At 42.4% G+C, this 144,179-nt stretch overlaps 2 protein-coding genes across 5 annotated transcripts; one reads left to right on the top strand and one right to left on the bottom strand.

Annotated features, from left to right (window-relative positions):
• Positions 1-19,641: 19,641 nt before the first annotated feature.
• Positions 19,642-27,729, bottom strand: Gpr65 (G-protein coupled receptor 65). The gene is made up of 2 exons (NM_008152.3): positions 27,650-27,729; positions 19,642-21,708 (listed from the first exon to the last, which is right to left on the bottom strand). Exon 2 carries the CDS (start codon positions 21,272-21,274, stop codon positions 20,261-20,263), a length of 1,014 nt encoding a protein of 337 aa, NP_032178.1. The 5' UTR covers positions 21,275-21,708; positions 27,650-27,729; the 3' UTR covers positions 19,642-20,260.
• A 9,175-nt stretch (positions 27,730-36,904) lies between these two features.
• On the top strand, positions 36,905-94,077 carry Galc (galactosylceramidase). 4 transcript variants are annotated; one of them, XM_030246561.1, is made up of 18 exons: positions 37,255-38,390; positions 38,583-38,673; positions 39,424-39,492; positions 39,674-39,737; positions 42,086-42,199; positions 44,215-44,354; positions 50,072-50,110; positions 53,592-53,722; positions 61,967-62,122; positions 64,824-64,948; positions 69,069-69,196; positions 73,675-73,764; positions 80,027-80,113; positions 81,881-82,031; positions 83,205-83,382; positions 87,490-87,653; positions 88,894-88,970; positions 92,277-94,077. In XM_030246561.1, exons 5-18 carry the CDS (start codon positions 42,106-42,108, stop codon positions 92,421-92,423), a joined length of 1,707 nt encoding a protein of 568 aa, XP_030102421.1. In that variant the 5' UTR covers positions 37,255-38,390; positions 38,583-38,673; positions 39,424-39,492; positions 39,674-39,737; positions 42,086-42,105; the 3' UTR covers positions 92,424-94,077. The 4 variants fall into 4 exon arrangements, with proteins under 4 accessions (NP_032105.2, XP_006515535.1, XP_030102421.1 ...); NM_008079.4 differs by lacking the exons at positions 37,255-38,390; positions 38,583-38,673 and adding an exon at positions 36,905-37,229 and having other exon boundaries at positions 92,277-94,064; XM_017314960.2 differs by having other exon boundaries at positions 37,255-38,673.
• Positions 94,078-144,179: the final 50,102 nt, after the last annotated feature.

Genomic DNA, 144,179 nt, shown 5'->3' with positions numbered 1-144,179 from the left:
TAAGAGTTACATCATAGTTATAAAAATTACTTACAGAATTAACAGAGTTGTACTGTGTATACCTCTAAATGCAGAGAACAGGGAACCGTCTACACATTGTTTAAAATAAAATTAAAACTAAAAATGAATTCAAGCTCAAGAAAATGAGGTCATTTATCTAGTTTTAAATGTGACCACGAAGACCTCTGAACTCTACTCATTCATTTGAACTGCACCAATGATGGAGAATACAGAGAGCACAGCATCCCCAAGGAACACAGACATTTCCACCATGATCACTTAGAGTATTTTTCCTGTGTCATCTTTGGAGGACAATCAGTGTTAAGTGTTTTCAGGCACTACAGTTTGTGACGATCAGAACAATCTTCCTTCTAATGGGTCTACAGTGTTCAGAGATTCAGGCCCAATTCACTCTGGGGTTTGGCACATAAAACAAGAATAGAAATGAAATCTGGCTTAGAAGCAACTGTGATTTTTAGAGCGTGCACGGTCCCTTCGAATGCTGAGTGACATACACAACTGGAATCACCTTCTGTCGGCACTACGACTGCTTCACCAGTGCATCTTTACCCTACAACCACTAGAACAGCACAGTAAGCAAATATGCAGGAAGCCAAAAGCAAACTGAAAGAAAGAAAGAACGAACCTAGGTCTCCTTGACGTGCAATTTTAGTTAGTTACATTGAACATTCTACATAAGGAATTTCTTAAGACATGATTGTTGGGTGAGGGTCCAGCCCATCGTGGTTGCTGCCCTCCTTGGGCTGGTGGTCCTAGGTTCTATGAGAACAGGTTTCGCAAGCCATAGTGAGCAAGAAAGTAACTATGGGTTGCTCACTCCATGGCCTCTGCATCAGCCCCTGGCTCCAAGATCCTGCCCTGCTTGAGTTCTTGTCCTGACTTCCTTCAATAATGAACAACAATGTGGAAGTGTAAACCAAATAAACTCTTTCCTCCCCAACTTGCTTTTGGCCATGGTGTTTCACTGTAGCTAGAGTAACCCTAACTAAGACAGTAGTCAGTCAATTCTCATGCACCCAGTACAGGACACTATCAAGCTTGCTACTTACAGGTGTAATGTACAATGTGCCTGTCTGATGTGTGGGAAGGCAGACAGGTTTATGGGCTGTTAGTGAAGGTGTAGAAGCATCTTAAGAGAGATGGTTGGCAAGTGCCATGAAGGCAGAGATGTTAGATGTGACAAGGAGTTCCTCATATCATCTTTGACTCACTGCTATAAATTGTCATCCCATCTCATCACTTCAGTATCAGGAACAAGTTATTTTCTGGATTCAGAATAAATTTCTTCTTTGAGGCCTACCTTTTCTCTATGGTACTCTGCCAAAACTTTCCAGGACATCAAATGCTTTCTTAATAGAGCCTCAGCAATCAGATCTTAGCTCTTTCTAACAAGAGAGCTAGATGCAATGACTTAACATAATGTGAACCTCAGGTAGGTCTATGATATAAATTTCATAAGAAGATGTCTAAAGTATCCATTGTCTGCCTGGAAATTAGCTTAAGAAATTCAATATCCTTTACAAATAGAGTTCTCTTAACAGCATGCAGTTATTATCAGTATGCAGATAATAACCTCGGAGCTCAGCTTTGATGATACAGTAATTCTAGTTCTCCTGTTGCCTTTGGGATAGAGAGGAAATGATTGCTGAGTTGGAAGCCACTTCTGAGCAAGAGAAATGGTAGGGAGCAGAGCCAGGCACAGCACCATTGTAGGTAATAGGATCAATGATGAAACATCTTTACTAAGCAAGCTGCTTAAACATATCCAATACTTTGTCTTAATCTTCTAAAAACAGTAATTTCAGAAAAGAGAGTGCCTGTCTTTCCACCATGTGCCCAGTGTTCTGCGAATCCAGGAATCCCACTGCTTCTCTGCTCCCCTCTGCTGCAAGTCTCACAGGAATGCGGAGAGCCTTTGCCCACCTTTTCCAGGAGGCATGAGTCACTCTCATCCATTCCCTTCTGAGAACCAGACAGCTGGAAAGCTTGCAGTTGCTGACAACCTGCCTTGTTATCAGAAGACAGTCCAACACTCACAAGTTTTGAGCCAAAATGCATTTAGGAGTAAGAAAGAGAAAGAAAATGTATGGAGTGTTCTGGGTGTAAGATAGTGGTGGCTAGTAAAGATGGTGACAAGTGAGAAAAAGTCATCCTCTGTATACAGATAGTTAAAGTCAGCACCTGCCAAACCAAGCAGTATCTAGGGGTCAATGTATTCTAAAGGACTGAGCACCAATGACCACCTAGTCATTCGGCTTTCATTGCCTTTCCAATCCAAACCTCTCTCTGCCCTCTCTTGACTAGTCTGACTATAACCAAGGTCTGCTTCCACTTCCTGACCAGTAGATGATGCTGAGATACAGTGTTTTTCTTTTAATGACTTTGCAGGATTGAGTGCACAGACATGAGCAATCAGTCATACCTAGAAGTACCCAGTAGGTGAGCAAAAGCCTCACACTGAGAATTCCTGACCTCAGGAATTATATGCAAGCCCTGTTGTAAGCTGTGGTCAGGCTGAAAACAATTGGTATCAGGACTGGCTCCATAAATCAAGCCTTCTGGGTGAGGTTTTCAAGCTGGTTTTCTGAGTAACACAATAGTAGGACCCAAGCACTTCACATCCCATAGCAGGTGGGATGATGGTCATTCTGGGCCTGCAATGACATTCATTAGCATGAAGTTACTAAGTCTTTCACTTGAGATTAATTGAAGTGATGTTCAGACAGAAGATTGGATCATTTGACCGGTAATTGAGCATTTTGATTTATTTTGTAGTAGTTGAAAGGAGACTCATTTCCTGCAAGGTATACTGAAAAGTAAGTCCAGAATATAGCTTTAGGTAGAAAAGCTCTCCACGGCTTTAGTAGGACTCCTCAGCTACAGTTGCTACTTATGATGCAAAGATAGTGGGATTCTGTGATTTACGTTGAGTATGTCTGAGAAGCTTATCGTAGCAACTGGGAACCTTAAAGCCCTCTGAATGTTCCAGGATGACTGAAGCAAACTCCTCCCCTCTGGGAGCAGCCTCCCCTTCCCCAGAGATAGATAAATGGGATCAGCTAAGGCACTATTCACTATAGTATTAGTTCACATTAAGATCTACTTTCTCTACTCCAAAGCTTTCCCTAGGTCTTGGCACAGCCAGGGAAGAGGTACAACCTCTGTTACATGGGTAATAATCTTAAAAGATGAGGGCTCTGAGGAATAGATCTGAAGCACAATGACCTAGGATAGGGAGTTGGGGGGGGCTATTTACATACAAGAATAATTCATTTTAACTTGATTTTCAATATCGGGGAACATCTCAAGACGGTCTTAAAACTCTTGGGGTGATTCTAAGGTCAACATTAAGAACCTGGGATGAGTTCTGAAAAGACTGGAGAGCATGATGGCTGTCATTAAATGAGGTAAGGTTGTTGGGCTGTATGGTACTGATGAAAGGGTAAGAAGGATAATGGTGCTAGGGCTTAGGTTTAATTATTATGTATGGTCTGGAATCCTTTCACCTGCTATGCCACTGAATGAATTCAGAGGACACTTTCTTAATCAAGGCTGCAGGGTATATGCTGGTCCCAGGGCCACTGACAATTGTTTAGAAGTATGATAGTAGCAGTTTTCTTTGTATAAAGGACTGCCATAAAAACCAGACTCTACATTGTTACTAAGAGTGATAGGAATAGCAGAGCCTGGAACTCCAGTCGTTTAACTAGAAGAGCTGTTGTTGATATAATGCCTATAACGTCTAGGTCAGAGTGTCACTCTAAAAGTCTTAACAGGATTTTTTTTTTCTTCTATCAGCTAAGTGTTTCTGGACGTGAGACAGCTAGACTGCTGACTCAGGTTGATGACGTGTGTGATTCTATTTCTGAATATCTAGAAGTGAGCAGAAGTGTAGTATCAGTTACCACAGTGGAAGATTTGTCACCCTTCCTCCAGTCTCAATATTTAGAGTAAAGCCTATCACAAGGTAGGCCAAGTGCTAGTGGAAAAATAACCTTGTAATGACATCTGAAGTAGGTACCCAAATACAGACCATCCCTCCCAACCCCTCTCCACAGAAAGTTCATATCACAGAAGAAGAGGGTGGGGGAGTACATAGAGTTTGTGAGAACTGTAAAATGTGTGTCCGACCCTTCTGATGCTGGTGCGTCAGAAACGTTGTCAAGGACTCCAGGTAGTTTAGTGGTTGGCTAGATGATAAATGAAGGGAGGTGAATACACTGAAGTTTAGTTTATCTATGTCCCTGGTCTCCATCTAATAGTTATTTTAGGCAACTGGCAAAGTCTTCACAGTGTTTGCCCTATGTACTGAGAATGACCACATAGAATCCTTAGAAATTTCTACAGTTCCTCCTACTGATGCACATATATATCTGTGTCTTAGTTAGGGTTTTACTGCTGCGAACAGACACTATGACCAAGGCAACTCTTATAAGGACAACATTTCAGTGGGGCTGGCTTCCAGGTTCAGTCCATTATTATCAAGGCAGGAACATGACAGCATCCAGGCAGGCACGGTGCAGGAGGATCTGAAAGTTCTACATCTTCATCTGAAGGCTGCTAGGAGAAGGTAGCTAAGGCAAGGGTCTTAAAGCCCCCCCCCACTGTGCCACACCTATTTCAACAAGGCTACACCTCCTAATAGTGCCACTCCCTGGGCAAAGCATTTACAAACCACCACAACCTGTGTCTACATTCCTGCCCAATATAATAAGTGAAATAAATATATATTCCAGGAGAAACTGTAGAGAGAGTTCTACTACCATTAGAGATCTAAGGTATGCAGAGGTGGCGGGCTGCTTTCATCCCCATCGAGTCGACCTGTGTGGGTCTGGAAAAAGCCCCGAACCCTCACAAACAATGAATTAATTACTATAAATGTAAGAGGTGCTAGTAATCATTGAAATTTACGTGCAAAACATGGCGCCCTTAATGGAGTAGACTGACACTTTCTGCTCTGTATATATAGTTATTAATTTGGGGAACACAGTCTTCTTCATTAGGGAAAGTTAAACTAAAGCACAGGAACCTGATAACTTCTATCAGGGAATAATCAGAGCTGAAGGGCCTCTCAAGAATCAGAGAAAAGGTTTCACCAATCATATGTGTCAGCTGGTCTCTTAACGGACCATGGGTAAAGGAGAAAGATGATAACATCAACTGGGCAGAGACTGGTGTAGGCTCCTTCTGATACAGTTAATGCTATTTTTTTTAAAGGCCCAACCTGCCATCATCAGAGCCTGTAGAAACCAAGTTCTTGGTTTTAGGGTATTTTCCTACTTCTTCTAAATGTATGATTTTCTACTGAAAGGCTCACTGTCCTTCTAAATATTCTTTATATCTCTCCACTTATGTGTTGCTACTCAGTTGCCAACTGCTCAGCCCTGACCCGCAGTACATTTCTTCTGGCCGTCAAACCTTTCTTTCCAATAGCATCTAATGCTGCCTTTAAACCTGCCCTCCTCCATGTATCTTGGACACCAAGCCAAGAGTTATCTTAGTAAATTTAGTTCATTCACTGCTGAAGTTTTTTTCATGTCTGTGTATTGACCTTAAAATAAAAGTTAAAATTATGAATCTTAGCTACAAGACTCTCTAACACAACTTCCGCTTTGACCCAACTTTTGCTATTTTCTCCTGCCTCTCTTACAGAAAGTTTCAATAACAATGAACTACTTTCATTTCCTTAAATATGGAGTCATCTTTTCGCATGATCTGGCTCTGTCTAAAATTCCTCCCCCACTTAAATAAATCCCACTCTGCCTTGAGACCTGAGAAGCAACAGCAAGTTTCCTGAAACACTTTCCTGGACCCCTGAAGAGCGAGCTAGGATTGGTCATCTTCTCCCTTTCTCATTTAACTCTTATCATACCCTCGCTATGTTGTATTGTTTATCTTTGGATTTCCCCATTGGACTATATTCTCCAAGTATGCCTGGAGTTCAGTAAAAACAAAACAAAAGCAAATTAATGAGTTATATTCTTCTTTACTTTTGAGTAAATTGTTTACCATATTTCATAATATTACTTAAAAGCTAATTTTATTTTATTCCATATTTCTCTCCAGTGTACTAAAATAGGGTGCAATGGAATATAAACGCCATGAAATTGATTGGGAACTTTGCCAAAGAGAGTTTAAAAGTCATTGAGCTTAACTCCCAGTCAGCAGTGTAATAGACTGTTTCATGTTGCTATCACACATACCTGGGTCTAGGTAACTGTTTAAGTGCTCCAGCAGTCTGGCAGCTTGTGAGCTGACATCTTGACAAGGTTTTCCTGTCAGTCACAATATGGCAAAGAAGGAAAAAAAAGAAACATGGAAAAAGGAACAAATGAAAATCGAGAGAACAGGCGGCTCCTGCTTGTTCTTTTTATAATAACCCGTTCTTATGGGTTACAAATCAATTTCTCTAAGAGCTCAACCACTCTGAAGATATGAAGATAGCACATTATTAACCCATCCCACCGGCTTGAGCCCCAGCGACCTATGTCTTCTATGGACTCCACTTCTTAAATATTACATAACTTCATTGTTTTGAATTGAAGAGAACAATATTCAACTCATTGCAATCTTTGGAGACACAAGATTTTCCAAATCTTGGCTGTCAGAAACTTTATAAAAATAAGCTGAGCTCTACATGTAGTTCCATAACCATTTCTTTCATTTCTACATTTTTATATTTTAAAAATCTTCTGTTGTGACTTTTCACAATGGAGCGCGTGCTTTCTCCTGATCACTCATGGCCCTGACTATTATGTGGCATCATAATAATTATAATTTATACTTCATAATGGCAGATAAACAGTCAAGGCTGTTTGCCAATTTGAATATTAAAATGGGGTTTCCTGAGATATTTTCAGCCCTCTTTTCAATAAAGCGCCACTTATTTGCCGTAGCATGTGTGTGCTTTGGATCTCTTCCACTTACAAGGACAAAAATTCTGGCCCTTAATTGAAATCTACATCTTTCAAAGGTCAGCTCTCTGTAAAGAAAGACAAGCCCTGCTGAAATCAAGGGGTAACCGATGGGTATACAGAACCTGGGTAGAATTTCAGCCTTTCAACTCAGGAATGTAGGGCCCAGCTCTCATACTGTTTTAACTCTCTCTAAGCTGTAGTCTCTTCATATACAGTAGAAGAAAACCACCATCAGCTTCCAGAGGCTGGCGGAGCAATTAAGTGCAATATGATGTGGGGTGCTAGGCTTGACACCCATCACTGAGTGATTCCTTAAAAACCTAAGACAAGGAGGAAGCCATCTGGTTAAAAGACCTGAGGAGCCTGAAAGTTCAGACAATGATGGGGACCAAGGAACCCGGGGTGGGGGGATGGGGGTGGGAGAGGGGACTGGATATGCATGATGCTTTTTCCGTGTATTTTTTACTAAGCTCTTGCTTCCAAACTGGGCTTCAGAACTCTAGGAGCTAACAAAGCAGAAATAAGTCATGACATACCCAGTTTTATCATGAAAAGCATTCACAGGAAACTGCAGGGATGAACCGGCAGGGCGATCTATGGCCGACGCCCTGCTCTTAGGAGGCACTCATAAGTCACTGATGCACAGGGCTGCTCAGTGCTCTAGTTTCCTCATAAACAGATAATGAGCACACTGATTCGCTTGTCACACAGAAAACCTGAGTGCTTTAGTCTTCTTCCAACACTAAACAGAATCATAGCAAACCATTTCCTTAATGTAATACTTGGATAGACTGGAGGCTAATTCGCAGTTCATTTCCCATACTGAAAAATGCTGGCTTTTGTGGAATGAGTCAGGAGTGGTGTGTAGAATTTTCTTCGGTATAGGAATTTAAAACAAAATCTAAACCCAGAAAGGATTTTTGTTGGAACCTTGTGAGAATAAAAAGCTTCTCTCCTCTCTCTCTCTCTCTCTCTCTCTCTCTCTCTCTCTCACACACACACACACACACACACACACACACACACACACACAGAGGGGTGCGGGAGGGAGGGAGGGAGGGGGAGAGAGAGAGAGAGAGAGAGAGAGAGAGGGAGAGGGAGAGGGAGAGGGAGAGGGAGAGGGAGAGGGAGAGGGAGAGGGAGAGGGAGAGGGAGAGAGAAACACTGAGTGGAGAATCAGTCTACAGAAGTGGAAAAGGTTTACCAGATATGCATCTGACAGAGTGATGATATCCATAATACACAAGGAACTACAACAAGCAAGCAAACAAAACTAAATACCAAAAAAGCAAATAGCTCAACTAAAAAAAAATGGGTCATGTAACTAAACAGAGAGTTCTCAAAAAGAAGAAATACAAATGGCCGGTAATTAAAAAAAAAAAATGGCTAATATATCATACCTCTAGCCATAGGAAAACGCAAGTTAAAACTACTTTGAGATCGCATCTTAGTCTAATCAGAATGGCTGAAATCAACCAGGAAATGAAAATACTGTATAAGTTCATGAACTAATGAATGGATAATATAAATGTAGTACATTTATACAAGAGATTATTACTCAGCTGTTAAGAAAAATAAAGTTATGAAATTAGTAGGTAAACGGATGGAACAGGAAACAATCATTATGAGTTATGTAACTCAGACTCACAAAGATAAAGGACATGTTTTTTTTTCCATCTGTGGATGTTAGCTTTGAATATTCAGATATGTATGCTTTATGTATCAAAAGATGGCCTAGTCGGCCATCACTGGAAAGAGAGGCCCATTGGACATGCAAACTTTATATGCCCCAGTACAGGAGAACACCAGGGCCAAAAAGTGGGAGTGGGTAGGTAGGGGGGTGGGGGGATGGTATGGGGGACTTTTGGGATAGCATTGGAAATGTAAATGAGGAAAATACCTAATTAAAAAAAAAGATATGTATGCTTTGTTTGAAATATCCATAGAGGTCGGGAATTTAGTAACAGGGGTTGAAGGTGGGATTTCAGGGGAGGTGAGATATAACAGGGGAGGTGGTATAAAAAATTAAAGGGAATAATGTAATAAACAGGGTTAAATTGGGGTAGCTTAGGGAGGACAGAGGCGAGGAGGAAACTGACCCATGGCTCTCAGCCTTCCTAATGCTGCCTCCCTTTAATACAGCTCCTTATATCGTTAGTTACCCCCAAGCCATAACATTATTTTGTTGCTACTTCATAACTGTGGTTTGCTACTGTTATAAATGGTATCATGAATATCTGATATGCAGGATATCTGATGTGTGACCCCTGTGGGGTTGAGAACCACTGGAATAAATGGATGGAATCACAAACACTAGAGACCTCTCTAAAAAGGTAATTTATTACTATAGACACTTCCTAAAAACACATACACATGCACGTATAAAGAGAATTTGAATGTGTTACCCTGTAATGGGTTCTAAAGAACCTACTCAACACCACAGGCTGACAAATAAAAAGCTCACTGCCAGAAATATGTTATCTCTCTTGAAGTTGTTGCTCAGTGACATCTTATAGACTCCAAAAAACATGACAGGCTATTGCCTTTACTCTTAGTAACCTTCCAGAGTTTGATGTTAAGACTCTGTTGCTGAAGACACCACATTCTTAAGTCACGGAACATAGAGAAATCAAGCTGGTACCCACCTGGAAGCTCCATTCCTACTGGCTAGCTTTCATAGAGCTGGTAGATGCTGTGAACGTTACTGAAAGAGCCTGAGTCTTACCCAGAAGTCTGCCCTAAGGGCTACCATAATGACTGACTTGGCAAGATATCCCCATTGGTGCAATACTAGCTCCAAGTTATTAGCTGGTTATCTTACATATTTTCCCGGAAGAGAGTGATGAGCACCTTCATGCTTGAGATCAGTTCACTTTCCTGACTCACACAGACCTAGGGAATGGGCACCTCATGTGTAAATGAATAATCTGTGGCTCTCCGCATCTCAGATCACAAAGAAGCCCCGATGTACCATGTGAACGGTGGAGTCAATTCTATTTGTATTCCAGAGCCTATAATGTTTTCATATGATGTGTGTGGTTCTGTCTGTCTGTCATCTTTCTGCCAGCACCCCCCCTCTCTCTCTCCAAGCATACCTGCGGGGTTGGTTCACACCCATGAGCATGTGTGTCTCCATGTATGTGGAAGCCTGAAATTGACATCAGATGTATTCCTTGATGGTTCTCCACTTTATTTTTTCAGGCAGGATCTCTTGTTGAACCCAGAGCTGTCCGATTCCAGCTAGTCTAGTTAGCTAGCCTTGTCTTTGCTAGGGTTTCATGAGGCTACTATATGCATATCTGGCTTCTCTGTGGCTTCTGAGGACCTGAACTCTAGTCCTCATACTTGCATAGCAAGTACCCCTGGCTCATCCTCCCAACTCTGCTTTATTTTTAATATAGACAATATAAAATTTCACCTTAATTCAGAGCCTTTCATTGTGATGGCCCAGGAAAAGAACATTCATGCCTAAACCTAGGGCAGACATTGTTGGGGGTTCAGGAGTTGCCACAGAAACCACACAAACACCGATCTCAGTCAGACAGGGAGCGTTTATTGAGCACAAACCCTAGGACTCATCTGTCAAGGCCATGGTCCAGACTCAGGAGCTGAACTGTGACACTAAGTTAAGATCCTACAGGGTTTTTAAGCCTAAATTCCACAAATATCTGTGTTAAGCTATTCTACCAATAAGAATTTAGGGATAGGAGACTCTGTGTTGTACACTTCTACTGTTCCCAGTGGTTGGGGTATTTAACTGTGGCAGGGGACTTACCTTGTTTAACATTCATGTCTCAATTGGTTAACCATGATGACATTCATGTCTTAAGTTGCCAACCAGGATGTCAGTTACCCCAGGTATATATAGTCTTTTTCTGCCAAATACAGTGTCAGTTTCCAGGAGGTCTTGGGAACTTAAACTTTATATGACCCCTACTCAAAATGGAAGTCTTATTTCAAATAGTTTCCTATATTGGTGCACATGTCTCTCCTATACTGGGTTTATCCCAGGGGCAGTTTACAAAGCAAATACCGTAAAAGCTTCCACAGGTGCAGGAAGTGCTACTGGGTGGTTGGTTTGGGTCCGAGCTTCTTGTGGGTAACTATACAAAAGCAGTTCTATTGACTTCTATGGAGATTGGTTTCCAAGAGCACAGAACATAACAGAATGTGTAACCAACTTAGGCATGAGAGAGTTTCCTAGTAACAGCAGAAACAACATATGAGAGAATTGCCTTATAATATTAGCAACAGCACAAAATGGCAGACTAGCCAGGTAATTGTTACCTCGGCTTTAACATTCCTTCTAAGACTTAATATTTTACCTAGACCTTAACAGATATAACCTTCAAGGATTTATCCTAGTGATATACTTCAATAGGTAGGCCTTGTATCCTAAAGGTCCCGCAAACTACCAAAAACAGAGCCATCAGCTGAGGACCTTATATCCAAGTAGTTCCACAAACTACCAAAGTAACACCACCACCATGCTCAGACGCCCGAGCCTGTGTGAGAGATTTCACATTCAAACCGTAATATCCAGGATATCAAAGGCAAAGGTTTAGTAAGGGTTCTTCCAGGACGTCAGTTAATGAGTCTTAATGAGGGCTGCTAACTTTATGAGTTAGAGGTGTCCTTGTTTCTCTCTCATTTGGACCTCACCTGCCCTGCTTATTCAACAATGAGACACTATAACATCGCCTCACTTCCATGTTCCAATTTCCACTAGGGAAAATCTGACTCAGATTGGGTTAAATGAAGAGGTCTGTTTGGTTCATACAATTATCCTATGCCGAGACTCACCACTTTAGGAGTCAGTGTCAGGTTTCAGGTTCTTTTTTTTTTTTAAGGTATTTAGCTCATTTACATTTCCAATGCTATACCAAAAGTCCCCCATAACCCCCCCCCACTCCCCTACCCACCCACTCCCCCTTTTTGGCCCTGGCATTCCCCTGTACTGGGGCATATAAAGTTTGCAAGTCCAATGGGCCTCTCTTTGCAGTGATGGCCGACTAGGCCATCTTTTGATACATATGCAGCTAGAGACAAGAGCTCCGGGGTACTGCTTAGTTCATATTGTTGTTCCACCTATAGGGTTGCAGTTCCCTTTAGTTCCTTGGGTGCTTTCTCTAGTTCCTCCATTGGGGGCCCTGTGGTCCATTCAATAGCTGACTGTGAGCATCCACTTCTGTGTTTGCTAGGCCCTGGCATAGTCTCACAAGAGACAGCTATATCTGGGTCCTTTCAGCAAAATCTTGCTAGTGTATACAATGGTGTCAGCGTTTGGAAGCTGATCATGGGATGGATCTCTGGATGTGAGGTAACCCAATCACAAAGGAACTCTCACAATATGTACTCACTGATAAGTGGATATTAGCCCAGAAACTTAGGATACCCAAGATATAACATATAATTTGCTAAAAACATTAAACTCAAGAGAACGAAGACCAAAGTGTGGACACTTTGCCCCTTCTTAGAATAGGAAACAAAACACCCATGGAAGGAGTTACAGAGACAAAATCTGGAAGTGTGACGAAAGGATGGACCATCTAGTGATTGCCATATCCAGAGGTTTCAGGTTCTTTAAGCTTTCTTCTCTTCTACTTGTTGCTACTTCCTGGTAACAAACTGACCACAAATATTTCAGGCATCTTTGTGGCACATTGTATCACCACCAGGAGGCAGAGAAAGAGCCTTTTGGGCATGTAAGCAGCTCAAGTCACATACCTACCACTGAGCCACTCATTGCAGCCAGGAGACTAAGCTGACTAATTTAGCAACTAACTGCATATTCCATCCCTTGAGCTAAAACCATACTTGCGGCCTTTAGTCATCCCCAAAGAAGCGTCTCTTTGGTAAGCAGAGCTACACGACTCACAGGAATGTGTCTGTGCCCTGGCTCCTACCCAATTTTGCCAGTGAGCCCCTTGCCCTGGTATTCGGGGAGGTAGGAAATACCAGAGATACTTACAGGGTCACTAAAAACTAAAGTTCATTGTCGCGGTGATAGTACAGGAGGAAACAAACCAAACGCCCCCCTCTTCGTTTTTATTTAGCATTTTGTAAATCTCGCTTACTCTGGTGTAAACCTCAAAGAGGAAGGACAGTTCAGTAATGACTGAAGTGGAATTTCCCATAGGTCAGCATGTGGTCTGGAAGCTATAGCTGACAAAGATAATGCAATTGTGTGTGTGTGTGTGTGTGTGTGTGTGTGTGTGTGTGTGTTACCAACAGAGCCTGATGCCACCATGTAAGCTACAATGAATTTCATGGGTCTGTGGACTATTAAAAATCAGGAGGGGGTGTCAGAGGAATGGTTCACAGATTTAAGAGCACTGGCTGCTCTTCCAGAGGGTGCGTTTCTCAGCTCACAGTCATCTGTGAGTCTAATTCCGGGGGATCTGATTTTACTCAGGCACCAGGCACACATGTATAATGCACAGACATACATAGGCAGGCAAAGGAAAAACAGTTTTCCTGAGTCAGGCTGGTGGTTGGGATTCCATGCTGAGCACGCCCACTACTCCCAAGGCTAGAGAACTGAATCATCGGGCACGCCTCTACTACTTTACTCCGACAGACAGTAAAGACGTCGAGGTCTTCTAGAGGGAAAATTATTTCAAACTTATTTTCCTTGTGATCTTTACAACTTTCAGCTCAAGAGGGGTCCAAGCCATAGGCTCGCTAGGGTCCTCATTCCCTCAAAGCTACCTTGATGTACAACACTCTAGGCTTTCAGCGGCCCGGAGACCTTCATGGCAGAGGCCTGCCTCAGTGGGCCACAGGGCTACACAGGCTGAGTCTCCCTCAGAGGAGCCTGAGCTTCAGCTGTAAGGAGAGAGCCCCAGCCATCCTTAGTCTTGTTTATTCCCCCCTTCCTGCCAGGCTTCAACCGGGACAGAACCCTGTCTATTGGAAATGAAATTTCCATACAGAAGGAGAAAATCATTTTTTTCCTGTAATTTGTAAAGCTTGTGAAAAAGACACTATCATGATTTTTAAATCAAGTAGTGGGACATTTAAAAAAGCAATAAAGATATTTTCATAAAAAACTTTCAGCTTAAATGTGAATATCCATAAAGGATTTTGGAATCATGCCAACACACACACACATACACACACACATACACACACACACACACACACACACACACACAGAGAGAGAGAGAGAGAGAGAGAGAGAGAGAGAGCAATTGAAACTGAATCATTATCCTTACTCCACAATAATTGTAACAACTCATGAGATCATCCAGGTGAAGGTAGGAGCTATTCTGAAATTCCAACCACAGCTTTCAGTTGCCATCAGCCACATCTTAGTGTCAGCAAGTCTTGGAGACAGGATCAGAAATTTTAGGATGATTCTGAAATGAATTCTTTTAGAAGGATATTTATAGGCTCAGTCAAATATCCAAGAACTTTAAAATACTAAGATCTGGAAATATTTTCATGGCATGGTAAAGTTAGAAAAATGTCTTGGTTTTGGATTTTTGAAATAGCTCACATTTCCCAATTAATGAGGTGTATATTTTTATTTGAAAGCTGGAATTGAACAACATGGAGGCCGTAGTTCATTCATCTATTTCTAGTGTACATGAAGTTTGTTAGTGTGTGTGTGTGTGTGTGTGTATGTGTGTAAGAGATATTTGTGTGGTGTCTGTAAGAGTATGTGTCTGAGCATGAGTGCAAAGAAGCCAGAAGACACTGGGGATCCTCGTCTCTCACTTTCTGCTTTATCCCTTCAAAGCATGGTCTCCCTGCATCTGGAGCCTGTGTGTTTCAGTCTCAGTGGTCCACTTATTTCCAACCTTGCTGCAACATCAGCATTCCAAGCACACATGAAACCACACCTGACATATTACATGGGTGCAAGGATTCAAACTCAGGTCTTTTGAGTTGTACAGCAAAGGCTGTTAATTTCCTTGCCATCTCTACAGCCCCTGGTTTGCTTCTTGAACACCGAATTGAAACATCATTTGAGGAACTGTAACCTACTTTGAACGTGTAAATAGCCATTGGTGTTTTGTGAAAGGCGTCTGAAAATTATAAGCAGAAGAAAAACAGGTCGCAGGCTATTATATGTTTAATTATACGCAAAAGCTGCTAAATTAGAACATGATGACATTACTGTTCTTTGTCGGAGGACGGATTTAAGCGTTTCAAAATAACAGATGCCAGTTTGTGTGAGCTGTGATCTAACAATAATTAAAAATTTAAAACTGCAAATATACTGAATTGCATCTTGAGCTCAGCACAGTCATTTCATAATAGCAGGTTCACATGCAAACTGCCTACAACAGTTTAATCTTATAAATACACACATTCAAAGTTGGCTAGCCCTATAATCTTAGATTTATTCACTTTATGTGTAATGAGTGTTTTTTTTTTCCTGCGTGTATGTGTGCCTGATGCCCTTGGAGATCGTATGATTCTCTGGAAGTGGAGTTACGGATACTTGGGAGCTCCTATGTGAATACCTGGAAACCAAACCCAGGTCCTCTGCAAGAGCAACAAGTGCCCGTAACCACTGAGCCAGCTCAAAGTCTGTAACCCAGCTTCTCAGAGAGAAGGACGGAATATGGGTGTGTTTTCTCTTTTATTTTTAGGTTACAGGAGGTGTTTGCTGTTTGCTTGGATTAAAAAAAAATACATCTTAGGTCACTTTGTGAGCTGTGGTGAACACATACCTGCAAAATTCTGTGCTAGAACGTGATTGCCCCCTCGTGGTCACAATAGGGACTAGCCCTGCTCATCACCAAATGAGAGAAAAGAACAATCTTTACTTCACTCAGTATCTGACCTGCTTTTGTGGTTTCTAATTCTTAAGATCGCATGCACTCAGCTAATGCAACTAATACATAGTTTATCTCAATGTGGCCCATCTTCAATATATTAGGAGGACCAAAAAACAAAAAATAAAGTAAAATGAAGAAAAGAAAAAAGTATGGTGTTTAATTGTTTTCCCCGTCTTTTACTTGAATTGAATTGGGTTTATGCTAGGAATAAATAATACTTTAAAAATACAGCTTGTATTTTGTATTCATGAAACATCGATTTCCTCTTTCCAAGGTGTCTGCCTAGGAAATTTATATAAACAACTAACTTAGGACTACATTTTCTAGAATTGTACAAGGAAAAATAAGGATAGATGCTTTTTAAAAAAACAACTCCTCATCTGTGGGAGGGGAAAACTAGGAGGAGGGGTGAGAGGAGAGGCTACCATCAGGATGTATTATATTAGAGAAGAGTAAATATAATAAAGGAGAAAATTAGAATGTGGTAAATGTACTTATCAAATAGAGTCTCATATCTTGAGGGGGTGAAAATGTCTGTGGCTGAAAGCATTCTAATGTATACAATATATTTATTTTACTATTCTGAATAGAAAATAAAATATTGGGGGTGGGTGGGAAATAAAATAAACACACCCTTATCAGCAACTTTCAGGGAGAAAGAATAGAAAGACGGACTAGGGAAGGAAAAGATTTGAAATGTTTCCCTCAGCTGCTGATTGATAAATGACCAAATGAACCCAAATGGTGCATTACTTCGGATGTTATTTTAATTTTCTTTTATTTTTGTGAGAGAGAGCAAGTTTGTTGGCTGTGTCTATGCATTTGTATTCAGCAGTGGCTCTCTTTTTCAAGAATTCTTTTTATTTCATAAAGGGTTCCCAGCATAGATAAATCTACTTATCACAAAGCCTTCTTGGGTCAGCATCCATTGCTACAGTAACAACTGTTACCATAGCAACTGGGAATGGGTTTAGGTAGGAGACAACAGGGCCCAGTACATGGATAAGAGAATGGTGAAACTGGGATTTGAAAATCAGGCCCTCAGAATCATAGAATTGATAAAGATAAAGAGATCCCTATGTGCTCTGTATCATGGATTCCAGTTTGAAATCAAACTCACCTAACTAAAAATAAATAAATCAGGTAAACAAAATCAACAGAGGTAACTGGTAAGTAGCGATTTAATCATTACTCTAAAGAATAGGCACCAGCGTCCGTGGAAGCCTTCTGTTAGCTTGGTGGTTGAGAGAAGGAGAAGAAACGCATCAGTTTGTACAAAAAAATTTGCTACAGATGTTGTTCGGGAGATGAAATATAATTTGGACAACACAAGGAGTTAATTATTTATATATCTTTCCACTCATGAAAATTCCCTAAATAAGGCAGGGAAGTAGAGGCAAAAATCAAACAACGACCTGCATATAGTCTTTTCTCTGCCTATCTAAAAAATGTACTTTAAAAAATCAATCTGAATAAAAAAACAAAAGTCACGTGCAAATTAAAATGAATATCTACCTGTATGGTGATACATTTAGTGTATCTTCTCTGAGTGGGGAATGCCCAAGAGCTGGAGTATTGAGAATTTCCCATAGACCCAGAAAACCTTGAATCTTCTTAAATGCCAGTGTTTGACCATCTGGAGAGTATAACAGCCATGTCCTGGAGCCAGCTCCAATGGCTCTCCTTCCTGTGATCTACTCCTTTCTGCTTCTTGGGTAGCTACCCACAGTCCTGACAAAGACAGGTGTAACTACTAGCCATAAACAGACAGCTCACAGCTGTGCACACTGCTCTATTTGTTAAAAGCAGATGCTATCACGGAGCACAGACATACCTGCAGGCAAAAAAAAAAAAAAAATCCACGCAATAAGATAAAAATAAATAAACCTGGAAAGCAGGAGGGCAACACTGTTTCTGCATTTTGTAGGAAGCAAACTTTGGGGAAAACATTGCAAAGTTGCAAACAATGGGTGAGTGAAGGAATTGACCTTCCAGTTTAGATTCTTTGTCAAAAAAGCACCGGGTAAGAACAACTAGAAGTTCTTTTCCCTTCCAGAAAAAACTTGCAGTTTGAAGGGAGAATCATAATGAGGAACTCTGCAAGTCTTTAAAGATCCAAGCGCTGACTTTTCAATGCTGATTGAGTTCAGTCATGTCCAGAGTGCTCATCATAAGGGTAACCTTCTGACTTCCATATCAGTGTGCCTGCTCTGAGAGGAAATGCAAGTTGCTAGACGGCCCTGGCAGCCTGGCATTAGGGAAATTAATTACACAATATTTTCAACCAGCGTTGCAGTGTTAATTATCTAATGATAATGTTTTGGTCAGTGGTTGTGAACGTTTGTGTTTCTCATGTCTTTTTTCAGTAACTAAAGAAAAATCCTAAGCAAGTTTCTATATCAGTATGACTACTAGCTATATTATTTCAAGTTCTAGAGGTATAAATTAGTGCTATGGCTCTCATTCTCACTAAACCTGAAATCTACATTAATTTTTCATGCATAAGGAAATAAAGGAAATTGAAAAGTATTTTCTAAATACCATAAAAGACCAAAGTCAAGCCTGGAAATCAAGTCAGGGCTCTGGGTTCAAGGGCTGAATCCATGTGACTCTCAAGTCATGCAATGGACATCTGAGTTTTCATATGTGGGCAAAAATATTTCTGGGGTTCTAAAAAAAACTTTATATGTATTCCTACAGGCTACCAATAACATCAAAAAATCAATCAAGTGATTTTGGCTACCTTTTATTTTTAGTATTTTATGTTTAGTCTTTAAGCATCTATGTCTCTGAGTGCACACAGGATGTATTAACTCTATGAAGGCATTTTGATTGGGAAATGCAGTGCATGGGTAGACAGCACCTGAGCAAGGTGGCTTCTGCAGTGCGCACACTTCATCCTGGAAGGCCAATGGGAAAGGACCACCATATATGTCCACATCCTGCTGCAAACGTATCAGTGCTTGTGATTGTCAAGCTTTTGTTTCCCAGTGAGAAGGACCAAAGCGACATCAAGACATTTACTAGCTGATCATTTTTGCACAAGGAGAAAGAATACCTAGAATACCCAAAATACAACTTCCAAAACACAAGAAAATCAAGAAGGAAGACCAACGCGTGGATACTTCATTCCTCCCTAGAATAGGGAATAAAATATCCATGGAAGGAGTTGCAAAGACAAAGTTTGGAGCTAAGATGAAAGGATGGACCATCCAGAGACTGCCCCACCCGGGGGTCCATCCCATAATCAGCTACCAAACACAGACACTATTGCATACACCAGCAAGATTTTGCTGAAGGGACCCTGATATAGCTGTCTCCTGTGAGGCTTTGCCAGTGCCTGGCAAATACAGAAGTGGATGCTCACAGTCATCTATAGGATGGAACACAGGGCCCCCAATAGAGGAGCTAGAGAAAGTACCCAAGAGCTGAAGGCGTCTGCAACCCTATAGGTGGAACAACAATATGAACTAACCAGTACCCCCCCCCCCCCAGAGCTCGTGTCTCTAGATGCATATGTAGCAGAAGATGGTCTAGTCGGCCATCATTGGGAAGAGAGGCCCCTTGGTCTAGCAAACTTTATATGCCTAAGTACAGGGTAACGCCAGGGCCAAGAAGTGGGAGGAAGTGGGTAGTGGAGCAGGGCAGAGGGAGGGTATAGGGGACTTTTGGGATAGCATTTGAAATGTAAATGAAGAAAATATCTAATAAAAATTGTGGGGAAAAAAGAATATATAGGGGAGAGAAGAAAGAGGAATAAAGATGAAAGCAGGGTAGAAAATCCTTCAAATATTCTTCGGTTAAAAGAAATGCCTACCTAAAACTAGGCAGGGTCAATTCCACAACGAAGACTTGAAAGATATATCAAGACATTTTACATGTTATAAGTCAAAACAGGAGGCCTATGAGTGTAAGATTGCCCATAAATATTTATCTGTCTGGACGGAAACTCATCCATATAAACATATTCAGCTATAAATATAAAGAAATCAAGACCAAAATACAAAATCCATTTACTTTTACTTTATGTGACTCGGTGACTAGATCCCCAAAGGTATGTAAACTTCATGAAAGTTCATGAGAACATTTCTTTTATAACCCAGTACATGGAGTGGCTTCAAATCCTTGATAATGGATGTGATCGGGAGGGGTATTTAGTCCTTACATTTGTTGAAGACAGACGTATACAGAGGAGAAGACTGATGCAGGCAGACTGAAAACCCAAAGCAGAACAACAACAAAAAGTCATAGTAGTCAGATAGAATGGCCACTGATTTAAAGACGAACAGTCCCGCGTGCTTCTTAGGGGTTATAACATAGAGGCAAAGAGAATTGGTACTAAAACAATGATGCCTAGTCATTAGAATACATACAAGATAATACATTTCTATACCTTACTTAATAAAGCCAACATAGGAGTCATACAATGTACCTTCAAACTATTTCCACTGGGTTCTACTATGCCAGATTTCTTTTCCAAAATGTAAGTTTCATTAAATAATACCATGTAACTTAACCTGCCTCCACCTCTTAGTCTATAATCTCTAATTCTACAGCATCTCTTGTGGACACAGAAAGTATGTCCCTTTTTTTCCCTTGGTGTCTATTGTGTTTCCTAGTACACAATTTTAATATGTTCCACATATCAGCTCTCCCCGTCTCAGTCACAAAGCAGTACAGAATGGGATCGGCAACACAGTTTAGACTCGTCAGGGCTACTGTGACTCTGTACACCGTAAACGTCTGCCATCCAGACTTGTCATTGACGTTCATGTCGCGCTCTAAAACGCAGCGGATGAGCACCATCACGTGGAAGGGGGTAAAGCATAGGACGAAAGTCAACGTGATGCTAGCAAGCAACTTTATGATCCTTCTCTTCTCGCTGTTTTCCGTGGCTTGGTTGTGCCGCACAGCTCGGTAGACTTTATGGTTGCAGATCATGATGGTGATCAAGGGTATTGCGTAGCCCATGCACGTCCGAAACAGGTTGAGGTTTATCTGCCATTTCTCCAGAGGGTATTTGTCATAGCAGAGAGTGAAATTAGATTTGTCCGAGTCACAATATTCAACACTCGTTTCATCTTTCCACAGAAGCATAGAGTTAAAGAAGGACTCTAATATCCAGATGGAGAGGCTGGTAATAAACGCGAATCTTCTCGTTCTTAGGAAGGAAAACTTCAGAGGGTAGACGACTGCTAAATAGCGGTCCAGGGCAATGCAAGTGAGGAACGCCGTGCTGCTGTAAAAGTTCATGTAGGTGAAGAAAACGCTTCCTTTGCACAAGGTGGGAGAGAAAGTCCAGTTGTCTTTATTCCAAGTGTAATTGATCCAGAGGGGCAGAGTCAGCGCATACAGCAGGTCTGACAGGGACAGACTGAAGAGGTAAATCCCTAGCTCATTTTCCTTCTTCGCTTGCAGAAAGGATACGCATAAAGATCCGATGTTGGCTGGGACGCTGACTATAAACACAATTATGTAGACCACCGGGAACAAATAGTGTTCGAGGTGGCGCTGCTCTTCAATGCACATGCTGTTCATCGCCATGGTCTTCACAGTGGCAGTTACATCACTTCTTAGGCTGTCAGCAGGGAAAGGGACCTTGCCTTGTAAGTTTTCAATGTAAAATTCTTTTTATTAGAATTCTTCTCTCTTAGGGTTTCCTTGGGTTTTGATGTTCTGATGAGTTCATCCATGCATTTAGAGAGTGGTTGTAGACTGATTTTTTTTTTTTTTTTACACAGACTATTACTGCTAGAAGTTGGGATCCAAGCTCCTGGGAGTGACTTAAAGCAGTTAATGAGATTTAAGCATCAGAAGTCTTCATGTTCAATAGCATGGGATTTTAGCTTTCGTGAACGGTCACCGCCTCTTGCTTGCCCTTTTGAATCTTACAGGAGATTGGAGATTGGTCGGTGCAAATGGGAATGCTCTGTTTTTATTTTCACGCCGTTTGGCATTCTTTCAAAAGTGTCATGTTTCTGTAACAAAAGATGAACTAGAATAGGTTAGATATGTAAAAGGTATGTAGCTTCATTCTAATCGTGACTTTAAAGCTGTTTTCTTTCATTGATTGAAAATAAGAAATATTTCAAATTACAAAACACAGTTTAACCAAAGCAATGAATTTTAGCAAATAAAATCAGAGACGTTTTTTCTATTTCAAATAAGAATTGCTGAAAGGATGCTAGCTTATAGAGCTATAGAGCCATATTTCCCACCAGACGATGCCCAATAACCATAACCAAAGGTTTTTAAACCATTAAAACATTTTGGTGGCTAAAAAAATAGAAAATTTAATTATTTGCCTGCAATGAGAAAATATTTTATTTTGTTGCCTTGGAGTGTAAAGTACATGGCTATACAATTTATAAGTTTCAACTTAATATACAATATCAGTGTAAGGCATTTCAAAAGTCACATTATTAAGAGAATATTTTCATAATATGATTAAGTAGATTTTGAATATAATTTGTTGAGTGCTAATGCACTCAACTTCCTCTTCTGTTTGTCTTTTGTTTCTTGTGAAATGTATCTCACTGTGTCTCACTCATATTCCGTAAATGGGGAGAGAGAACCATCTCTATTCTGTGAAAATGCTGTGATTATCAACTTCCATCCTCAGAGCTGGTTATCTCAGGTTCATTCCTTTGTAAAGTGATACTGTCTTAGAGAAGGGCTCCCAATCCCACTCCTGTGGGCCCTCACAGTAGTGTTGATGGTTTACATGATGGGACCTTTTCAGCAAGCTACCCATCCGTGCCATTCTCTTTCCAAGTGTAGATGAGTTCAGAGCACGAAAGGATTTTCTATCACAAGGCATGATTCTGGGACTGGGAAAGAGTTGCATATAGGATGCATCTCGCTCTTAAAGAGGAAAAGTGAAACTCCCAAACTGTCTGGTTTTCATCACACTTAAAGGCATGAATAAAACATGGAAAGCAGGCTGTTAGAGCATTAGCAAAATATTTGTGATGGAAAACAGAAATCAGATTGGCGGGGGTAGCAAGAAACTGTAGACGTGCCTTAGCTGGATGTGGGCAGAGGACAGCCAGGGCGTCTGGGTCAGACACACACAGGAGGCCCAGAATTCACACCATCGAAGGCAGAAGGTGCTCTTCCACCACCACACGCACTGGGATCTAGGAGGCTCTAGCTTCTGAGAGAGGGCAAATCAGGAAAGCAAAGAGATTAACCAGTTCTAGAGAAATTTACAGAAAACAGAGACAAGCTGGCAAACTCCTTACTTTGGCCTGGTTTAGGCAAGGAGCTAGATAAAAAAAGAAAGAAAGTAAGAAAGACAGAAAGACAGAAAGATAGAAGGAAGGAAGGAAGGAAGGAAGGAAGGAAGGAAGGAAGGAAGGAAATCTTCCCTTGAGTGTTCATAGAATGTAGCAGATGCTCACTTAGAAAAGATCTGAATCCGAACCATTAGTTTGGCTCATGTGACTGACTTACATGGTTCAATTTCATTAGCCACCATGGAAATATGAATGGGAACCTGAATGCGACACCACTAATATATATATATATATATATATATATATATATATATATATATACACTAGGCTGGAAAACTTACACATGTAGCATGATTTGGTAATCTTGTTGCTAGATGAATACACACCTATTTCCTAAGCAGCAGGCACTAAGATCAGAAGGTTTACGGTAACACTGTCTGCAATACATACCAACTAGGATGTCCATTAGCAGTAGACTAGATAGCGTGCCTGGTATATCACCCTCATCCTTATCCATTATCCCTATCTCAATGCTTGCATTTTGGTCTAAATGAAAGAGTTGAAGCTTTAATAACACAATGCTGATTGACAAGACCAATGCCACAGAGGACATATTATTGGATAAAAGCCAGCTAGAGTTCGTGCTGAGTCAGGACAGTGGTGACCTTTGACAGGGTCAGTTAACACGGAAAGAAGGTGGGAGGGGGACTTCTGAGTACCCGACAGTGTTCTGTTTCTTAACGTGGGTGCTGGTTGACTGAGCACGTGCAGCCTGTAAGATTATCAAGCCGCACGCTGGGTTTGAACAGGCTCAGTTTGTAAAAGCTGATTGAGCTGTGTGCTTAGGATGTTACATGGTGGAATCAACAGGCCATGCTGACTGAGGCTGGGAGGCACCTTGACAACATGTTTGACATGTAAGCCCTTTTAGGAAATACAATTTGCTTTCTTTTTCTTACATGAAAATCAATAAAATCAGTAAAAAAAATTAATTTAAACCATCATGGAAAGATTCACAGAAGAAAAGGGTTTATTAAATGAAAAGTAATTTTTAGGCACCTAGAAGAAATGAGCATAGAGTTTTCTCATAAAGAAAGGCTTCCTCAGCCTGGGCTTCAAAGAGCCCCAGAGATAAGAGCTCCGACAAATATGATCATGTCATGGATTTTGCAGGCAAATGGATGGAACTGGGAAATGTCCTGAGTGAGGTATCCCCGACCCAGAAGGACATGCCTGGTATGTACTCACTGATAAGGGGATAGTAGCCCAAAAGCTCAGAATACCCAGGACACAACTCACAGACTGTAGGAACTTTAACAGAAGGAAGGCCCAAGTGTGGATACTTGAAACCCACTTAGAAGGAGAAGAAAATAATCGCGAGAGCAGAGGGAGGGAGGAAATCATGGAGCAGAGGGAAGAGAGAGGGGAAAAGTAGGGGCAGGATCAGGTATGGTGGGAGACAGGAGGGATACCCAGAAAGCCCGGAGAACAAATCGAAATATGCAGCAGTAGGGGCTAGGGGGCAGAGGAATATGACAGAAAGTCTGAGAGACCTGGGATGTGAGAGGTTACTAGGACTAAGGGCCCTAGTTGAGGCTGAGGGCCACCTACCCATCTTCAAAATTTTAACCCAGAATTGTTCCTGACTAAAGGAAATTCAGGGACAAAAATGGAGCAGAGACTGAAAAACCCACCCAGTGACTGGCCCAACTTGGGACCCATCCCATGTGCGCACACTAAATCCTGACACTATTATTGAGGCCATATAGTGCATGCAGATAGGAGCCTGGCACGGCTGTCCTCAGAGAGGCTCCACCAGCAATTGACTGAGACAAATGCAGCAGATACTTACAGCCAACCATTGGACTGAGGTCCAGGACCCCTATGAAAGAGTTAGAGGGAGGACTTAAGGAGCTGAGGGGGATGGCAACCCCATAGGAAGAACAACAGTGTCAACTAACCTGGACCCCTCAGAGCTCCCAGAGGCTAAACCAAAAACCAAGGAGCACACATGGGCCGATTCATGGTCCAGGCACATGTATAGCAGAGGACTTCCTCGTATGACCTCAGTGGTGGAGGATGAAATTAATCCTGTGGAAATTAGACGCCCAGGGAAGATGGATGATGGTGGGGGTTAGGTGGGAGTGGATGAGCCAGCTGGGGAACACCCTCTCAGAGGTCAGGGGCCAGGGGGGATGGGGTGAAGAACTTTTGAAATGTAAATAAATAAAATAAAGATTAAAACAATACGTGAAGGGGAAATCTAAGAGACCTAGGAGCACAAAAGCTTTAGCGATAAAGGGAAGCACACGTAACACAAATCGTGCGTAATTAATCAGCCCCTAAGAGATAAAAGATGGGATCAGAACACGTGGTGAACGAAAGAGAAAGAAAGATAGCTGCGTGTGATAGCTCCTGCCTGCAACCCCAGTGTCTGGGAAGAGGTGGCTTAGGGAATTACCATGGATTTACAAACAGCCTGCGCTATAGAAAGAAAGCATGTCTCAGAAAAAGGAGAGGAAGGAGTGAGGAGAGAGAGAATGCCAAAACTGAAAAGTCATATTTTTTTTCTCTAAAAATTAGAGTAGACTTTGTTGAATAAAATGTAATAGTAAAAAAGTCCTCGGAAGAGAACGTTGGACAAGGAAACTAAAGAAATCAGGGAAAAAAGTTACCAGTGTAAAAGGAAAAGGGAAACAGGAGAGATAAGTGGAGTGGTCAGTACACGGGTAACGGGAGCCCCGTACGGGAAGAAAAGGGAGGTCAGCGGAAAGCAACGTGCGTAAATCCAACGGCTGACTGATTTCTGGAACTTATGAGGGACATGAAGCCCCATGAATGATGAAGCCTAGTGTCAGCTGTGACAAAGTGAAACGTCTGTACTTAGTGATCAAACCGCAGAGACCCAAAGCTAAGGTGGTGGGGGGTGGGGAAGTGACGGGGAAGAAAGATGGATTATGTACGAAGGACACGTTTCAGACTGACAGAGGGCTGATCAATGGCAAGCACTGAAACCAGATGACAGACTGTTCACATTTCTGTATTCCAAGATAATGGCTGTCATCCTATAATCGTATTTCATCAACAGAGCAAAACCTAGCATTTACTGGTAACTACCACTCAGAAAAACCTTCTCGGTTCTTGAAGAAACCTTTAAAGGTTCTTGGTGAAGACAGAAAATGAAACTCTATGATCTGAACCACAAGAAGGGAAGGACCTGCATAAGCTGCTAAGGAGGGGGCTCTGATGAATGTCAGCATCACACCACTGGGTAGACTTATACACCCTAGGGGAAAACACCTAGGCTATAAAGGTCTCCTCTCTTGAGATAGGACTAAGAATGGAAGGGCAGGCAGTGGTGTGTTACTAAGCGAGTACATGTTTGTTTCTACAAAAGCAAAGACAGAGAAAATTATTTTAGTGAGGTTTTAGAGTTCTCAACAGGATAAATTCCTGTTTTAGCTATAAAAGTACTTCCTGCCTTGCTGAGAGCAGCCAGCCACCAACCAGCCAGGGGAGCTTGATGAAGCAGATAGCATCGTGTCTGTTGAGTAACAGGGGCAGCAGTATGTGCTTGTGGTTGCTTTTGGAAAGGTTCTCAAAGTTCTTAGGGGGGCGGGAGGGGGGGAAGAATCTGTGGTTTTTCTAAGTTTGTTTCCTCTCCTGTAAGTTAGTGCTCAGGCCATGGGGTTGCTGTGAGAATTAAATGAGATGCCCTGTGGGGCCAAGAGGGGAGCACAGGCAAAGCCTTCACCATATGTTAGCGTCTGCAGTGTACTGCTTTTCCTTCCGCTGCCCCACAGATTTCCTAAAAGGAAGTCATCCTTGACTGTCCGGCAAGCACATCACAGGCTAGCCTAGGGATCTTGTACCTGTGATGCCAAGCCAGCATTGCAGATAGCTCTAGTTAAGTCAATGAAAAATGCATCTAAAAAAAGGATATACAGAACATATTATTCCCGTATCTTTCCAAATATTATTTAGGATGCTTTAGTGAAATTTTGAGAATTTTTGCCACCCTCCCTCAAAATACAAATGATCTAAGTTTCAATTTTACGAAGCGCGAAAAAGACAATCTATGGTGTAGCTCTAAAAGTAATATGAATAATTGATGACGATAGCTAAAAGCAAATTGCTTGCATACAGCATTACAGAAACACTTTCACCTAAAGCATGCTTGCTGCCTATCAGGTCTCCACATGTCTCCGGTACTATGACAGTTATTTGTTAACAATTAGTTACAACGGATGCTTAATGATGCTGGAAACACAATTTTCTAACCTCACATGATTTCCGATGAATGTAAAAGCTATTCCTAGACTCGTGCACTGGTGGGGAGATAATAGCAGGTAGCTTTCCTGTCCAGGATGGTAGAGATTCTTTCTAAACCATCAGTTTGCCAACACACTGCATCCCGAGGAGAGCGCTGAGCACACATGGTCCCCTTTGTTATACCTATATCATCACCTAACCAGTTCTAAGTTTGAGTTCTGACATCCCCATACCACTGCTCAAAGTAGAAGAAACCATGTGTCTTCCTCATTTGCATCTCTCTCACAAAACTTGATCTTGTTACACTCACAAAGCCCAAACCAGAGGAAATGTTACATTGTTGATCATTATGCTAAAAAGTATACTATCTACTTTGAAATCTTGTTCTAGGTTTTAATCTCATACTCACCCCTGTTTCTGGAGGGATGCTTCTCTTGACTGAGGAGGCTGGCAAATCTGCTTGTATCAAGAAGAGAAACCAGCAGTGTTGTGGGGACAGGAAATTGCGCTCGTATTTTGTCATAAGCCAATGAGGAAGCAGCCTTTTAATGAGAAGGCTTACTTTGTCTGAGTTCAAGGATCCTTCTGTACTTTTAAGCGATGTTTGGGTCATTTACTGTCATGTGATTTTCATAACCCATTCTTTTTGTATCTTAATTATAAATGAATACTTATATGTATGCCTATTTCATGCATATGTATGTGTCTGATGTATGCACACATGTGTATGCAGCTGTGTCACCAGTATGCACTCTTTTGGAAACCAGGAACCTGTCCTGTTTGCCTTTCTCTGCCTTATGCCTCTGCACAGGGCCTCTTACTGATCCTGGAACTGGACTGGTGGCTAGCAAGCTCCAGTGATCTTCCTGTCTCAGCTTGTCCACTGTGTTGGGGCTCTCAGCATCCGCATTAGTTATGCATAGCTTTTAACTTGAGCACTAGGATCTCAGCCCAGGTCCTCATACTGTGCAGCAAGCACTCTTCCCCAGATTTTCATCTCTACACCCTCTGAATTTGATGCTGTTCTTAACATTGCAACCATTCAATCCTTTACATCATCTTCATCCTGTTCCTGCATCTGCCGTTAGATTGACTGTGCAGGCATCTACACAGGTCCTGACTATTCCGTGGAAATGAGCATAGCCCCATGTAAGAGAGGGCTATATTCGCTGACACCCTGGATGCCCCAGAAGCAGAGGTAGACGGTTCTAGATGCTCATGAATGAGACAGGATGAGTAATCTGGGTGTGAGGATGGAGAGGCTACTGTGGACCACTGTGGGGTGAGCTGGTTCATGAAGAATAAAGCAGAAGAGGCAGAATGGGATTGGTGATTACTGTGGTTTAACAGCAAAACTAGGCGGGGATGTGAGTAGGTCAAGAGAGCCAACTTTGGGAGAACTTTTTTCTGTTCTTCTGGGGAACTAATACGATTGGATGTATAGTATTTGATTACAGAATCACTTTCTCTTCTAGTAATCCTCTGGGAATAGAAAACAGTGATTCCTAAAAGCAGCTGATGGGACTGGACCAGACAAATAGATAATCATGCAATGTGAAAATGTGTTTATGAGTGCTATAGATTATTATTTTAAAACGCTAATGCAGTACTTTAACAAAGTAAAACTATAAGTAGTTAAATCAAAGTGAAATTAGTTTCTAGAACATCCCACTTTTGAGAAAAGTTAGACATAATTTTTAAACTGTATTCCAATAAACTTTGATTAGAAATTAAGGCTAGGATATTATTTTATAAGTACGAAATCAATTGAGAGTGGAAAATTCTAACTTAATTTTAGGCTCTACTCAGGATATGCCAAGTCTGTGTTTGTAGATGGAAAAAAAAAGTGCTCTTATGATATACTTGAGACATTTCTTCCCGCAGTTAACTGTGGTATAGAAGAGGAATGTAAAGGCTTTTGAAAATTCCTTAGTATATCTTTATGAATCATAAAAATATGCCGGCTGTGGTGGCACACATCTTTAATCCCAGCATCTGGGAGGCAGGGGCAGATGGATCTCTGAGTTCAAGGCTAGCCTGGTCTATCCAGTGAGTTCCAGGATAGATAGAGTACACTCTGGCTCAAAAACAAGCAAGCAAGCAAGCAAGCAAGCAAGCAAAGAAACAAACAAACAAGCAGTAACGAAAAAAAAGAATGATAAAAATAATGAATTTGTGAAGTATTCAAGAATTTGTAAATAACAAGTAGTAACTGAAAATCTCAGGATATATTGTCATTGGGATGATGGAAAATTAAGGTAAAATGTACAAACAATAATGACCTGAGGCGTTAGGGCTTGGGGGTGGGGGGTCCGCTTAATACAGGGTTTCCCTTGCAACCATGGAGATTCGAGTTCGAGCTTCAGGAGCAAGGTCCAAACAGTCACGTGTGGTGGCATATGATCATGATCCTAGGCCTGGGAAGGCAGAGGCAGGCAAACTCTGGGTTAAAGAAAGACTTGTCTTTAGTTTAGAAGAAAGAACAAAAGAGAATGGTGAAGCCTGAGGAACAAGTCCCAAGGTGGCCCTCAGGCTGGCACACACATCTGCACACATCACTCACATACATACATACAGAAACAAGGGAATTAAAAATTTGCCAAAATGAAAATAATAATTTCTGTCTGCTCATGACGACAATCCCCATGTCTCTTTTTTGCTTGGTTTTGCACATTTGTCTAACTGTTGTTTCTATTTCATGGGTAGTTCACGATTTGCACAATATCTAATTTTACCTAGATAGACCATACTTCTCTTTTTAGAGAAAGAGTATTTTCACATCCATATTAAATATCTATGCACTTTACTCTTCAAACACTGGAGGAAAAAAAAAAAAGAGGATGTAGTTAGAGAACATGAGAAATACAAACTTTGACTTCTGCTTACAGAAGAAAAAAATGTTAGTGAGCAAAAATTGCTTCCTTCACACAAGGAGACACTGACTTTTGTGGATTCTGCATCTTGTTTAGTTAAAACTGCACTGGTGCCATATTTAACCCAGTGGCATTTAAATGAATAGTTGGCGAAATTTCAGAGCCCAGAGACACGGAGGCATTTTGACAATATAAAGGCCAAATCAATAAACAATTATTCAGAACATTGGCTTTATGGGGTCAGGATTCTTTGCCAGTCAGTTTTCTGATCTTCTGAGATCACAGTGGGCACCCAACACTGGCCAGAGGCAGCGCACTTGGGCTTAAAACGGGAAACGGGGCAAATGAATGTGGTCCGTCTGGATTACAGCTTCTCCATGCGGTAGACAGCGTGGTAGTTATTCTGCTGATGAAGGACATTTTCCTCCTTTCTCCTTTTTAAGCTGCATCACTTGTCTGGTGCAATTTCCGAGATTAAAAACAGCGGTCAAATAGGGCAAGGTCAAGTTCTGACACCCTGGTATGCATTCTCATTTTTATTTCTCTTTATACATTTAATTAGTCATGTTGTATTTGTGGCCTGATGAAAAAGGGTTCTTGGCAGAAAGTGAGAGTGGAACAGGCTATGGGTTTAGTTTTGAAAGAGGTGACCATGAGCAATGGGAAGGCTGGGGTTCTGGGCTCCGTGCTTGGGGAAATCCTGTTGACATCCAAATTTTGATATAAGAAATTCATAAAGGAAGGGCTTTTAGAAAATTAAGTATGAAGACAATAATATAGTTTTTTATTAATTAAATATGGCGAAGGTAATATCTGGGGTTAAGTAAAATAAACTATCAAGGTTAATGTTCTGCCTTGACATTAGTATGGCTAATAGAAAGTTCGAATGCTCTCTGTGTTTGGTGTTCTCTCTCTGTCGGGCAGCATTGTGCTGGATGTTGAAATAATCGTTCTGTTGAACTGTGTTGTGGTTTGAACAAGAAACGTTTCGCAGAACCTGTGTGTGAACACTTGGTTCCCACTGGCAGTGCTGTTTGAGGAAGGTTGTAGAACCCTTAAGGGCCAGTAAAAATGGGCCCTGATTTTGTCATAGTCTGTCCCCACTTCTTATCACTGTGTGTTTCCTGCTTGTGGACACAAGGTGACCAGGCCCATGACACCTGATGCCCTGTTATCCCTGCTGTGATGTATTAAACGTTGTCTTCAACATTAGGACAAATAAACCCTCTCTCCCTCAAGTTGCTTCTTGCCAGTTATTTGGTTACAGTGACAGAAAACTAGAAAACAAGGGTAATTAACATAAACTGTCATTTTCTTCAGCGCTGCTAGGAGCTCAGTAGACTCTAAAATTCCTCTCTTGACAGTTGATATTGACAGTTGAAAGGAGACTAAGCATACGTCCGCTGCAGCATGGGACTGAAACCTCCTGGCTTTCTATTACTTGAACAAATCTTTGCAGTAAACATTACTGACAAAGGAGCTACAGGCAGAGGAGGCAGTTTTCACAGTGGAGGGATTGGCTGTCATGATCACATTCGCCAAGGACTATATTCAGCCGGCGTTCTTTGCTGCAAACAACAGAAACTGTAGTCACCTGGCCCAAAAAGTGATTGGGAAATCGGTCAGGATATATATGGTCCATGATCTATGCAGAGCCCTGAGGATGAGGCTTAGAGAAAATGGTTAGAGATAGAGAACGGAAAACCAGGTCACCCCACCTAGATATTCAGGTTAGGATGGCACTGCTGACCCCATTGTGCTGGCCCCTTGAGGACACTTTAGCTGGAGTCTCTGTGGCACTCCTGGGGTTCCAGTATGATAGATCCATTCTCAAACGTCACTCTTTCAAGGTCAAAGTGCAGCTTCGAGGAGCTGATTGAAGGGTCTGGTTACTGTCAGAGCCTGCACTGGAAGCAAGAAGAGGGAAACTCTGCTATCTTCATTCTGGAAGGCAGTCGAATTCTGCCTCCCAACACGCTTAGCACTGGGCAGCAGTGATAGGCATAGATTATCATAGAACCAAAACTCAGAGCAAAACAAGGGCTGGATAGATGCCTCAGTGGGCAAAGGTGACCATCATCAAGCTTGCTGACCCAAGTTTAAACCCTGGGAGCCCTGTGGTGGGAGGGAACCTCTGACCCCATGTGTGTGCAGTGTCCTGAGTGCGCAACCCCCCAAAGAAACAAAGATCTCATAAAAGGAGAAAAAAGAGAAAAAGCCTTAAAACAAGAACGCAAAAACAAAAGTGCACTCAGTCCGCACTCTGGAATAAATCCAAACCAATACAAAAGTAGAAATCTATTTTCCCTGATTTGCTGAGATGTGGGGGGGGGGGGGGGAAGGTACACTCAAAACACCCTATTGATAAATTTGTAAATCATTTATGTAGCATGCTGTAATGCCACGGGCTGATCACTCTTTTGAGGGCTGTGTGAATACTAACTTGACTGAATCTCCTACTGGTGCAATGCTGGCATCAGTTTGTAGAGGGGGATACTCAAGTCCAAAGGGGCTAAGTGCCGTATCCATAACCTATACCTAGTAGGTTGGAGGAGAGAGATTTGAGGCCAAGCTGTCTGGAGACTAAGAGCCAACATTGTTACCACAGTTAGTCATGGCTTTATATGCATGTACTCTTAAGGAAAGCCCCGTAAACAATGTACAATTCACTGAACATGGTGGATTCTTTCCTCTGAACCATTTTCATTGCTATCTAAGGATATGAGGTAACAGAACTCTATTATGTATTCAAAATTTTTATTTTATTTATATGGGTGTATATATGTCTGGTATACTTTGTACACCCAGTGCCCATACAGGCCAGAAGAGGGTGACAGATCCCTTGGGATTAGGGTTACAGATGGTTGTGCTCCACCATATGGGTACTGAGAATCGAACCTGGGTCATCTGGAAGAGTTGTCATTGCTCTTAATCCTTATCTCTGAGATTCTCATTATGTGTGTCATCTATCTACCTGTCTATCTATCTGTGTATAATTTGTAAAATTATATATTAACATTATATATAACTTATGTGTATGAATGTTTGTGAGTGCATTCACACATGTGTGAGTCATATGTGTAATATATGTAATATGTTTATATTACAAATGTTTATGTTATGTGCATGAATGTGTCTGTGTGAGTGTGTGCACGCATATTTGTCTGCATGTTTGTAGATAGAGGCAGGACAGCCAGACTAGGGTGTTGGCTGACTAGGTACAGGAGGAGTTAAAGGTGTTTGCTGATGCCAGACTTGGAAAGTACTGGGATCCAGACTCTAGTGCTCCCACCTCTGCATGTAGTGCTCTTAACCCTGAGCCATCTCACCAGCCCCATAATCACAGATTCTTTGGATGGACGTTCATTTATAAGTTGCTGTCAGAAACAACGGCAATCAGACAACTCGATCCAGAGTTGAAAGCTCAGATGTACAAGCAGATATTACAGGATGTCTGTAAAGAGATAAGCTTTCATATCCTTTTACACTCTGGGGATACCTACCTCAAAGGAATGTTTCCAACACTTTTAGTGAGTAATTGTTTCATCTTATCTCCTCATGTGACCAGTGACTTTTTTTACGTTCAAGAATTATACACTAACTACGTGTATGAGTTGGACACTGCTTAGAACATGCATGTACATATACACTGTGATAGAACAGATATGATGGGCTGGTATGAACCTTAATCAGCACTTTTGCTTAAAAGGCAAGATTGCTCATCTTTCTCAAGGTTGATTTCTCTCTTAACTTACAGAAAGGAGAAGTTTTGAGGAACATAAATAGGCTACTCAGAAACACTTCTAATTTAAAATGGTTTAAAAGAACACATTTGAAACATGAGACCTGGGACCTTCCTCTTCTAGTCTTATGTCATCGATCCTGAATCCATACATTTAAGAGAACCTATGAACAGGATTGCTTCTCTGATAACTGTGATTTCTCTTTTTCTCACATACTGGTGAATTTTCTTTTCCAGTCTGCATACATGACTTTGCTTAACAGGAATATTTCTTGTTTGTTTTCCGAGTATAGATCAGAAATCGGAAACAAGAGCTGTGTGCTTTGATCCATGAACTGTAGTGCTTCCAGGGTGGGTATCATTTCTGTTAATGGTTTCTGTATCCTATTCTGTATTGTTCACCCATTGCACAAAATCTGCAACCAGTGTGCCAATTAGAAGTTGGAATGGCATGCTACAGTATGGCATGTGCTGTATGTTGGCTTCAAACTTCCTGTTTTCATGAGTGTGGTATGTGTTCCAGGTTTGATGAGAGACCCTAACTCAAAATAGAAGGTAAAGAGAGTTTGGGAAATGACTCAGTCGATAAGAACACACTGCTCAAGCATGGGACATATAACAGGTGGCAGGCAACTGTAATCCCAGTGCTTCAGAGGGTGAAGGAGACAGATAGATTACTGCACCTTGCTGTTCAGTGAGAAATCTTGTCTCAAGGGAATAAGGTAGAAAGTGATAGAGACAGACACCCGAGGACCTGCTCTGGCCTTTTTGAGGACTCATGTGCACATCTCTAAATATGTTTGAATATAAAACACACACATTCATACACATAGACACACAAATTATGTGAAGAGTTTGAGGAAGCCACTTGCTTTGAACCACTGGTCTACACACACACACACACACACACACACACACACACGAAGAAGAAGGAGGAGGAGGAGAAAGAGGAATGAACACAGGTATAGTATTGCTCAGAAAGACAATGGTTTGATTTTATCCTTTCATATAATTTCCCATATTTGTGTTTGTGGTGGTTAATCTTCATTATCAACTTGACTGAATTTAGAATCACCACAAAACACACCTCTGGGCGTGTCTATGAAGGTCTTCCCTGAAAGACTTATCTGAAGAGGGAAGCTGTCATAAGTCCTGGATGGAACAAAAAGAAGGAAGTAAACTGAATGCCAGCATGTTCACCTCTCTTGGATTTCCTGACTGGAGATGCAACACCACCAGGTGTCTCGGGGTACTGCTGTCATGACTCTCCTGCCAAGGATTGCACCCTCCAACTGTAAGCCAAGACAAACCTTTCTGTCTTTAAGTTCTTTAGCACATAGTACAATTGTTACAGCACCGAGTAAAAGTACTGAAGACAGTAGTCTTGAAACACAGATTTAGGTTTGTCTTTAAGGGGGAGCACAACTTATTCCAAAGATAGTTATGCAAAGCCTATGATCTCTTAAGCCCCAGGGCCTGTCCTGTGTCTTCTCCTTGCCACTCTGGTGTCTCAGGGGCTTGGGTGGGAAACTCAGCTTATTGTATGCTTTCTACTAAAGGGGGAGAGAGAGAGAGAGAGAGAGAGAGAGAGAGAGAGAGAGAGAGAGAGAGATTGATTTCTACAAAATTAGGGGAATCTAAATTCTCAGGACAGTTCACTTTCCTATCACATCAGTCTTACTGACAGTGGAAGGTAGCTTATGATTGTTTCGAGGAAGCATAATTTCACCTTTGTCATCCTTGGGTCCTAAGAATTAAACTGCTGTGACAGACTAGATGGATGAAGCACATAAATTTAAGTTACAGGGCACAGGGGCATACCCTAAGAAATTGAAGACTCCCCCCCCCAAACAAACAAACAAACAAACAGTTAATGATAAACATGCTGAATCTGATCAGGAGCAATTTAGGTTGTAAAATGTGCCAGGCAGAGAGGCAGAGAGGCAGAGAGGCAGGCAGAGAGACAGAGAGAGAGGCAGAGAGGCAGAGAGGCAGAGAGGCAGGCAGAGAGGCAGAGAGGCAGAGAGGCAGAGGCAGAGAGGCAGAGAGGCAGAGAGGCAGAGGCAGGCAGAACTCTCTGAGTTCAAGGTGAGACTGGTAGATGGAACAAGTTCTAAGAACACAAGCTGCCAGCAGGCACGTCCAACCTTTTCTTATCCTGACACTATGTTGTCCGCTATAGACTTCACACTTGAGGTCTGCACAGTTGACTATTTTAATCATAAAAAGTCACAGAATGTCTTGAGTTAAGTTTATGTACAATTTTGGGGTAGGGTGCTTTCATAGCAATCATCTGCTCCATGTGGTCTCAGGCACAGGTTGGATGCACCTGCCAGGGTATTTAACTGGGTAGAGAAGTGAATAGGAAGGCAAGGGTTACTGTAACAGGAGTTGGCAAACATTACCACTTCCTCTATGTAAGTCAGGGCATCTTTCATAAGTGATTTTCATAGTCATTTTTTATTCAAGAAACAGAATAAAGGTCCGAGTATTCTGAACCTATTGTATTTTTTAGGTCTCGCAATTCAAATTACTATATAGCAACATTTTGGACGAGTAATCATATTAACTCTTTTAAGGCTAAAAGACCTGGATATAGCAGACTACTCAATCGAACAAACTTTGTCAGCTAGCATTTGCTAAGTGTATATAAGTGCACAATTATGACTTCCCGAGTGCCTATTATCTTACTTTTATCTTATCCGGAGTTCCCTGACTTGCTGTTCTGGTCTCACGGTGGTTTAGAAAAATTCAGGGTCCTCAAGCCAAGCGACTCAACCAAGGTGACCGCTTAACTGGGGGCGCTTAAAGCCAGGTCCTCATTGCTGTTTCCTACTGGGAATGCTCGGCTAGAGTAGGACCACTCAAAGCCCTCTTTTGACCGTTGTTGACCATTCACTTCCCGTTTTCTAAGATGATCCATCAGGTGAGGTAGGAAGAGTGGTCACTAAGTAATTACACGCAGAGACCGGTCCCGCCTCTTTGACACAGAAGTGACAAGGCAAAGCTCGCTCAACCAGCCCCCCACCCCGCCCCCCCAGCTCAACACAACAGCGGCTGCGCGGACAGCCCGCAGCCCTCACTTAAGATGGCGAAAGCTTCCTCAGCCGCCCGCTCTTCTTCCTCAGGGAGGCGATCGGGCCCGCCTCCCCGGGCGCCACAGTCGCGTGACCCGCACAATGGCTAACAGCCAACCTAAGGCTTCCCAGCAACGCCAAGCAAAAGTCATGACCGCCGCCGCGGGCTCGGCGAGCCGTGTTGCGGTGCCCTTATTGTTGTGTGCGCTGCTAGTGCCCGGTGGCGCCTACGTGCTAGACGACTCCGACGGGCTGGGCCGGGAGTTCGATGGCATCGGCGCAGTCAGCGGCGGCGGGGTGAGCGCGGGCTGGCGGGAGGCAGGAGTGCGGTGCGGCGCAGGGACCGCAGGGACCGCAGGGACCGCCGGGGCCGCCCCCTCCCACAAGCCCCCGCGGCGTTGCCGGGCGAGCGCACGCCGCTTCCCCGCGCGCCGGGGTGAGATGAACCCGGGCTGGCGGTTAGATTGCAATGGGGAGCCAGGCGTCTCGAGGGGACAGGCGTCTGCTGCAGTCAAGTGGCCCGGGCTCGAGGGAGCCCTCGTTCTGGATCGCCGGCCAGGGCTGTCCTTGCCGCGCTGGAAGGGTCGCCTCCGGAAAAAGCCAGAGAGGGACTGCGAAGCCTCAGCGAGATGCTTTGGGGAGGGGGGGGGGTGGGTTCTCTTCCTTCCCAGGGAGTTAGTTGGTGGAGCCGTGAGTCAGAAGACATAGGCAGGGTTTGGGGACCCTTCTTGAACAGTGATTAGCACCCCGTCCCTCCCTGTAAGACCTCTTGGACTCTTTAGAGTTGTGTAAAGCCTGAAGCGATCTGGGATATTGTTTTAAAAGAGGGCCACCTTCATCCACTAACAGAAACTGTGGCGTGTCTGTGTTGGAACGAGGGAATGCTGGCTCTGTTAGGGCACATAAGAATCATTAGGTGCATTGGTTAAAATTTAAGTTGTCTTCCTCTCCCATTCTGACTTTGTTAATAAACACCAGCTAATTCTCAAAAGATGAGGTCTTGAGAGTGATTTCTTGTTGACTCAAAGATCTCAGGACTGGGAAGTGGGTTTGCTTTTAAATTGAAATCTTAAGAGTAGTTTTAGATCTACCGAAAAGCTAGGAGTGCAGTAAAAAGTTCTATACCCCAGTGTGTGTGTGTGTAATAATGAACTAATCTATTCTCAGTTTATTTAAATTTAAAATAGCCAATATTTCTTATACAACCTTAACGTCTCCTTTTGGTATCTTTGTGATAGTAAATCTAAGTGTAAAGGCTTTTTTAAAAAAATGAGATTTCCAGTTTTGCTTAATTTACTCAACTTTTAATTATTAAAATAATTTCATAACCTGGTGTGATGTAGTAAGCCTTAGTGTGTGTGTGTGTGTGTGTGTGTTGGGAATGTTTGTACATGTGAGTACTGGTGCTTACAGAGGCCAGAAGCACGTGAGTTGCCATCTCTCCAGCCTCCAGAGCAGGTAAATCTATTAAATAGTCAGTTAGTAATGTCTCTATACTATGTTATGTATTAGTCAGTTTAGGAAAATAGTAAATGAAGATGGATGACCATTTTATTTACACACCAGTTTAAACTTGTGTGTGTACAACATGTTACCTAGCACAGTTGTAGCAGCACTTAGATTGCCCTCTCTTGACTTTCACATATTTAGGGAAAGCATTTTGCTTCAGTGGTTGGCATGTGGGCTTCCGAGGTTGCTGGAATCATTCTGGCACAGGACACTCACCTCCTGGTTTTGACAAGTTAGTTCATTTTCCTTTGCTTAAGTTTCTCTTCTGAGGGAACAAAGCAGCTGGGGGTGGGCGGGTGGTAGCATTGTGAGGACAGGTGTGATTAGCCAATTATGGTTCTTGTTCCCTCTTAAGGGTTATGGAGGGGGAAGTTGTTTTAAGATTTCACGGTGGGATGTTGGTAAAGTGCCCCATACCCTAGTTTCTAATACTACAGAAATACTGCATACAGCAAAGGGGCGTTTTGACCATCGAGAGACACAGTTACCAAGACACAAGCTGTTTATGGGTCCTTTTGCTATCTTGTCTTCACTGCTTTCAACCTAGAGACCCAGTGGTTTCCTTGGTTACCTTGTGTCTAACACCTTGCCTATTCATTGATAACAGCCTCCCAAAGTATAGGTCTTTGATTCACTATTGGCTTTATAATTTCTTTCAGGCTGTCATCTGGGTCTAGGTATGGCTAAATCTAGCTAGTGCTTATACTTATTCTTTTCTTTTAAGATAACACAAGTTTATTTATGCAAAGTGTTAGGGGCCAGAAGTCTAAGTGAAAACTAAGCTTATCTCTCCAACTCTTACACCCTCATAAGAAAACTTTAGCTCTCAGTGATTGGATACAGACCAAATAGCATGGCAAATGACCCTCCACAGCTCCGTTTGCTCATGCTGGGGCATGTGTGTGTGTGTTTACACTGTAGACAAATACAGATGATTATACTTGTTTTCTTCATATTTTTGAAAACATTTTTTTTCCCCCAGGCAACCTCCCGGCTTCTAGTAAATTACCCAGAGCCCTATCGTTCTGAAATACTGGATTATCTATTTAAGGTAAGGAAGAATAATTAAACCAACGGGCCTGTGCTATTTTGAAAAGATATGGTGAAGTTCGGCCTTAGAGTTTCTCAGCTTTCTGAGAGAAGTTTGGCTCTCCCTTCACTGGGCTGCCTAAGGCCTCTACGAGGTTTTACCTGACAGAGCACTCTAATAACACTGTTACTTTTTTCCACAGCCAAACTTTGGTGCCTCTTTGCATATTCTAAAAGTGGAGATAGGTGGTGATGGACAAACAACAGGTAGGAGGATTTGGGACAAGGGGTTTCCCTGACATTTTACCTATCCTTAAACATATGGGACGGAAGGAAGGCCGCCTCATTTGAGGAGCTGCTCTTCCGCAGATCAGCTTTTATTTCTCTCCATTTATGTTTTCGGGTGTGTGCACGTGTGTACCTTGGGCTCGGTGACATCACCTTCCTGGTCTGGCTTTTCTTATTTTGATCTTTATGAATCATGTTAAATGTAAAATTTCCAAAATAGTATTGAGACTCTCGGTTGCTCATTTAGTTGAAGTAGTCATTAGAGAAACACATCTAGTTTTCTAAAAATCATGCACATTTGGAATTTCATGGAAAAGTTATAAGAAAAATTTAATTATTAGAATATGTAAGATGTTATTAACTTTAAAAATGTATTGTAGAATACAACACATGTATTTTAGAGATACAGATATAGTTTTTTAAAAAAATAAACACAATTTAAATAAAGATACAACCTTCATAACCAAATTTTGAAGTACTTCTCTCAGTAATTAGATATACTTAATGATTATATATAGGTCAAGTCCATTAATATTACTTGAGAGCATTTTCTGTATATTGTCTTCCTGCTAGTGATTTCAAGGTAATTTCTTAAAAAAACTATTTATTTTTATGTAACAAATATGCGTGTTTTATCTGTATGGGTATATGTATACCATGAGCGCGTACTTAGTGCCTGCAGAGGCCAGAAGAGAGTACTCAGCTTCCTGCAACTGGAGTTTCCAGTAGCTGTGAGCCATGGAATGGGTGCTGGGAGCCAAGCCAATGCTCTCTGGGGGAGCAGCCTTTGCTGCTGAGTCTCCTCTGAGTATGTACTCTTCCTGGAGTTTGAGGACAAAAGCCCTGGCTTCCAGTGTAATAACCTAGGTTTGGTCACTTATCCGGGACGTGGCAGTAGTGACGGCAGGAAGGCCCTCTTATCATCCAGACACTCTGAGTAATAAGAAAAAGGTCTAGTGACTCTTGGCTTTTCTTTGAGGAGCCACAAGGACTTTGAGGCTTGATTGAAAAGGGGAAGGAAGGCTTTAATCTGTGGTTTGGTTAGCTAGAGTTATGCATAGTTGGCCGAGCAGGTAACCTTGGTCAGGCTGTGGTCTGATTGTTCATTCTCCAGGCTGCTTCTGCAATTGTCCCGAGCCGTCTTCTCCCTTGAGCGGGCAGCTTGATTCTCTTTCTAACCTTCGGAAGGCTCGTGGTTCTTTGGGGAGTAGTTTTAATCTGTTGTGATAACGGTGTTTGTGGATCAGAACTGTTTTTCTTAGAATACAAGGTAACTGCAGGGCAGCCCAATTTAGGAGACCTCAGAAGGAAAATAGTTAAGGAGGCAAAATGAAGTCAGAGAGGGAGAAAATGAGAGTGAGGTAGGTCAGTCACTGGGCCCTGCGTCAGTATTCATGCTTTATTTATGCTGAAAGAAAAAAAGTGAAAATCAAAGCCGGTGGGAACCTCCCTAACAGAAGCTTGTCTAAGAAACACGTCTTATGTTGAAACCGTTTAGATGGGGAGCTGATGCTGATGTGTGGTGCATTAGCGGAAGCTATTGAGCACTAAGGATATATAAGTTTAGTTCTTAGGAGTTCTCGTGCTGACATTAAAGAAGAAATGGGCCAGGATCCTCCTCAGAAGGCCCCACTTTGCAAAGACTGGTGTCTCTGAACCATGAGCGCACACGAGCTCTTTGACCTCAGAGACCTACCTCTGGCCTTGGTGGTTCCTCTGCTGGCTTTGAGTGAGAGCACAGGACTTGGCTCTCGTTGTAGTAGGCATGTAGAGCTTGCTGCGTCATGACTGTTATATTGTAGAATATAAGGATCGGGGCTCAGGAGTACAGGGATTCGCAGCCAAGGTGGGGAGGGAGAGCTGAGGTGATGCGGACTTGAGCTTGGAAAACCTCAGATTGAAAGCTCAGCAGAACTTAGTCTGGGGTTATTCAGTAATAAAATGTGATAGCATCTGTCTCAGTACTGCTTTTAAAATAACATTGTGGCTTTATTATTTAAGAACCTTATAGTGTTTAAGATAATGAAAAATATGGAATAAGATACTTTGCAAAGCCCCTTCTTACATAATTCTCATCTGCACAACTTCTGAACCAGAACTAGAGTAGAAGAAAAGGATCACATTAAAAAATTGTTTTAGTGTGTGTTTGCATGCAAGTGTGTGAGAATGTGTGAGTGTGTGTGTGTGTGTGTGTGTGTGTGTGAGAGAGAGAGAGAGGTGCATGTATGTGTGTGAGTGTGTGTGTATGGTGTGCATGTGTGTGTACTTAAGAGGCTCTGGAAAGCACACCCTTGGGTCACGCCCTTCCTTCTGCTCTCCCTATTCAGATGGCACTGAACCCTCGCACATGCACTATGAGCTAGATGAGAATTATTTCCGAGGCTATGAGTGGTGGCTAATGAAGGAAGCTAAGAAGCGGAACCCAGATATTATACTTATGGGTAAGGTAAAACGCTTAGGACTCTTTTTCCTTTAACTCTTAAATTTGGAATCATGCATGCGAAGTCTCTTTTAATACTAAAATACTAATTTTTGGATATTACCCCTATACTACCAGCTATGAAACATATACCAGGAATGAAATTTCATTGTCATTGTTTATTATGCTGTGTCTCCAAGCCTTGATTGATAACTTGATTTTTTGAGACAGAGTCTCCCTTTATGACCTAGGGTAGCCTGGACCTTGCTGTTAGCCCAGACGGACTTCTACCTCATTCTCCTGCTGTCTCTCAAGTGCTAGGGTTGTATGCTTCCCCATCATGCCTGGCTTGCTTTTTTAAAACCTTGGTGTCTTAGGGTTTCTACTGCTGTGATGAAACACCATGCCAGACAATGCAAGCTGGGGAGAAAGGTTTTGTTTTGTTTTGTTTTCCCCTGCCTTACACTTCTGGATCACTGTGTATCATTGAAGGAAGTCAGGACAGGAACACAAACAGGGCAGGAACCTGGAGGCAGGAGCTGATGTAGAAGACATGGAAAGATGCTGCTTACTGGCTTTCTCAACATGACTTGCTCAATCTTCTTTTGTATAGAACTCAGAACTACCAGCCCAGGGATGGTACAACCCACAGTGGGCTGGGCCCTCCTCCATCAACCACTAATTAAGAAAATGCCCTATTGGCTTACATACAGTGACATCTTATAGATGCTTTTTCTTAATTGAGCTTCCCCTCTCTCTGATGACTCTAGCTTGTGTCACGTTAACATAAAACTGTCCAGCATCCTTGGTGATGTTAAGATCACCAGAGACTGGGGATTCTAAACAAATTCTGTATCTAGTTTCTGCCCATATTGGGTTTGGATATTAGCATTGGACACAACTGGATAGTTGCTCAAGCTGGTCTGTATTCGTTTTACAATTCTGTAGCCGCATGAAGTACTTTAATAGCCAAAGCATAGGGCTTTTATCACTTGAAGTAAATTTGCTATTTTGATTATGTTCAGACTGAGTTAAATAAAATTATGGCCTATTTTAAATCCTGGAAGTTATTGAAAATTAGTTCCCTTGATAATTAAAGGAAAAGAGTATTATTTTTCAAATTAAAAGAGCAATGGAGACTATTCCTCCAAATGGGTTTTTAAATAAGAGATTCCAGAAGTGTTTGGAACAGTCTAAGCATCAATGACTTGGGCACATGCTCCCCACTGTCCTGATTCTAAGGTGAAACCTCATGTAAATGTAGATGTTCAGCATGCTAAACCACACGCTAGCAATGCCTCACACTCTGGACCTTCGCTGGACTTAGCAACACATTGTCTTTAAAGGCTCTGCTGTTGCAATGTCCTACTTTTTATATAGTGAAATTAGCTTAGGAAAAAAATACTATGTCTGGTTGATTTTGATTTTTTTTTTTTAGCAGCAAACTAGATTGGTCATATATTTAAGTGGAAATGAGCTGCTGAAGTAGGACTTATGATCAGTGCCTTTCAGTTCTCTCTCCTGACTTCACAGGCTCACTGAGGTCATACACATGGGTGAGGTTCTCTCACCCTGCTGCGCTTTCCTGCTGTGTTAGGTTTGCTGATCTTGGTTGCCTGACCTACTGCCAGTTAACCTTAGTTTGTAAGGTGATATCCTTGTGAGTCAGACCTTTACCTTGCTCTGATCTTGACGGTTGTTTTGGAATAAGCTTTCAGGGCTCCTCAGGTTGACCACAGAGAACAAGAGTGCAATATTGAACATCCCTGAAGAGAGCAGAGATGTTACAATGTGCCTTTCTTTCTGTTAGAAAATGCTGTGAGGGAGTTTTTTTTTTTTTTTAATTTCATTTCATTTCATTTTCTTGAAAGGACAGTAGCAAGTATAGGACATAGCTGTCAGGATTAGTAAGAAATCTTGGTTTCTATTGAATAGAAATGATTTTTTGTATTTGCGTGTGGTGGGGTCTCTCCTTTCAGCCAGATTTATGCCTGCCTGGCGCACCAGTTTCTCACCTGTCTCCTCTTTTGCCTACAGGGTTGCCATGGTCATTCCCTGGATGGCTGGGCAAAGGCTTCAGCTGGCCTTATGTAAATCTTCAGCTCACTGCCTACTATGTTGTAAGATGGATTTTGGGTGCCAAGCATTATCATGACCTGGACATTGATTATATTGGGGTTAGTAACCTAGTTTAACATACTTTATTTTTAATTTGTATATGTATAATTTTAGAAAGTAATTAGATTTTTGATCAGTTAGAAAGGAAGATTTACATCCATACTTTAGGTATAGAAATACTCTTTGCATGTTGCATAACACCATAACAGGGTGTTTTGATATAGGCTTCATTTTTTAATTATTATTTATGTGTATGGGTTTTTTGCTTGCATGTATGTCTGTGCACCATGTACATGTAGTGTCCTCGTAGGCCAGTGGAAGACATCAGGTCTCCCAGAACTGGGAGTTACAAATGATTGGGACCCTGATTGTGGGTGCTAGGAATTGAACCAAGGTTCTCTGGAAGAGCAACCAGTGCTCTTAACTACTGAGCCATCTCTCAGCCTCTTGTTATAGTTTTAAGAAGAAAAAAGGGAAATTCTTTAGGTTACAATACTCAGAGCAGATTTTAAAAAGCTCTTGTTCTAACTTGAGAGGATTGGGGATCTGCAGCAGTGTCCATCTCTCACTGACAAGAGCTCACATCGCTGTTGTAACACGACAGCCACTGTCCTACCACACAGTAGAAACTCAGGACAGGCTCGCTGATAATTTATATTTTGAGTGCATGAAAACTTCAAATCAATTTCAGTCAACGATGCATTAAAACGCAAATGTTTATGGATACCCACTCTGAGTATGTGTGAAACTTTTGGGGTACAGTTTGAAGTATGTGGCTAGCCTCCAGGAGTCAAAATCAATAAAGCTGCAATATAATGCTTTAAACTTTTTAACATATTAAAAGATGTTAAATAACAGTTTAGGAAAGAAGGAGGCAGATTTCCAGCAGCCTGCAAACTCTTGTTCATCACCTGTATTTTCAAGGTCTAAGAGCGAACAATAGCTTCAGTTTCAAATGGTCACACTGCAAATGCTTAGGTATCTTACTATCGCCAATGACCTATTAATGACAATCTAATATTTATACACTAGCTCTTTATTAAAAAAAAAAAAAAAAACTCAGGTGAACCCTGGTTTAGGGTACTAACAGAAAACTCACCAAAATGAGAATAAGTTTTAAAGTATAAAGAAACCAGATTGTTGTTTAAAAACTAGATAAAAAGCTTTGAAGGAGAGCCAAGGAGGCAGCAGTAGCACACACCTTTAATCCCAGCACTAAGGAAGGAAGCAGAGGTAAGTGGATTTCTATGAGTTCAAGGCCAACCTGGTCTACTTGGAGAGCTAGTACAAGGACAGTCAAAACAAACAAAAACAAAACAAAACAACCACAATAGCAACAACAAAGGCTTTGAAGGAAAATTTGAATTGGATTGGTACCAAAAAAAAAAAAAAAAAAAAAAAAAAATCCTAACCACAGGCAATCCAAATGCAGACTTGTGTAGTCCCATCCAAACGGATAGATCTACAAAACCGTCCCAGACACACCTAAGGCTCAGACAACACTCCAGTAGACCAGGCAATAAGACTGTAAGAGGCTCAGGGAGTTTGCAGTGAGATTATGACTCCTCGGAATGTCACAAATGACACCCATAAAAGTCTCACCACCGTGACTGCACAAATAGGAGCTGAACAAGGACACCACCAGCAGACAGGCCGAAGCGCAGGAGGAAGCCATGAGGCCTTACAGAACTACAGGCAACTGAGGAAAGATGTGAGGCGGAGGGGTGATCGTCCCCAGAGAAAAGCACACCAGCTGGCTGTCTAAGGCCAAATGGCCAGCCCCAAAAACATACATACAAGTACATTGTATGGACGATCAGGCTGTATGTAGGAATATATATGTATGCATACACATAGATGCTTGCAAGAACAATTAGTGAAAAAAGGGGGCGGGGAATGTGCAGAGTCAGGAGTGGTGTGGGAGAGGGCTCGGAGGGAGGTAAGGGAAGAAAGCCAAGTGATTTTACTCTCAAACGTAAAATTAGGAAAAGAAAACTTGCCAGTTGAAAACATTTTACTGTAAAAAAAAAATTGAAAGTGGAGGAAAATATTCAGTACCATTCAAAGGCAAGAATAACTTAGACTGGCAAAGAGTAGCAACAAGAGGTCAGCTGCGGTTCATTTGTAATGTTATTAGACACCAAAATAACAAGTCAGTCTCATGACACAAAAGGATTAGTCATCAAAGAGCCACAGCAGCAAGCACTAGGTAGGAGGAAGGACTAAGCCTTTTTTTTTTTTTTTTTGGTTTCGACTCCATCATAGGTGATTTGGCTTGGTTCTACTCATGGTTGATCTATGAGCTCAGCTTTCTGTTTCTCCAAATGACAAGGACCATTTATGCATTCCCTAAAAAAAAGGCAACATGGCGTTTTGGGGGGTTTTGTTTTGTTTTGAGGCAATGATCTAAAACTTGGGCTTCCTCTCAACCACACTGACTAGGAATTAAATAAATTGAAAATACAGGTGATGAACAAGAGTTTGCAGGCTGCTGGAAATCTGCCTCCTTCTTTCCTAAACTGTTATTTAACATCTTTTAATATGTTAAAAAGTTTAAAGCATTATATTGCAGCTTTATTGATTTTGACTCCTGGAGGCTAGCCACATACTTCAAACTGTACCCCAAAAGTTTCACACATACTCAGAGTGGGTCTCCATAAATATTTGCGGTTTAATGCATCGTTGACTGAAATTGATTTGAAGTTTTTTTTTTTTTTTAAGCCTGAAGTGGCTTTTTATTTTTTTACATTTTTTTTAAAATTAGGTATTTTCCTCGTTTACATTTCCAATGCTATCCCAAAAGTCCCCCATACCCCCCCCCAATCCCCTACCCACCCACTCCCCCTTTTTGGCCCTGGGGTTCCCCTGTACTAGGGCATATAAAGTTTGCAAGTCCAATGGGCCTCTCTTTCCAGTGATGGCCGACTAGGCCATCTTTTGATACATATGCAGCTAGAGACAAGAGCTCCGGGGTACTGGTTAGTTCATATTGTTGTTCCACCTATAGGGTTGCAGATCCCTTTAGCTCCTTGGGTAATTTCTCTAGCTCCTCCATTGGGGGCCCTGTGATCCATCCAATAGCTGACTGTGAGCATCCACTTCTGTGTTTGCTAGGCCCCGGCATAGTCTCACAAGAGACAGCTATATCTGGGTCCTTTCAGCAAAATCTTGCTAGTGTATGCAATGGTGTCAGCGTTTGGAAGCTGATTATGGGATGGATCCCTGCATATGGCAATCACTAGATGGTCCATCCTTTCGTCACAGCTCCAAATTTTGTCTCTGTAACTCCTTCCATGGGTGTTTTGTTCCCATTTCTAAGAAGGGGCAAAGTGTCCACACTTTGGTCTTCGTTCTTCTTGAATTTCATGCGTTTTGCAAATTGTATCTTATATCTTGGGTATCCTAAGTTTCTGGGCTAATATCCACTTATCAGTGAGTACATATTGTGCGAGTTCCTTTGTGATTGGGTTACCTCACTCAGGATGATGCCCTCCAGGTCCATCCATTTGCCTAGGAATTTCATAAATTCATTCTTTTTAATAGCTGAGTAGTACTCCATTGTGTAAATGTACCACATTTTCTGTATCCATTCCTCTGTTGAGGGGCATCTGGGTTCTTTCCAGCTTCTGGCTATTATAAATAAGGCTGCTATGAACATAGTGGAGCATGTGTCCTTCTTACCGGTTGGGACATCTTCTGGATATATGCCCAGGAGAGGTATTGCGGGATCCTCCGGTAGTACTATGTCCAATTTTCTGAGGAACTGCCAGACTGATTTCCAGAGTGGTTGTACAAGCTTGCAATCCCACCAACAATGGAGGAGTGTTCCTCTTTCTCCACATCCTCGCCAGCATCTGCTGTCACATGAATTTTTGATCTTAGCCATTCTGACTGGAGTGAAGTGGAATCTCAGGGTTGTTTTGATTTGCATTTCCCTGATGATTAAGGATGTTGAACATTTTTTCAGGTGCTTCTCAGCCATTCAGTATTGATTTGAAGTTTTTATGCACTCAAAATATAAATTATCAGCGAGCCTGTCCTGAGTATCTACTGTGTGGTAGGACAGTGGCTGTTGTGTTACAACAGCGATGTGAGCTCTTGTCAGTGAGAGATGGACACTGCTGCAGATCCCTAATCCTCTCAGAGGAACATTAAGACATGAGGATGAGCCATGGCCACAGGCAGGCAGTCAAGACTTACTGCTTTTCTCTCCTTTTTTTTCTTTTCTTTAATTAGGTATTTTCTTCATTTACATTTCCAATGCTATCCCAAAAGTCCCCCCCTCCTCCCCCCCACTCCCACTTCTTGGCCCTGGCATTCCCCTGTACTGAGGCATATAAAGTTTGCAAGACCAATGGGCCTCTCTTTCCAATGATGGCAGACTAGGCCATCTTTTGCTACATATGCAACTAGAGACATGAGCTCTGAGGGTACTGGTTAGTTCATATTGTTGTTCCATCTATAGGATTGCAGACCCCTTCAGCTCCATGGGTACTTTCTCTAGCTCCTCCATTGGGGGCCCTGTGATCTATCCAATAGCTGACTGTGAGCATCCACTTCTGTGTTTGCTAGGCCCCGGCATAGCCTCACAAGAGACAGCTATATCTGGGTCCTTTCAGCAAAATCTTGCTGGCATATGCAATAGTGTCTGCATTTGGTGGCTGATTATGGGATGGATCCCCGGGTATGGCAGTCTCTAGATGGTTCATCCTTTCGTCTCAGCTCCAAACTTTGTCTCTGTAGCTCCTTCCATGGGTGTTTTGCTTTCCTCTACTTTTCCACAATATAACTGACTGTTTTTATCTGGGAACTTTTTATTTTTAAATGTTGGTCCATTTAACTAATGTGATTAAATGCAGATGGATCTCTTAGATTTCTGATATGGTACATGTTCACAAACTATTTCCTGTGAATGATGATAATCTGTCTCATTTTAGTCTCTGGTTAGTCACATGCAGTGGGGAGGCGTTCTTTAGATAAGATCTTTATCACACCTAGACTTAGGCTCCTCTGTAGACTACAGGACTGGAGGCCCCGAGGTTCCCTTTCACCACAGAAACCACCCCCTCAGGATTCTGAATCGAAGAGAACAAAGTGTGCTTCCTTCTCACTTCCTCACCAAGAGCCTGCTCTTGTGTTCTTGCAGATCATTCCGTTCCTCTGCATAAACAAACTCCTTCTAACCATTCCCTGGTAAAGAACTTGCTTTTTACTGTGTCTATATATTAGAATTATTTAAGTGGTTCTCATACCTGTTTGTTCTCCAAATGTCCAGTGTAGGATTTGTACACATTATAATTCTAATATTTATTGCATGAATGCATATTAATCTCTGGAATAAATGCCTTTCTTTGAAAAAATAGTTTTTATATATATGAGTATTTGGCTGTGTATCTGTATGTGCACCACATATATGCCTGCTGTCCACGGAGGCCAGAAGAGGGCCCTGGATCGCCTGGAACTGAAGTTAGAGATGACGTTGGCCACTACAGTGTGCAGGGAATGACTGGCCCTCGAGAGAGCACCGAGTGCTCTTCATGTTGGATTGTCTCTCCAGCCCCATACATGACTTTTTGAAAAGTATTCCCTAAATACTTTTTAAAAACTTGAAAGTGTTAAAAGTTATTTTGCTTTACAAAAGTATAAATTCTATGACAGCAGTTTTTAAAGTTTGGAAACTAGCTCATCAGATAAATGAAATGTAGTGCTTTAATGATTCAGTTCATCTTACGTTTGAAAACTTTCATTTCAGACATTTTGAATTTTTGTTTTGCAGATTTGGAATGAAAGGCCGTTTGACGCCAACTATATAAAGGTCTGTGAAACAAATCTCTCTTTGCTTATGCTTTCATACAAAGAAATTTGGAGAACAGTTAGATTAGAAATCTTATTTTTTGACAGCATAGTTAATTTGCTAGAATTTGCTAGATGTGACATAAAATATGTCTATGCTCCTGATATTGAAGAATATGTATGTAATTCTTCATAGGTCCTGAATGGCCTATATCTGAAGAGTTGGGTTGAATGTTTTTTTCTTTTTTGGAGTAGGGTAGGGTTTGGCTAACAGTGGAATTCATGCTTACTAGTTCTATCTTCAGCATCAAAAGAAAAAAAAAAAAAAAGAAAGCATTAGGTAGGCATAGTTCTACACACCTTTAATTCTAGTCCCTGGGAGGCAGAGCTGGGATTCTGAGGTTTTGAGGCCAGCCTGGTCTCCAGAGTGCAGTCAGTGCTGTAGAGAGCGACCTGACCCCAACAAGCTAGCGTGTATATGCACTGATGAGTACATGTGTATGTGCACGACCTTAGTTTTAGAATTCTGATAGACATTAGAACCATTGGATTATTTTGGATTTTAAAGACTTAAGAAATTTAACTTTATTCGTTATCATATTTCTGATATTTTTGAAATACTTATGACATTGTTGGAGTGTGTTCTAGTTACATTTTTGCCTGTTATAAAATATTCTGACCAAAAAGCAATTTTGGGAAGGAAAGGACTTATCTGGCTTATGTTTCTAAGTTTGTCATTATCGAGCCAAATGCCAATTTAAGGAGCATGGAGCAGAAACTTGGGAGAAATGCTGGTCCTTGGCTCACTCTCGGGTTCCTGATTGCTACCTTTCTCATACGGCCCAGGACCGTCTGTGGAGGGATGGTGCTGCCGTTAGGGATTGGGCCTTCCTGTATTAGTTAGCCGTCAAGGTAACCCCCACAGACATGGCCATAGGGAGATCCCTCAAGTGAGACTCTCGGGTGACTGTCGGCTGTGCCAGGTTGGCAGTTATAGGTAACTAGGACAGAAGATGTTCTATAACGTAGTTCTGTGTGAAATTACTGAACAGGTATCCTGCACTGCTTTTCTCAGGGCATTTTAACACCTTCAAGTCCCTCTGGTGCTCTTGTCGTCAGTTTTAAGAAACAGAAAAGTGAAAGTTTTGATTCCTGTCATTGGAAAAACCCAGTAGTTTTACTTCTCAGATTTAGCTGTTGTTTTCTAGTTTATTTTTTATCGCTATTTGTCTTGTCACGTGTGTATGTATATATATTTTAACAAATCAGGTGTATTTTAACAAATATGTGTTAGAAGGAGGTAGGGTATTGTTTTGAGCAGATCCATGGCAACCACAGTGAGGTGGCTCAGTGTCACTGCCAGGCTGCAGGCATGGAGTAGGATGGTAAAAGATGATGTCAGCGCAGTGGCAAAGGTTAAGAGGTAGTTGTTCTGGAGACAAATGCAAATGACTGGTCTAGGAACAGATTTATCTTGCTCCAAATTTCATATTCAGTGTAGAAGCAGATTGATGATGTTCCATAGTAACAGAACAAAGAAAGTTATAAATCAAGACACTTGTCAAATGCATTAGTAGAAACATTAAGTAGGTGGTCACAGCAAAGCAGAAAGATCAACTGCACAACAAAGCAGAAAGATCACTGTAGGCATCAGACGTGGTCTAATGACACTTTGGGCTTGTTGGCTGGTAGAAACTAGAAAATAGTTAAGTCCTGCATCCCCAGATGCTTTTCCTGTTAGCCGTGGAGGGTTAGAGGACCAAAGGTAGCCTATGAATTATACTTAGGCTCTGGACCTGGCACATTCCAGCCTCTCCCATAACTGAAGTTCTGATCAATCTACTGCGTCTTTCTAGGAGTTCTTGTTCACAGAGTTGGAGGCTGGGTTGGGTGTGGGAGGTGGCACAGTGGGTGCACAAGATTATTAGTGGGAGGCTATGAGCTTTATGAGTCAGACAGAGGCAGGAACAGAAGCCCCAGTTAGTGCCTGCCTCGCATAGTGCTTGTGATAATGGGGTTTGTTTTATTTGGGGGAACATTAGAGTTAACATTTGGCTTTCATTTTCTTTTAAGTTAGTGATTGGATTGCTGCTCTGAGATTCACTATCGGTGTTTTTGAGTCGTCAGACTTCATTTATCTTTCTTCTGACCTTGAGTTTTCCTAAATGTCTCAGGATATAGAAACATGTAATTTATGCTTTCTATTTTTAGAGCAGGAGGGTTTATTGGGTTCTGTGATCTGCTGAAATTTCTATTGCAGAGTGAAATCATTAGGAATGACTAAGGTACTCAGTTCATGTGACTTTAACGAATACTTAGTCCCTGGTGTGTGGCGAAATGGCTTCTGGAGAGAGGAAGGGTTTGTTCTTCACACTGAAGTATATATAATACCAGTTCTTTATGTCTCCTGTCAAGTGCATCACTTATTTTGGGATTGCTTTTGCTGTGTAGTTATGTAGTTATGTTTAAGATTGACTTTGGTTTCAGGGTAATTTGTAATTATGGTGTCTGGAACCCCCCTTGCAGTATCTGAGAGTTTTAGACAGAGGTGGACGTGTGAATCTCTGGGCCTCTCAGACCGTCGAGCCTTCTTTACCTGTAGATAGATAAGTGGGTGTGGTTTTGTGGATGGGTGGGTGTGGTTTTGTGGATGGGTGGGTGTGGTTTTGTGGATGGGTGGGTGTGGTTTTGGGGAGAGAAGGGGTGCTCGATGACGTTTGAGCTGTCGTAAAACTCTGCTGTAATCACTCTGACTGTGAGATAGAAACTGATTCATAAATCACAGCTTACAGACTGTGTGCATCCACTGTATTTAAAAATATGTACAAAATTCCTGATGAATCTTTAAGAGTAAGTTCATAAAGACTAGAAGCATTGACAGTGACAAATGAATGCAAGATTGACTAAGTTTTTTTTTTCTGCAAGAATAAGAAAAAAACTTGAGTAATAAAACACAAAATTTGATTTCTAGTATAGGGTAAGGGGTTCTCCATCCTATTGACGTTTTGAAGTCCTTGGGAGATGGTTTCCACCTGTCACTTTATCTGTCATTATGTTTCTTAACCTAGTATAGCATACAATATCATAAGTTTAAAAAAATCTATTGTAAAGTACATCATGGATCCAATTACAGGATTTTTTTGCTTCTTTAAAAGTACATTTGTTGCAAATTTCATTTCAGAAAACTTAGAATGTTAAAAAGAACATACAGAAAACATACAGAGGGAAAAAATAACCATTATTTCTACATAATACTCTTTGATAAGTTTCATGTACGCCCATCCCCTCCAACTCCATACTTCTGTTGTTTAGCATAATTTTAAACTCAGGAGGAAGATAGATGCCTCCACTGCATTATGCCGGACACCCAGTCCTCTGAGAAGCAGTGCGGATATTATCGTTAGAATGTAGAATTCTGAAAGATACGCTGGCTATTTTGGTCATATTCCAGTAGCTAAAGGCTCACTTGTAACCTTTGCTGTGTCCTGTTTATGTCTCCCAAGGAATTAAGAAAAATGCTGGATTATCAAGGTCTCCAGCGAGTGAGAATCATAGCGAGCGATAATCTCTGGGAGCCGATTTCCTCTTCCTTGCTGCTGGACCAGGAACTCTGGAAGGTGGTTGATGTTATAGGGTAAGGTGCGATTTACTTTGACCACCAACAGTTTGTGGTTTCTTTACCCTGGTGTTAACTGTGCATTTCTTCTTGCCCTCTCTGCCCCTGGATTACACTCCTATGGCAGTATTTACTCGGTAAGACGTTGATTGCTCACAGTTCATTCCTTTCTCTTTGAGATGTGTATTTGGGGCTCTGTGACAATTCAATGCATTGGTGACTTTTTAAATAAATCAGTTAATGTTTAGAGTAATAAAACAGGGATTTATTTAGATTTAAATGCAGATATTTAATTTTAGAAGTTACCAAGGCAATGAAATTAGTACCTAACTGAGTTTTCCTGTGACTCTGTTCCTGTGCAGACAATTATATGCACTGACTTTAGCTATTTTATTGTATCCTTAGTATTTTAACTCTTAGACTTTGGCCTCTATTTCTTAATCCATTTCTGCCTTACAGCTCTCTGGGTCCTAACTTTGTCCTGAATTGTGTTCAGCAATTTGTTTTTGAAAAGTAGACAGGTGTTCTATGTATCATGACAGCATATAAGCCTTTGAAGCCTACCTGCGTATGAAATTTGATTTTTTAAAATCAGTTAGGGGATGGCTTAATCTCTTCATATACTTTATTTCTAAATGAAAAATCTTGGATTTTATTTTATTTTTTTAGTACGTTAATTTTGTCTTTCATCTTCAGTGCTGGGGGTCAAGGCCAGGGCTGCGTCCATGCTAGGGCGAGTGCTCTACCAGTGCACTCTATTCCCACTGCAAGGGTTTTCCGTGTACACAGAAGTAAGCCGGACAATGAGTGAGTTCTGCTCACTCCGCCTCTGACAGTAAGAACCTGTGGCCATTCTTCATTCCCGTGTCTAGCCTCTGCTTTTCCCATCTTGTCCGTGTTCTGGAAGAGACTTAGACTTTGTGCTGTATGTCTTCTGTGTAGATTTTATCATGTCTCTCCAATGATGTAGATTCTTTTCCCGTTTATCGTAAATAATACCATTATTATAACTAAACGTGTAATTGTTTCTTGATATTATCAATTATTGCTTATTGTTTTATAGTTTTAATTGCTTGGATCTGAGTCCATTTAATATTAATGTATATATTAATGTATTGGATGGTAATTCAGTCTCTTCCAATTGATTTGTAACTCAGTCCTTTTAGCATCTGATTTTTTATTTTTTATTTATTTTTTGTCCTTTTAGCTAACTGCAGAAACTGGGGTTGTTTGTTCTGTGAGATTTTCTTAGTTTAGATTTTACAAATTGTATTATGTTTCATTTAACATATGTCTACCCTATTTTTCTGGAAAAATTTATGTGATTAAATTTGTCTTGGGCTTTTTTTTTTGCAAAAGAAAGTGTAATTATAAATTTATGTTTAAGCACTTCACACAATAAAATGGAAGATTTTGCCTTTCACTAGAGTGTGTGTGCGTAAGTAGCTCAGGTCTGAGGGAAGCAAAAGTATTCTTGAATGATTTGGCTAGGAACGCTATTGAGTTGGAGGATACTTCTATTATACTTCAGGAGAAAGAACATTTGCTGTTTGATTACTCATTGCTCATATGGTATTCTGGCACAAGTATTTTCCCTCTGAGCCATTACTTTAGTGTATAGTTTCTTTTGCTCACATTAAGTTATATAATGGTAAATGTATTATTTAAATTTTTTTCCTAGAGGATTGTTTTCTGCCTTAGGCTATATTATCTACTAGGGGACAGATTGGGCTCAGTATGTAAATCCACTTGTAATTGCATTGTTCGGGTGATCTGTGCAGAGCTGCCTTGCATATTCCCTCTTCCGTCCGTCCTTCAGTCCTCCAGTTTTGTCTGTGAGCCTTGCTGCCCAGTTACTTGTACATAGCTGAGGTTTTATCTCTGTGCTTTGTGACTATTGGTGATAGAGAATGCCATCCCGTGACTCATTCGGTATTTCTTAAGCTGAATTTTGCTTTATATATGATTGAGAGAATCTTGCTTTCATTTCTAATTATTTATTACTTTTAATTAATTCTTTTATTTTCAAGGTCATTTTATTTTAGATACATTTCTCGCATGAATTAGATTTTGCTTTCGAATACTGCTCTGAAAAAAAAAATCATTGTATTTCTTTTCTTTTTAGATATTTGTGGTGTGTGTGTGTGTTTATATGTCTCATGTAATATGTGCCCTTGGAGGGCCTTGAACCCTCTGGAGCTGGAGTTAAGAGTTTGTGAGTTGTGTGCTGTGTGTGTTTGGCAACTGGATTTGCAGCCCCCTGATAGGAGCCGCAGCTCTGGTAACCACCGAACTATCTCTCCCGCCCGCCCCGTATTTACCATTTATGGTATAACCGGTGCTTGTGTTCTCCATGTTACAGATATTTTCTGTTATTGAATGATCTATATCATGATTCTGCTATGGTGTTTGCCTTTTTGGTTCTTGTTTAAGGAGTTATTTTTAACCAGACTTGTTTTTGTTTCTGCTGTTCACAGTGGTTCTGGTTTATAGTTTGATACTGGTTGTTTCAGCCGGGGATAATTTTATCTCCTAGGAAACATTTGGCATTGTCTGGAGATATTTGTAAATATCTTAGCTAGATAAAAGTCATGCTCTTAATATCTTGTGGGTAGATGTCAAAACTGTTTGTAAACATTCCTGCATATACAGGTCAGCTCTCCCATGTAAATAAAAAAACATAACAAGCCAAGAATTTCAGTCCTGCTGAAACTGGGAACCTGCTTTAAGCTCATATGCTGTTCTCTTTGTTGTTGTTTATTTTTTAAACAGTGGTGATGAGACTCAAACCACATTTGGGGTTGGTATTCCTCATGCTAGGCCATTACTCTTTTTGGTGGTTTGGATCTAAGTCATAGACCTGTAGCTCATGAATTACCACAGGCGGAACATCCATATGGACCTGTCACCAGGGAAACTGTAAAGGTCTCAGTCACACTAATTGTAGAAAGGTATCCAACCTGACTTGTAACTACTAATCTGACCTCTAACTCCAGCAAGCAGTTTGCCTATTTGAGATGAGTAAGATGGCTTTTTTCATCATTTCCCTCTCCTGAGCACTTAGAAATATACCAAGAAGGGAAACAAAGCAGAAAAGAAAAACGATCCTGGAAAAGGATGTTCTGTCTTTAAAGTTTGCAAATCAGTCAGACATGAGCACCATCAGTAAACAAGGGAAACAGTTCGCTTTAATGTCCTCTCCGAACTTTGGATGCACTTTGAACTGCCAGCCTTTTGGATCACGGATATACATTTACTTGTTCTAGTTTATGAAATGATGCACACCTTTAGCCCCAGTATTCTGAAGGCAGAAACAAGCAGATCTCAAGATTTCAACAAGCTGTTTGGATAAATGCATTGTTGGCCCCGTAGGATGTTGATTTCGGTTTGTCACTGACAAATTCCAGATAAGAAGGAAAGACCTTTATTGGGGGTTTTCTTCTTTGTTCTTTTCTCTGGTCCAAGGCTGATCTCAAATAATCCTTCTGACTTCAGGCCAGGCTGTGATGACTCCAGGCTTGAGTCACTACATCTATCTGTTTATGGTCTTCATGATGACACGCTACACTACAGACAGTCCTCCCTAGGTCAGAATGACCTAGAACGCTAGTCAGGTTTCTGTTGCTGTGATGAAAACACCATGACCAGACTGGAGAGATGGCTCAGCGGTTAAGAGCACTGCCTGCTCTTCTGAAGGTCCTAAGTTCAAATCCCAGCAACTACATGGTGGCTCATAACCATCCATAATGAGATCTGATGCCCTCTTCTGGAGTGTCTGAAGACAGCTTCAGTGTACTTACATATAATAAATAAATAAATCGCTAAAAGAAGAAAAAAGAAAATACCATGACCGTGACCAAAAACCAAGTTGGGAGGAAAGGGTTTATTTGGCTTGTTTTTCCAGAAGGAAGTCAGGACAGGAACTCAAATGACTGGAACCGGGAGGCCCTGCTCATGCAGAGGCCACAGAGGGGTGCAGCTTAGCCGGCTTGCTCAGCCTGCCTTCTTAGAAAACCCAGAAGTATCCACTTCTGTATTTGCCAGGCACTGGCATAACCTCACACAAGTCAGCTATATCAGGGTCCTTTCAGCGAAATCTTGCTGGCATATGCAATAGTGTCTGGGTTTGGTGGCTGATTATGGGATGAATCCCCGGGTGGGGTAGTCTCAGGATGGTCCATCCTTTCGTCTTAGCTCCAAATTTTGTCTCTGTAACTCCTTCCATAGGTATTTTGTTCCCTATTCTAAGGAGGAATGAAGTATCCACACATTGGTCTTCCTTCTTGATTTTCTTGTGTTTTGCAAATTGTATGTTGGGTATTCTAAGTTTCTGGGCTAATATCCACTTATCAGTGAGTGCATATCAAGTGACTTCTTTTGTAAGTGGGTTACCTCACTCAGGATGATATCCTCCAGATACATCCATTTGCCCAAGAATTTGATAAATTCATTGTTTTTAATATCTGAGTAGTACTCCATTGTGTAAATGTACCACATTTTCTGTATCCATTCCTCTGTTGAGGGGCATCTGGGTTCTTTCCAGCTTCTGGCTATTATAAATAAGGCTGCTATGAACATAGTGGAGCATGTGTCCTTATTACCAGTTGGAACATCTTCTGGGTATATGCCCAGGAGAGGTATTGCTGGATTTTCCGGTAGTACTATGTCCAATTTTCTGAGGAATCGCCAGACTGACTCCCAGAGTGGTTGTACAAGCTTGCAATCCCACCAACAATGGAGGAGTGTTCCTCTTTCTCCACATCCTCACCCACATCTGCTGTTACCTGAGTTTTTTTTCTTAGCCATTCTGACTGGTGTGAGGTGGAATCTCAGGGTTGTTTTGATTTGCATTTCCCTGATGATTAAGGATGTTGAACATTTTTTCAGGTGCTTCTCTGCTATTCGGTATTCCTCAGGTGAGAATTCTTTCACCTTTAGCTCTGTACCCCATTTTTAATGGGGTTATTTGATTTTCTGGAGTCCACCTTCTTCAGTTCTTTATATATATTGGATATTAGTCCCCTATCTGATTTAGGATAGGTAAAAATCTTTTCCCAATCTGTTGGTGGCCTTTTTGTCTTATTGACAGTGTCCTTTGCCTTACAGAAGCTTTGCAGTTTCACGAGGTCCCATTTGTCAATTCTTGATCTTACAACACAAGCCATTGCTGTTCTGTTTAGGAATTTTTCCCCTGTGGCCATATCTTCGAGGCTTTTCTATTGGATGGAACACAGGGCTCCCAATGGAGGAGCTAGAGAAAGTACCCAAGGAGCTGAAGGGGTCTGCAACCCTATAGGTGGAACAACAATATGAACTAACCAGTACCCCCCAGAGCTCGTGTCTCTAACTGCATATGTAGCAGAAGATGGCCTACTCGGCCATCATTGGGAAGAGAGGCCCCCTGGTCTTGCAAACTTTATATGCCCCAGTACAGGGGAATGCCAAGGCCAAGAAGTGGGAGTGGGTGGGTAGGGGAGTAGGGTGGAGGGAGGGTATAGGGAACATTTGAGATAGCATTTGAAATGTAAATAAAGAAAATATCTAAAAAAAAAGTTGATGTTTTGCAGCCAGAAGGAAAAAAAAAAAAGAAAACCCAGGAGCACCTGGCAGGGCCTGGCGCAGCTCAAGATGGGCTGAGCTTTCCCCTGATCATTCACTAATTAAGATGACTTAGAGCCAGCTCTCATGGAAGTATTTTCTCAATTAAGGTTTCCTCCCTTCGGGGAACTCTAGTTTGTGTTGACTTGATGAAGCCAGCGAGTACAAATGCTTGTCCCAACTGAGCAATTTTGTGACTATTTCAGGTTTCTATGTGTGAACTTTTACACCCTTTCTCCATGGTCATTTGGATTTTCTAGGCTTTGGTCTTCTGAGATAGTCATTACTTGGCCCCTGCTGCTGTAGGCAATGCATACCTCCTGGAGCCGTTCACATTGCCCGAGGCGTGCACTGTAGCTGCACAGTTTGCTTATGCTGTCAGTGTACCTCCTGGGATTTCTGCTGGGCCCTCCTGTCCCTAGTGTCCCTAGTGCCTCTGTGTACTTCCCCTCAGTGTAAATGCAGCCGTCTGATTTAGTTTGGATTCTGCTTCTGGCATCTTATTCTCATATAACCCTCCGCCATCTCCACAGAGATTGTTTGGTACCTGCTGCTGAACTTGTTAAGGCCCTAGGCCTGCACTGACTTACACAGTCGCCATCAGTCCCGCGGGTCTGTGTCTGCAAATGTGGCTAGTCTAACTTAGGTGTGTCAGAAGTGTGAAATACAGACTGGGTTTTGTAAGTTAATTTTCAAAACCAAAAGCCAGCCTTTACTGCTTTTATATTGATTAAATGTTGAGTGATGATCTGGATATACCAGATTGAATTAAATAATCTAAAATATGTAATCAAAGCTCAAGTAGAAGTATATGAGGTATACTTATGGTAAGAGAAAGAGTTCAGATTATAAAATTTCAGAATGTAGAAATATTTTGGGAGATGTGAGTCCTTATAAAGACAGAGTTAAAATTTACTTCTATTACGACCTTCTGAAAAATCAGTGATCGCATAGCAAATATTTCTAGAATTTTCTTCCTTTAAAACATATAGATATGTGTGCACCTTCATCAGATACATCAGACAAGCCAGGTATCACGGTTTATTCGAACACTCAGGAGGCTGAGGTGAGGGGGTCTCTTGAGTGTGAAGACAGCCTGGTATTACAGAGTATGTTTTAGGCTAGCTTGTGCAACAGAATAAGATCTAGTCTCAGAAAACAAAGAAACAAACAAACAACAGGCATATCAGACATACTATTTTCTGAAAGCCACCTAAAAATATCCTGATTTTAATATATTAACAGCTAATATCTGACTGAAGTGCCAAAATGGACACTCTGGTCACAGTACAAAGTTAAGGGTATAAGAATTAAATGTAAAAATAGCTTAGAATTTTAGGTTTGCAGTCATTAGTAATTCGATGATTAGCAATTTGATTTTTCGAGTTTGGCGGAATAAGTTAAGTTCATTAATTTCTTAGCCCTAGAAGGAGCTAGGATGCTCTCGGGGCCTGTGCTGGTGACCTGCAGTGGTGCCTGTCTCCGCTGTTTGGAGTACTCAGCACATTCCTGATGGAGCATCACTGTTTCCCAGTGCTTCTGGTGGTGCTCTCTGCTGTGTCCACTTCTCCCTGACACTCATCATCTGCGTTTACCGATACAAACAACTCCCTATCGTGATTGACAGATACTGATTCAAAGGTCTTCACAGTCATTCTTCTGATGTTACACTACTCCAAGAAAATACAGATGTTAGAATTGTGATAGAACAAGTCTCTTTTATTCTCAAACTGCTTGTGAATGATTAAACTGGAAAGTTTATATTCTTACTCCTGAAGCTAGTGAATGTACTCTTATTGTATTGCCATCTAGTTTCTAATTTATATTTACTATCTTAGTATTTTGATTCACTTAGTCAAGAGTCTACCATTGTCATTAGAGCAGTATTTTATTCTTGTGACAATCAGCATATATGTAGACCTCTCCTGATTGACTCTGTTTACATGCTAGAATGAAAGGAGTTGATTTTCTGGGACAGATTCTCAGTCACTGCACTTTTGATGTCTTGACAGTGCCTAGATATTGCTACCTAGCCTGTTCAGGGCTAACACCCCATGACTGAGGACCACTGCTGCTTTGAGACAGTACCTCCAATTTTCTCAATGCAGTTCATTCTTCCCACACAAAAATTAATGATACACTAATACCTATGGGGACTTTTGGATTTGTTTTAATGCTTTGTCTTGAAGTAAATGTCCAGATTTCTGTCTCAAGAGGACAGAGATGGAGGAGAGGTTGCTTCTTCACAGAGAGCATGGCCAGACTCATCTTGTTTGACCTCCTGGCTGTCTCCCTCCCTTCCAAAGCTCCCTAGCTTCCCCTGGAAAGGCTGAATCTTTTTTTTTTTTTTTAACCTTATTTTCCACTTTAAGTGGCCTTGTTGACCTTCACCAGTGACTACACATGCATCCATTTGTGGGTTTCAGAATAGTCTTATTTTATTTGTGTGGTTGCAGGCTTCTGCTGTTGTGACTAGTTGCTGTCGTTTGTAGAGTGCCTTTAGATGGAACAGTGGGAAAGCCACTTGATATTTCATTTTCTTCTTCTTCTTCTCCTTCTTCTTCTTCCAGCAAACCTGGGCGAAGAGCTGTATTTGAGTTCACCCACCTACTTCACGGAAGTGTGGGGCTTCTGACTTTTCTCCTCTTGTACCCTTTCTCTTAGAGCTCACTATCCTGGAACCTACACAGTGTGGAATGCAAAGATGTCAGGGAAGAAGCTGTGGTCATCTGAAGATTTTAGCACTATCAACAGTAATGTTGGCGCAGGCTGTTGGAGTCGCATATTGAACCAGAATTACATCAATGGCAATATGACCTCGTAAGTTATTTTTCAATCTTTTGGGGGCATTTATTATAACGAATTTTAGAAAACACAGTAAGGAGAAAAAAATGAATCACTATAATTTTAAATCCTAGATTCAATTGTTGCAAACATACGGTTTATTGACTTACTCTACATATGTCTAATATTTGTTGCATCTATACCTCCTTTTCTATGTTTGAGAAGAGTGTGTATTAAGTAAAGTTGGGTCTATTGGGGTACAGTGTACTCAGGCAGTATGATGGTTTTGATAATTTACATATATTTTAAGTTACTTTGTCATATTATACCATCATATTTTAATATTTGCCTCTAAAATGTAAGAATATGTTCATACCATTTCCTCATATGTTCATATCATTTTCATAAATATGAGCATATAAAATATTTCTAGTTGTCATTCTTTATTCATATTTTTAAAATGTCATTTGTGATGAAAGATATAGCACATCTCTGTGCATTCATTGCATTTAGCAGTTTTGGTCCCAGAGTCTTTTTTAATGTAGAATTGTTACCTACCCTTCTTTCATAACTACCTTTAAAATAAAACAAAAATCAAAAACCAAAAATCAAACAAACAAACACAAAAACCAGGGCTGTAGCCTTTACTTGGTGCCAACTTCCACGCTGTCTGTCCGGCTCCTTTAACTTTATCCAACTCTTCACAAAAGAAAGTTAACAAAGAACAGCAGAGTCCCTTCTGTTATTAAAGGGGTACTCCCTAAATTCCTTGATGACAGCTTAGGAGTCATTAGATGCAAAACTCGCCCTATAATTATGAGTCTAATAAAAACAAGCCAGTGTGCACACTTTTGTGGTGACTTGTTTGGCTGGAGAGATGGCTCAGTGGTTAAGAACACTGACTACTCTTCCAGAGATCCTGAATTCAATTCCCAGCAACCACATGGTGGCTCACAACCATCTGTAATGGGATCCAATACCTTCTTCTGGTGTGTCTGAAAGACCGCTACAGTGCACTCACATAAAATAAATAAATAAGCAAAAAAAAAAAAAAAAAAAAAAAAAAGGCAGTGGTGGTGCACGCCTTTAATCCCAGCACTCGGGAGGCAGAGGCAGGTGGATTTCTGAGTTCGAGGCCAGCCTGGTCTATAGAGTGAGTTCCAGGACAGCCAGGGCTATACAGAGAAACCCTGTCTCGAAAAAAAAAAAAAAAAAAAAAAAGATAATGCATGTTCATTTTAGACAATTGAGAAAATGAAGATATGTACAAAGCGTGAGACAAAGCTGTCCATAATCTTTCCATTTTGAAACAATGGTCCTTAAAACATTCTCCTGTTTTTATATACTTTTAAATATGAGATTGACACCTTAGCATATGGTCTGTTGAGTAAGTTGCTTTTTATTTAACAGGGTGTTATGATTTTTTTTCTCTCATTTTAAGTATATTTTTACTTCATACCTTTTCCCTTGTGTTTGTTTGTTTGTTCTGAGGCAGGGTACCACATCCAGATACAATCAGACATCCATATTCTGTCCCATAAAGAAGTATTTCCTAACTTTGCCTAACTGTTGTAAGAAGTCCTGCGGTACTTGCTATACTGATGTGTAAGCAGCTGCTCACACTTCCAGGGTCCTGGAACTTGTACATCTGCTCAGTGCTCATGCTGATTCTGATGATGCCCAAGTTTCAGAAACACTAGTGTACAGAATAAAGAATACCATGCATGTGTGACACAGATCAGGAGAACTTTTATGGTGTCCATTGCTTGTGTGTCTCTCTGTGTGTTTAATCAGCATTATTATTTTCACTTTACAATAAGGTAATGAGAAGGGTTAGATTTTCTAAGAGTGCCAGAGTAGCTTTATGTATTGGGAGGAAATTTGCTTCAGGGAGGAGAAAATCTCTGGGTGAGTGCTCTTTGTTTTCAGCTGAAGGGAAAACAGCCAGATATAAAAACTTAGGTTCTTATGGCTGCATTTTTTGAAAGCTGTAGGGCCCCGACCCAACTCTGCTCCTGGAGCTCAGTATGTGTGTAATTTATCAGTGTCTATCAGCTGAAAAGAGGCCTAAAGCCAGACCAGCAAGCTCAGCTAGTTAGTATGTCGGTGGAAGCAGAAATCAGAGGCTAGAGTTGCATCAATGTGTTTCATCCTCCCAGTCACCCACTGATTCAAAACAGTCATCATCCTGTTTCCACAGGTGAGGGAACAGGGTCAGGGGAAGTTAGCTCGCAAAGTCTTGACGTGAACCCAGACAGTCTGACTCCAGGAGTTCCCATCTTAAAACTGCAGCAGTCCCAAGTCAAGTTCATTAACTCTGTGTGTGAAATTGAGGCATTTGGAGAGCTGTCAGGGGGGAGAGAGAGAGAGAGAGAGAAAGAGAGAGAGAGAGAGAGAGAGAGAGAGAGAGAGAGAGAGACTTAATTCTCTGATTATTAAAACGTTTGGATGAACAATGAACTGGATTTTTAAAAATCAGAGTGAACTATGGCAACATATATTTTGTTTGGTGTACTTAAGTTAATCTTCATTTGCTTATATATAATTATGAAGGATACTTTTACTTCAGTCTTTTAGATATAATTTATGTTTTTAATACATAGTGTTGGTGTTCTTTCTTTCTTTCTTTCTTTTTTCCATCTTTCTTCCCTTCCTTCCTTCCTTCCTTCCTTCCTTCCTTCCTTCCTTCCTTCCTTCCTTCTTTCCTTTTTTTTTTTTAATCAAACTAATGTTTTAGCACAATTGCTTGGAATTTGGTGGCTAGTTACTATGAAGAGTTGCCTTATGGACGAAGTGGGTTGATGACGGCCCAGGAGCCATGGAGTGGACATTATGTCGTAGCATCTCCTATCTGGGTATCAGGTATGGATGTCTAGATTCTATCTCTTTCTCCATAAATTCTTTTAAAGAGACAAACCAGAAAGCACCAAAGGAGGTTGTACAAACTATCTGTGCTTAAAGAGTGTGACTATTTTAAGGGAGTTCTGCCAGTGTTTTATATTATTATTTTTGGTAACCTGATTGCTTTCTGTATTTTGTACTTTATTATTCTAAGACTAGGTCCTTAAGAAAGGGGGTGTAAGACTGTTTATGATAAAAGTCTTGGAAAGATCAGGAATTCAAGGCCCATACCTAAATACCATATATAGCAAATCAGTAGCCAACATCAAACTAAATGGAGAGAAACTTGAAGCAGTCCCACTGGAATCAGGGACTAGACAAGGCTGACCACTCTCTCCCTACATATTCAATATAGTACTTGAAGTCCTAGCCAGAGCAATTAGACAACAAAAGGAGATCAAAAGTATACAGATTGGAAAGGAAGAAACCAACATATCACTATTTGCACATGATATGATAGTATACATAAGTGACCCCAAAAATTCCACCAGAGAAATCCTAAATCTGATAAACAACTTCAGTGAAATAGCTGTATAAAAAATTAACTGAAATCAGTGGCCTTTCTGTACACAGAGGATAAACAGGCTGAGAAAGAAATTAGGGAATTTCTTTCACCCTTCACAATAGTCAGAAATAATATAAAATACCTTGGCATGACTCTAACTAGGCAAGTGAAAGATCTGTATGATAGGAACTTCAAGTCTCTGAAGAAGAAATTGAAGATCTCAGAAGATGGAAAGATCTCCCATGCTCATGGATTGGCAGGATTAATAATAGTAAAAATGACTATCTTGCCAGAAGCAATCTACAGATTCAGTGTAATTCCTATCAAAATTCCAACCCAGTTCTTCATAGAGTTAGGAAGGGAAATTTGCAAATTCATCTGGAATAACAAAAAACCTAGGATAGCAAAAACTATTCTCAACAATAAAAGAAGCTCTAGTGGAATCACCATCCCTGACCTCAAGCTGTACTACAGAGCAATTGTGATAAAAACTGCACGGTACTGGTACAGGGACAGATGGTTAGATCAATGAATAGAATTCGAGACCCAGAAATGAACCCACACACCTATGGTCACTTGATCTTCGACAAAGGAGCTAAAACCATCCAGTGGAAGAAAGACAGCATTTTCAACAAATGGTGCTGGCACAACTGGTTGTTATCGTGTAGAAGAATGCGAATCGATCCATACTTATCTCCTTGTACTAAGGTGAAATCTAAATGGATCAAAGAACTTCACATAAAACCAGAGACACTGAAACTTATAGAGGAGAAAGTGGGGAAAAGCCTTGAAGATATGGGCACAGGGGAAAAATTCCTGAACAGAACAGCAATGGCTTGTGCTGTAAGATCGAGAATTGACAAATGGGACCTAATGAAACTCCAAAGTTTCTGCAAGGCAAAAGACACCGTCAATAAGACAAAAAGACCACCAACAGATTGGGAAAGGATCTTTACCTATCCTAAATCAGATAGGGGACTAATATCCAACATATATAAAGAACTCAAGAAGGTGGACTTCAGAAAATCAAATAACCCCATTAAAAAATGGGGCTCAGAACTGAACAAAGAATTCTCACCTGAGGAATACCGAATGGCAGAGAAGCACCTGAAAAAATGTTCAACATCCTTAATCATCAGGGAAATGCAAATCAAAACAACCCTGAGATTCCACCTCACAAAAGTCAGAATGGCTAAGATCAAAAATTCAGGTGACGGCAGGTGCTGGTGAGGATGTGGAGAAAGAAGAACACTCCTCCATTGCTGGTGGGATTGCAAACTGCTACAATCACTGTGGAAATCAGTTTGGCGGTTTCTCAGATAGTTGGACATAGTACTACCAGAAGATCCAGCAATACCTTTCCTGGGCATATACACAGAAGATGCTCCAACTTCTAATAAGGACACATGCTCCACTATGTTCATAGCAGCCTTATTTATAATAACCAGAAGCTAGAAAGAACCCAAATGTCCTTCAACAGAGGAATGGATACAGAAAATGTGGTATGTTTACACAATAGAGTACTACACAGCTATTAAAAACAATGAATTTATGAAATTCTTAGACAAATGAATGGATCTGGAGGATATCATCCTAAGTGAGGTATCAAATCACAAAAGAACACACATGATATGCACTCACTGATAAGTGAATATTAGCCCAGAAGTTCAGAATACCCAAGATACAATTTGCAAAACACATGAAGCTCAAGATGAAGGAAGAACAAAGTGTGGCTACTTCGATCCTTCTTAGAAGGGGGATCAAAATACCCATGGAAAGAGTTACAGAGACAAAGTTCAGAGCAGAGACTGAAGGAATGATCATCCAGAGTTTGCCTGGCCTAGGGATCCACCCCATAAATAACCACCAAACCCAGACGCTATTGTGGATGCCAACAAGAGCTTGCTGACAGGAGCCTGATATAGCTGTCTCCTGAGAGGCTCTGCCAGTGCCTGACAAATACAGAAGTGGATGCTCACAGCCATGTGGAGCACAGGGTCCCCAATGAAGGAGCTAGAGAAAGTACCCAAGGAGCTGAAGGGGTTTGCAGCCCCATATGAGGAACAACAATATGAACTAACCAGTACCCCCAGAGCTCCCAGGGACTAAACCACCAACCAAAGAAAACACATGGTGGGACTTATGGCTCCAGCTGCATATGTAGCAGAGGATGGCCTAGTTGGTCATCAATGGGAAGAGAGGCCCTTGGTCCTGTGAAGGTTCTATGCCCCAGTATAGGGGAATGCCAGGGCCAGGAAGCTGGAGTGGGTGGGTTGGTGAGCAGGGGTATGGAGGAGGACATAGGGAATTTTTGGAGGGGAATCTAGGAAAGGGGATAACATTTGAAATGTAAATAAAGAAAATACCTAATTAAAAAAATGCTGATTACATGGGAAACCAAAAAAAGGGGGGGGGGAGTAAGGGGAAAGAAAGGCAACAGCCCAGGGATTGCGGATGTCCAGTGATGGAGACAGAGGGGATCACTCAAGTATGTGATCCCACATCTTGAAAATAGTGATGGAATAAGTATACTTATATTCAGCTTAGTGTGTCAGTTCCATTTTATTGATTGTACTAAAGTTAGTGTATAATTATTACCAGTAAAAATTAATGATTAATTTTGTCGTTGATTAATCAAAAAGAATACATGTATTATGTGAAATAATTGGTTCCCAAATGTATTAAATATTTGAACATATGCATTTTAGAAAATGATATGATTATGGCTATCATATATATACACACACATATGTATATACACACATGTATATACACATGGAGTATAACCATATTAATAGCTAATAACCCTATAAATAAGATTAAATAACAATAGCAGACTTTTTCTTTAACATCTTAGTAAGATATTTAACATTATTTTGCTTCAAAATTATACCGTCTTTCATTAAATCCAATTTCTTCAAACGAAGATAAATCTAAGACCACTTGGTTCAGTTTTAAGCCCATATTTTGATAACTATCATCTATAGATTTGTGTTATTCTCAGATTTGTAATCATGGCATTACTCTAAATTCCTTACGTACCTTTTCAAAATAGTGGAAAAGTTAAGTAAGACTTCTGTGTTGACTGGATCGCCTCTTGGTCGTTGGAATTCTTCTACTCACTTTGCTGAAGTAACGCTCTTCTAAGTTTGTGACTTTGGGAAGTTGGGAAATATATATACATATGTACTTAGAAATAAATTTGAGACCATAAAGTAGTTCTGAGGTACATTTATTTGCTTTTTTAAATTTAATTATTTTCTTTGTTCTGTTAGGATGGACTGAGTAGTGATGAGTGGGCAAGGAGTGGGAAGAGTCACTCTATTTTGCATTTTGGGAAAAGGAGTGCATAATTAATACGCTTGTATTCCCAGGTTCACTTAATTTTCTCCAGTCATTCAGAAAGTCTTCCTGCAGATATACTTTACAGTTGAAATATTTAAAATGGAAGCATAAACTTGGGAAATACTTTCTTAAAATAGACTTTAGCTGCTTAGAATCAATCAGACTGAAATTGGTAGACAGCTATTTTCTTTTAACGTTGTCTCATTCACTTCCTTTTCTTCTTTTCTGTAGCTCACACAACCCAGTTTACTCAACCAGGCTGGTATTACCTGAAGACAGTGGGCCATCTAGAGAAAGGAGGAAGTTATGTTGCTCTGACTGATGGCTTGGGAAACCTCACCATCATCATTGAAACTATGGTAATTGTCCGTTGTTGAGACTCAATTAGTGGGCATCTCATACTTCACCAGGAACTTTGTCTTTAACAGAAGGATCTTGTGTTCTTCTGGGCATAGGAAGGCATGTCTCCAAGAGTCTTATGACTGCCTCCCTGGGAGAAAGGTTGGAGAAGGCTGGTGGTTACCTTGCTACTTCTGTTGTTTTAAGACATCTTTCTTTTTAAAGATATATTGGTATAAAGTAATGACTGGCTCTTCTGACCAGCCCCAAAATAAGACTCAGACTCAAAATATATTTATAAATACCTTGGGCTTTGCAAGGCTTTTCTCTTATTAGATCATAACTTAAATTATCTCACTTATTCTAATCTACATCCTGCCATGTGGCTGGTTACCTGTGCTCAGGTACCATGTGTCTGTCTCCTCACACCTTCCTAGGAGGATCTCCTGCCTAGCTCTATCCCACAATTCTTTCTATCTATCGGATGTCCCACCTTCTATTCTACCCTTCTCTATAGGCCATAGATTTTTTTTTTAATTGACAGGTGATGCATCCATGTAATACACATGGTATTTTCTCTACAGTATATTGGGATAACTGGTGAACATGTGTCAGTTCCTTTGTGTTTGTAACTAGGAATGGGGCTGCCAAGTTAAACAGTAACTAATGTGAAGAGCTGTCAGTTGCTGGTATTATTTTCCTTGCTATCAGCAGTTTATAAGGCTTCATAAGCAGTTCATAGACAATATTCTGTCCAAAAAGGACAAACAGAGGTAAGATAGTTGACTACTAAGCTCTGTGTCGACTACTAAGCTCTGCCAAGACAGAGTAAGCCAGTCCTTGATATTTCCTACTTCATAAAAAGTCCGTTAGATGGTTCTAGGCCAAAAGGCTAAAGACAAATAATCCAACTTTATAAAACATTAAAGGCCATTCAGATAGTCAGCTGTCTCTGTAATTGTTTAAGTTTTAAAAGCTAGGTTGGTATTTCCTATATACTCAGACAATATTTAATTTGTTCTCAGATTTCTAACGTGGTTAAAGATTAGTTATAGTCTCATAATCAAACTCAAGTTGTTTATATTGAGAGAGAGGCAATAAAATAAAAGACATAGTTTTTAGGTAATGTTACAAGCTAAAGTCTAAAATTATAACTCTTTAAGTTAGAAATGATAGTAGAGTACTTTATCAATTGACAATTATGATGGACTAGATGTTAATTGTATATCATACTTTGTAATTTACGTGATTGTTATAGTTTTTTTCAATTTATGTCTGAGAAAAGAGTTTTTTTTTTTGTTTGTTTGTTTATTTAATTGGACAAAAAAGGTGAGATGTAGGAAGTGGTACTGATGCTTTGATCAGGAAGCTGCGTGTGAATTGTTCCTGTTCCCCAATTGGTTCTTGATTGATCAATAAAGATGCTATGGGTTAGTGGCGGGGCAGAAGAGGCAGAACTTCCAGGTTCCCTCCAGCAGGGTAGGAGACAATGGAGTGGGAAGGAAAATAAACTATTGTTTTGGAGAGAGAGAGCCACTAGCCATGTAATATCTCGGATGGAGTGGCCATTGGCCGCTTCCCTGACTGGGCCTGGGGTAGCAGGTGAGAGAATAGAAACACAGCTAAGCCGAGGGCAGATTTAGAGGTCCTGAGCTGGGAGTGAAGGTAAGGGCACGTTAGCCTCTGGGGTCTTAGAAGTGCCTGGCCATTGAGTTAAAATACATATTAAAAATAAGCTTATGTGTGTGTGCACACGCACATATGTGTGTCTTTCATCCACAGGTCCAAGGGTACCAGGGCAGTGGCTGGTAGGGTGGTCCTCCCAGAGCTTAAAGCGGGGTTGTAGATACTACGACGCCAGGCAGCTATTGTAGATTTGCTCATATAATTATAGGGTAGGTCAGGCTGATCCTAGGTTCATAATCCTGCTAGATCATCCTCCCAATGCTGTAGAATATGCCCAACTTCTCTCTTTCCTTCTTTGGCATTCTTTGAAGTAAAAAAGCTCTAAATATGTGTGAAGTTCACATTCGGTATTTTTTTTTTTCTTCTTCACACTTAGTATATCAGACATAGGAAACCATTGACTAATCCAAGGTCATGCAGATTTGAAGTGTAGATGCTGGTTTTTTTTTTTTTTTTTTTTGGTGGGTGGGGGTATTGTTACAGTTTTAAGTCTTAAATGAGGTGCTTGGTGTTTGGTCCACTTCCTCCATTTGTGTGTATGTCTAGCTGGCGAGCGAGGTCCAGCCTCAGTGCGGGGAGGGCCCTGGGAAGGGGACAAGGGGAGCAGTGCTGAGTGAGGTCCAGCCTCAGTGCGGGGAGGGCCCTGGGAAGGGGACAAGGGGAGCAGTGCTGAGTGAAGAACTCCGCAGAGTCAGGAGTGGGCGCAGTTGTCAGTTGAGGTGTTTCACTCTGCCGATTCAGTCGCATCATTCTTCCTTCTTCCTTCGTTTGACAGAGAGCTGAACCCAGTCTGTTATTTCCTTCAGGAGAGTTTTAGCTTAAGGGTCCTTTTACTGACTGTATACAGGTGTAGTCGGGTGCTATAACTTTTTCAGAAGCTTTGGAATTTTGTGTATCAATCATTTTGATTTTCTGATCTGTGTGGTCGAGCACGGAACCTCTCCTGTAATCCCGCTTTAGTTGCTTAGGGCTGGCAGGGTTCTCCTCTTCCATTCTCTTCAGTTACTGAGTCATACCTCCTCCTCCTTGATCTTCTGAAGGTTTGGCTTTCTAAGGGGAAAGTGCTGTTTGGTTTGTTTTCTGTATTTCAGTATTTCACAGTAGTATTTATTGTCGTCCTGTTTGTGCTATGGCTTAGGTTTGCTCTTTTGAAAACTGTCTAGCTTCTTAAAGTAGAAGGCCAGGTTATTTTTTTGAAACACTTTAAAATATATAGGCATTGATAGCCTTCACGTCCTCTATATGTGGTACTTTAGTGTAGTTTATCTGTTTTAGGTTTTGTTTTAATATTTTGATCACAAGGTTTGTTTTTAATTGTCCTTGTGATTTCTTTCTCAATTGCTTTGTGGCAAGGTATTTTTATATTTGTATTTCTGTGAATTTCGCAACTGTTGTTATTGATGCTTTATTTCGTCCCATTATGATTGGAGAGCATACTTCCTGGTGTCCCTCTGAGAGGACTACAGTCATTGCCACGCTGTGGGCTACACTGAGAACTGCCCTGGAAGAATAGCTGCTTTGTTGCCTGTGGAATTCCATGTGGTTGTCTCTCAGATCAGTGTCTCTGTTAATTTCCTGTTCTGCCTGAAAAATCTCAAGTAAAATCTCCACTACTGCAGAATTGTCTTTCTTCTTTCCCCTTGTTCTGTTTTCTGTATTATTATTATTATTATTATTATTATTATTATTATTATTATTATTATTATTTTCTTTACATTCCAAAAGATGCCCCCTTCCTTCCTGGTCTCCCCTCCCCTTTGCTTCTGAGAGGGTGTTTCTCCACCTGCCTCACCCCCTTAGGATCGCCTTTCCCTGGGGCATTTTCAGATTTTGTTTTTATTTCTAGTATTTTAACGTATTGACTTCTGACATTAAACTTTCTGTTTATATTTTTCCTTTTGTTTTAAAATCAGTTTTCTCTCTTATTATTTGTCATTGCTACTTTTCTGTGGTTTCTGTTGGTATTCGGTCCCTCACCCCTGTCACCCTTGCTTCAGCCTGTTGGTTTTCGTTTCCTGTAATGCATGTCCTCTTTCACTGGCACATGGTTGGGTCTAGCTTTCCTTTGCCTTGTCTGGCATTTTGGTTGGACTGTTAAATGAGCGTGAGTTTGTTATGGTTTGGTTTATTCTTGCCTTGTGATCTTTGTTTTCTACAATTCGTGATGATGTTTCTGTCTGGTGTCCTCCTCTGCCATTTTATTTGACATTGAGTGAGTGCTCTCTGATGCTGCTTTCTGGTCCTTTAATGACCTTCCTGCTCCAGCTTAAAGAGTCATCTCTCAGCAGTGGTTTCAAAATTTACCAGACATCCCTTCCTGCCTCAGGACCACCTCATATATAAACTGATGGGATCCTGGGGCAATGAAAGAATGCTGTTCTTTTGCCATTTTTTTGTGTGTAAATTTTCCCATTTTATTGTACATGCCACACCTCCAACAGAAAGATAATAGGATGCTGTGAAGTTATTACTTTATATGTAATTTTAAAAAAGATCCGTGAGAAGAAATGAGAACAGTATATGTTTATATCATGTTACATTTATTTTATTTATGGTTATGGATCTTTGGATCTATTTCTATGCATTTAAGTTACCATTTAGGTCATTTCCTTATTCTAAGCTTTGTCTAGGCCCACGCAGTATACATTCATTAAAGTTATATTAGCAATTTATTTTTTATAAACTGAAATAACTTCGTATTTGCTATAAATGTTTGCCATTCCTGCTACTTTTCAGGCATTGATTATTTATGCTTTCTCCACAAAATAGCTTGCATATTGTTTGGATAACTCACATGGCTCTTTCTCCTCAGAGTCATCAACATTCTATGTGTATACGGCCATATCTGCCATATTATAATGTCTCACATCAGCTGGCTACCTTCACTCTAAAGGGATCTTTGGTAAGTACATGTGTTTAACTTTTATTTTGATTTCAAAATTTGTGTTAGGGTTGGAGAGATGGCTCCGTGGTTAAGAGTGCTCGCTGCTTTCCCCAAAGAGTGGAACTGGTTTCCTGTACTCTTTTGTCAGGTAGCTTCCAACTACATGTAACAATAGCTACAGAGGATATGGTGCCTTCTTCTGTCCTTGAAAAGTCACACATGTGAGCTTACAGAAACACAACTAATAAGTAAGATACATCTTTAAAATTTTATGAAATATTTGCGTTCTATTACAAGCCATCAATTCTTATGTATCATGTATTATAGAATTACTAAGAATCTGTGTGTGAATGGACACCTGCTCTGGTGCCTTGTTATCTCCTGACTTTTAAAAACAACAACAACAACAAAAAAAAAAAAAAAAAACCACAGCCTCATGTAATCTAGGCAGCCTCATTTAACAATGGAGATTGGCCAGGAACTCCTGAGTATCCCACCTTTACTCTGGGAGTGCTGGGATCGCAGGCATGGGCTAGCACGTCTGCCTCAGGGAGTGTGGGGTAAGAAACCTGGCTGAATTTATGAAATTCCTAGCCAAATGGATGGACCTGGAGGGCATCATCCTGAGTGAGGTAACACATTCACAAAGAAACTCACACAATATGTATTCACTGATAAGTGGATATTAGCCCCAAACCTAGGATACCCAAGATATAAGATATAATTTGCTAAACACATGAAACTCAAGGAGAATGAAGACTGAAGTGTGGACACTATGCCCCTCCTTAGATTTGGGAACAAAACACCCATGGAAGGAGTTACAGAGACGGAGTTTGGAGCTGAGATGAAAGGATGGACCATGTAGAGACTGCCATAGCCAGGGATCCACCCCATAATCAGCATCCAAACGCTGACACCATTGCATACACTAGCAAGATTTTATTGAAAGGACGCAGATGTAGCTGTCTCTTGTGAGACTATGCCGGGGCCCAGCAAACACAGAAGTGGATGCTCACAGTCAGCTAATGGATGGATCATAGGGCTCCCAATGGAGGAGCTAGAGAAAGTAGCCAAGGAGCTAAAGGGATCTGCAACCCTATAGGTGGAACAACATTATGAGCTAACCAGTACCCCGGAGCTCTTGACTCTAGCTGCATATATATCAAAAGATGGCCTAGTCGGCCATCACTGGAAAGAGAGGCCCATTGGACTTGCAAACTTTATATGCCCCAGTACAGGGGAATTCCAGGGCCAAAAAGGGGGAGTGGGGGGGCAGGGGAGTGGGGGTGGGTGGATATGGGGGACTTTTGGTATAGCATTGGAAATGTAAATGAGTTAAATACCTAATAAAAAATGAAAAAAAAAAAAAAAAAAAAAAGAAACCTGGCTCCCTTGCATGCTAGCCAAGCCCTCCACCAACTAAGGTCTCTTCTGGGCTCCGTAGTGAAATGGGCAGAAGCCAACACCTAATAAGGCTGTCTGGGGCTTGCTTGTCCTTGGTGGGGTGAGCATCAGTTGCAAGGTCTAAGGACTTTTCTTTTTTCTTTTTATCCAAACTGGGCTTTCTCTGTGTAGTCTTGGTGAGGAGTCTTCAAGCCCTGAAGTTTAGAGTATTCTATACTGAAAAACAAACAAAACAAAATAAAGAAAAACCAAACAAAATACCCAAAGTCACCATTTTAAAAGCCTCTTAATGTCCTAAGGATGAGGTTTTGTTTTGATGCCAGAGTATTATTAGAGGACCAGCAGGGCTGGGAGGGAGGGAGGGTGACAACCAACCAGAGTGTGTTATGTCCGTGCGTAAAGTTTTTAGGAGAACAACATTTATTACTAGGAAAATTAGAGAAAACATCTAATAATTGTGGTCAGAAAGCAGGGTTGTTACGTTAACCCTAGCAAAGGCAAATTTGCTCATGAAGCACAACGTGGAAGAGTTTTATTTTGTGTTTGATTAAACCTCTGACTCCAGTAAGCTGGAAGGCGTCAGAAAGAGGCACGGATAGAAGACTTTTGCAGTCAGACTCCAAAATCAGCCCAAAAGCTATGGGTTTTTTTCAGTTGCAAGTTCTTGTTATTTGCTTTTTTTTTTTTTTTTGATTATTTTATTTACTTACATGTCAAATGTTGTCTCCCTTCCCACTCTCACCTCTGCAACCCTCCATCCCATCCCCCTTCCCCTTTGCCTCTAAGAGGGTGCTACCCCACCCACCTACCTCCCCAACTCCCACCTCTCCCTCTAGCATCCCCCTTCACTGGGGCAACAAGCCCCCACAGGACCAAGTGCCTCCCCATTCATCTAGAGCATGTGACAAACACATCCAGAGACCTTCAACTGTTACGACCACCTAACTACATGTGCAGGCTGTAGTAACAGAAGCCCTAAGATGCCACTTGAAATCCTTTGTCCCACATTGTTAAAAAATCATGTGATGTGTTACTTTCAACGCAATTCTTCTGTGAATCTGGAGATTATTGCCTGTCATAATCTTTGTGTGTGTGTGTGTGTAAGTCTAGAATTATCATTGTCTGTGGCACTTATGGTAATTGCAGACTTAGTTGAAATTATCCTGCTTATATAATAATGATAGTTAATGATAATTATTAAATATGAAAAACAATTTTTGATCTTTTAGAATGTCATTACTTATTTGTACAAGATCTTCAGTTCTGGGTTATTCTCTGTCAACATATCAGATCAATATTCACTTAGCATTTTTGCAATTATATATTCTTTGAAGGAAAAATATTAGAACATAATCTTTGAACAAGGTAAATTTTATATGATGATTGTAACATACAAGAAGGGAGAAGAAAACAGTTTAAGATTTTATAGTAATTGTCTTAGTCAGGATTTCTATTCCTGCACAAACATCATGACCCAAGAAGCAAGTTGGGGAGGAAAGGGTTTATTCAGCTTACAATTCCATACTACTGTTTATCACCAAGGAAGTCAGGACTGGAACTCAAGCAGGAGCTGATGCAGAGGCCATGGAGGGATGTTCTTTACTGGCTTGCTTCCCCTGGCTTGCTCAGCCTGCTCTCTTATAGAACCCAAGACTACCAGCCCAGAGATGGTCCCACCCACAAGGGGCCTTTCCCCCTTGATCACTAATTGAGAAAATGCCTTACAGCTGGATCTCATGGAGGCATTTCCTCAACTGAAGCTCCTTTCTCTGTGATAACTCCAGCTGTGTTAAGTTGACACAAAACCAGCCAGTACAATTGACCCCTTGCCAACTTGACACACAAACACATCACTAGTAAGCCTCAACCCTTACATTCTTTTTTTTTCTGTTTCTTTTTTAAAGTTTTTTTTTATTGTGTATTTACTTCATTTACATTTCCAATGCTATCCCAAAAGTCCCCCACACGCCCCACCACCCACCCACTCCCACTTCTTGGCCCTGTCGTTCCCCTGTACTGAGGCTTATAAAGTTTGCACGACCAATGGGCCTCTCTTTCACCCCCAAGGTCTAAATAACTTTAAACGTCCCACAGTCTTTACATATTCTTAAAATTTCAATCTCTTAAAAATATCCATCTCTGGAAGGAGCTCAGGGGACACAGAAGCTCAGAGTACACACATACAATTGTATCATTGCTATAAAAAGTTATTTAAAACTATATCTCTTGCATATAAATGGAAAAGACTCAGGTATTTGGTCAAGTGGAAATATTGCTAGGTACAGGTGTCTGTGACCACACGGAATCAAATACAAAGGTCACAATGAGGCTCGGCAGCTGAGGATGGCCTGGACCCTCTGGGCTGGCCAGGGACATGGGAGAATCATGTCACTTGATTATAAGCTCCTTCCAGTGACCAACTTGCAGGTGGGCCCAGGCCAGGGCTGGAGAAAAAGCTCTGAGACTTGTGGGTTTCTACCTTCAAAAATTTGGACCAAAGTTCTGTTTTCTACCTGCCTCTGACTGTGCCCAGTTGAGAGGCTGACCTCGAGGCCTTAATGTCCCTCCTGCACGGCCGCCTCCATCCTAGCCTGTTTCTATGGGAGGGGTTCCCTGCACCCTGGTTCTGTGGAAGGCGTGGAAGAGTGTAAATATTTATGATTTTATACCTGTGGGGCTGAGGCGGTGCAGAAGTCCTTTATGGTGACAGATGTATATTTTGGTAACGACTACAGGCTCAGTATTGTCCTGGGGCCAGCCCTGGCCACATCTACCCCATCCCAGATGGTGTATTGGGGGGAGAGGGGCTTTCCATTAAAGCAGTTTTATAACCGAAAAAAAAATATCCATCTCTTTTAAAATCCAAAGTCTTTTTACAATTAAAAGTCTTTTAACTGTGGGCTCCACTAAAACAGTTTCTTCCTTCAAGAGGGAAAATATCAGGGCACAGTCACAATCAAAAGCAAAAAATCAATCTCCAACCATCCAATGTCTGGGATCCAACTCACGATCTTCTGGGCTCCTCCAAGGGCTTGGGTCACTTCTCCAGCCATGCCCTTTATAGCACATGCATTGTCCTCTAGGCTCCAGATGCCTGTATTCCACTGCTGCTGCTGCTCTTGGTGGTCATCTCATGGTACTGGCATCTCCAAAACACTGCATGACCCCTTCAGTCTTGGGCTGTCAATTGCAACTGAGGCTGCACCTTCACCAATGGCCTTCCATAGCCTCTCACAGTGCCGAGCTTCAGCTGCTCTGCATGACCCCTTCATGCTTTCAAAACCAGTACCACCTGGGTGACCCTTATACATTACCAAGTCCCGCTGCAGCAGGAGTACAACCTTGGCTATCTCTGGAACACAGACTCTTTGTGCTTTAAGAAAACACTTCCCAGAAGATGTCACCTCAATGATGATGGTCTCTTCTTAATCACCGCTAATTTCTTAGCTCCAGCTAACCAGCATCAATAGTCCCAGTAATGCAAAGTTTTTGCTTTAGTAGTTCTGGTATCTTGTTAACCACAGCTGATTCTTCAGCCCCAGCTAACCAGAACTACAGAATCTTCCCAATCAAAACAGCAATGGCCCTGAAAATTTTCCCTCTGAAATTTCACAAGCCAGACCTCCGTCTTCTGTACTGTTCTCAACATTATCTTCCAAGCTCCTACACAACATCTGACAGAGCTCTTAACAATGAATGGATCTTCTAGCCAAAGTCCTTCCACAGTCCTCCCCAAAACATGGCCAGGTTGTCACAGGAATACCCCACTATGCGGGTACCAATTTGTCTTAGTCAGGGTGTCTATTCCTGAACAAACATCATGACCAAGAATAAAGTTGGGGAGGAAAGGGTTTATTCGGCTTACACTTCCACACTGTTGTTCATCACCAAGGAAGTCAGGACTGGAACTCAAGCAGGTCAGAAAGCAGGAGCTGATGCAGAGGCCATGGAGGGATGTTCCTTACTGGCTTGCTTCCCCTGGCTTGCTCAGCCTGCTCTCTTATAGAAGCAAGACTACCAGCCCAGAGATGGTCCCGCCCACAAGGGGCCTTTCCCCCTTGATCACTAATTGAGAAAATGCCTTACAGCTGGAGCTCATGGAGGCATTTCCTCAACTGAAGCTCCTTTCTCTGTGATAACTCCAGCTGTGTCAAGTTGACACAAAACTAGCCAGTACAGTAATAAACAAAGACATTTTAGAGTAAATAGTTAAATGTTTAACAAGGTTTTTACAGAGGGCAGATGAGTGTTTTGCATCGAAGGCACTAAGACCTGTTTAATCTTCGCTAGTGTTCTCAGGTGTTAATGCAGTGGGTTAATTAAATGAGTTAAATGAGTAGCGATTTCTGGACTACAGTGCTCTCCTCTGTAAAAGGAAGCATGTTAGGTTTCTTCAGGGACACTGGGCACAGTGCTAGAGGCAAGCATGTTAGAAACAGGCACACTCCCGAACATTCGCAGCGGAAGGGAGTTTAACAAGGAATGGTCGTAGACTCATGCTGGACCTACCTAGTGCAAGGTCAGAGAACACATACATGCTCAAAAGGGGACGATGACAGGGGTGCTTCTGAGCATGCCCAGTTGAGTGTTACAGTGATTAAGCTGGTGCCAGTCAGTGTCCCCAGGCTGTGTCCCGCTTTCCTTACGCGTTTAGGTGAAACGAAAGCAGAAAAAGACAGGTCCCTGGAGGCGGTTAATGCAGCTGCTTGCTGCTCCTGGTGACAGGACGTGAAAGATTGGCTTAAACAATGTCCTGTTTTCCAAACCTAGAGGTGGTCTTTTCAGCGACTGGAAACAGTGGGCATTGCTTTCTTGAGGTATTAATAACAGGAATTGATGAATCTCTCAAGTATGTTTTCTTGTGTTTTCTCCACAGAGAGAAATACAAGAGCTGCAGGTGTGGTATACCAAGCTGGGAACTCCGCAGCAGAGACTTCATTTTAAACAACTGGATACTCTATGGGTAGTTTTATCATTGATTTCTATGCTTGGGACGTTACAACGGTAAAAAGGGGCAAATTGGATCAATGAATTAAAATGAAGATGATTTTATGGCTACGGGACAGTGGAGATAAAATGCATTCATATCTTCATCAGAAATCGTGATGAAGGTGTGAGAAGCTTTTATGTGCACCGCTGTGCTGTCCTTAGACACTAGTTATGTTGGTGGCTGTGCCACCATTGCCTGGCTGCCCCCCTTTGAGACCATCCGCTCAGTCTGTGTCCCCACAGCAGTTGACTGTAGGCAGTCCTGCCCTCTGTGGGTTTCTCTTATGCTTTGTTCTTTCTTCTCTCTGCTACTCGTTTCTGTTTGGTCTCCCTTATTCGTGGACAGTGCCCCAGGTCTCAGCAGTCAGTCAGAATCTCAGAGCCAGCCATCACAATGCTAGAGAGTGGGGTGCCTAAAATAGGAACGGATCAGCAGCTTTCCCCACATAGCTTTCCTCACATTCCCCATGTGAGCCCCACTGACCTGTCACGTGACCCTCACTGTCCTCTCAGGAAGCAGAAAACAGATTTCCTTTTCAGATGCTTATCTCAGTAGCTGGTGTTTCCTCCCAGAGTGAACGTCTCAATTTCCTTCATATCTGTGAAGATATGTCACCTCAAGTGTGGGTTTCTTCAAAGCCTCACTCACTGGGCCCAGTGTCGGGCTCTGTGGGTCTCATCACAGGCTCCCCACCACTTTGCTGTCCTGGAGGTTGGGGATTTGCCTTATTTTGCTTTTAGTCCAGGGGTTTATGGTGCTTGGAACTGGGTGACTTCTCAGGAAAGATTTCCAAGAATAAAGAGGCCCCAGAAAATAGGTTAATTACATCATCTATTTGACTTAATCTGATGGATTTTTAATAATGATTAATGTTATAGTTAGCTAGTCAATATCAATGGTTACATGCCCATTAGGCCACTCTGTACTTGTATAATAGTTTGCTAGAAATAACATAATCAAATTGATCTCCTGCATAGGAATATTGTTAATCCTGAGGCAGAATGTGGCATCAGATATTCATGGTTCTGCATCTATTTACCCTTAAAGCAATGATACGATGCTAAACCCTTTAATTCAGTGTAGATAAAACTCATTAAAGTTTCAAAGGAGGTTTGAGCTCAAGCCCACATTAGTTATGTGGGGATTCAAACGGCTCCAGAGGGCTACGCTTATTACAGGACTATGCTCTAGGGAGTATTTCCCCGGGGCCACACTTCGAGGTGAACTAAGCAAGACCTTTATAAACATGTGGTTTAATTCTCAGTGTATTGTTAGCTTCAAGAAGGCTAACTGTGACACAGAGTCAGCCTACTAATTGAAATCTGAACTGACTATACGATGAACAGATTTTAAGTTTTATTTCTTATTGTAAGATGTTTCTTGAGGTGTCTGTGGGCTTTGTGGGTTCTTTTCTTTAGCAAGGCTCTGAAAGAAGCAAGCAGGCTGCTGAGTTACATTAATTGAATGTACCCAAGCTTTAGAGAGCTTACAGTGTAATGGAAGAGTAGGGTGACAGATAGACCTTCAGGTATCTTGTCATTGGCACCCCCCATCTGGTGAAATTCTATAAAATATTATTTATACACTTCTAAAATACCCTTAAAGTTGTCAAGGGCCTGGGTACTTATTTCTGGTCTTCCTCACGTGTTTAGGAGGTCCTAACAGAATGGCTGTTCACGCTTATTTCTTTTACCGCTCCCCAGCACCTGTCCTTGAACGTGGGGCTGTCTTCTCTTTCAGCTCCTTGACGGCAGCGGCAGTTTCACACTGGAACTGGAGGAGGACGAGATATTTACGCTCACCACTCTGACCACAGGTCGCAAAGGCAGCTACCCTCCCCCTCCCAGCTCGAAGCCCTTCCCAACCAACTACAAGGATGATTTCAATGTTGGTAAGCAGTCTTAGCCAGGCGCGACCTGTCATCCACCTTCTGTAGACGTAGGGCAGGGCTTCTTCTTGTCAGACTGGACGGAGAGTAGCCCTTGGAGCAGTGGCTCTCAGCCTTCCTGATGCTGCAATGCTTTAATCCAGTTCCTCATGCTGTGGTGACCCCCAACCACGACATTATTTTCATGGCTACTTCATAACTGTAATTTTGCTACTGCTATGAATTATAATACAAATATCTGATAAATAGGATGTCCAGTTTGTTTGAAACCCCAGAGGGGTCGCGACCCACAGGTTGAGAAGCACTGCTTCCGCGTTTTATTTGGTTCAAAGGTAGCTAGTGTTTCTAGTTCTTTGATGTGGATTTTTGTTTTTCAGTTCCAGAAGAAATGCAGAAGTCATTGTGAGAATGAAAGTTATAATTCTAAGTTGTTCTGGGTGAAACTTAGGGTGTATAGCTAGGTGCTGCCGTCCTGGAGGCATGTGGAGGCTAAACCACCTTATGTATCTTAGTACGAGGGACTTGAGTGCCTAACACAGTTATGATGTAATGAGGGGCTCCAACTCATTGTTTACTGGGGGGTTATAGTCTAGCTCTCAGGTCTTTAGGGGGATCTGCTGTAAAGTGATTAGAAAAGCCTTGATGGGTAGGTAACTGGGGGAAACCATATGAAAACAGAAGGCATGCGCATTGTGTTTGCATCTCAGAGGACCCAGCAAGAACAGCATTTGGTGGGATTGAAGGTTTCAGAGAAGAGTCAGGTAGCTCTGTTCTTGCTGGGTCCTCAGAGTTGACAACTGTAGAAAAGCAGCACGCAGAGGATTAGCATTGCCAGTGTGACGTACCGTACCCCGTGCAGGGGCCAGCCCCGCTTGTTGCACCCAACAAGGGGACTCTGCCACTCACTGCTGGCTCTCGCAGTCCATGACAGGACATGAACTTTCAGCTGATTGGCTCTAGTACAGGCATCTGGTCAATTATTTGGATATATTTCCAAATACATCACACACACACACACACACACACCCTAAACTTTGTTTCTAAGTATTATGTTTTATAAATTAGTCAAGTATTTCACAGTGTATCACCGATATCAGAAAGGAGAGATCTGGTAAGGGCTTGCTAATCAGCCGCTGAGATACTAAGTGGAGGACTTACTTTTTGTGTTCTGAACAGAGTACCCACTTTTTAGTGAAGCTCCGAATTTTGCTGATCAGACTGGCGTGTTTGAGTACTACATGAATAATGAAGACCGTGAGCACCGCTTCACGCTGCGCCAAGTTCTCAACCAACGACCTATTACCTGGGCTGCAGACGCTTCCAGCACAATCAGTGTTATAGGCGATCACCACTGGTGTGTGAGAGATGCCCTCAGTGTATACGCTTGCGATTTGGGGTACATTCTGAGTGAAGGGATTCCAATAGGCCGTCTCCTGTCAAGAACCTAATAGGTGGTGGGTCAGAATTATGTGACCTCAAGTGATCAAATTAGCTTCCATGTCCTCCCTTTAGATTATGCCAGTTTGAAGATAATTGCGGTCAGAGAAATCCAACTTTAATGGGAAAATTGAGGATTTCTGGACCTGATTATAGGTTAATATTTATTTGCAGGCTTTGTGAAGTGTTTTACCAGATTTGATTTGTTAAGCTGGTGTTGCCACCTGCTGGACAAACAGTAGAATTACACTGCCTTAGCTGGTGTAGGGTGCCTGACAAATACAGAGGTAGATGCTTGCAGCCAACCACAGGGTCCCTAATGGAGGAGTTAGAGAAAGGATCCAAGGAGCTGAAGGGTTTGCAGCCCCAAATGAGGAACAACAATATGAACTAACCAGTACCCCCAGAGCTCCCAGGGACTAAACCACCAACCAAAGAGTACACATGGTGGGACTCATGGCTCTAGCTGCATATGTAGCAGAGGATGGCCTAGTCGGTCATCAATGGGAGGAGAGGCCCTTGGTCCTGTGAAGGTTCTATGCCCCATTGTAGGGGAATGCCTGGGCCAGGAAGCTGGAGTGGGTGGGTTGGGGAGCAGGGGGTAGGGGAAGGGGCTAGGGGGTTTTTGGAGGGGAAACCAGGAAAGGGGATAACATTTGAAATGTAAATAAAGAAAATACCTAATTAAAAAAGAAAGAAAATAAATTTAAAGACATATGCCAAAAAAAAAGGGAGAAGCTAAGGAAAGATTGTCCCAATGGTCCCCCATATGCAATATTGCTCGTGTGTAAAAGTCTATAATTATAAAAAAGTTTGAAGTTTTATTCCAAAATCAAACTGAGGATGCCAAGTGGACTTTTTCTATAGTAGGATGAAAACGATGGTTGCTTTGAATGAATGGCATGAGACAATGAACATACTTTGCATTGTTAGCAGAAGTGTTAAGGATATAGATCTACACTGAGAGGAAAGTGCACAGAGATGGTGGCTGCTTCAGCTTGTATTTGAAATGTCCCCTACAAGGTGCCTAGTCTGTTTATGGAAGTAATGGAGCGTTTGGAAAGTGATGTATTGCTGAATGGGTGGCCTCTGTTTTGGGTTGTAGCTTTTTTCCCCTCTTTATCCATGTGAGAAGCCATTGCCACCAGGGAGTCTCTCCACAAAGGCTTTCCTACATCAATGGGCTGAAGTCTGTCTGAAACTTTCTGCCAAAATACAGTTTTTCTCCTTTAAAAAAAATTAAGTAGACAAGCTTTACTTTTTTTTTTATTACTTTTATTTTTTTTTTTTACAGTCCACTTGTTATCTCCTCCCTGTCTACCGTCCCACAGTTCCTCATCTCATTCCTCCTTCTGCTCCTTGTCTCCAAGAAGATGGTTTCTCCCCCCTTCCCCTACCCCAGGCCTCCCCACTTCCTGGGGCCTCAAATCTCTTGAGGGTTAGGCATGTCTTCTCTCACTGAGTCCATACCTGGCACTCCTCGGCTGTATATGTGTTGGGGGCCTCATATCAGCTCCTGTATGCTGCCTTTTTGGTGGCTCAGTGTCTGAGAGATCCTAGGGGTCTGGGTTAGGTGAGACTGCTGGTCTTCCTATTGGGTCACCCTCCTCCTCAGCTTCTTCCAGCCTTTCCCTAATTCAGCCACAGGGCTCCCTGACATCACTCCAGTGGTTGGGTGTAAGTATCTGCTTCTGTCTCAGTCAGCCGCTTGTTGGGCCTCTCTTGGAGGGCTGCCATGCTAGGCTCCTGTCTGTGAGCTCACCATAGCATCAGTAATAGTGTCAGGCCTTGGAGCCTCCCTTGAGATGGATCCCAAGTTGGACCTCCTTACCCTCAGGCTCTTCTCCATTTTTGTCCCTGTGGTTCTTTTAGACAGGAACAATTCTGGGTCAGAGTTTCTGCGTGTGGGATGGCAACCCCATCCCTCTATTTGATGCCCTGCCTTTCTGCTGGAGGTGGAAGTTCCCTCTCCCCACTGTTGGGTATTTCCAGCATGCTTTTCTGCTCAGGGCACCCAGAAACTCCCCTGCACTAACACCTTTTTGCCTAATTTCCATGTGATTTGGTGTTTTGGGTTTATCCTGTTTTATATTCGAATGTTATATCCTCTATTCCAGCAGCGAGATTTGTTCAGAGAGCCACAGAGACACCATGCCTGCGACTGTGGGCTGGTGAGGGAAGTGGTCAACCCCTGATGGCAGATGCATCATGCTCAACTTGTAGATTGGGAAAGGGAGTTCTGCAATGAGATAACACCCACGATTCCATTACCCACACTTCCATTACCCACACTTCCATTACCCACAATTCCATTCCATGTAAATGGCAGAACTGGGACCTGGCCTGTGTCTGCCGGAAGCCTTGCTTTAATCGGCCAGTCTTCTTCCTCAGAGGGAGACAGGGAAAGATCAGTTGTGTGCAGCGCTGCTTTAGTAAGGCAGTCAGGCCTCAGCACTGCTGTGTGTGCCTCAGAGCCCTGCCTCAGCCCTAGATCCTGATGAGAACCAGTATGGTAATTTGAGCAGGAAGGACGGGCTTTGCTGAAGAGATATGTAAAGAGATTTCTGTCTCTTTGTAAGCTTTGGTTGTGATCTGAAGATCTCCACAAAATAACCTCCTCTTGCTCACAGCTGAATTCTCTATTACATGTGTGTTCTCTCTCTCCCTCTCTCTCCCCCACTCCTATAAGATAGGGTTCAGCTGTACACAATTCTCTTAAGAAACTTTGAGGAACGTAAAGGAGACGTAAGGATCCATTATCCCCCTGCCTCATGTCCAGAACAGATGTCTTGGTGTCCTTGTCTTACTTTAGATAAATTGTAGGATTTGTTACTTGACAGGATGTGCATGCCTTCCCTATTTGCGGTTACATGCTGAGTATGAAGTGGTTGCTTACAGGGAGTGATAGTATTGTCTCAGGAGGAAAGGGCTGTACCCGGGAACATCTTTAAGCGGAAAGCAGCCGGGAGGAGAGCTTACTGTAAAGGCTGTGGTGGTTCCTGTGTGGCAGACCATCCCTGTGGACCAGTGAACCTATGCACAGTGCTTTACTGCGTCTGTAAAGGTATCAGGCAGACAGCCTGTGCAGTGTAACACACTTCTCAAAATGAGGTTTGTGCACCAGCATCCTCAGATCATCTGGGAAGTTGAGATGGGAATATTCAGGGCCCACCTCAGACTTAGTGAATTAGGCGCTGGGGGACGGCGCCATCAGGCTGGGTTACCCAGCATCCCATTAGATTCCAGAGGTCTTGCTGCAGAATCAGAACAAAATACTATCTTCACATGTTTTGAATTTATTTTTTATGAATATGGGTGTTTTTCCCTCATGTATGTGTCTGTATGCCATGTGTGTGCAGACCTGGCAGAGTCCATACAAGGCAGCAGATCTCCTGAAACTGGAGTTTTAGGCCATTGTAAGGCTCCTCGAGTGCTGGGAATCAAACCAGGGTCCTCTGGAAAGGCAGTCAGTGCCCTTAACTTCGGAGTCTTAGCTGTAGCCTCCAAACTGACTGTCATGTTAGAGTCAGAATTGAGTTAGATCTTTATTCAGGCATTTTTAAATCTTGATAGGTATAAATTATACTCTAGTCTCAAAGTAGCCTGAGTTCTGCAACTATCTCTTTATGGCCTGCATTTTCTCTGCTGGTGGAAATGTAAGTAAACCTTTCTGTTCACAGTCACTGAAAGCCACCTTTATGCAGCGTAGAAATGTTTCCTTTCAATGTCACACTTGCAGAATGACCAAGTGTTTTAGTATATCCAGACAAGAAACATGCTATTAAACATGCTTAAAGCTTATAAATATTGTCCAGCAACCCACTAAAAGAATCAACAAAGTTGATTAATTTAAGCTTGTTAAACTTAAAACAGTCATCAGTGTGCATTCTTGAAGCCCATCCTTGCTACGAGCTTAGGGTGTAGCGTGTCAGTCTCTCAACTGAAGACTGGAGGCTTGGCCATGCCGGTACTGGATCATAGCGTAGCTGACGAGGGTGATGTAACTGCCGCTTTCATTCTGCAGGACCAACATGACTGTGCAGTGCGATGTTTATATAGAGACCCCTCGGAGCGGCGGCGTATTCATTGCTGGAAGAGTGAATAAAGGTGGAATCTTGATTAGAAGTGCTACAGGAGTCTTTTTCTGGATTTTTGCAAATGGCTCTTACAGAGTCACAGCTGACCTGGGTAAATGACATGTTTTCACGTGTCACAACTTATTTTGAGCCTGTCTAAGTGTCTGTGTCTTCTGGGATGAATTTCAACATGTGCTGGCGAGTACTAAGCCGCTCAGAATCATAGCTATTTGATTTGTAAGGAAAAGGGCATCTCAGTAAATGAGAAAATAGCAGCAGAAAGGCCTTTAGGGCATTCGGGGCACGCAGTGATGTGAGGGGAAGGTTTGTGGAGAACCCGGTGAAGGGGTGACGGGAGAAGAGCACTCTGAGGAGACACTCAGACTAGAATGTTGGTGCTCATAGAAGTCAAAACAAGTGGAGCCTCTTCAGATGGAGAGCGCCTCTTCCCTAATATACGTGATACTTGGAAAGAGTTTGCCTCTCCTCACTGCCATGTCGCAGCAGCACCGGCCTGTGCAGAAAAGCTGCTGTGCAGGGCTGACACTGAGTTACGCCTAGCTCGCACGGCTGGAGTGACAAAGCCCCTGTGGTGGTAACTTCTTGATTCTCGGCCTCTTGACTTACTCCTGTATTAGTCTAATCCCCTCCCCTGCAAACCAATCTGTCCTATAGTTTTCTGCTCTTTGCCCCAGCCCTGTTAAGTAAAGGATTAAGGAGGTGACAGGTGGTAAGGATGCTACCCGTCCAGGACGTACCTCACTGAGTTTTTGATCCAAAGCAGAGCCAGAGACGTGAATTGATTTTCCCTGAAACCCCAAAACATGTCAGTGGTGGAATCGGAACTCGGGATTTCAGTCTGCAGCTCAGTCCCCATTGTTGTAGTTTTAAATCACCTGTTTGGTGTCCGCTCCTAGGTTTCTTCCAGCATCCAAATGTCATATGTGCAAAATTAGCTTATTCTCTGTCTATTTTAAGTCGACGCTGTTCATGTGAGCACATCCATTCACTGGCAGTCTTTTGCAGTCTTAGGCTGCTCCAACCAGATATAGGTTACCCATGGGCTTAGATGGTAATATAACAGACTGTAGTTAGTTTTAAGGTTTATCTCATTCATTCTGCTGTGAGTGTACATATTCCTGTGGTGTAGAATAGAATCTTAATACATGCTTGTGTAGTGTGTAGCTGAACGAGGGATTTTCCTTTTAAGTCAGTTGTAGATCTGGAAATGAAGGAGCATTGCTTCATTAACTAAGTATAGGTGCCACTTACAACCCTCCCTAGGTTGTTGATCCTACATAGGATTTAGGTCTTAAGAGTAAGCCAGTTGAGATATCCGTTTTGTGTTACAGGTGGATGGATAACGTATGCTTCAGGACATGCGGACGTTACAGCTAAACGATGGTACACACTCACCTTAGGCATTAAGGTGGGTCTTGCTGATGAGACAGGATGGAGATAAAATGTTTCTGTAACTTTCTAGAATTTTCTGTTATAAAACAAATGGAAGGATGTGACAAATGGTGAAAAGAGGGAGTCTGATGTGGAGTCGCCAGACATCCACCCATAGCATGGAGGTGTATGGCAGTGACTCTCATGGGAATCAGGAGTCTACTTTTCAGACCAGTGTTTCCTTTCTAACTTTGTTTTTGCCTTTTAAATTGAAGAGTGAGCAGTTAAGTCAACAAGTGAATTGTGGTTCTCAGTGTTCTTGAATCAAGAGTCTAAATACAACTTACAGGAGTATGCAGAGTCATGGAAACTTACTTCTGATCGTTTAGACTCATTGAAGTCTCAGCACAGTTTTCTACACTTTTATTATTAGAGGAGATACAGGAGAGTTCACAGGATGAGGGGAATCTGGCCAGCAGCAGCAGCAGCAGCATCCTTGGTTGATCATGAAGCAGATACTGAGTGTTTCCCAAAGGATGCTGTGCGATCTGCGATGTGTGCCTCTCCTGCAGCAGCCCCTTCCTGCTTCTGTTTAGGTTGTAAGCAGAAACTGAAATTGAGATTCAAAGAACAAATTTAAATTTGCTCTGTGTTCCCATCCAACCACTGAAAATGAGAATTCTCATTTTAAGTTGTTTATTAGTTAGAGTTGAGGACCGAGTTGGGATGTGAGGTAGTTTATTTGACCATACTCTTCCTAGTGCACATAATTTGCACCACTTCATAGCCACCCCTGCTGGGCATGCGTGGATTCTGTCCGGCTTGAGCTTGCACAGGTCTCATTTGTGGTGCAACAATTGTTGTGATTTCATATGTGTGTGTGTGTGTGTGTGTATGTGTGTGTATGTGTGTATCTCCCCTGCTATGTCCAGAGAACAGTTTTCCTTATAGTCACCCACTGCCTCTGGCTCTTATAATCCCTCTGCCCCCTCTTCCACCCATGATCCATGAGCCTTGGGAAGACCAGATGTGATATAGCATCCTATTTATGGTAGACCATTTAGAAGTCTCTCATTCTCTGCACCTAGACCAATTTGGGTCTTCGTGTTAATCACCATCTGCTGCAAAAGGAGGCTTCTCTGATGATGGTTGAAAGATGCATTAATCTATATATGGCTCTGGGCTTAAGTCATTAAAGGTTGGCTTAATATTATGTGTGCTGACTGGAATGATAGCAGGGGCGGGATCTCTCCTGGATCCTAAGACTTGTCTAGCCAAAATTTCTTGGCCCTGATGATGGTGCCAGGTAGGTAAGAGAGAAACATTGAAAGGTCTGTTCCTAGGTCCAGTTCTGCCACTAACGGATTTTTGAGACTGGGCAAATCAGTTAACTTCTTCCACCCTATGATGTAGCTTCAAGATCAGCCATGCTGTATGAGGAGTTGATTCTCAGGGCTGGGGAAACATTTTACTTGGAGAAGCCAGGCAGGAGGTAGATGGGCTTTGTGGTCCATGTGGTCTGTGCTGTACCTCTTCACCTCTGCTGTTAGTGTGAGAGAGCCATGGGAGAGAGCCATGGGAGAGAGCCATGGGAGACGAGATGAAAGATTAGTGTGCCTGCATTCCAGTGAAAGTGCACTGCAGAAGTAGGTGCTTGGCCCCGAGGCCACTGTTTGCTTGAGCTTTGTTCCAACTCAGTAACTTGGACGTGAGTGCACACATCATTATGAAGAAGTTTGGGGTCGTGTGATAAAATAGCCCCCTGCTCTGCCTCTCTAACTGGGGAAGTTAGAGAACTGAGTGATGGTTGAGTGTAGATGTAAATGGGGCAGAGAGCAAGCTGGGTATGAAAGGCTGCTGGTCTGGCCTTGTGAGAGGAGCACCTGGGGCTCCAGGCTGCCTGGAGCCTGGGGTGTGGGCCCAGGAGGCAGTGTGGCCCCATGGGATAAACTATGTTTAACATGGTGTGTGTGTGTGTGTGTGTGTGTGTGTGTGTGTGTCCGTGTCCATGTGTGTGTGTGTGTGTGTCCGTGTGTGTGTCCGTGTGTGTGTCCGTGTGTCCATTGATGACCCGGTGCTGACAGTTACTGCCCTAGAAGTGGCAGAGGATGTCCAGGAAGTGCTGTGAGACGGAGACAACTGGGCAGGTGTGTAGTCAGGGGCACTGGCTTCACATTGGGCATTAGGTGGCTTGGATTCAGTTCCTGGCTCCTCTGGGAAATCTTTGACATGGAATTTTAATCAGCCCAGGCCTCAGTGTCTTCATCTGTAAAATTAAAGAGCACTGTACTATCATTTTGAGACTGAAGATTTGTGTTGGGTTTTGGCCTGATAAAGACTCTCTAGGTCTTTATCTTTTGAAAGTAGCCTGTTTTATATGGCTAGCTGCAGACTTGGTGTACTTTTGAGTGTGTGCTCACAGTGTACTACAGCAGTGGTAATAAAGGTTGAAATTTAGTTTACTGTGTGCCAGCCAGATAGCGAGGGCAACGTAATGGCCACTTGCTGAGAAAGACATACTTGATTTCTTTCCATCATTACGAGTCAATCACACTTCATACACACTTCCCTCTTCTTTCCACTTTGCCCCATTTTTCTGCTTAACCCATGGCTACTGCTCTTCTGACCTAAGGGGAGGCGTTCCATATGGCTCTGTAGTAACATGCTCCTCATGGGGACAAAGAGAGTAAATTCAAGGCTAACTCCTGACTGAGTGCACAGTCCTTAATTAGACCTTACACACATAGCAGTTTGTAGCAGGCATTTGGGCTCCAGCAAACTCTGGAGGAATCTCTCCACTTAGTCAATGTACCAGTATGTGCAACTACTGAGTTATTTTAATGGACTTTTGTCTGAAGTTTCATAATACTATAAAATATTATGGGCATATTTTTGTGTTTTGATTTTGGATAGAACATCAGGAAATACTGAGATCTCATGCATTTGGGCAACTCTTTTTTTTTTTTTTTTTTTTGGTTTTTCGAGACAGGGTTTCTCTGTGTAGCCCTGGCTGTCCTGGAACTCACTCTGTAGACCAGGCTGGCCTCGAACTCAGAAATCCACCTGCCTCTGCCTCCCGAGTGCTGGAATTAAAGGTGTGGGCTACCACGCCTGGCTGCATTTGGGCAACACTTTAAACAGAGGTACTTCTTTCAGAAAAAAAAAAAGTTGCTGAAAATTTGTTTTCAGGCTTTTGCTGAAACACCTGCAATTGTATTTTACAGCTCTAGGCCTTCGATGAGGGAGACAAGGCATTTGTCCCACTAAGTAGCTGAGGCATATTCTTAAATAGACTTCAGAGCATTATTTCCATTTTCAAGGGATACATTTCTTTCTCCTGCAGGGTTATTTCGCCTTTGGTATGTTGAACGGCACGATCCTATGGAAAAACGTCCGTGTGAAATACCCAGGGCATGGCTGGGCTGCGATCGGAACACACACCTTCGAGTTTGCGCAGTTTGACAACTTTCGCGTGGAAGCTGCTCGCTAGTCCACACGGGGCGTCAAGACATGATTTGGATTTTCTATTTTTGATTTTGGTTCAGGGCGAATTCTGATTTTGATGGATCTATATATGAGCCTTTGAGGCTAACGATAATGAGGAGTAAATAGGGGACATGGTGCATTTTTGCTGGATCCTGTGAAAGGTTTATTTAGAGCCGATTCCAGAGGGGATGCAGGTAGTCTTTGACACTCTCTGTGGTAGCTCTCAAGGCCCACGGTTGTTCAGTCCCATCCTTCAGGGGTGCTTGGGCGGGTTCTGCCCTTGCAGCCTTCGCACTAATACCAAGGTAGCTCATTCCACATTGTTTGTAAATGATCGTGCAGGCAACTGGGGCCACAGAGGAGCTTTTGTGAGCCTAGCCACACGCCTCAGTCAAGGCTTCCTTAGAAGATGGTGATGCTCAAGGGGAAACTGATGAGCACTACAGCGAGTACTTCACTGTGCAGTCGTCTCTCCCTCTCCCTCCATCTCCCCTCCCCTCACCCATGCCCTCCCCCCCCCCCCCAGGATGATACTTTTGGAGTTGTGTGAGATGATGGTGGGATGATTTGACAATTACCTCATTAATAAACTAACACTGAAGCCATTTCTGCAGTAATAAAAAACAACCAGATTAACTGGGTTGTTTGTACTTTTTAACGATCTTACATCCAACTTTTAGATGTTATCACCCTTATAACCGCCTTGAGCACATTTCCCCCATATAAGCTGGTGCCGTAGGCGAATCTAACTGCTTCCCTGTTCATTTCTTGTGCCTTTTGCAGTGAGTCCTCACAAGGGGCTCTGAACGCAGCCCAGCACCGGTGAATGCCTTCATCTGTCAATGTGTGGCAGGAGGGACCGCCGAGGGTTTAACTAGCTCACAGATTTGGATCATCTCCTGATGTTTTTGGATAGATGCACTTAATATATTCCCAGGGTTTAGATTTAAATGTTGCTAAGCATGTTTCTCATTAGTATGATTTATGTAACATTAATGTAACTCTTAGAAACAGACCAGTTCTCCATGTGGGTAAAGTGAACTCTGGAATTCTTTATAAGGAAAACTTACTCATTGACATAACGCTGCTCCATGGGAATTGGTAGTGCTCCAGCGAGGCAGAAGTACAGTGAGGTCTGTATTACTTCCGAAAACTTGAAACCAAGGCTAAATGATTTACTGTTTAGATTTTAAATTATTTTTGAAAAATAACATACAAGTGTAATTTATATGTCTTAAAATATTCTCATTTTAAGTGTCTAGTTTGTTTTAATAATTTTGTAAACATTCCCTGTAACCCACACTCCAATGAAGCTACTGAATATTTGCATCACTCCAGAAAGTTCTCTGCTATACCTGTGCAATCCATTCCGCTCACTCCTAATTTCAAGCAACAGTGATGTCTCTGTTGCCAAAATATTGTTTGTTTTGAAAGCATGGAAGTGACAGGATGCGCTGTGGACTCTTCTGGATGTGTGTTTTCCGTCAGCGGGATGCTGTAAGATTTGTCCAGTGTGTAAGGTTTTGCCAAAGTGGTACACTGCTCCTTATTTCTGAAGGGAGCAGCATTGAATGGATGCACCACCATTGGTTTTCCATCTCCTATTTTTATGAGATGAAAAATAAAAGTCATCACAGCACTAACATACAAATCTTTGAGAATTTGCATTTGTTCTTCTGGATTAATGGGGGAGGGGGGAGAGATTACTAGCTCTGGTGTTAAGATTTGTTTAACTTCATAAGAAACCGCCAGCATTCCTCAAGATGGTCCTGCGATGTTACACTCGCCTCAGCGTTAGAGCCTCTGATGCTGTGCACCGTGTCTGGAATAGACTGAGATTTCTGCACATACAGTTATGTCATCTGTGGCCACGGTGCTTTGGCTTCCTTCCTGGCATGTCTGCTTTGGGGCGAGGTTTCTGCCTTTGTGCTGGCTGCAACTTTCAGGTCCATCACTGGGAAGTATTAAGGGTGTTTGCCCTCACTTTGTTCCATCTTAGGGAGAGTGTCTTTCCTGTTAGTGTAATATCCTAGCTGACTTCTTTTCCCTCTTCCCTTTCTTTACTATCTTTAGATGCCAGTTTTCTGAGATTTTTTAAAAAATATAAGTAGGAATTAGATTTGTTAAATACCCAGTTTGATGAGATAATTGTATGTTTATCTGTTTATGTATATATTTTACTCTTATCTGTTATGCTGTATATTGCATTGTCTAATGTCCAGATATTAAACATCTCTGCGTTCCTTAGATATGTCATGCTGAACGGGGTTCCCCACCCTGTCTCTACATTGGCGGATCTCAGTTACAAGCATTGGAATAAGGGTATTTGCATCTATACCCATGTGCAGTATTGCCCTGTTTTTAAAAATTATATCTTTGTCTGGTTTCAGCTAGAGTGGTCCCTTCTAAAATTAACTGGGAGATGGTCTCTCTTCCTTGTTTTTTTTTTCCCCCAATACTTTGTGAGATTCTTAAATCTTAGAATTTTCTCAGTCAGGGTCCAGACGAAAGACAGAAGACAGAAACCACACCAGAAAAGCAAAACAACAACAACAACAACAAAATTAAAACAAAAATAACACAAAGGATGATAACTAGCCAGATGAGATAAACTACTAAGAATTAAAAGAATTCTAATGGACTTCAAGAATCCACCAGGCCTGTCACAGACTGCCTGCAATCCCAACACCCAGGAGGCTGAGCGTGAATTAAAGGACACCTGTGCTGCACAGTGAAACACTGCTTCATTTCCACCCAAGCATCAGTAGAGACCAGCTACGTCCTTGGCTGCAGTAGCCTACCAAGCACACAGCAGAGGCCTTTCTCACAGGCTGATGCTTGGCTCTCCCGGAAGCTGGTTTAACTTCAGCCCTGAAGGTCTGCAAGTTTCCTGAGCTGCATACTGGAGCTGGCAACCAGGAAACCTGCTTTCTGGATCGGACACAAGACTGACAAAGGGCCAAATACTTAAAATCTCTGACGTGTGTAACACCGACAGTTCGTAGGCACAGATCAAACTTGAAAGGGAGTAAGTTTATTCTGGAGCAAAACATGAGTGACTCGAGCCCAGGAACACAGACTTAGGTCATCCCAAACGCATGCTTCTCTGTGGTAGCATTTTCAGGGAGGTCTTAGAGTAACAAAACAACAGAAGCCATCAATCAATGTACTTTTAAAGATGAATCGATAGCATTAGTAGATGGGTAACAGCAAGGGGCTGGGTGCAGTTTCCAGCTATGGGTCTCAGCTGATTCTTGGTTTGGGGTCAGTGGAAGCCAGGGGCCTGTTCATACAATCTCAAAAGGGTTTTATTTGAGGGTCACAGGATGTTAAGGTCATGCAGAGTTGTCAATCAGTTAAAGGGTAAAGATAGCCCAAGATAGTTTGGTTCTAGACCTGAAATATTCCAGCTCTGCATAGTTACAGAAATTCTAATCAGCCAATCAGCCTTGGAGAATCTATTACATAGATGCTATTATTCTGGGAATCAGTTCTAATATCTCATAAAAAATTCTGATAACTTCTCAAGAAAATCTCTCTTGGGAAGTCCACACCCATTTTTGGTGTGTATTCTTATTTTCCCAAGATCTTCTCATTCTTTCTGAATGGCATTATCTAAAATCTGTGTTACAGGACTTGGACAGATGACTCAGAGGTTGCGTGCTTTTTGCTCTTGCACATGATCTGAGTTTGGTACCCAGCACCCACATCAGAGGCTTATGACCACCTATAATTCCGGTTCCAGGGGATAGAACACCTTTGACATCTTAAAGCTCCTGAATTTAACATGTAACCCCCACCCCCACCCCCAAACCCACACACAGATCCAGAAGAGGAGAAGCGAGTGAGTTCTCCTCTTTGGGAAGACTTCTAGATCAGGAAGTTTTCTTTTCAGGAAACTTAACAAATCCCTTCCATTTGGGAAACAGGGTGTTCAAGTAAAAGATCATAAGTTCTTGCTGTGCCACTCATACTATTTCTAGCAGTGAATGGATTTCTTTCCATTCTTAGTGTCCTGAAATACTACGAGCAGGCATTTATTGAGAATTAGTTTGTAAGCTTCAGGGAAACAGGGATTCAGTTTGATTCCATGCAGAGCCATAGCTGTAGTATCTAGTGTAGCTCCTGATCATTACTGGAGAGGCAACAAATAAGTAGCTGTTGGTAGGTGTATCTCAGTTACTATTCTGTTAGGAAGACACAACATGAGCTAGGCAGCATATAAAAGAATGCATTTAATTGAGGCTTAACAGTTTCGGAGGGTGAGTCCAGCATGAGGCAAGCAGGCATGGCGCTAAGGCAATGGGTCAGAACTTCCATCTGATCCATAGGCATGAGGCAGAGAGAGAAAGAATGGGCCTGGTGTTGACTTTTGAAACCTCAAAGCACACCTCCAGTGATGCACTTCTTCCAACAAGGCTACATTTCTTCCAACAAGGCCACACCTCCTAATTCTTCCTTAAAAAAAAAAAAAAAAGTTCCACCAACTTGGGAGCAAGCATTCAGACATATCAAACACTCAATTATCTAAACCTGTAGGGTCATTCTCACTGAAACCACTACAGATGGGTGCAGACGCCCTATGTTAAGTAGTAACTCACATGTGTTCTGTCATTTCAGACCTAGAACAACCTCACAAATTAGGTAATGTTTGCAACTAAAAAGTCATAGCATGTTGGAGTGCCAGCGCCTGGATTAGTCATCTGGACTCCTTTCTAGATTACTAGGGAGGCTGAAAATTGCCACTGATGACCACGTGAAATGTCTAAAACTCTTTTTAAATAGCGAGAATTGTGTCTATGCAATGCATGCACACGTGTGCCGTGGGCTCGTTTGTACATGCATGTGTGTGCATGTGCATCTGGAGGTCAGAAGTCAGCAGCAGGCTGTCTTCTTCCCCTTACTTTTTTTGAGGCAGTATCACTGAACCTGGAACTCATTGGTTGATTGTCCGGGCTGTCTTGTCAGCAGCCATAGGGATCTTCACGTCTCTGCCTCTCCAGTGCTGGGATTACAGGTGTGTTCTGCTGTACCTGGGTTTTTACGTGGGCACTGGGCATCTGAATTCAGGACCTCATCTTTACATGGCAAGTGCTTTACTGTCTGAGTCAATTTTCTAGCCCAAATAGGGGGGATTTAAAAGTCTGTCTGACTAGTTGGCAGGGAGAAAAAAAATTAAAAGGCTGGCATTTAGCTAGAGATGCTTGGGTCTCTTGGGGTGAGTGGAGGTGATTCTGAGTGTTTAAAAGTTAATCAAAAAAGCTTCCACTCTATCTTTTTGGAGATATTGCTCTTATTTTTTTAAAAAATTAATATCCCAAACGGTGCCCCCCAGTCTGCCCTTATAGAGTCCCTTCCCCACTCTTCCTTCCCTGCTCCTATGAGAGGGTAGCACCCTCCCTCCAGTATTCCCCTACCCTGGAACTTGATATCAAGTCTCTGCAGAGTTAAGCAGACAGGAAGGAAGCTGGAACTCTGAGCTGATGGGCCATAGTTCATGGCTACTGAACTTGCTGGGGTCCCAGCAGGCAGGGGCAACTGGGAGAGGGGTTTCACCTGTGTGTCTCAGGTTAGAGCTGGTTTCATTCGAGGCTGGTGAACTGTGTGGGCAATATTGCTCTTCTGAGCCATACATTCAACTCAATAATCCTCTCTTACTGGGTTCTTGTCTCTAGGCTCTGCTTGGGAGACATTGATGCTTTTGGGATTGGATTTATTTCCATAGTTGTAAAGGTTTTGAAGGAAACCTTAAGGTTTTGAAGGAGGTAGAGAACAGAACTGGCTCTCTGAGCCTCTGGGCCCCTGGCACTGCCCTTCCATCTCCAGTAGGAGAGAAGCTTGCCTGGCCATGCGTTTGTTTTGCCTGTGACTTGTTTTCCTGAGTTTTTTAAATACAAGAAGCCTATGTGTCTCAGTCAGGGTTCCTATTCCTGCACAAACATCATGACCAAGAAGCAAGTTGGGGAGGAAAGGGTTAGCTTACCCTTCCACACTGTTGTTCATCACCAAAGGAAGTCAAGACTGGAATTCAAGCAGGTCAGGAAACAGAAGCTGATGCAGGGGCCATGGAGGGATGTTCCTTACTGGCTTGCTTCCCCTGGCTTGCTCAGCCTGCTTTCTTATAGAACCCAGGACTACCAGCCCAGAGATGGTCCCACCCACAATGGGCTAGGCCCTCCCACCTTGATCACTAATTGAGAAAATGCTTTACAGCTGGATCTCATGGAGGCATTTCCTCAAGGGAGGCTCCTTTCTCTGTAATAACGCCAGCTTGTGCCAAGTTGACACAGAAAACCAGCCAGTACAGTATGTCAAGTGCTGAGACTGACTAAGTCTGTGTCTGGAGTAAACTCAAGTTAAGTCAGATCTATGGACCAAATAAATCTTTTAGTGAGAGATGTAGGCTGGAATTTTTGACTAGGATCCAGATCTGGCATCTCCTCAACATGCTGGTCTTTGTGATCTCTGTGGAATTAATTCAGACAAGACCCAGAGAATGAAGACAAGCAGCATTTATTATAAAGTCTCTCTCAAGGCTAGGAACAGATAGTTGAGGATGGTCATTGTGCCTACCCTTGTTAAGGTGGGCTTTATGCTAGTTTATAAAGTCCCAAGAACAGATATGTTTAACTGGCTACGTGATTGACAACTATATCTAGGTTGGGGGCAGGGGGGAATAGTATGTCTACGTTCCTTAGCAGAGAGTCTCTGGTAGTAATCTTATGAGCTTTGGGGATATATCTTTACCCAGGGCTAGAAATTTGACTCAGATCTCATTGTTTTGATCAAAATGTGAGTTCCTGGTTTTATAATCTGAAGGTTATAATGGAGGGGTCCAACCCCAGCCTTCCAAGCCTGCTAATACCTGAGCACTAATAGAGACAGTGTGGTTGTATTCTTGTAAGAGCTTTCAGGTCACCCCACCCTGCTGTTGTCATTTTTGTAGAGTATATTTGCCACCAACTCTGGTGGATGCACATCAAAAACATCCAAAGAGACTTCATAATCAGATACCTGGGTTTTAACCCCAGAGAATCTGTTTGGTTGGATTAGGGGAGGGCTTTAAGGATTGGATCTTATTTTTATAAGCACTACCTGTAATTCTGATCTGTAGTCAGGACTGAGAACCATTCTTGTAGAAGAGGAAGGCTCTTCTGGAGGACACTTGTCCCCTTTTACCTTTCTGTGTCCCTCCTTACCCGTGGGCTCTTGCTCCTGTTGGAAGGTGTGCCAGTGACCCTCAGAGAGTAGCCTCAGCCAGTTTAGAAGGTATATGAAGGAAAAAGCTAGGAAACACATAGCAATGTGTTCAACATTGAACGTCCTTTTAAATTACGATTTAATTAATCAAGGCAATAAATGCTAAACAACCCTTTTTGTTTGTTTGTTTGTTTGTTTCATAGTTTTTTTTCTATAACCCATATGCCCAGAGGTGGCAGAATGAGCCTAAATGAGTGCTTTTCTATGAAAAGATCTGAGTTGAACTAACTGAAAAGAAACTGAAGCAGATGAAAATGACCAATTACCATGGAACAAATGGAGCCATTTGCCATAAAACAGCAGGCAGAAACAGTTTCCAGCACAGCAATTCTGCTGACGAAGGAGCAGCGAGTTCCTGGGTGGTTTGACAGAGCAAGAGAGAAGGGGCACTTACTTGTAATGATCTCTGGACGCATGGCCCTGGTGATGGTGGGTGAGAACAACCCCTCAGTTGCTCATGCTAAGAATATTGATATGAAAACTGCAAATGAAGTGCAGACACGTAGGATCTAGCAATGACTAAAATGATAGCGCCACAGCCAAGTGAAGTTCAGTATAACAGATCAAAGGTAGATCAATAGAGGAAATCTGCTAATGTAATTATCTGTATTAATGGAAAAGGGAGGGGGAAGTGTGTGATATTTTAATAGATATGGCAGAGGTGGCTTGCAAAAGTCAATGTACACGCTGGATGAATAGTAAGATGGTGATAGATCATATTGAGAAGAATTCCACACGATATTTTTAGCATGCCAGGTAATAAAAGTCTAGATCCATTTTTTCCCAGAATACTCAACCCCCCGCCTTTTAAATTGACTAATATTTGCTCTTTGACAATTTAATTCATGTACTCAGTACATTCTATTTGCTCCCACCCCCTCCCTCTCTTATCCCCTTCTCATCTCTCCCCTTTCCTTGGCCTTCTCTCTAAAGCTCCCTCTCCCTCACATGCCTTTTGTTTTGCTTTGTGACTTTTGGTTGGTGCCAAACTGGAGTCTCCATGATTATATTTGTCCCCAAAGCTACTTTATCCTTAAGCAGAGAAGCTTGGGGTACTGAGACTAAATGGTGATTGAACCTTAAGACATTTATAGACACACACACACACACACCGCAAGGCTCAGGGGACATTGCAGAAGAGAGAGCAGAGGAAATGCTAGAGCCAGAAAAGAGAACCATTATTAACATTAGAACTAGGCAAGGACCTGACTTTTCTTGCCAGATAGCAAGAAGTATAGAGAATCAAGAAAACAGGGTATTCTCTGTGGGCTATCTAATCCTCCAGAGCCTTGTAAGACAGATGTTATTATTCCCATTTTACCAATAAGAAAACAAAAACAAGAAGTAGAAGCCTAAAGTCCCACTGCCCATGGGGACATCACTAGGAGGGAAGAGAAGTAATGGTACTAGGACATTTGAATAAGGAGAGCCTGGAAGACAATTTTGTAAAGAATACATTTCTTCCAAGTTAGCATAGTTTCTCTCTTTGTGTATATGTGTGTACATATGTGTGTGTCAGTGTGTGTCCATAGTGTGGGTGCACATACATGTGCCGACCAAAAGTCAACTGTGGTTGGAATACCTCAGGGGCCATTCACCTTGTTTTCTTAAGTCATGGAAGAGCGAGGCCTCTGGCTTGCTCACCTTACTGCCAGGGGTGTCTACTGAAGAAGGCAATGACCTCATAGGGCTACAATGGGTCTAGCTAATCAAGTCTATTACTGTTGCACATCTTTGCCAATAATCGTTGCCAGCCATCTAACTGCCTGTCAAAAGGGGGCAGAAGGATAGACCGTGGTACATTTAAGCCTCACTACTATACTACTTTTGAAAATTTATTGTTGCTTGACAGTATCTATACTTGAGTTCTCTAGAGTGACAGAACTTATGGAATGACTATGTCTATGTGTATAAACAAATACGATATATATTGGAATTTATTGGAATGACTTATAGGCTACAGCCCATCTAATCCAACAATGGCTGTCTGTGAGTGGAAAGTTTAAGAGTCTAGTAGTTGCTCAGTCCCACCAGGCTGGGAGTCTCAGCCAGTCTTCTGTGTATGCTAGAATCCTGAGGATGCAGGCTCCAATGTCAGCGAAGAAATGGATGTGCTAGCAAGGCAAAGAGGGAAGCAGGCAAAGAGCAAAAGCATCCTTCTTCCATATCCTTGTATAGGCTTCCAGCAGGTGTGGCCCAGATTAAAGGTTCGTCTTCCTGCCTTAAGATCAGGATCAAAGACCTGTCTTCCCACCTCTAAGGTCCGGACTAGAAGTGGATTCACCCTCTCCAAGCAGGAAATCTCTCACAGGTGTGCCCTCCGTTCTTGATTGTAGTTCATTCCAGATGTAGTCAAGTTGGCAACCAGGCATAGCCATCCCCGCACCTGTGGCAATTAAGTCCACAAAGGCTTCATTGCCTTCAGGAGTGATTCTTATTCCTACCGCTTCCCAGGCATGTGGTATTGAAACGCAGTAATCCTCTTGCTGTTTGTGAGCTAAGAAAATAAGATAGTCACAGTGGCAGGCAACTTACTTGCCTGGAGTTTATGAGAGTTAAATGAATTAGTAAAATGTGTCCCTTGTATTTCCTGTATACTTGAAGGAAGATAACAGCATATTTCAGTGTTTGGTACATACAAAGGGCCTCCTTAAATAGAATTTCAGGTAGTTTTACTTTGTACTCTGTAATGCTTTTGTACATATGCATTTGTTTATAATGTGTGCATTTTACAAAGCTATTACATATATACTTAAAGAACACCAGGCAAGGTTTTGAAGTTCCTTCTTTTTAAAAATCCTTTTGACTAAAGCAAAGCATAAGTCAAGGCTGGGAGAAGGGCTCTGAGGTCCCTGAAGGGAAGCTGAGTGTCTTCCAAGCTTGGAAACTCACTGTACCCCAGTAGGGAGTAGGGAGGTGTCCTAGCAGGGGGCAGGCACCAGCTCAGGTCACCATGGCAACCACAAATCCAGCATCAGCTATGGAGTTTGGAAGGAAGAAAGTGCTTCTCTTTATCATTCAGAGCCCCCTCCCCAAATAGCTTTTGACTCATTTTTTATAGCAAAATAAAAACTCTTTCCCCTTTGGGTGAGACAGTAAGAACCCCAAACTTTGACCATAGGACCAAACAGCAAATTTGGCATACCAGCTGTTTTCCTAAATGGCCCTCCTTAACAAAGCGTTCCCCTTGGAATGACCTGTGGACTCTTGGACGTAGTTTAATAGGCATCATGAAAATGCAGCGTCCAGATGAGTGGTTTCCTTTTCCCAATGGAATTAACAAATCGTTGCGTTATTTGGAGATTCTGGTGGACCCCGGATGAACTCATACTTCTGTAGTTCTTGCTTTGCTGGTGTGATTTCCACCTGACCTGTTCAGTGGCAGGTGCCTCTATTCATCCACAGACATGCTTCATGTCTTCAGGAGTTATGGTCATTAGAAATGATTTTGAACTGGCGGATCCGCCTTTGTAGAAGTTTCACCAACTGACTCTAGTTCTGGGTCAGAATCAACTCAAAGAAGGCCTGTTTCCTTTTCTACTTCTAAGCTCTACAGTAGATTAGAGGTCGCTGTCATGAACAGTTTTGGGATGTGGCATTTATTGCCTCTGATGGGATATTTTTGGGATTCTGAGATACCCAGGGTATAAGATCATACCTGTCATGATTTTTGAATGCTATGTGGAAGACTAATGTAACTTTCCTTTGTCAACCCTCAATATTGTGGGTGACAATATTGTGGGTTGACAAATTCAATATTGAATCTTTTGTGTGTGGGAAAATATCTGTGACCATGTATGTATAGATGTGCATGTGTGTGTGCGTGTGTGTGTGTGTGTGTGTGTGTGTGTGTGTGTATTCAAGCTCCCAGAAGACAACTTCATGTAATTCCTCAGACACTGTCTCCCTTATTTATTGAGAAACGGTCTCTTACTGTGACTCATCACATAGGCTAGACCTGTGTGATCTCTAAGGATCTGCTTGTCCCTACCTCTTCAGTGCTAGCTTTACAAACATGGCACTATACCTGCCTTTTTCTTCTGACAAGGGGGCTCAGACCAGTGGAACTGACCCCTCAGTTCTGAGAGTGTCCTGTCAGTGTAGTCTGCCCTTCACAAACTGGAGACAGGCATTATCCATCTGACTGTCCTGCTTCTCTCAACTAATTGTGGTACCTTTGCTGGTCTTGCCTCTGTGTGGTCTGAGGGTTTATTTTCAGATCAGATCCTTTCTTTAAACTAATAGCCATTCTAATGGTATGGGGAGGTAGGACTGTATCCATCCTACATTCCCAAATAACTATCATATTCTGGAACTTGATAAATATTGAATATGTTCAGCGGCTGGTCCAGGAAACAGAGGGACTGGTCTCTCTGCCAGTGCTGTCTAAAATGCCTTTATTTTCTTGATCTGGCAGCTGTTGGTATCACATATTGAGCTCTTGTAACAGAATGCCACAGATTGGGAAATAGACCTTCATTACACACATGTCTGGATACTGGAAGTCCAAGGTCAACCTGCTGACAGGTCCTGCAAGTGGGAAGGGCGCTCTTTCTTTTCGTAAATTGTTGCTTTTTGCGGTGTCCATACAAGGTAAAGAGACAGCCAGCTCTCTGGTGTCTTTCCTTATATAGAACCACCCATATCTGTGACTTCATCTATACCTTATTGCCCCAAAGGCCATATGTTCTAAGTCCATCACACTTTCTGGTGGCCCAGCATTGAAATCTGGAGGGCATATAGTTCATGCCAGTGAATGTGTGCTCTGACTGTTCACAGACCCAAGTTGTCTTCTCTTATCAAGTGAGATGTCACAGAGCTTTGAGAACTCAAACTAAGGATAGAGAGTGATTTTTCTTCCCTTGAGGTCTGCCCAGAAAGTACAAAAGTTTTGGTCTTAAGCTATTAAAAAGATAAAAATGAAAAGGTGTGGCTGATAGACAGGTCGGGAGTGGAGTCACTTTCCCTAGATTTCCAGTAATGCTCTACAAATGAGACCTCAAAGCTGTGACCACTCTATGTAGTGTGTGCAATATGCTCACCTCCCCATAGTTTAGGAGACACAAATTAGAGCTGGGATCTTCCCCATTAAATCATTTCTCTTCTGGATGTAAGGTGTTGGTCCCCTCTGAGAGAGAAAAGCATCTCTCAGAAGGGATTGCTCCTAGATCCATAAAGGATGCCTCAACCACTCTCATCTCTACTCTCACGGGAACGGATTGGAGTCATCTGTTTGTCTCCTCTGCTCCTGCTCTGATACTCCTAAAGTCTGCGACAAGATCTGAGGAGAGGCATGGGGCTCAGGGAAGCCCTGTGAAGCTGCTTTCATATTGCAAGTGTGGCAGGGTCAGCTTAGAGTTCTTTTGCTTCTACTGAATGCTTAGGAAGGGGTGGTATTCTGTATATATAGAATATATACAGAATATATTATATATACAGAATATATTATATATACAGAATATATTCTGTATATAATATATATATATATATATATATATATATATATATATATTGCTTGTTTGCTTTTTTAGATTTTCTAAAACAGAATTGCCTACTGGGATAAGACTCCAGGAAACCTCCTCATAATGAATTAGAAAGTAGGAAAAAGACAGTGGGTTGTGTTTTAAAATAAGATCACACTCTCCCCGCCCCCCGGAAGCATCCACATTGTAACATTCTGCCTACTTTAAGTTTAGAAATCCTGTCTCCAATATAATTCTGGGGTGTTCTATCAGGGGTGTTTCTCAACTGTACCCCGGATCAGTTCTTCAGTTCTTTCTGTCATTCTCCAGCCTCTACTGTCACCTGGGCTGTCACCATGTTCATCTTTCACCTGGGCCATTTGCCTTGTAGTTCACAGAAGCATCTCAGAGACAAGAAAACCATAGAGAATAAGTTAAAATTCTTATTGGTAACTGTAGGTCTAGGCCCTTTCCACACTGGCTTCCACAAGGTCTCTTTCCTCCCTGCTTCACGACCAGCCACCAGCCAGCCCAAGGGGCAGCTCCGTATCCAACATTGGTCTAACCTTGGATCCTCCTTTTCTCAGAGCCTGCAATACTTCCCTCAGCTTCCCCCATGGGGAGGGGAAAAACAGGGGGAAGAAGAGAGATGGAGAGAAAGAGAGAGAGAAAGAGAGGAGAGAGACAGAGAGTCAGAGAGAGGAGGAAGAAATAGTTTCACTTCATCTTACTATAAAACCTGCAGCTCTACAGAAACACCTCCCTATTTGCCCTATTAAATGAAATAGCATCAGGGCATAAGCATTTGGTTGCTCAGCTGTCACAGTTCCTGATAGTGCCAGATGGGACACTATTTATATTTGAGTAGGACACTTTTCCTAAATTAAAGTATGCTCTTCCTTGAAAATAAGCTCACGTCTCCTTCCTTCAGAAGCAGACACTATTTGTAGCATCAAAGACTTTAAATTCATATTTAGAGAGAGGTGTCTACTACTGTATTATTACAATCATGGCAGTAAAGCAGTCTTTACTTGGATGTCCCAACCTGATTCCTTTGTCAGGAACCTAATTGCTACTTTGTAATTTTATCCCATTTTTAGTATTTATTTAATCACTATTTACCAAGCATCTACAAATTTTCTATTTTTTTTTTTTTTTTTTTGTGGCATTCACAATCAACATCATAGGATTCAGTGGCTAGAGAGTAGATCTTTTAGGTTTTGAAGATTATGCATTCTGTTTTAACTACTCAACTCTGCCCTTGAACCACTTAAGGATGTCACCATGGACAGCCTGCTAATTAACGGTGTAAGGGAAAAATTTGCACTGGCTGCTTGTTTAAAAATGACACGAAGCCTGCATTCAAGTTACTACAGTAAGGGGAAAGACTTTGCTGTGGAACTACTCAGACAAATACAGCAGAATGAGTCTTGGGAATAGAAAACTCCCAAGAGGAACATGATTGACTATCAAGGAAAGGAGATTTGTGTTAAGCCAGCCTAAGAGAATTTTTTGAAAAGCAGGCCAAATACTTCGATGATGAATTTGAATGATATCAAAGGCGAGAAGAGTCTTATTAAACTGACTCAGTGGAGGTCTTGCCAAATTTGAGCTTAATAGTCTTGGAGACAGATTGATAGTGGCATAGTTGAGATAGTGACTGAAGTTTAGTGCAAGAGTGCACCTTTGCTCATGCCTGCATTGCAATAGGATCTCTATAAGAAGCACGCGGCTGCCCTGGGGGGTGCTACACAGCTACGGTGTGCCTTGAGATGCGTTTACTCATCTCTGTGTATAAGGTATATGGCAGGTTGTGGCTAAGCTCTAGTAATTCTAAGGAATAACAAATAGCAGGGGCCAGATGGTGTAGGAATTCATACTGGGTGAGAGGGGAATCCTCCGAAGTGCTGAGCAGCAAAATGATCCGACTGGATGCCCAGAAAGACAGATGGAAAGTGTCTTTCTGGAGTAGCATGCTGCAGAAACGTGGAGAGCAGTCAGGAGCTTCCTTCACTGGTCCAGATACCAATGAATGCTGACTGGCCCCGTGGTCAGCAACCATTGTGGTAGTGGTTGGATTCTGATATAATTACAAGGTAGATGAAACAAGCTTTTCTGACGGTCCAGACTTAAGGCATATCAGAAAGAACAAAGTCCAAGGAGGGCCTTAAAATTTTTACCTGCCAATTTGCTAAACGCATGAAGCTCAAGAAGAACGAAGACTAAAGTGTGGACATTTTGCCCCTTCTTAGAATTGGGAACAAAACATCCATGGAAGGAGTTACAGAGACAAAATTTGGAGCTGTGACAAAAGGATGGACCATCTAGTGATTGCCATATCCAGGGTTCCATCCCATAATCAGCTTCCAAATGCTGACACCATTGCATACACTAGCAAGATTTTGCTGAAAGGACCCAGATATAGCTGTCTCTTGTGAGACTATGCCGGGGCCTAGCAAACACAAAAGTGGATGCTCACAGTCAGCTATTGGATGGATCACAGGGCCCGCAATGGAGGAGCTAGAGAAAGCACCCAAGGAACTAAAGGGATCTACAACCCTATAGGTGGAACAACATTATGAACTAACCAGTAACCCCTGGAGCTCTTGTCTCTAGCTGCATATGTATCAAAAGATGGCCTAGTCGGCCATCACTGGAAAGAGAGGCCCATTGGACACGAAAACTGTATATGCCCCAGTACAGGGGAACGCCAGGGCCAAAAAAAAAAGGGAGTGGGTGGGTAGGGGAGTGGGGGGGAGGGTATGGGGGACTTTTGGGAGAGCATTGGAAATGTAAATGAGGAAAATACCTAATTAAAAAAAAAAGAAAAAAAAAAGATTTTTACCTGCCTTTGGAAGAATGGCTTTTCTTCTTCTGAGATGACCAAGGGTGAGCGAGGGGAACAGAGTTGGGGTAGAAGACCAAAGCTTCTGTTTGTCACTTCTTAGACTGTAACCCAGACACCCAGTAAGATGGTGAATGGCCGTTGGAGATACTCATCTGTCATGGAGGAGCCTGGGGCTGCAAGTCTGGGTGTCGTTGGCGTGTATGCAATATTTTCCCCCTTGTTTTTGTTTAAAATTTTTTCCTTAAAATTTTCCTTTAAATTTTTAAAAATCCTTTCCCCTTGTTTTTTTAAAATTTTAATTTAATTTTACTAATTTCTGTTTCCTCCTTCCTCTGACCCATCCCATGTCCTCCCTGTCCAGTGCATCCTGTGTCTCCCCATAATACCTCCCATGTTCAAAGCCTCTTTTTCTATAATTATATATAGAAGGAGAGGGAAAAGAAGAGGGAGAGGGAGAGGGAGAAAGAGGAGGAGAGAATGGTTTCTATAGTCAATTTGAAAATCTGACAAAACTAAAATATAATTATACATACACCTACACATCGGCTCTATCTCCTTTGGTCTGTTCCCTTGGGCAAGATGGGTGAAATCTTGGAGTCCCCTCACTAAGACAGAGGTATTTTATTCTTGCCTGGGTAGACGTGGCTCAGCTGCTGCCCTGAGCAGTGTCAGAAGCTTACTGGCTTTCACACAGACACAGCAAAAGCAGGGCTGGACTTCTGTTAATGAGAAATGAGTGGGTAGGTGTGTTGACAGCAATTAGGGCGTGAGCAGAGGGGAGTCAGGATGACCCAGGCAAACAGAGGCATTAGGAGACAGACTCTTTGTATATCGTCTCCAGTGGTTTGACCTGAACTGGCCCAGCGTGTCAGGTCCTAGGTTCAGGATACTGGGTTGTCCCCTTCCTTTCCCCTCTTTAGGCTGTGTGAAGATGACACCTGGTACTCTGAGCTTGCATCTGCTGACAACTTGGTTCTATTTTTTTCCTACTCTGTTCAATTTCAGTTCCTGGCATGCTCAACTGAGGTTTGAAAGTGACACCCCAGCTGGTCCCCTCTATGCCCACTCTTACTGATTATTTTTGAAATCCCTTCTGCTTGGCAAGACTTTCTTTAGTTCTCGCTATGTAGTCTTCTGCAGCCCTCTCTGTTTTGACACAGCAGCGTACTCGGAGCCTTCCACCAACAGTCCTCTTTGTTATTGAACATCTGTCTTCAAGGCTTCAAATTTTGTTGTTGGTAGATGTCCAGCTATCCTTGAAAGGAGCTGGGCCTCTTGGTAGTTTCAGTTCTAGGCCAAGGAATATACAGGACCCCTGTGTTTTAACACAACTCTAGCCAGCAAAGTGCTTTATATTAGTGAAACGCTCATAAAGATGGAATAGCCTTAAATTGCTTTAATGAAGGTTTTCGTTGCCAGGATTTGCCAAATCCGGAATACAGCACATCCTTATTGTCCTGGCCATCAAATATCAAGTCATAGAAAAATTAATTGGAAATGAATGTAGATGGTAGATTATTATTATTATTTTAGATCTGCTACTAGAGTTATTCCTGGGAAGGGAGCTATTTTCAGAAAGTATTTGCTTTGAGGGCTTGCAGGAGTCTAGGGGACTGAAAGGATTTAGAACTATCTGTGCATGAGACCTTGATACTAGAGAACAAGTAAAAGAGAAATGGGCTGGGATGATGTCCAAAGTCCACTGAGGTAGCCCTGCTGGAGGTGGGGACACCCAAGGAGTGTTGTGCACAGCATTGGCAGCTGCCCATTTCGGGGGCTGGCTTTTAGTGATGTCACTCTTAAGTTTTCTGGTCTTTGATTAAATTTGTTGAGCTTCCCAAAGCATGTTTTTCAAAGCGATGTATAAGGTGTGTGTGTGTGTGTGTGTGTATGAATCTGCACGCATGAATGGTTGCAAGGATATACATGTGTGGTGAATAGGTATTTGTGAGAGAAAGACACACAGGGAAAGGGAGAGGCAGAGACAGAAGCAGAGAAACAGAACAGTTTATGTAGAAGCAAGAATCCAAGTTTTTCCTTAGGAGGACCATGACATCACACAATAGGATGGATGGTCATGTAGAAAGAGCTGGTTCAGCAGGAGCAATCCTGAATTCAAAATGGTAGAAAGGAATGGACTCAGTCTATGGAAGGCTAAAATGAAATGAGAGTCACAGCCAATCTCATCTAGATTGTAAGGAGTTTGGGAATGCCAGGGCCTCTTCTTAAGTCTCCATTGAGTCCTAGCAAAACACAAATGCCAAGTGTTAATTCCGTTACTATCCAAGCATGGCTACCTTCCATTCTTAACTCAGCAAATAATCTAGACTGGTCCTTTACCTTGGATTTCCTGCCTGGTTGTCGTCCTGCGAGGACTTTCTATCTCCCCATTTTCCTCTTTAGCCTCATTTTAGCGCACAGAAATTTCGAGGGGAGGGCATGGTTTCTGTAGTGGTTTGGATGCCAGCTCATTTTCAACAACACTTTGATTTAGAGACCTGAAGGAAGAGTTCATAGCTGCCATGGTTGTGCACACCTGCAATCATGTTACTCTGGAGAACAGGGCAGGAAGTTCATGAGGTAGAGGCTAGCCTAGGCTACACAGCAAGTTCAAGGGCACACTGAGCTACATGAGGAAGCTTGGTCTTTAAACAACCAACCAACAAGGAGAGTGCAGTTCCATAAAGGTGGCTTCGTTTACGTAGACTGACTAGAACACTGGTTTTGTAAGATGAGGTTTTCCATGGGAGATTCTGAATGGCTGAATGACGAGACCCCAGTACAGTGTTTTCCCTGCAACCTCACATGGCTTTACAGCCATGCATTTCTATCTTATAACAACAGGGTCAACACCACCCATCTCTACCCACTGTCCTGGGTGGGGTCAGTCCCTGCTGCTGATGCCCAGTCATTAGACATGAGTCAGACAGGATACAGATAAACCTATGTGGAGGACTCCCGTGAGTGAGATTTCCAGAATGAAAATAGATGCACATGCAAAATTCACAAGGACACTATCACAGCTATTTAAGACCCAATAAAAGTCCACTGTCATAAGCACCACCTAGTTTCCTGGCACCTAATAAATACATCGGAGAACCAGGAAGAGTGAGAAGCATGATTGGGTCCTCAGCTTGTATGCATGCATGTATGTATGTATGTATATTACTACTATAAACTGTCTAAATGAATCTTTGGGACAAGCTTATATTGCTAAATGGGGTAGAAAAACTTTACCCAAAGTTTATTTTCCTGACACTCTTTATGTGATTGTTTTGGGACGTATTGTATAATATATGTCAGAATTCTTCTATGAGAGTCAACAGCCAAGCAGGCAATCTGCAGCTTGACTCTTGTTGGCTCTTAGATTTTGGACAATGCGATTTCTTTGGGCATTCAGTTTCCCATGTGTTAAAAGAATTAGTCTACTAATGCTATGCGTATTGCAATGCTATGGGTATTGCGCAGGTGAAGTGGGATAATGTAACATGTGATGTGCTTGCCTCAAGCCTGGCAGCTACTAAGTATTCAACAAATGAGTGCTGTTGTTACAAGGTTGCAGGGATAAACCCTATAGTTTTTTAGAATGAAAAAAATTACTTATTTTAATCATTGAAGATAGGAATGTTAAGTAGATCAAATGTGTTCATCCCACCCGATAGGTTGGATTATCATTTTCTGTAAGAATCATTATAACAAAGGAAATCAAAGAATAAATGTAATTTACTCCCAATTCTTTTTTAAAATCTAATTTAATTACTTTTACTTATTCACATTACATCCCACTTGCTGCCCCCCTCCCAGCCAGTCCCCCAGTCCTTTCCCCGTCCCCCCACCCTAGCACTTCAAGTCTTTGTGAAGCTAGGTGCTTCTTCTCCCACTGAGGCCAGACAAGGCAGCCCAGCTAGAAGAATACATCCCAGAGGCAGTCAACAGCTTTTAGGATAGCCCCCACTCCAGTTTCTGGAGCTCACATGAAGACCAAGTTGCACATCTGCTACATATGTGTAGGGAGGCCTAGGTATAGCCCATGTTATGCTCTTTGGTTGGTGGTTCAGACTCTGAGAACCCCAAGGGTCCAGGTTAGTTGACTCTGCTGGTCTTCTGGTGGAGTTGCTGTCCCCTTAGAGGATGTTCCCTCAATGTTTCTTCCTCTTCTTCCATTAAGAGTTCCCAAGCTCCATCCACTGTTTGGCTGTGGGTGTCTGCATCTGTCTGAGTGAGTTGTTGGGTGGAACCTCTCAGAGGGCACCATGCTCCCATCTGCAGGCATAAAGAGTATCACTGATAGTGTCAGAAACTGGTGCTCGCCCATGGAATGAGTCTCAGGTTGGGTGAATTATTGGTTGGTCATACCCTCAGTCTCTGCTCCCTCCCCCATGCCTGCACTTCTTGTAGACAGGATACATTTCGGGTTGAAAGTTTTGTGGGTGAGTTAGTGTCTCTATCGTTTCGCTGGGATTCTTGCCTGGCTACTGGAAGTAGCCTCTTCAAATCCCATATCCCCAATGCTGTGAGTCACAGCTAAGGTCATCCCCCCCTGATTCTTGGGAGCCTCCCTTATCCCAGGTCTCTGTCTCATCCTTAAAGTGCTCCCACCTCCCCATCGCAGTCAGGGGCAGACTTCTCTTCATTCTCTGGTCATCTGCCCTTCTCTCCTGTCCCTCCCCACACCTGATCCCGAATCCCCCATCCCCCCCATCATTTCTCCTTCCTTCTTCTCTCCCTCCATCTGCTTCTTATGACTATTTTATCCCCCCTTCTCAGTGAAATTCAAGTTTCCTTGTTTGGGCCCTTCCTTCTTGTTTAGCTTCTTTGTGTCATAGGTATCCTATGTTTTATGGCGAATACTCATGTGTAAGTGAGTCTATGCCATGCATATCCTTTTGGGACGGACTCCCAATTCTTATACGTAATCAGAGCCTCAGTGTTCTCCCTTCGGGTTCTCTTTCAGCTCTTTACTGACACGCAGGTGCGTGTTGACATTGCTGTCATCAGTGTACACAGGCATCATTCTACATTCTGCATTTTAACATAATGTCCTATTCAGAATTGTATCTGTTTATTTTGTGGGGTTGCAGGGGTTGGGATGTAGGGCCTTGATAGTGACGGCTCCCATAATCCTACCTTTCAGGACTTCTAAAAAGCCTGGAGGGTCCATAGAAAATTGGTATTTTAATACCCATGCCCTAGAGCTTTGTTTTGGGAGATTTTATTTAGCTTTTACAATGATTTAAAAAAATTGAGATTAATATAATTATATCATGTACCTTCTCCATTTCCTCCCATTTGCCTTCTTGCTCTCTTTCAAAGACTTGGATTATTTTAAAGTTATTGTTTTGAAGTTATTGTTGCTTAAAGAGCCGAAAGAGAACCCAGAGGGAGAACATTGAGGCTTTGATTACATATAAGAATTTGGGAGTCAGTCCCAAAAGGACATGCATGGTATGATGGTATGTACTTACTTCTAAGTGGATATTAGCCATAAAATACAGGCACCATGCTACACTCCACAGACTCAAAGAATAAATAAATAAATATATGCATACACACACACACATACACACACATTCATAACTACATAGATATAACCTTCTCAGACCATAGAATGCTACTTGTATGTCTGCTGGCCATTTGGTTTTTGATAGCAATAAAAGCCTGCTATCAACAGAAGAGGGCAAATGAAAATGTGAGAAATACTTTTGTCTTGTTTTTAAGGTAACGAGACTCACACACGATATAACTACATGTGCGCATCCCCTGAAGCCACGACCCACCGAGCAAGATGAGGATCCGAGACACAGCGATGTGAAATGACACTTGCTGGCTCCTTCTTTGAGGAAGGAGCCATTTCTCTGATCTCTCCCTCATGCTGTAGCTTTGCAACCACATTGATGTGTGCAAGTTTGAGGTGACATGTCCCTTTCCTAACGGTACCGTGTTTATCACACAGCGGTGTTTACAGTTGTCTGGGAACAACAAGAAGGGAAAGAAAGTAACATGTCAGGGTCCTTCGCTATCTCTTTGAGGTCTGTTTCCTCAAAGGCACACAGCAGACCTGAGCAAAAGGGACAGAATGCTTGGTCTCTGGGCGCTTCTTTCCTGGGGGTTGGGGAGATAAGTTTTCTCTACTGAGTCTTCTCAATTTTAGACAAAAGCTGAAACACAGAAATTCTACTCCAGATCACTGAGAGTGACTGACACATTTGAAAATATCTTTTTACTATGCCAGGAACCAGGGCTAGTGTGAAAAATGCTGCCCGCAGGAAAAACTGTATTGGATCCCTGTCGGAGATTTCTCCAGGACAGAAATACCTCAGTTCTTAGGAATGTCCACTAGATGGCAGCATGACTCCAGTTAAAGTATGGTGTCTTTAAAAAAGGCGTTCTTAAGGTTCAATGGAGAGGTTGGAATGCAAAAAGCTTTCTGTATATAAATCTAAAGGTATTCTAAGCTTGTGAGTGTGTCTGCGCGCGTGCGTGTGTGTGCGGTGTGTGTGTGCACTTGCTTGCACACATGTCACAGAGCTCCTGTGGAGACTGGAGGACAACATTTTTGGAGTCAGCTCTCTCTTGAGACCAAGGATTAACCAAGAGGCTGAGTTTAGTTGTCAGGCTTGCAATGCTGCAAGCGATTTACCTTTTAAGCTGTCTCACCCACCCAAGAGTTACCTAGTATCATATGAAGCACACTGGTATTTTTTCCATAAGTTTTACTATCAGTTTCTAAGCAACATATGATTTAAGCCAGCTTCATGCTATAGCTTAAAAACCTTTCGTCGTCCACCTCCACATTTGGATGGCCAGACACAGGTTTGCCTGGCTAAGGCTTCGATCTTTGAAGGGCAGGTGATGTTGATTTGCTAACTGGCTCTGAAGCCATTTGAAGCAGACCACACAACTATGATCCTATTAACTGCTGTTATATCATGATTTTCACTTGGTAGTGGGATGTGAGCATTTCTTCTTTTTTTCGACTGCAATTTCATATTAGCGCAGCTCCATTTTTGACCTTTGACAGAAGCAATATATTAAATAATGATGTTTGCACCGAATGCCTGGTGGTGCGTGAGCTGTTAGTAGCGCAGAACAAGATGTTTGTCGGTTTCGCTGCAGAGGACTGGATAGTGGGACTCACACATAGGCACATTCTTTAAGTAGAAGCAAATTTTTTCTTAACAGCAGCTTAAGATCAAGATTCTTAATTTTATTGATTAGATAAATTGCTTCTAAGCAGCTGGGGGACTGAGAGAGGACAGAAAGTTTGGGCTGAAGACTGTCAGTGATAGCTTTCCAAATTTAAGGATTAGTGGCAGATAGATGCCAGGATGTTCATGGGGAGCCAGGGCCCCACTGTGGCTGCCCGCCATTGTCACCATCTGCTATCTTTAAGACACGTCCACGTGGCCAGGACGAAGTAAGTTAGAGATGTGTGCACAGTAAGTCTGGTTAGTTGAGTTAGTTAAGTGAACAAACACATGCACACTTAACTGTATATCCGCACGTGTACATGTACACACACACCATCCCACCCACAGACACTGGTCCACTAATAGCACAAGCCACTCCCTTAGGTTTGAAAACATTGATCATTCTCTGTAAAGAACTTGGTAGTTGATAAGGTGCATTCAGACATGTCCTGTGTGAGTTTCACAGCCCTGTGCTTTAAAACAGAAGCAGTCGTGCTGGAGAGATGGCTCCGCCATTTAGGGCACCCGATGATCTTCCAGAGGACCAAGGTTCAATTCCCACGTGACAATTAACAATGGTCTATAACTCTAGTTCTAGGGGATCCGACGCCCTCTTCTGGCCTCCTTGAGCACCGCATACATGTGGTGCGCAGACATACAGGCAGACGGATACCCAGACGCGTAAAATGAAAAAAAAAAAAAAAAAAAGTCATTTAAAAAATAGAACACACATAAAAGAAGGAACCGGCCTCTGCTGGCCAGTAGACAGAATTCAGAAACACAATGATGGAACACATAACCACGGCCCACAGGGGGCGCTCGGTAAATTGCTCCTTCCCGCTGATTACCCTTCACTACAAGCTTTGGCATAGTGGTCTCTTGCCACACTCTTTTCAGCTCAATACTTTATAAGGACAACTCCAGAATCTTTTTCAAGCTCTTTCTTTGATGGCGTGTGTCTGATCTTCAAAATTCCATCCTGGGTTCTCCGCGTGTCCCTGTTCATTGGTTTTGCTTCTATTTTGGGGGGAGGGAAAGCCTTGTTGATCTGTGGCCTGCAGGGTGATGACCAGGCAGAGCGCCCGCCCCCTAAGCAACAGGCCTTTCCGAGGATGCCATGCCAAAAGAGGACATCTCCAGCCATCAGCCTCCAAAGGGCTTTCCCGGCTGCAGGGATGGACAGGGATGTTCATTTATAACTCGGGCAAGCAGGGCTCTCACTGGGGTGGTGAGTGTCAAGAACGCTGGGATGTTAAAGGGAAAAGCTGTTGTTGCCCAGGACCTTAGAGTATTGGATTTTTTTCTCCCTATAACAACAAGCGCAGACAAACAGTAAAGGACACAGCAAGAGAAGAAAACACCACTGAGAGATGGGGGAGTGTCAGTCAACAGGGAAGAAAGGGGCCAGGGCTCCTAGCAGCTGAATTTCCCATTGAGGAAACAAATGTCTGAGGAGAGCAGCAGCACCTTGTGACATTTGCTAAGTGGCTTTGATGATTGACTTCTCAATTGAGTTTCTGTACTGAGCAGAGCAAAGGGTGTGAGGGAAAAGCAATTTTCCCAATGGGAGTGTAAAATCTTTCAGCCTAATGAAATGTTTTTTTTCTGGTCTAGAGATAACAACCCACTTTTGGATTTTATGCCTCCTATTGATTCTTTGTGTATTTTTTATAGAAGCCCTGATGAAATTCAGTTAATTGTATTTTGTTAGACTGTGAGATTGTCTTTTTTAAATATTCTCCAAACCCTCATGTACATGGTCTCTCTCCGTCTTCTCTCCCTTTCCCTAACAAGGTGCTTAACTTTGATGAATGGTTTGTGGCAGCTTAAAAAAAACACCCCTCAAAACTGTACCTTTTGATCCCCTTCCCGTTTGAATAATGGTGGAAACGCTGAAAAAAGCCAAGTTCTGCTCAGCAGTAAGAGGTTGAAATACGGTCATTAAATCCTGATGGGTTTTTCATTCTACATCCCACAATTTTAAGGAGCACGGTTTTGTAAGATGGTTGGATAAGTGCAAAAAGTATATATATATATATATATATATATATATATATAAAAATGGTGGCAGTGGGGTCTGAAAGGAGTTTTGCAGAGGTCTGGCTTTATCTGGAGAGAGAGAGAGAGAGAGTCCAAAGCTGTGCAAGTTCTCAGGGGTTAGCTTCACTTTGCAGGGATGAGCCAGAGGTGGGACATGGGGGGAGTCTGTGATTTGGTAGCTGGTGGTTGGGGCTATTTTCTTTTGGTTTTCTTTCTTATTTTTTTTCCTCCTTGACGCTTTATTTAGGGTTGGCATTCTCTCTAGAGAACCGCTTTGCTGTTGGGCACTAAAAAGGAGTAAGTTCTTGAGATAAAGGTTCTCATAAAAGAATCTGAGCAGGAAGACTTTGTGGTTTAAAGAAAGTGTAATCTTTATTGAATGGCTGGGGCAGGCATTGAAAGCAGAATTAACTTTATAATTGTTTAACAGACAAAGAATAGATTTAACCCAGAGCAGCAAAAGGATCACACAGCAAAAAAGTTACAGGGCACGGAGAGATGAGGCGCTGGGGTCTGAACAAGTCTGCCACAGGCTTTAGGAGTTTTGTGTTTCAATTCTTGTTCTGCTTAGAAGCCACAGGTGTTGAGGTAAGTGTGCTGATGTTTCTAAGCTTTGGTTTTCCTACCTGTGAAATAGAGACTTTGTAGTGGGCTGAATGAAGAAGTTTAAATGTGTCTCAATGTATCCTGTCAGCAATATTATCAGGCTGGTCTATTGTTACTGTAATTCCTTTTACCTAAGTAAAGAAAGTGAACACATTGAAAGTTGAAAACCATTGAAAGTGGCAGACTTTGAAGTAAGATAGTCTCATACTGATAAAACAAAGCAAAGCAGAACAAAACACATGCACACATTGCTACCACAAACACACCCTGGAGAAATAACCCTTGCTTCGTGTGCCTGACTATGGTGTATCTCCCACATATTAGGACTTACGAGAACTCGTCTAGAAGGCAGAAACTCTTGAGCAAGGGCAAGGCCATTCTGCTTTGCAGTGGTCACATTGCTGTCATTTGAATGAAGGTTCCCCCCCCCACCCCCCAACACAAATCATTTTGAAGCAATCCTCATTGCAGAGGCAGGGCGTAGCTGGTGATGTAGCTCAGTTGGTAGAGTCTATGCCTCCCCACACATGAAGTCATGGGTTTGATCCCCGACAACACATAGTGTGGTCGTGGATGCCTGTGATCCCACCACTCAGGAGATGGACACGAGATGATTAAAATTTTAAGGTCATCCTGTACTATGTAGAAAATTTTAGGCTAACCTGGACTAGGTGGGAAGTTATTACAATTTGAGAGCTCTTCTGCCATGAGTTAATTATCATCTTATAAAAGGGTAAGAGGGGACTAGCACAGGGGGTTTTTGCTCTCCAGATCCCTTATAAGAGTCCATAATGTTTGAAATGCCACCTTATAGGTGGAGACTAGACCAGTGGTTCTCAACCTTCCTAATGCTGTGACCTAATTCAGTTCCTCAGGTTGTGGTGATCCCTGTACTGGCTAGTTTTGTGTCAACTTGACACAGGCTGGAGTTATCACAGAGAAAGGAGCTTCGGTTGGGGAAATGCCTCCATGTGATCCAGCTGTGGGGCATTTTCTCAGTTAGTAATTAAGGGTGGAGGGTCCCTTGTGGGTAGTGCCATCTCTGGGCTGGTAGTCTTGGTTCTATAAGAGAGCAGGCTGAGCAAGCCAGGGGAAGCAAGCCAGTAAGGAACATTCCTCCATGGCCTCTGCATCAGCTCCTGCTTCCTGACCTGCTTGAGTTCCAGTCCTGACTTGCTTGGTGATAAACAGCAGTATGGAATTGTAAGCCGAATAAACCCTTTCCTCCCCAACTTGCTTCTTGGTCATGATGTTTGTGCAGGAATAGAAACCCTGACTAAGATAATCCCCAACTGTAAAGTTATTTTCATTGCTACTTCATAACTAGCAATAGTAGTTCAAAACTAGTAGTAGTTTTGCTACTGTTGTGAATTGTAATGTAAATATCTGATATGCAGGGCACCTGGTATGTGACTCCCATGGGAGTTTCAACCCACAGGTTGAGAACCACTGGATTAAATTCTCGCTATGTGCGGAATCTGCTGGTATTTTGACTTTGGGCTTCCAAGGCCTTCACAACTATGAGACATAAATCCTCCTTACTTATAAGTCACCCAGTCTCTGCTGCATGAGATGATGGCTCAAACAGATGAGGGAGGATACCACCCTTACTGAGAAGATGTAGATGTAATTCTGTAAACTGAAGAGCTGTCTGTGAGGCAACTTCTTCTCAGAGCATCATGTAACAAAACACCACACTGGAATGGTTCAGCATAGTTGAATTTGATTGCCTCAGAACTGGAGGTCACTGGTTTGAAATGGAGAGCTGAGCCCAGCCACCCTCCCCCTGAAGGCTGATGCTTTGGTGTCCTTAACCGCTGGTAGCCTCGGGATTTTTTTTTGCTTCTATTTGCCCATCTTTCCCTTTATCTCTTCATGTGAACTGTTTCCCACCAATGCCTGCTTCCAAGCTTCCTGTTTTTAGGGAGTGGAGATGTAGCACAGTGGTGGAGTGTGTGTCTAGCATGCGCAAGTCTTGCGCGCGCCCAACAGGCCAGGAAGAACGACGCTGCTACAGGATCCTTCTGCACACATTTATTCAGTCCTGTTTCTTCTTTCTCCATATATCTCCCTTGTTTATATCTCCCTTGTTTATATCTCCCTTGTTTTTATATCTCCCTTGTTTTTATATCTCCCTTGTTTTTATATCTCCCCCGAACCCTGGGCCTCTCACTCTTTTATACTCTCTCTCATCCACACACCGCAGGCCACGCCCCCTCGCCAGTCACGAGGCTTCAGCTAATCAGGGCAGCAGGGGCAAATCTCCACCAAATTGGATTCACCTGTATCCTGGTACACCTGCCCAGCACTCAAGATGTTTATGTCTTATATGAGGAAGTCAGGTGCAAGTCATATGACTTAGCTGCAGTCTCTGGCGCCTTTGGGACTGCCGCCACACCCGCTCCCCACAATTCCCCCTTTTTTCTTTTTTGGCAGAGAGAATGTCTGTAGATAGCCCCTCGCAACCATGCCCCTTACCTGTCTTTGGGAGACAAACAGCATTGGTTTGATCCCTGTCTTAGGTTGGTGACATGCCCAGGGAGTCTTATCACTGACTACCTCTCAATCATGCCAAGCCACTCCTGGGGAGATTGTGTTTTGCTTGCGGCAGGTGCATCAAAAGGCCAGGATGTTGATTAATCTATGGCCAGATCTTAATTGCTGCAAGCAAGCCTCATGGGTGAAGGTAGAGGTCTGATCCCCAGTGTGCAAGCATAGGGGCCCTACACAAAACCATCCCTTAGGCTCATCACCCAGAGAGGTCTTGGCCAGCTCCCGTGTCGTTTTTCCTGGGGGAAGGGAACTAGGACACTGAACCTTCATGCAATCAGACGTGCCTTCCACAGGATGCCAACAGCAAGCTATCCTCTGTGCAGTGCTTAGCCTCGCACCCCACGGCATAACGCAGCATAATTTCTTTTAGAGCGGCAAACCAAATCTGAGGAGATTGTCCCGCCTCCACTGCAGCAAAAGCCTACGCTACCATGGCAAAAGTGCGGACCGCACACTCTGCACCTAACACATGTGCCAAACACAAAACACACACACACTATAACAAGCATACATCCCAGGGCTCTCATCCCCGCTCATCTTCCCTGAAGCAAGGGATAGATGGCCAGCGGGGCTATCTCTTTAAGGGGAATTCAGGGATCAAAAAGCGTGGAAAAACTTGAATGTCATGTCGAGCTGGTATCGGCTTCTGGAATACCGAAAGGATCTCTCATCTCGGCTCCATCCTTTGTGCTTGTGGGATCATCCACCACATCCACAGGGGCAACTGGATCAGGATCCTCATTCTTGCAGCGTCTCACCAATCTCTCCGGCACCCAAAGAGGTTCCATCTGGTCCTGTGGAAACACACAAACAGACCCTCTCGCCCACGTCAACACCTGATCTGGTCGATCCTCTCCAAATATCCAGACAGAAGGTCCACCTACAGGTGGCTGCTGAGGAGGCATAGGGAGAGGACGCAGAAGCTAATTCGCCTTCCTCCTCCGCCTCAGCTCTTTTATTTTGTCCTTTCTGTCCACCTGATAACACTGTGTCTCCTTTCTTTTTCCTTTTTCTTTTTAAGCCCTTCTCTTCCGACATACTTTCTTGTTGCTCTATAAGGATTTTCTGACCTGTCTTGACTGCCTCTACACACCGTTTCAAACAGTAACAGAGTCCATATATCAGAACAAACAAGACCAAAACTATCAGACCTACCCACAAAGGGTCAATGGGAGAAAAAAGCATAACTACACAGCGAGGATCTATTGATCACTACACTGAGGTTATCATAGTTCCTTAACTTGTCCCCAAACCAGGAACCTTAACTTGTCCCAAAGCCAGGAACCTTAACTTATCCCAAAACCGTGAACCTTTCGTTACTTTGTGCCTGCTTCCTGGCAACTTTATGCTCACCTCTATTTTATCCGAGGTCCTTCCCAAACTCCTGGGTTACTTTGTGCCTACTTCCTGGCAACTTTATGCTCACCTCTATTTTATCCGAGGTCCTTCCCAAACTCCTGGGGTTGCAAGTTTCACTCACCGTGAACTTACCCTGCCAGCAACCACTGACTGCTGAAAGTTCTGAACTCGGTGGGGGAGTCGGTTCCCCGTACGGGCCACCAATTGTCGCGCCTGCTCTCGACCAGCAAGAACGACGCGACCACCAGTCCTTCTAACAGCAGTTTATTCAGTCTTCATCTTTCTTCTTTCTCTTCATCAGTACCGTTCCCAGCTGAAGAGTTCTGAATCCACGCCGGATCCTTCTCAACAGTCTGTTTTACGGGAACACTTTATTAACCCCTTCTTCCCCGTTATGCAGTTCTGAATCCTTCCTGTAGCAGGGGGTCTTCGCTCTTGCCTGAAGATGTTTCTTGTCCCGGGTTTCAGCACCAACTCTCGAGCGCGCCCCCAACTCGCCAGCAAGAACGACGCTGCTACAGGATCCTTCTGCACACATTTATTCAGTCCTGTTTCTTCTTTCTCCATATATCTCCCTTGTTTATATCTCCCTTGTTTATATCTCCCTTGTTTTTATATCTCCCTTGTTTTTATATCTCCCTTGTTTTTATATCTCCCCCGAACCCTGGGCCTCTCACTCTTTTATACTCTCTCTCATCCACACACCGCAGGCCACGCCCCCTCGCCAGTCACGAGGCTTCAGCTAATCAGGGCAGCAGGGGCAAATCTCCACCAAATTGGATTCACCTGTATCCTGGTACACCTGCCCAGCACTCAAGATGTTTATGTCTTATATGAGGAAGTCAGGTGCAAGTCATATGACTTAGCTGCAGTCTCTGGCGCCTTTGGGACTGCCGCCACACCCGCTCCCCACACGCAAGGGACACCACTGTTAAATCCAGATCCCATGGTTAACTAGTGCAAAGCGACTCTAATACTTCCCTACTGCAGCTGTAACAAGCCACACACAGTGAGTGGCTTAAACATGCACATTTATTATCTTCCGGTTCTAGAGGTTAGAAGTCTCAATGAGTCTTATGGGGGTCTTATAGGACTACAATTAAGATGTCAACAGAGATGTGTCCTTGTGGAGCTTCTAAGGGAGAGAATTCATCCCTGTCTCCCATCTTCCAGAAGCCACCTGCATTCCATGACCCCTCCCTCAGTCTTCAGAGCTCAAGGTGTGGTTATCTTTGAGCCTCTCTGAATCCCTACTTTAGCTTCTTTAGGGCCTTTGTAGTTATATTGGGCCCACTTGGATAATACCTGAAAATCTCCTCCTGTCCTTAGTCACATCTGCAAAGTGTTTGCCATGTAAACTAGTACAGAGTCAAGCTCCAGTGTGTGGGACGGGAATGTCCCTTGAGGGGCTGGCTTTGCTTATGTTAGTCTTCAGGCCCCTTCATAGAGGAAGTTGGGAGCCTCAGCGGTTTTGCTTCACAAGCTCACTGTTAAGAGAATTAAAAGAAGTCCTTGTTGTGGCCCCTTCAGCCTGGGGCCTAGCACAGAGCAAGTATCTCATTCTGCATTGGCCGTCCATCCTGTGCCCCGTTTTAAATCCCTTTAAACTGCGGGCACCTGTGCAGACATCTCTGATGTTAGAGTATACCCAAAGCAAAGCGTGTTTGCCTTGTTCCCTGAGGAGTCAGTGGAACTTAGTGTCCCTTAGTGAGCGGTGGGTGGGCTGGCTTGAATGTCCTTTGCATTGGCCACGATTCAGTCTGGTTGCTTCACTGTTCTGCCACAAGGCTTTCCTTGTGATCATGCAAGAAGAGCGTATTGGATTTGGAGGACTTCAACAATTAAGCATTTCAGTTTTAGCTACTTCCATGTTAAAGACTTTTGACTGGCCCTCTAATGGTTACTCTTCCACCTTGCCATCCTGCCTCAATTTAAATCTTCTAGAGCATTTAATGTGTCTTATATAAGTAGCCTAAAGCTGTATGAATAGAATGTAAGAATAAAAATGATTGTTTTCATAACTATAATAGCAATGTAAATAATTGAACACTTTATAGCGCTTACAAAGGACTTTGTCATTCCACCATCAAATGCATGCCTGATCTGATGTTTGCACAGGCATCCTAGTGTCCAGATGCTGTCAGAGCTGACCTTGGGATCAGAGTACCTGCTTTATAACTCTACTAGTGACTCTTATGAACTCAGGAACCAAAGGCAAGCCAAAGATCTACTCTGAGCCTCAGTTCCTCATAGGGTTGTAATGAAGAGTCATCTGGAACACTTCCACCGTGCAACTGTAGTTCTGACATCATCTCAGTGACCGAGACACATTGGTTGCTATTATTGTCATTGCTAGTATGGCTGTAATGAGATTAAAACAAAGACCTTCAAGCATTGATTTTAACTGTTCAGTTGAGTTACTAGAAGCTATGATATAAGCAAGGTTTGTAAAAGTAGGTGAGAGAATCCTTGAGTTACAACCCACTTGATTCAGCCTCAGATGGATTACAAGGATGGACCAAAGAGCTGGAGATCAAAAGAGGTATGGAATTCAGGATGCAGCAGGGATAGGGATGTAGCTCACTTGGTAATGTATGTGGGTAGCCTTTATGAGGCTCTGGGTCCAATCCAAGTATTACATAACCCGGGTGCATTGGTATATATCTGTTATCTCAGTACTTAAGATGTAGGATTGACATTCCAGGTCATTATTGCCTAGTGGAATTTGAAGCTAGCCTTGTCTACATAAAATCCTGTCTCAAGCAAGCAAGCAAGCAAGCAAGCAAGCAAGCAAGCAAGCAAGCAATTAAGCAAATAAGCAAGGAAATGAGGAAGAAGTAATAAGGTAGGTATGATAAATCTGTCTTCTAGAGAGAAAGAAGTATGTAGTTCTCTGCCCATGTTCCTAAGAGAGTCTCTATACCAATCCTACCTATAAATATTAGGCAGTTTGGTGGGTACCACAGACCAGAATGTGACTCTGATCCAGAAATCCAGAACGTGATGGATTTGCTGGCCAATTACTAGGAGAGTGGAGTAAAGAGAGATTGTCAATAAGTTGATGTAGACTATATTCCAGCATTTTTCTAGGCAAGGAAAGCAGATTCTGTTGAGCAGATACCCAGGGTCCACCTTAGACACTAATGTAGATGGCTATTAGCAAGCATGGGATAGGGGAGCCAATATAGGTTTCCTTGTAGAAGAAAATCCTCCTGTCAGCTGGAAAATGTAAAAGTATCTTTTATTCACCTGACTTAATTGTCTTCTTTGAGGCTTACTACCTTAGTCTGCTAACCTAGGACTAATCCTGGAAGCTTCTGGCCTCTGTACAATCTTATCCAGGTCTAGAATGTTTCTAGCCTCTGAGACTTACTGCTAAATAATCTTACCCCTTCCTAGTTCTTTCTGATCTCTGGCTGGCTGATTCAACTCAGCTGTTCTGGCTCAAACTTCCCTCCAAGCTGACTGATTCAACCTAGTTTCTCTGGGCTTTTCCTGAATTGCTCTGTTTGACCTCAAACTAATTCTAGCATTCTGCTCAAATCTTCTGGCTCCTTCTCATTCTCTGGCTCCTTCTGTCTTCACCTGTGTCTAGCTTGTTCTCTCTTCAATCTGTTTCTGTAAACTCTCCTGATAAAACTGCCTTCTCATTTTTTTCCTGCACTGCTCTATTAAGTAGCTTCCTTTTCCTCTCTCTCCTTATAAGAGTTGGGCATATCCTATCCTGTCAAATCTTTCTCTGATTCATCACTTTGTCTGCCACTCAGACACCACTTTCAAACACAATCACTTCCTTCTACAATCTAACTTTACCTTCATTGTTTGAGATTAAAGGTGTGTGCTAAGGGCCGAGACACATCACATAGAAACAGCTTTTTTCAAACTCAGGGTTCACAGTGAGATCAAATACCCAGCAAGAAGAGAAGACTCATTTGTCCATGTCTATAGAACTTCTAGGGTGAAAACCTAGTCATGGGGCAAGCAAGGGAGGGAGAGGGATTCAGGGAAGGGTTCGGTCCAGAGAACCAACCTAAGGGTCATGTATTTGATTCCTATGACATGAAGTCTCTTTGCTTCTACTTTCCATTCATATTCTGATTCAGAAGGGACAGAAACCATGAAGTTGTGACAAGTCTGAGGAGAAAGGATGACTATGAACGATGCAAAAACAGAAGGCAATCACTACCCTCTCCTAGGCAGCCGGCCTCCTCCAATGGGCTGTGAACATTGAAAGGCTGAAAGGCATAGAATTTTTTTTTAAACTGATTGTATAAGAGACATGAGTTGAATTGAGACTACATTCATTAGTTGAAAATATTTAATGCACTTATGAAATTTGTTCTATATCAGGTTCACAGGCAAGAGAAATCCAGTCCTATGGAAAAGCATCTCTACATTTGCACATTATAGTAGTTATGCCATCCCTTTGGACAGTAACCCAGCAGGTATCATTGAGATGGTAATAAGTATTCTGTAGAGGAGATCACCACATTTCAAAAAGGTAAGGGGTATGTACAAAACCCCAGGTTGTCAACTCCTGGAAGTAGCAATGAACGCTGATACTTCTTGCTCCAATGGAGTGGTTCTCAACCCGTGTGTCTCAACCCCTATGGGAGTCAAATGCCCTTTCACAGGGCTCATCTAAGGCTGTAATGTATGTTATGATTTATAACTGACAAAATATAGTTATGAAATAGCAATGAATATAATTTTGTGATTAGGAGTTACCACAACATGTGGAACTGTATTAAAGGGTCACGGCTTTAGGAAGGTTGAGAGCACTTCTCTCCTCTAACACAGAGAAGCAAGAGTGTAGTCAGAAACAGTAATGGAACCAAAGCAGGTGAGGAGCCTTGAGCTTCAAGCACATTTGCCTTCTCAGAAAGTCCTACATTTTTTTTTTTTTTTTTTTTTTTTAAGATGGCTTGCTTCTGGCTTGTGAACTGTTACTCATTCTGGGATCACATGCATTCAAGTAAATTACATTTCAGTTTGGATTGAAAATGCGAGTTCCAGGACAGTCAGGGCTATCCGGAGAAACCCTGTCTCCAACAACAACAACCAAAAAACACCAACAAAAAACAAAAAAACAACAAAAAAGAAAATGCACTTCAAAGTCCCTATGTTAAGCTTGCTCGCCGCCAGTCTTTTGTACTCCTGAGATATGGTGAAACCTTGAAGATGTGGTTAGGTTGCTGGAGATACAGTTTCGAAAGGGATGATATTGGGCCTCTACTCCTCCCTCTTTTATTTTATCCCATCTTGCATCCCCAGCAATGAGGTTCTGAAGTGTCCTAAACAGTGGGCATAGTTACTGATTTTATGAAACTGAGCCAAAGTATAGCTGAATGTTGATTAATCTTGGGTATTTTGCCATACCAACAGAACATGTATTAACACAGTTTTGTTTTTTTTTATGGTAAAAATATAGGCTAAGCTTGTAGTCATTTATATTTGGAAAGATACAACCTTATGGGAATTTTATTGAAGGAAAGGCACCTTTCTGCTCTGCTATTTTTTCTTAAGGATGAACACGCCAAATCTATTGATTATTTTCGAATTAAAACCTATTGTTTAAAGGATTGAGTCATTCTAAATGGAAACCGTTTAGAGGAAAATGAAGATGATGAAGATAGAAAACACCATAAAAGGTCATTGACCAAGTTCCTTGGGCACTTAGAGCTATTGAGGCTTTTCTTGAATTGACCAAATATAGCATGCTCATATGCTCAGCAGTCCGAATGAACTGTGGCTGCTGTATCTTACTGGGTGTTTATGGCAGTACTGTACTAAATAGCCCTTCCTTTAAGCTTGGTTGCTTCTGTGGAGATAGAGGAACCCTCCTTCTAATACCTGCAATGAGGTAGGACTCTGGTGCCTCCAGGGAATTGATTCAAGGCCCTTGGTCCTCACACCACTTCAGCGTCCTGGTCACACACTGCAGGTTGGGTGTGGGGTGTGATTCATTGTCTGTGCCACCCTGACAATGTGTTAAGAACAGTGCCATGCCATGAGTCTCAGATTGCCCTTCATTCAAATTATCTCTCCTTTGGCCAAGGGCTAGAAGCTGTGACTAGAAAAGCAAAATGCCGTGCTGCAGTCTTGGTGGCAGCTAAAGGAAAATAAAAATAAAATAAAAAATATCTCACTGTTCTTTCTCTCCCCATGTCCTGAGGCTTCCATCTTGCCGAGAGATGACAAAACAGGAAATGAAGGTCACAGTCATTTAGGGAGTCATCTCTGTTTGTGGCAGATCCTAAAGCAGGAACCTTGTTATATACAAAGGGCAACTGAAGAGCACAAAGCATTCAGCTCAGAAACTTAGACATGGAAGGCCTGTTGCGTGGAGGAAGGTCAGCTTGTTCTCTGTGGGACTAAGGGCCGACTCAGGGAAGGAACTCAGAGTCAAGCACACATGCCCAGCTCATTAGCATGGGCAACTTTCTAGTCTGGGGCTGGAAGACTTAGCTGTCGTTTATTTCTTTGTAGATCCCGAACAAAAGTAACCAAATGTTTCTTTTACTTTGCCTTTGGCCTTCTCTTTGCATCTCTCCAAAAAAAGCTGGTCACTATGTTACATCCAAAGCGAGTCATGAGGGATCAAGCCTGGGGTGGAATGCTCTTGAAGACATGTTTCTTTTAAAAGAAGCCAGGGTGTAGGTTTCGATGGTATATTCCCCCTTTGGTGGGGTACAGGACAGTCCAGGTTTTAGGTCAGATCGCCCCTAGTTCCAGCATTGACTCTGCTGCTCCTGACTGGGGGAGCTTGGGGAAAAACAATTAGCTTTCCAAGCTTGATGTACGTACTGTGACGCAACAATTAACTTCCTTTATCTCAGAATAACTGTCATGTCCCGGCACCTGACAATGACAAAAAGGCAACTTTAAAATACCCTGTACAGCTAATTTTCCCAAGTTCACTTAGGAATACTGAGTTCTTTCCATAACCCCGGGTAATGTGGACTGGGAAGACAGACGGCTCAGTGGGTGTGGCAGATTGAATGAAAACGACCCTATAGGCTCATAGGGACTGGCAATATTGGGAAGTGTGGCCTTGTTGGAGTAGGTGTGGCTTTGTTGGAAGAGGTGTGTCACTGGGGGTAGGTTTTGAGGTCTCAGAAGCTCAGGCCTGGTCAATGTAACACTGTCACTTCCTGATGTCTGTGGATCCAGATGCAGAGCTCTCTGCTATGCCTGTGTACTGCCATGTTTCCCATCATACTGATAATGAACTGTACCTCTGAACTGCAAGCCAGCCCCAATTAAACGTTTTCTTTTATAAGAGTTGCTGGGGTCATTGTGTTTCTTCGCAGCAGTAAAGCCCTAACTAAGTCAGTGGGTAAATTGCTTGCTGTGTAAGTCTGAATGTCTGAGTTTGGATCCACAAAAAAAAAACACACACACATAAAATCCCAAAGTCAGTAATCCCAGTGCTCAAGGGAAAGGGAGGGAACAGGAGCATCCCTGGGCCTTACTCTCCAGCCTGTCCATCAGACTGAGGGAGCTCCAGATTCATAACAAACGCTGCCTCAACCTGGAAGGTAGAGAAACGATTGAGGAAGACTCCTGACATTGGTCTCCACACATTCCTGTATGGATGAGTGCACCCCACCCCCCAATTACACACACACACACACACACACACACACATACACACACACACACTGATGTGCATACCAGTGGAGTTATACAACTATTATTATAAGCTCAAATAGTTACTGGTTTTTTTCTTCATTACATTTGCTTATTTAGTGTATAAAAATCTGTGGGTTTGTGCACAGGTAATTGTGTGCACACACGAGCAGGCATGCTGCTATGGCATGGGGGTTGGATGGCAAGCTGTGGGAATTATTTTCTTCTTCTATCCCCTGCATCAGGGATTAGACTCAGGTTATCAGGCTTGGTAGCAAGGGCCTTTACCTGCTAAGTCATCTTGCTGGCCCAATCTCGTGACTTTAAAGAAGAGATCTGCTCTTGGGCATTTGAAATTCCAAATTTTGCTGCTAAAGTGGGTTCCGTCTATTCAATCCATTTGGCTCTCTGCTTGCATATGTTATGTTAGCAGATGTGATATCAAAAAAAAAAAAAAGAAAGAAAGAAAAAAGAAAAGAAACACTACCACAAAAACCAATTTTGATATAATTCATATATTAAATTCAATGTAATTAAATTTTGACTTAAATTGGGTTTGCATCCACATTTGGCTACTCCTTTAGCTTTATGACTGGACAAATTAGTTAACCTTTTAAAACCCTGCTTGCTCACCTATAAAAGGAAATTGCTCTGAGGATTAAATAGACGTGGGAAAACGTAATGCCAACGTGTTTTCAAAACCTGATAACGATTAGATTTTTTTTTCTATGATTTTATTCATTAGCCAGTTTTGACTGTTGAACTCGTCATGAGGTCACCAGGCACAGTGAGGTCATGAGCAATATCTTCTCATAGGTGTGATGTAACATTGCACAGACTTGGCAGCAGTGGCATTGTGTCTGGAAGGGGAAAGCAGGCGTCTAAAATTGGTCTTGCTGAACTAAATTCTACATGCCTAAAGAGCTAGCTTTTTTGTGAAGGGCAGCAGGCAATTTCTCGCCCTTGCCTTCTTCTGGGTCCCCCATGGCTTGGCTTACTATTGGTTTCCTCCCATCATATTATGCTCTAGATTGCATTAACATCATTTTTTCCCGTAGCCCAGTTTCCCTTTATGAGGATACTCATAATTATAATTAGGGCCCATCTTGATACTCTAGAGTGCGTTGTTCTCCCTCCTGGAGTGTATACATCCATGCAGTCTCTGTGCTCTGTGAGGTTGCAGTGTCAGGTTCTATGCATTTGGAACAGGGTTTCTTAGGGAGCCTTTAGTCAATCTACTTCATTGGCTGTTTGGGGAAACGCAGGAGTCTCCCCTTCCTTTGAATCATTCCAGCCACACTGTGACTGAGGATAATCTCACTACTGCCTATGGGGTTGGGGCAAAATAAGTAGGGGATGTTGGGGCAACTTATTCAGCAATAGGATGGAAGGCGGAAGGCTTCATTGTCTCTCGGCACGGCAGGGCATATTCACAGAGTTCTGCTTCATTCAGTTTGCACTAGGCTGTAGTCTGGGGAAGAGGGCTCTACAGATGTGCCTTTGAACTACATGCATGAATGCACACACACACACACACACACACACACACTCATGCATGTGCATACAGGGGTATTTTGGAGGATTTGGAGGGAGAGAAGGGTAGGGTAAAATGATGCTGTTATCATAATATTAAGAAATAATTATAAAACAAACAAGAAAAGAGGAAGGAAAACAGAAAGTGCGAGTCTCTCCAGGACTTGGTCTAGAAGTGGCATACCCTGAGCGAGTTCACCCAGAAGCTATTAGCGCATCTTACAGCCTAGCATTCAATCCAGTGCCAAGCAGCTACTGATAAATTTCACAGAAGCTCATAAGGTGATGATTAATCCGAAAAGAATTTGACTGGGGAAAAAAAAACCCTCAGTCTTGAATTTATAGATCTATGATGACTCTGAACATTTATGTAAAAATTCAGTCTTAAATCTAGGGTGAAATCACCAATTTGCAGAGAGAGAGAGAGAGAGAGAGAGAGAGAGAGAAACAGACAGAGAACATACTGACCTTGGTGAAACCCTCTACTTGGCTTACAGCAAGGTGATGGACAGATAGTATATCTCTGAGAGAACGGAGGGCTTTTCCTTTCTTTTTTTCTTTTTCTGTCTTTAAAATGTTTTATTAGTGTGTATAAATTATATGTAAATATTATATTTCATACATGTATATTATCATTTTTTTACCATTGTCACTGCCTGCTCATCTTTTGTCTCCTCCCATTTCCACTGATCTCTTTCTTCCCTCTAACTTGCTGCTTTTCTCTTTCATGGCCTTTTTTCTATTTACTTTTTTGTTTGTTTGTTTGTTTTATGTTTTTCGAGACAGGATTTCTCTGTGTAGCCCTGGCTGTCCTGGCACTCACTCTGTAGACCAGGCTGGCCTTGAACTCAGAAATCTGCCTGCCTCTGCCTCCCGAGTGCTGGGATTAAATTCCCAAGTGCATTCACCACTACCGCCTGGCTCTCTATTTACTTTTTAATACAGTATATTCTTACTATGTTTTTCCCATCCCCCAACTCCTCCAGGTCCGCCTCACCTCCTTTCTATCCAACTTCAAGTTTTTTCTTTCTCTCCCCAAATTAAGAAAAAACAAAACAAGACCCCCAAAACATGCCCCCCCCAAAACAAATAAGCAGTTGGGGAGGGGCGCAGTAAGGAAAAGCAACCTGTAAAAGCAACTTTCACTTCCCTGATATAGTCCCAGAAGCTTGCTGCCTCCACCTGCTAACCTAGGCCTAGTCCTGGAAGCTTCTAGACTCCACACAATCTTATCTAGGCTGTGCTTTTTCGGCTTCTGACATTTACTGCTGAATAATTGCACCACTTCGTAGTTCTTTCTGAATTCTGGCTGGCTGTTCAACTCAGCTGTTCTGACTCAAACTCCTCTCCAAGTTGACCAATTCAATCTGGCTTCTCTCAGCTTCTCACTGAATTGCTCATCCTCTCTCTTCCTCCACTGCTCTTAAACAGCATCTCTCTCCTGTCTGTTAGAGTGAGAGTTGGGTGTGTCCTCTCTCTCTGACTTTCTCTGCCAACTCTTTCTCTGCTTTGTCACTTTGCCCATCATACGTGGGGTCTTCCTTCTACAAACTAATTTTACCTACATTGTTTGGGATTAACGGTGTGTACTAAGGGCATGTCTGTATTCCAGCCAGAGGGATTAAAATTTCTCTATAAAACCCCAAACAAAAATTCCTGAAAAGGTTCATGCTAAATGGGGTACCAACTCTGAGAGGGCAAAGTGAACACGAGGTCCCATCCCTCCTAATGATGTGATTGGCATCTGCCAACAAAGGGAAACTTAGTTTTCTCCAAAGACGTGCCACTGGCTATATCATCAACACTGAAGGGAAAGCTTCCTGCCCAGGAACAGTCAGCCAACACCAAATAAACTCCATGCTTTCCCTTTAAACCCTGGAGGTTTTATTTCGATGTAGGGAAGATGCTTACTATTTGAGTGAGACTATAGCCAAATGCTCCTTTGCTTAGTCACCTCAGGCTGCTGTCGCAAACTTCAGAGGCCTGGCGGTCCAGCTTACACTTATTTTTCATAGTTTTGGAGTCCAAGAAGCTGTGATTCAGTTCCTGGTGAATCCCTTCTTATCAAATTAGAAAATAGGGCCTCCTTGCTCTCATGGCCTCACAAGGCACGTGGAGACACAGAGAGAACTCTAGGTTTTCTTTTCTTAGAAGGTCACTTATCATGTTCTGAGGACCTCACCTTATGACATCACCAGAGGATTCACCTCCTGTGCTATTATCCTATTAGAGCTTGAGGAATACCTTCAATTCATTAAATATTTTATTTTGAATTAATTTTTGCCTTTACATAACCAGAAATCTTTTTGTTGTTGTTGTTGTTGCTGCCAAATTCTTTGCAACCCTGACTTTCAGGTACATGGCCCTGTAAACTTAAGAAGCTGAGTATTTGATTCAACACTGTAGGAAGTGGGTCACATTCATAATCCTATTGTGAAGATGAAGGAGCTACCGTTTACAGTTTCTCCTACTCTACATGAAGTCACTGGACCACATGGGACCCTGGAGCTTTACCTAGCTAGTGTGTCTTGCTGCTGGGGAAGCAATAAAGGATACTGTTGCTGACAAGCTGACTTGCAAAGATGACTCAAAAGTATTGGCCTTTGTGCGTGTGAGGGGGAGGAGAAGGGGGAGGAGAAGGGGGAGGAGAAGGGGGAGGAAAAGAGGGAGGGAAGGGGAGAAGGGGTGAGAGGGGGAGGGGAAGAGGACAGGGAGGGTAAAGGAGAGGAGGAGAGGGAAGGGGAGAGATTCTCTTTGGCCTAGGCTGGTCTTGAACTCACAGCGCAGCCAGGGTTAATTCTTTTTTTTAAAATATTTTTTATTAGGTATTTTCCTCAATTACATTTCCAAAGCTATCCCAAAAGCCCCCCATACCCTCCCCCCACTCCCTTACCCACCCACTCCCACTTTTTGGCCCTGGCGTGCCCCTGTACATATAAAGTTTGCAAGTCCAATGGGCCTCTCGTTCCAGTGATGGCCGACTAGGCCATCTTTTGATACATATGCAGCTAGAGTCAAGAGCTCCAGGGTACTGGTTAGTTCATAATGTTGTTCCACCTATAGGGTTGCAGATCCCTTTAGCTCCTTGGGTACTTTCTCTAGCGTCTCCAATAGGGGCCCTGTGATCCATCCAATAGCTGACTGTGAGCATCCACTTCTGTGTTTGCTAGGCCCCAGCATAGTCTCACAAGATTGAGCTCCTGATCTTGCCTAAGCCTCAGGAATGCTGGGATTACAAGTGTGTTTCCCTACCTCTGACTCTTTGTTTTTAAGGAACACAGAGGCAGGCCCATGTAACAAGTCTAACTCCCTATCTCCTGCTAAGATGGTTTGGAAAGGTCCTCGGCAAGAGAGCTTTGGCTATATTTCTGGTTTGTGCCTGGGGCGTCCCAAGATGTCAGGGCAGAGCCTTCAGGGGAAAAGGCAATAGCGTGTAATACAGCCCTTGCTTTCTTTTCTTTTGTCTATGTTCCCCTGATAATATATGTTCCTTACCACTACCTTCAGGCAGGACAAGGAACACTAAGCTCAGACTGGTCTCAAGGGCTATGGTTATTCACCAGGGTCTTCAAAACATATTCAGTAAGTTGAGCTTTGCTGGGCTAGAGGCAGTTCTAAAGCTATAGATCCATGCTTGGGTTTTTAGAAGGTCTCTTGGGCACCCCTGAAACACTGCCTCTCCACCTCCCCCTACTTCTGTCCTGTTCCCTTTTTTACTGGGTACCAAGTCCAGCTTCTTTTGTGCCGGCCACTGCATTCAGCCTAAGACCATTGTTAACCACTCATTGTTAGGAGCTTGGCTCTTTGATCAATAAAATCCTGCTGTATATTCAAGCATGGCCTTTACAGCAGTATATTAAAACAATAAATCAGGTATCAGACTCGGCGTTTGAGCTAGCTTTTATTGCATTATTCCATTGTACCCACTCTCCTGGTTTAGAATCCCACCTCCTGCATTTATGATTTTGAAACATCCCATCCGTTATGTCCCCATCGCACTTTAATCTGATTCAACACGTTAAGGGGGTAGGTAAGTGTCTAGGACACTGGGTCAGGTTCTGATCATCTTGTGAAACTGTTGTTTTATAGAAAAGCATTACCTTTATTGCCAGATTCTATGGTGTGTTTGGCGGGGGGGTGGGCGTGGGGGTGGGGAGACAACGATCTGGTTACAATTACAAACAGCATTTTTTTTTAAGAGCTGCAATAGAAAGCTTAGCCATTTGAAGATGAGATACAGCTCCCTCGAATGGCTGTAGCATATTGGTACAAGATGCCTGGAGGAAGCAAGTCTAGCCTCAGTCCCTGGCTTCCTTTGCATGCCTTTGTACTAATGATTGGTGCAGGTGGTTTCAATGGAAAAGCTGGCACTTCTCTGCCCAGAAGCACCAGGGGAGATCCTAGCGCAATCAACACCTGTATCAAAGGACAGCTTTTATGGACTGGCCAGTGCAGTTTGTTAGCCTCACCCCAAATGAACTGGATGCCATTAAAAATCAGGAGCAGCGGGTACCCTCTTACTAGATAGAAGGCTAGACTGCCAAAGGAGGATTCCCACTACAAAGCTGCCTCTCGGTCCCACGGGGAAGACGTAAGCATCCGTCTCCATCTTCCCTCAAGCATCTGCCAGAATGCATGTGTGCAGTCGATCAAAAGCCATCCCTTCTATCTTACTTGTATTAGGGGATGATAGCTCAGAGCTACAACTATTTTTAAACAACAATGCAAAGAATGTCAGTAGTATATTGTTTAAAATTCAAGTGGCCTGTTTTTCATATACCATATGCCCCAAGAGAAGCCAATAAATGTCAAACAAATGTCAATTATTAATGTCCTTATTGGGTCTGCAGTGCATTTAGGAGAAAGCATTGTGGCGTTTGGTCATCATGCGCTTTGAAGACAATACAAAGAGTATGTGCCTTAAATGCATGACATAAATTTCAGTGCTCACCTCTGCATGATCACCCACCTGGCATGACGAGAGTGCACAAGGCACACCCACTCAGAGGTCACCTTTGTTACTTGGCTCTTTTTTTTTCTTTCTCTGATGTCTCAAGTAGTGTGCAGGCATGTCCCGGTGATCAGCAGAGGTGTAAGTTGGTATGGTCTTTGATGCCTCTGGCATTCTTGTCAGAATCTTTTCATGCTCTTTGGTGTACTGAGTTGCCCGTGTGTTCAGCATTTTGCTTGCGAGCTGGGAGGAGACTGACAGTAGTGAGCTGCACATCCTAACAAAACTGGAGGAACTGGTTATGGGCAGCCAGCCAGAACATAACATGTATATTCCACGAGCATCCGAATCCCTACCTGGTCAGGCACACAGGTCTATCTGCTCCTTGTAGAGACCTCTCTGAGGCACACAGCTTTTTATGTGAGCACGGCTGTACTGAATGCGAAGGCAGCCAGTTTGAGTATCTGTCTTCTCTATGAAAACTGAATGTAAATGTGTCATCGTCTTCATTAAAAAGTATGCAAGTATAGGAAATGCTTTGTTGTGTTTGGAATCTCCTTCTGAAGCCGTTCTCTCACCACCCGTGGTTTCTACAGCCAGCATATCTGTTTCCTTTCTGATCTCAGAAGCTAACACAGTGCACATACAATACGTAGGCGCTGTATGTGGAGTTGATCCTCCGCTCTTCTAGTCAGGAAACTGAGGTTGCAACTCGACTAGTCTCCAAGACACAGAAGCAAGTGTTAGAAATTTGTTTTTCTTGTCCTCCAATATATTTTGTAGGATTTCTGCTCACCATCTGAGAGAACCTCCTGGAAATACAGATAGCTTGATAACATCTTCAAAGGTGTACAATCCTGAGCACCATCCAGAGATGGGATCACTACAGAGGGGTTCAAGCCACGTTTATGTTTATTTAGCTCTTCTTAGAGGGATGGAACTCTAATGTATGCATGAGTGCAAATTATGGGAGGAGCAAAATTAATCACCAAACTGTACAGTGCAAGGAAAACATATGGATGAGATAAAATGAAATTGGAGGGAATGTAGTTACCTGCACTGATTATATACCATTTACTTGAGCATTTTAAAGAGAATCTTGACTAGAAGACAAGTGGCTATCAAGAAAAAGTGTTAGGCATGGTAATGTAGAAATATAAGACATGACTCGTGGTAAATGCACTCAGAGACCTCAGAGAGTTTCTAACTTAGTTGTCTCCTTGGTAACTAAAAAAGGAGACCTCAAAATACCCACAGTCAAAATCATGTTGTGGGGGGACTTGGAACTTCAGAGATGAACCCTCTCTGGAAGATGTTCCTATTCAGGTTGTATTGTTCGAATAATTCATCATTGCCCATTAGGAAAATGTCTGTGAGTTTTCTTCTTTGTCTTGCCTGCCAGGACATTTTGTTTGCAATTGAACCCACCTACAAAATGTCTCCCAGGTTGGCTTTATGTTATACCATGCTTCAACTAGGCCGCCATTTATGTATGTCTGCATTGGATATTTGCTTACATGTACTTCTGATATGTTCCTTTCCCATATCTTTTATAGACCATATTGAAGGGACACTTTCTAGTCTCTTTGAGGTTATACCAATGGGAAATGCTGTGTATTAGAAAAACAACATAAAAGCCCAAATTAGTGGTAATGTTGTTAGGCAAATCCTGCTTGGAAGAACCCTCAGGATTTGTATGTCATCAGTGTAAAATTCACTGCATCAGACACAAACCTGGAAAAAATTTCATTAATAACAAAAAACTTGGCTGCTTGAGATGAACTTGACCTTTCTGAGAACACATATTACAAACTCATTTGGGCTCCTAATTCCATGTCATAATCAATATGCAGATAGACTACCAACCTTGTAAATCTGGTTGTTAAAAATGGATCCAGAAGAGAATAGAAATTTTAATTTGGTTTGGTTTGGCTAAGACATGTAGCTGGTAAGCTTATATAAGTCTGAATATCTAGAAGTTTGGGACTCAGTAGCCCCCACCCCCCACCCCCGACTGGGCAGAGTTGATCTAATTAATCAAATTATTTTCTATTCATCATATATTTAAAATTTATATCTAGGAACTTTATTCTCTAAAGCAAATTATGTAAGGATTTTGAGACTATTAAAATAATGCACACCACAGAAGTGTTCCTTAAGAGGGTTATGGGATGCTTTGAGCCTCATTTTTTTTATTGGATATTTTATGCATTTACATTTCAAATGTTATCCCCTTTCCCAGTTCCCCCCAGAAACTCCCTATCTCATCCCTCCTCCCCCTGCTTCTATGAGGGTTTCCCCCACCCACCCACCCACCCACCCTCCCACCCACCCACTCTTGTCTCCCTGCCCTGACATTCCTCTACATTGGGGCATCAAGCCTTCACAGGACCAAGGGCCTCTCCTCCTACTGATGCCAGAGAATGCCATCCCTCTGCTACATATGCAGCTAGAGCCATGGGTCCCTCCATGTGTACTCTTTGGCTGATGGCTTAGTCCTTGGGAACTCTGAAGAGGTCTGATTGGTTCATATTGTTGTTCCTTCTATGGTTCTGCAAACCCCTTCAGCTCCTTTAGTCTTTTCTCTAACTCCTCCATTGGGGTCCCTGTGCTCAGTCCAATGGCTGGCTGTGAGCATATGCCTCTGTGTTTGTCAGGCTCCGGCAGAGCCTCTCAGGAGACAGTCATATGACACTTCTTGGCATCTGCAATAGTGTCTGGGTTTGGTGTCTATATGAGATGGATCTCCAGGTGGGGCAGTCTCTGTATGGCCTTTCCTTCAGTCTCTGCTTCACACTTTGTCCCCATATTTCCTTTAGACAGGAGTCATTCTGGGCTAAAAGTTTGGAGATGAGTGGGTGGGCCCCTCCCCCAACCAGGGGCTTTGCCTAATCTCTGAACCTCATTTTTTTAACCTTGGCTGAGACCTCAGATGTGATAATTAATTTTATGTGTCTAATATGCCAAACTTTAGTGCTCAGATACTTAGTCTACCATTCCTGTGGATATATCTATGAAAGATTTTCTTTTTGGATTGTGGTGAGGCAGTGAATAAGATTAATATCTCAACTGGGGACTTTGTATGGAGCAGGTTACCCTCAGTAATGTGGATGGTTCACCTAATTAGGCTTTAGTGCCACACAGATGGAGCTCCTTGAACAAATGAGAATTTTGCTTAAAGATAGTCTTTGAATTCAGTGGTCCTCAATTTTAACCTGTTTGATGTCCCACTCTTGCTGAAATTGTATCTCCACACCTGTGTGATTCAAACTTTAACATAAGCCTGTCCCTGTGTCTTCCATCTGTCTCTGTCTCCATCTCTATACCATTTCTAGCTATCTCCTATGTCTCTGTCTCTCATTCTCAGCTCTGTCTCTATTCCATTTCTACCATCTTTATTCTATCTCCCTGTCATATTTTCTCTTTACCAGGAATGTCTCCTCTTAATTGTGTAAGTGTAGGAGTAGCTGCAACCAGAGGGAGAAGCAGGTGGGATGGGAAAGGGAAGATTTTAAAGATTGTCTTGGTCTATAGGGGCGTCTGGAAATCGTGAGGAAACATGGAGATTCTGTTAACCTCTCTGAGCAACCATTAGGACCTCCTAGCTAGCTTCTCTAGGACTAGACGATGCAACTTACAGCTTTTTGATCATTGATCAAAATCTTTTTCATGGAAAAGAACACAAAAGCGGACTGCCTATTCTTCATGAGGAATAGTACACAGAGATGACACATATTTCCCTTCCTAGATTTTCTCTTGGAAATATGTCATTGTCTGGGGATAGTAGAACATGGATTAGAGGCTCTTTGTATGCACGGTGATCTCATCTGCAAACTGCTTCTGAAAGAAACACCCAGGGTAATTTATCAAGAAAAAGGTTTTTGACTCTCCTTTTTCTTGGGGGTTTATGAAATTTTAGCAGGCATATGTGGCATTTATCATGACAAACTTGTGGAGCTGAAATGTGAATCATGTGAGGAGGAAGTTGATGCTGCCTCCTTCATTAAGGAAATTAAATGTCCCGAGTCCTGGCTTAGGTGCCTTCATTTATGTCACATATGCATGCTTATTTTTATTTTGCTTCTCAAGACATGGTCTTGCTATGTGGGCCAGGCTGGCCTAGAGCTTGTTATATAGCCTAGACTGGCTTTAAGTTTGTAATCCTCCTGCCTCTAGCTTGAAAGTGCTGCACAGACATGTGCTACTGCCACTCCTGGTTGAATTTAACACGCCTCTCTCTCTCTCTCTCTCTCTCTCTCTCTCTCTCACACACACACACACACACACACACACACACACACACACGCACGCACGCACAAACACACACTATTCATCACAGCATTCATTTACACATTAAGCTATGTTTTTACAGAGGTCCCATCAAGAAACAGGTCCGAGGTACAGTGTTGTGTTTATAGAGTGCACCTATGACTCTAGTGTAAAAAGTATATACAATGTTTAGTGCTTGAATGAGCTACATTGTGCGAAACAGAGTGAGGTAATAATGTATACCATGGGGCCCCTCCTTTAAGAACAACTTATCTTAATATTTTCAGTTGAAAAAAATCTAGGGTTAGCACCCTGAAAATGATTGGGCTAACAAGTAAGGAAGCTGGGATTGTCTGCTAGTTGTGAGCGTCTGCCACACAACTCAGAGGGCACCCAAACTCTAACATTGCTCAATTTTCTAGCCCCTTTCATGCTCAGGAGTAACTTCTTACCTTGCTCTGTTTCTGACATGTGATCTCATCTGTCTACATCCTAAACATTTCTGTCTCTAGTTCTTCACTTCCACTTTCTCCCCTTCTCCTAAGCTTCTCCCTAAAGCAAAGATATGACAATAAGAAGTGAAGTAGCTCCTTTGGTACTTCCTCCAGCCCCTCCATTGGGAGCCCTGTGATCCATCCAATAGCTGACTGTGAGCATCCACTTCTGTGTTTGCTAGGCCCAAGAATAGCCTCACAAGAGACAGCTATATCAGGGTCCTTTCAGCAAAATCTTGCTAATGTATGCAATGGTGTCAGCGTTTGGAGGCTGATTATGGGATGGACCCCCGGGTATGGCAGTCTCTAGGTGGTCCATCCTTTCGTCTCAGCTCAAGGAGCTAAGGGATCTGCAACCCTATAGGAACAACAATATGAACTAACCAGTACCCCCCGAGCTCGTGTCTCTAGCTGCATATGTATCAGAAGATGGCCTAGTCGGCTATCATTGGAAAGAGAAGCCCATTGGTCTTGCAAACTTTATATGCCTCAGTACAGGGGAAAGCCAGGGCCAAGGAGTGGGAGTGGGTAAGTAGGGGAGTGGGGGGGGGGGAAGGGCATGAGGGACTTTTGGGATAGCATTGGAAATGTAAATGAAGAAAATACCTAATTAAAAAAAACAGTGACGTAGCAGAAAAAAAAACAAAAAAACTCTAGACACAAGACAAAGAGAGCAGGATCACTCCCATGGGCCTTCAGACACCTTGGTTTCCTGTGATCTCAGCTTCCATCTTTCCGTGTGACTTCACGGTTGCAGCCACAGCTTTTTTTTTTTTCCTGAAGACAGACATTCTCCATTCGCTTAAGTGGTCAGATAATGATAGTGTATAGAGCAGGGACCTGACAACTTTTCAGAAATAGGCTGGATATAATATATATTAGTCTAGTTGGAACTTCTAGTCTTGATTACAACTACTATGGCTTGTTATTGCAGCACAGAAGTCATCGTGGAGAATTATTAACCCATTGGTCATAGCTTTTGCTTCTGTGCAATTTGTATTACATACATGGTCTTGCGTATCAATAAAACTTTACTGAGAGGCACCAAAGTTTGACTTCCTTATAGTTTTCCCATGTCATGAAATATTCTTTTGCCTTTTGTTTAACCATTTTTTAATTTTATTTATTTATTTATTTTACTTATTCACTTTACATCCTGCTAACTGACCCCTCCCAGTCACCTCTCCCCCATTCCCCTTTCCCCTATTTTTCTGAGTAAGTGGGGAACCCCTGGGTATTCCCCCATCCTGGCACTTCAAGTCTCTGGGAAGCTAGGTGCTAGGTACTTCCTCTCTCACTGATGCCAGACAAGGAAGGTCAGCTAGATTAACATGCACCACATACAGGCAACAGCTTTTGGGATAGCCCCCCCCCCCTCTAGTTTTCAGGAACCACATGAAGACCAAGCTGGACAGCTGCTACATATGTGCAAGCAGGCCTAGGTTCAGCCTGTGAATGTTCTTTGGTTGGTGGTTCAGTCTCTGAGAGCCCCAAGGATCCAGGTGAGCTGATTCTGTTGGTCTTCCTGTGGAGTTCCCAAGTCCCCAAGCCTCATCTACTGTTTGGCTGTGGGTGCCTGCATCTGAGTCAGCTGTTGGTGGAGCCTCTCAGAGGACATCCATGCTCCTGTTTGCAGTTTGCAAATTCATCTGGAATAACAAAAAGCCTAGGCTAGCAAAAACTCTTCTCAATGATAAAAGAACCGCTGGTAGAATTACCATGCCTGACCTAAAGCTGTACTACAGAGCAATTGTGATAAAAACTGCATGGTACTGGTACAGGGACAGACAGGTAGATGAATGGAATAGAATTGAAGACCCAGAAATGAACCCACACACCTATGGTCCTTGATCTTTGACAAAGGAGCTAAAACCATCCAGTGGAAAAAAGAGAGCATTTTCAACAAATGGTGCTGGCTCAACTGGCAGTTATCATGCAGAAGAATGCAAATTGATCCATTCTTATATCCTTGTACAAAGCTCAAGTCTAAGTGGATCAAGTAACTCCACATAAAACCAGAGACACTGAAACTAATAGAGGAGAAAGTGGGGAAAAGCCTCAAAGATATGGGCACAGGGGAAAAATTCCTGAACAGAACAGCAATGGCTTGTGCTGTAAGATTGAGAATTGACAAATGGCACCTCATAAAATTGCAAAGCTTCTGTAAGGCAAAAGACACTGTCAATAAGGCAAAAAGGCCACCAACAGATTGGGAAAGGATCTTTACGAATCCTAAATTAGATAGGGGACTAATATCAGGTATATGTAAAGAACTCAAGAAGATGGACTCCAGAATCTGATAACCCTATTTATAAAATGGGGTACAGAGCTAAACAAAGAATTCTTAACTGAGGAATACTGAATGGCTGTGAAGCATTGGAAAAAATGTTCAACATCCTTAATCATCAGGGAAATGCAAATCAAAGCAACCCTGAAGATCAAAAATTCAGGTGACAGCAGATGCTGGCAAGGATGTGGAGAAAGAGGGACAGTCCTCCATTGTTGGTAGAATTGCAAGCTGGTACAACCACTCTGGAAATCAGTCTGATGGTTTCTCAGAAAACTGGACATAATACTACCAGAAGATCCAGCAATACCTCTCCTGGGCATATACCCAGAAGATGTTCCAACTTGTAATAAGGACACATGCTCCACTATGTTCCTAGTAGCCTAATTTATAGTAGCCAGAAGCTGGAAAGAACCCAGATGTCCCTCAACAGAGGAGTGGATACAGAAAATGTGGTACATTTACACAATAGAGTACTACTCAGCTATTAAAAACAATGAATTTATGAAATTCTTGGGCAAATGGATGGATCTGGAGGATATCATCCTTAGTGAGGTAACCCAATCACAAAAGAAGTCACTAGATATGCACTCACTGATAAGTGGATATTAGCCCAGAAACTTACAATACACAAGATACAATTTGCAAAACATAAGAAATTCAAGAAGGAAGACCAATGTGTGGATACTTCATTCCTCCTTAGAATAGGGAACAAAATACCCACGGAAGGAATTACAGAGACAACTTTTGGAGCTAAGATGAAAGGATGGACCATCCAGAGACTACCCCACCCGGGGATCCATCCCAAAATCAGCCACCAAACCCAGACAGTATTGCATATGCCAGCAAGATTTTGCTGAACGGACCCTGAAATAGCTGTCTCATGTGAGGCTATGCCAGTGCCTGGCAAATACAGAAGTGGATGCTCACAGTCAGCTATAGGATCAAACACAGGTCCCCCAATGTAGGAGCTAGAGAAAGTACCCAAGGAGCTGAAGGGGTCTGCAACCCTATAGGAGGAACAACAATATGAACTAACCAGCACCCCCAGAGCCTGTGTCTCTAGCTGCATATGTAGCAGAAGATGGCCTAGTTGGCCTTCATTGGGAAGAGAGGCCTCTTGGTATTGCAAACTTTATGTGCCCTAGTACAGGGGCAAAAAATGGGAGTGGGTGGGTCTGGGTGCAGGGCAGGGGAAGGGTATGGGGAACTTTTGGGATAGCATTTGAAATGTAAATGAAGAAAATATCTAATAAAAAATTGAAAAAAAAAGATT

This window comes from Mus musculus, chromosome 12 (assembly GCF_000001635.26).
Source record: "Mus musculus strain C57BL/6J chromosome 12, GRCm38.p6 C57BL/6J".
Classification (NCBI taxonomy): domain Eukaryota; kingdom Metazoa; phylum Chordata; class Mammalia; order Rodentia; family Muridae; genus Mus; species Mus musculus.
The sequence above is the reverse complement of the archived record's forward strand: the minus strand, read 5'-3'. Positions and strand labels throughout refer to the sequence as shown.

Bases quoted from the DNA above. Each gene is read 5' to 3' on its own strand.
- Galc (NM_008079.4), top strand. From the start codon at position 37,035: ATGGCTAACAGCCAACCTAAGGCTTCCCAGCAACGCCAAGCAAAAGTC. The intron at 39,738-42,085 runs GTAGGAGGATTT...CTCCCTATTCAG, and splicing joins TGGTGATGGACAAACAACAG to ATGGCACTGAACCCTCGCAC. The intron at 82,032-83,204 runs GTAAGCAGTCTT...TGTTCTGAACAG, and splicing joins CAAGGATGATTTCAATGTTG to AGTACCCACTTTTTAGTGAA.
- Gpr65 (NM_008152.3), bottom strand. From the start codon at position 21,274: ATGGCGATGAACAGCATGTGCATTGAAGAGCAGCGCCACCTCGAACAC.